Below are 109582 nucleotides of genomic sequence, written 5' to 3' on the forward strand. Positions count from 1 at the left end.
ATTAATAACAATAAAACTGATTTAGATCTAGTATACAGTCATGAATAGTCGTGCAGCAGGAATATGACCTAAAATATACATATATATACATGTATATAATATATATATATATATATGTATGTATGTATATACATTAACAACATGATCATATACTTATCGTGTAATTATGTATTATTGCTTCATAAGAAAATTGTAAATATTAACATATTAGATGACCAATATATATGTAAAGTGTTAGTAGGAAAAATAAATGAAACCATATTATTTTAAACTGGTGATCATTTAATCCCAATATGTAACTATAAAAAACAGAAAAATATGTAAAAAATACACCTCCATTTAATTTTCGTTATTAAAAATTGTCACCAGTTTAAAATATATTTGTAATATAATTATATATTTTTACTCAACTTTTACATTTAAGACGTCGGATTCGACTGAACCTAATATAACTAATATTATAAAAATATAAAACAATACTTGTAAATGTAAAAATTAAATGTAATAAGCGAACTATTCCATTTATTTTTACAACAAATAAATGTAATTTATAAAATGATATTTTTAGTAATAAATAAAACTAGATATTGATTAATGTCGAAAAATATAAGATTTTTTTCGATATAGAGGAAATAAACTATATGTGTAGATTTAAGATATTTAATGTAATTATTGTTAATCGTATTACGGTGGCCTAAAGATGTAAGATTCCGTATAAAAATAGTGATTTATTTAATTTAATATTGAATTGTGGATTTAAATCATTTTTTTTTATTATTTTGTTCGTCTGATTTTTGACATATCAGGTTTTTTACGCAATAATTTGTTCATGATATTTTTGGTAGCCTACTTGCTAAAAAGTAGTGTTTTTGTTAATTAGCTGACTGATTTTAGTTTTAGTAATAGCGTTCTTAATGTAGTACTTCAACTATTTATTTAATAACTATAATTTGCAACTTATTTTACTTACTTATTTATCGAGTTAGTTAACTATGATTTTATACTAACTAATTAAATAAGTAAGATTAGCTATTTATTGATTTTAACTAACTAAATTTTCACGAAATTTTGGCCACAAATTTTAAACACATCTTGGCTAATAAATAATTTAAGATTTTTTCACAAGCTCTTCATACGATATATTAAATTCGATTATAAATAAACTATTATTTAAATCGACAATTCATGTTTTAAATATAAATAAATCATGTTTTTTATGTAACATTACAACTTTAGGTGAATCTTAAGCGATTATTTGTATATTATTATTAATAAAAAGAGATGTCAAATCTATGAGAACCGTCGATAAAAGTAATAAAAACGTTTAGATTTAATATTATTGATAAAATAGGGGTTTAGTGGACAGGTTATGATGTAATGTTAGTTGGGGTAATACAGGAACTGGGGTAAAAAAATTAAATCGTTGGTTAATTTGGGAATCATTGCAGTCCCACTTCTAGGCACGGCTTTGCTCTCAGATTGACGGGTTTAGGACATAGTTCACCGTGCTGGTCAAGTGCGAAAAGGTGGACTTCACAATCACACATCATGGAGTTTTTTTTCGAGCTCTCAGGCGTGTAAGTTTTCTTACGATATTTGCCTTCACCGTTTTAGTAAATTATAATTAATATCTAAAAATTGGAGGGATTTGAATCTTTTTTGGTGAATTGGTGGCGCCAATATTACTACAATTTAAATAATATGATTTCAGCCTAACTCCGATATTATCCAAACTAACCTTACACGACAAAAGAATTGCATGGACTCCGATAGGAAATACTAGTATTTATATAATCAATATGTGATTATTACATGAGTTATTACATGATTAACGGCGGAATTATCAAAATCTTTTTAAACAATACGCAAAAAATGTGACTTATTAAAAATGTCACAACATTTATTTTAATAAGAAACAAACATTGCAAGATTTTTAATATATTCGTCCCTCTACTGGGCACGGTCTCCCAAAAATTCCCGTAATTCTGGTTTCATTTAATATAATTTTGTATACAATTAGGTGTCTTTGATATTTTATTTAAATATTTAACTTATATTAGATCCAAATGGAGGCTTGTTCGCGATCTTTGTGGGGATGTTAACACACGACATATAAATAGGAATAGAAATCAATAGCTTTAGTTGCAAGTTTTCTAACATTACAATATTATACTCATATTGTCGCAAAATGTAACTATTACTCCTTTCCTATATATCTTGGGATAAAAATTGTATAAAAACAATTCACTTATATAGTATGTTAAATAGAAATCGTTGTTCATAAAAAAAATCAACGTAATGCAGCCTGTTGCCTTTTCAGTTTCACACACGCACACACACACACACACACACAAATACACACACATACATACACACACACACACATAAACACACACACACACTCACACTCCCACACATACACACACAGTGGCAGCTTGGTATAAGTTGTCGTTACTGTCATTAATGTCGGCAGTTCATTTCCCACTACGTCCCGAGACGACTTTCCCCACCTGGGGAATAACTGGGGCATACGTCGCCATATTGATCCTCCGTGGATTGGAGAGAGGCTTACTAGCGTCTAAATACAACTAATTGTAGCTTATCATACTCCTAATACGCTTAGAATTACAATGGCTTAAGTGTAAATACCACGCGTCGTCTACGTATCACTATTCCGCTGCTGGACACGGGTCTGTCCTCAGAGTGGGTTTAGGCTATATTATATTATTAGGGGTTTGGACTATAGTCCATTATGCTAGCCAAATACTAAACTTCAGACATATTTGAAAACTTTATTAAGGGCTCGGGTTTGTATATTTCCTCACAGTGTACCTTCACCATTTGTTGTTATAACGATAACAAATAATTTCTAATTCGCATCTTTGAAAATCAGAGGTCAGAACGCAGGCACAGTTCTGAACCTCGAACCCCTCCATGTTAACTAATACCTCGCACTCGCGAAAGTTCATTTGTATCAGGCGTGTTGCCTTCAATATCCTCTCAATCGTACATCGACTTTAGTGCTATCTAGCAGAATTTACGGTAACTACACGAAATTCGGTGCATTTAATAGTTTGACACTTTTAAAAGTGGTTTACGAGTACATGCATACATTTAAAGAGCTTTTGCAATTAGTCATTGTAATTCTACAGCGTATGTACTTTATTTATTAGCAATATGTACATATGAAATATATGAATCCTATTAAATTAAAAAAACGATATTCCCCTTTTGAATAGAATTTTGACAAAAACGACCAAATCGCCCAAAATCATAAATAGACTAAGAACTAAATAAAGGTTTATATGATACCGTAATTAATCCTACATTTTCGTTTGATTCGAAATAGTTTTCGAAAAATCATATAAAAAGATTGCGTGTTATTGAAGTGAAACTTCTTTGGCGTAAAGATAGATTATGATTTACATGAAAATAATACGTCATTTGAGGTTCGGAGCTAACGTATATACATTGAAATTAATAGCTACAAAATTTTGCTTTTGGACAAGCTAGCCCCCAAAAATTTCTTCAAAAGGTTCTTTGACCATTTGTTGCTTACGCAATATGCAAATAACCCTTTATTAGTTAGTAAGTAATAAGTATGTGCAATATACACGTAACACACCATGATGGCATATTTAAATAAACGCCTAAAGAAGTTTAACTTTGAAAATATCAAAAAAGAATACAATAGAATAGTAAATATATCTTGTACATTCATAAAACTACGGAATTTTATAGATATACATATTATATATTTTTCATAAGCTGCTAACAATATCGCTAAGTCCCTGAACTGTAGATAAAAAACTAAAAAAAAAAAAATTATGAACTGTAAAATTACGAGTTCCTCTAAAAATTTCATTTATTACATTTAAGCTTAGGTAATTTTTCAATATTTTTTTACATTTATCTCCCTAGTGGCTCGTTTTCCATTTAGTCACAATATGTTAATTGTAAAACAACAAATGAAAGTTTATTTATTCGAAATATAGATATAATATCCATAGGAATGAATTATTAATCGTATATTAAGTTGGTTAGTTAAGTTTTATATCTGCCCCGTAGTTAAGCTCTTGTTAATATTTTAGTTTCATTTTTTTTATTGAATTTTCTTTATTTTATTAACTAAAGCGTTAGTTACGACGGAATCGTCGTGAAAATCAAATTTTGATGCTGTTGGTATTTAAAATTGTCCTTTTTTCTACATTTTTTGTTTCTGTATATATTTATTTTTATCTCACGATAAAATGTTTTACAAATTATACATTCTTGCTCGCAAACCACCTTCGTCCCACCCAATTGTATATTCTATACTTATACATTTTATTATGTATAATTACGGTGAATGAATAATCTTTTTTTGAGAATTAATCGAAATAATATTTAAAAAATGTATATTATTCAAAATAATAGGAATTTAATTTCGTATGCCTATTATTATTATTAGGTCACGTGTTTTAAAAAAATCAAAATTAACTATGTTTTACAGTAAATTCTTATTAAAATTCTCGTTCATTCACTGTACTTTTCCTATCCAACATTAATTGGATGTTTCGTACCAAATTATCATATTAATAATTTTAAGTGGAAGTAAAAAAGTGTACTAATTATTTATCTTTTAACCCCGAAGCTAAAGGAATATATCCTATTTCTCTTTGTCAACCGGTTTTATCGTCTGGTAGCTATTGACGGCATTGAGGGTGACTTTTCGCCAGAGAGTTGCGAGGTTGAAGCTAAGATAAGCGAGTACGAATGAGAAAGTACTTAGCTACACATGTCGCGATCCCTAGCTCACATCCGTAGCTCCAACCATTAGCTCGCATTTTTCCATACAAAAAAACAAGCTTAGCTACCAGAGCTAGCTAAACATGAAAATGAAGCAAAACATATAGGTGGAATTGACATACATTCATAGCTTATAAACCTCTCAAATCTCTGGTGGAAAGACATCCTTCGAATTGTCGAATTTCGACAAATATTGTTTTGAACTTATATTGATTTTAAATGTACGATTAAATAATCAGTATACTTTTTTGTTACTCTCCACAAGATATTTTTAAGGTTTAAGTAAATCATTGTTATTGACTCATAGGTTAACTTTATTTATTTAAGCTCGGTTTAATACGGTTATTTGTTACGCCCGTTACATACAGCTGCAATATGTATCGATATGTTAAGATATGTATTTATGTATATTAAATATTTGGAAGGTAGTAGAAGCAGTTAGGTATAAATGCCATCGCCACACCTATTTTTTTTTATAATATAGGAGTAGCAGACGAGTATGCAGTCCATCTGATGGTAAGTGGCTACTGCCGCCAATGGACATCTGTAATCAACCCCATATAGGACATTCCTACCTGAGGTCGGCCACAGAAGCGCCGCTACCCCTGTGGACTAGGCTGGAATGCCTCGGAAAAGCCTGTCTCCCTTACCGCACCCTTCAAACCGGAACACAGCAGCGCCTAACACTGCTGTTATTATTTCTAGTGTGAAGCAGTTCTACCTTTCGTTGGATGGGTGGAAGGGTGTGAATGTGCTGACTTACATATGAGGCGACCATTTTAGTCCTCAGGAGCGGCAATGGACCTGGAGTCGACTTCAGGCAGACCCTGTTCTATATAGAGTTGGTTACAAATGTCCTTGTGGCAGTGGTGGCTTATCATGGGACAGCATCGAGTGCTACTTCAATCTTATGTAAAAAAAATAATACGGCGTCATGATTTATTTAAAATGTGTATCAAAACTTGTCAAACCTGCTAAGCATGACGTCATTACATATTTGGTATTGGCATGACGACAAGGAATCGAAAAATAATAACATTTCTATTACGTTTCATCCCAAAGCTCGTATAAGTAGGTATAATATATAGCATATCTTATTGTATCTGATATGTATTGTAGCTGTGTTTGTAGCGGTCTCAAGTGTTGATTCGAACTCACTATTTTAAGGTTATTTTTAATATAAATTACAATGTTTATTTCTGCGCGGTACTGTTGAACGTGAGTGACTGTGTGAAAAATGTATAAGAGTATATATTTCAATGTCTATTTTTTAGCAATTTAAATCGTATGCAGGACTACAGAATTACATATGTATTTCGATATTCTTAATAAGACCCTATAGATTGTGTCAATGTGTAATTCTGTGACAGAGAGATGACGTAGAATATTGTCTTTTAGTATTTTTGTGCTAATAAAATAAATAGGACGTTATTTCAAAGAAACGTCGAATAAAATGAAAAGTTGTATGTAAGCTTTGTTCAAATAATTCCTAGTTCAGAAATGGACTTCAACTATAATGTATTTTAAAGCGAATACGCTTATAAAAACGCTTCTATATCGCTTGGTATAGTGTTATTCTTGTTAATTTGAACAGAGCCTTATTATTCCATTATGATCCAATAGTAGAAACTATAATGTATTTTAAAGCGAATACGCTTATAAAAAACGCTTCTAAATCGCTTGGTATAGTGTTATTCTCGTTAATTTGAACAGAGCCTTATTGTTCCATTATGCACCAATAGTAGCAATATTGTAAATAAATGAAAAGTTTAAGTTTCATTTGTTTTTTAAATGTTTAAATGAAAGTACCATAGTGCCTATCCATTTGTTTTTGTTTAAACATTGTATGAATAGTTGATATAACCGAAAGCAATGTTAAGAATATTTTGTATAATAAAATAAGCAGGAGTATAATATTAATATAAAAAATATATATGATAGTATAATAATAATCAATAAATAAATATATTATTATACACCCGTTATTAATAATCAATCTTTACAATTGTCTACAAAAGATCGACATTTAATAATATCTGCCAATTTCTGAAAATTAATAGAAATTGACAAATTTTAAACGTTGCTAGACAAAAAAAGGAAAGATTGATTATTAATAACAGACTAGACATTCACTTCCTATCTTTGTTTAAATTGACTAATGTTAGTTATTGAAGTTAATATTAAGTATAACTTCATATTATGTCCATATGTTGTTACATATACATTTTCATTTAAATTTAATATTGTTATACATTGTGTTTGTATAAGTTGTTATGTATTTTATAATTCAGTCACTCACGACTTCACTATACGTTCGAAGACATTTACCTGTTAGGAAATATGAAAATAAAAAAGTTTAATCTGTTTTATGTGCTTTTATTTACCCACTCCAAATTATATCTATACTTACAAATGAGAAGTGTCTTTCGGTACTGTCGTCCGGTACTGAGTGCATGATCCAGAATACCGGAAATTTAACTCGAGATTATCGATTTATCGCTAATTCATAAAATATTTAAGTACCTTATGTGGACGCAGTTCAAATATTATCCATTATGAAGATCTTACTTTTGATCACCTATTCCTGTTACTATAAAAAATATTACAAATTTTTGATACCGATATTTAGCTTCCATATTACCGAAATATCTATATACCGTACATTCTTCGTTTGTGAAGTTTTCTCCACAAAATAGTGTTATCTCTGACAAGCATAGATTAATTATTGATCTATGCTGACAAGTGACAAATAAAAGTGACGCAGGCTGTCAAGTGTCATTTACTGTCGTATGTTTCGTAAAGTCATAACAAAACTAAAATTAACTAAATAACAAATTAAAATACGGAATAGTGAACTCTTACAGACGTGTTTTTGGTGTACCATTTATAAATGCTCAATAAATAAATAAATAATTCTATAAAAGTGTGTTAAGTGTACCATTTCGCACTTGGTCTGTGGGCTATGGGCTAAACCTACTTCGGGGAGACCCGTGCCCAGCAGTGGGACAATGGGTTGACGACAACGATGAAATTGGATCTATGTTGGTAGTTGCCACTGGTATCTTATGAAGATGGTGGAGGAATGCCCCACATATGGGCTGAGTGGGCCATTGACAATCAAAGACGTACTTTATGATACTGGTAATTTTTATTTATAATATTTGAGTAGCTGACGAGCATGCAGTACACCTGATTTATTATTATCATCATCATCAATCATTTTTTTTTAAATCTCTCAGGTATGCAGGTTTCCTCACGATGTTTTCCTTCACCGTTTAGCAAGTGATAATTAATTTCTATTACGCACATAACTTTGAAAAATCAGAGGTGGCTGGGATTTGAACCTCGGACCCCTCGATCAAGAAGCCAAGTTTCTAAACCACTAGGCTATAACTGCATTATCACTGCCTGATTTATAATATAGAGTCTATATTATAGACTAAGTATGAGTGAATGTTACTTATGTAGACTCATTATTCCTGAAACTATTTTATGTAATAGAAGATTCAATAACAACACCATTATTTATTTTCTCTGACAATCCATTCTATGTCATCTTATTCTCTAAACAATATAATATTCTTCTTTCTTTTATATAGTTTCCTGCTAGATTGCTACTAACCAGCAATTAAATACTCTTATTAACATAAAATAATTAAAAAACTATTAATGAAAATATACCCTCAGGCTCAATTTACATTGCCGCGGATTGGAATGGAAGCTAATTTTTGCAAACAAATCTGCATACGAGGGTGCGTTTTTAAGTCCGCGGAATGGCAGGGTTGGAGGGGGGATAGCGGGCTCGTTAAGGGCGGTACGTGTTAAGTGACTCATAAATAGTATAAATATAAAGTTTTATCACAATTGCATCATTAGTTTTAAAACTATCGACAATTAAACAACTCAATCCGGAAGAAAATTGGAAGTATGGAGAAAATCGAGCATCGCGCCGTTATAAAGTTCCTTACCAAGCAAGGAAAGTCTGTGCAAATCATAATGGAAGAGATGTCATCGGTTTACGGGGACTCTTGCCCTGGAAAAACGATAGTTTACAAGTGGAACAACCTTTTTAAGCAAGGCAGGGATTCACTTGAAGACGACCCACGACCAGGACGGTCTGTTGAGGTGACCATTCCGGAAACGATAGCGGAAGTCGAAAAATTAGTACTGGAAGATGCTCGGCTAAAGAAGAAACAGCTTGCAGAAATGGTTAGAGTATCGGATACAACCATTTTTAAAATTCTGCATGACCATCTTGGCATGACTAAGGTCAGCGCGCGGTGGGTGCCGAGAATGCTTACGCCGCCTCAGAAACAATAGCGCGTTGAATGTTCCCGTGCGTTTTTGAACCTCTGTGGAGAAGATAAGGATATTGTACTGAATCGAATTGTTACTGGAGATGAAACTTGGGTTCACCATTATGAACCTAAGTCTAAACAAGACTCCATGCAGTGGCATAAAAAGGGTACAGCACCTCCTAAAAAGTTTAAGGTGTCACAATCGGCCGGCAAACTCATGGCGACAGTCTTTTGGGATGCAGAAGGAATTTTGTTAATAGATTACAAAGATAAAGGTGTCTCTATAACCGGAGAATATTACGCAACAATCTTGGAGCGGTTAAAAGAAGCCATCAAAGAAAAAAGACGAGGAAAATTATCCAGAGGTGTCCTGCTGTTGCACGACAATGCGCCCGTACACAAGAGCCGTATTGCACTGGCTGCCCTGCATAAGGTGGGCTTTGATATTTTAAATCACCCACCCTATAGTCCAGACCTGGCTCCCAGCGATTATTATCTCTTTCCAAAAATGAAAAAAGAGCTTCGTGGAAAGAAATTTTCTACAGACGAAGAAGTAAAGGACGCAATTTCCTCGTATTTTTCCGACAAGGACAAAACATTTTTTTATGAGGGTTTAAATAAGTTAATACAAAGATCTGAAAAATGCGTCTGAAAAATGCATTCGTCTTGCAGGAGAATATGTAGAAAAAGAAAAATAATTTTGACATTTTATTTTCGCTCCTTGTCCCTCATTCCGCGAACTTAAAAACGTACCCTCGTAGCATAATGAACTTTATGTCAATTGTGGAACGTACAAACTAAATACGTGCCAAAAAAAGGTTGCGCGTCTTCCGGGGAATCCTCGCGCATTCTCGAGAATTCCCTGAACTATTTATACACTAATGCTTAACAATTTATAAATTTACAGAAGAAATACTACCGTTGTTGAATAAACTGCCTAATTTACGAAAGGATGCTATTAAGAGGGAGAACTGTGATAGGTTAGTATTCTTATTATGTAATGACATTTGTGAAAACCCATGTGGCGAAGTGGTCACAATACCAGAGGGTTCCGGGTTCAATCCTCGGCCAGACAGACATCTAAATGACAAATTAAGATTTCTGTTTCTGGGTCTGGGTGTTTGTGTATATGTCTATGTGTGTGTCCATAGCACCCGCGACAGGCAATTCTAGTGTGGTGCAGAAAGCATTCTTATTTTCAATACAATTTAATTCAATTCATTTGGTTTGAATTGAATTAAATTTTTTAATATAAAAGTATTAAATGAGCATGCAATTCATCTGATGGTAAGTGGCTACTGCCACAAATCTCTCTCTAACAAGATTAGTCTTACCTGAGGTCGGCCACAGATGCGCTGCTACCCCTGAGGACTAAGTTGAAACGCCTCGAAAAAATATGTCTCACTTACCACACCCTTTAAACCAGAACAGCAGGGCTTCACACTGCTGTTATTAAGCAGAAATAGATGTGGAGGTGATGACGCCGGAGTTGAACCCCAAAGGGTAGTGATATATAGAATATATAGATATATTGATATATAGAATTGTCAAAAATTTCAAGATTGGAGGAATGAATTATTTTATTTCTTAAGGTTTAGCAGTGAAGAATATACAAAACGACAAAAAATAAGAAGTGAACACACAAATGAGGAGATAAATGAGAACTTGGATGGGTAAGTGCTTAGTACATAGTACATACATCAGTATAGTCTGCGTAAAACTGCAAGTCCGCTCTGAATATAGAAATGAATCACGTCACCATAGTAAATTGTATGACTACCCCTGCTCGCAACAACTTCAGAGCGGACTAGCAGTTTAGCGCGGACTATAAATAGGGGTACTTTATAAAAATCCATATGTCTTAAAGGTAGACACAACTTTTGGTTAGAAATAAAATTAATGAGCTTTGATGAAATTCAACAATTTTTGCCTATTAGAAGTTGTCAAATCTTGTTTTTTGGTTGGCAATCATTTGGATGGATTGGAATGGGTATTTGGTGGCGGGAGATCTCCCTATGTGCTAGGTGATGCAGCGCGGACAGCAGCGGTATATATGCAACATGTTGAGAAAAGTTCCTTAGCGTGATTCTGAGCACTTGTGGCGCCATCTCTTGATCTTTACCGCTTTCTAGAGAATTTGACATTGAATCAAAATGGCTGAAACGCAAATTGGAGATATCAGAAGAACAGGATACCCGGATGAAGAGGGAGAGTTCAGTAGAGTTTGTGGAGCACGACCCGCTGGACGACTCAAGCCTGGTTAGTGAGGAAGATGGCAATGGTGAGTAAGGGCCATTCTTATGAAATATATTTCTTTTCAACAACCCGCATGTCGGTCACCATACCGGTCTGACGCGCAAAGTGTTCCTGGTTCGATCCCCGACCAGACCAGATCTGAATGATGAATTTAGATGTCTGTTTTGGGTCTGGGTGTTTCTGTATTCGTCTTTGTGTGTGTTCACGGCACCCACGATACAGGGAATCTTAGTGTGGGGCTGTGAGTGTAGGAGGCGTTTATTTACCGTATGTCTGTATGTATGACTTTATCACGCCCTGCAGCTTCAACGGCTTGACGGATTCTAACATATGAGGTATCATTGGATTCGTCTAAATTGTGGGAGTAACAATAGGCTATATTTTTAAGCGGGTTATTTCTTTTATAGTAATTGGTAGTTTTATAATGTTGAAGTAGAAACAAGCATGCAGTCCACCTGATGGGAAGTGGCTAATGCTGTAAACATCTGTAATCAACCCAAGATAGGATTACATACCTTGGCTCGGCCACAGATGCATTGCTAGCCCTGGGTAAGTTGGAACGGCTGTGACAAGCATGTCTTCCTTACTACACCAAACCAAACGAAACCAGAACACAGCAGTGCTTAACACTGCTGTTATAACAGAAATAGGTGTGGCGGTGGTGCCGCCGGAGTTAAACCACAGAGGGTTCTACGAGTACCTTCAAAACATTCATGTAGGCCTCACATTGTAGGGTATAGAGGTAACGAACAACTCTCTCTGCTAAATATTTTTGATTAATTCCCATTGTCCACATAAAAAATTAAGCATAAAAAAAAAAAATGAAAAAGAGAATAATTATTTAGGTCGCGTTCCGATCCGGTAGTAGTTTAAGAAAATATTGTAACTGACAATTTGTAAGTGCCGCCGTTGGCCTATACAAAATAAATATATTTCATTTCATTTCATTTCCACGGACATTCCAGGGTCGGAGATCATCCCTCTAGACTTAGATTTCTCAGATGTGGTACAATGGAGCTTCTATCCGAACCATGGAACCAATTTAATGTATTGGCAGGAGAACTATGTGAAAAAGGTGAGAATTTTATTTTGGTGAAGGTGGTAGAACCCTTTTGCATATTCTTCTGCTACTCTTATATTAAAAAAAATTACATACGCGAAACTTGAGTTTTTACCACTACCCTCTCATATTGAATATCGAACCAATATGACAACATGACGTAACCGACCACTGGAGGGGCGGCCGGCTAGTGTCACTGGCAGTTCGGTCGTACCCGAATTGTTATATTGGGTCGTTCGGAAAGTCATTTCGTTTTTTCCCGATAGAGTATTTAATTGTATTTTTTCACAGCTAACTTCACACTTAAGTCGCATTGTTATTATATGTTTTTACAGCTGATATAGCAAGGCTTGTGTGTGAATAAGTTCAATTGATTTTATGCAATAGTTTTTGGCGGGTGCCCTTTTAAATATGGAGAGCAATAAGCATCACATTCGTCATATTTTACTTTTTTACTATAGAAAAGGTAAAAATACTGTTCAAGTCAGAAAAAAAAATAACTAATGGGTATGGAGAAGATGTGCTGTCAGTACGCCACTGGCAGAACTGGTTTACAAAATTTAGATCCGGTAATTTTGAAGTCGAAGATGCGCCACGTTCTGGTAGGCCGATTAAGGCTGATAAAGGCATTCGTTAATGCAAACCGGCCAATAACAATACGTGAGATCGGCCAGAGATTAAATTTATGGAAATAAACCGTTTATGACCACTTGAAAGGCCTGGATTTAAGCTTGTAGTTCGATATATGAGTCCCCCGATTTCTCACGATGAAAAATTTGCGTCGCGTCGACGTCTATGATCTGCTCCCGAAACGTCACGAAAATGATCCATTTTTAAAGCGAATAAGTTACCCTACCACACGTACCATATTCTCCAGATCCGGCGCCTTCCGATTATTATTTTTTCCGATCACTGCAATATTTTTTGGACATTAAAATCTTTACTTGAAATAAAGAGGTCAAAAATCACCTGCAACAGTTTTTTGCAAGAATCGACCAAGCAAATGAAGAACGTGGAATCACGCTCCTACCAGAAAGATGGCTTAAGGTGTTGGGCCAAAATGGCCAATATATAATTTTATAAAATATTTATTCATTATAAGAAAATTGTCTTTCATTTTCACAAAAATAAACGAAATGACTTTCCGAACAACCCAATAAATAGACATCGGAGTTTTTCGTTTGCTATTTAGAAAATGTGTCATAATCATATCAATTATTTAAAAAAAAACTAGAATCTAACTTAACTGTCAAAGTTATGTTAAAAATAAAAATCGATCATATACATGTTTTTAATAAAAGAAAGTGAGTAGAACCTGTCAACGCTATATAAAAAAAATCAACGGATATCACTCCGGGAGTGCCGGCAGAAGTGAAAACTTGAATATTGACGTTGTGCATTTTTGATATTTTGGAATGGTTAGGGAATTATTTTGCGCGAGTTGCTTTAATTATCAGTATAAAAGTACTATCATTTATGTGGGAAAATACAATATTCATTTAATGCGCTATCGTACACAAACATGACAGTCTTGCGAATTTTCGATCAGGTCTCGTGTCCTGACGCGAGTTTAACATTTTTTATCCATCACAAAAAGAGCACAACGCCGCTAAAGAAGTTTTCACTTCAAAGAAGTGTATTGTTTTTGATTTGCTTATTTTAAAAAATCTTTTCTACAGGTGCTAGCAGCTGTAAGGTTTGGAAAAATAAATTTGAAGCAAGCGGCTGATATATTAGGTGTCGCCATTAGAACAGCTGCTACGCGGTACCGCTTGGAATATGGACTGGTCCATTCGGGGTGAGTTCTTTCAAATCATCATCAACCAATTGCTATCCCACTGCTGGGCACGGGTGTCCTCTCAAAATGAGGATTAGGCCATAGTCCACCGCACTGGCTAAGTGCGTATTGGTAGACTTTACATACCTTTGAAAATAGAACTGTAAGCTAGCATGCAGTGCACCCGATGGTAAGTGGCTACTGACGCACAAGGACATCTGTTAACCCCAGATAATTTCTTACCTAAGGGCCGCCACAGATGCGCCGCTACCCCTGAGGACTAAGCTGGAACGCCTCGGAAAAGTCTGTCTACCTTACCACACCCTTCAAACCAGAACACAGCAGCGCTTAACACTGCTGCTATTAGGCAGAAATAGGTGTGGCGGTGGTGCCGCCGGAGTCAAACTACACAGGGTTCTACCACCTTCAAATTCATTATCTTATTCATCACCTATGTATTTTTCGCCAGTGCCTCAAAAATGTATCTTAAGGGTTCGTCTAAAGGGCCTAAGGTTGAAGAGATGAAAGTTGAGACGGCTGACACTAACGTTTTCAACGATACCTTCAGAAATATGTAAGTATATTTTATTTGGGCCCATGTTATTAATCATCAACCCATTACTGTCCCACTGCTGGGCACGGGTCTCCTCTCAGAATGAGAAGGATTAGGCCATAGTCCACCGCGCTGCACAAGAGCGTATTGGTAGACTTCACATACCTTTGAGATTTTTTTTATAAATCTCAGGTATGTAGGTTTCCTCACGATGTTTTCCTTCACCGTTTAGCAAGTGATAATTAATTTCTAATACACACATAACTTTGATAAATCAGAGGTGCGTGCCTGGGATTTGAACCTCCTACTTACGCGTACTCTTCGATCGAGAGGCCGAGTTTCTTAACCATTAGGCTATCACTGCTCTTACATGTTATTATCAAATTGACATGAAACCTTTTTTTTAATCTCTAAGGGTTTCTCCATGAGATTACTCATCGCCTTTTTTTCTCGCCAGACCCTCAAAAACTTATGTTACGAGTTCGTCTAAAGGGCCTAAAGTTGAAGAATCGAAGGTTGAGACGGCTGACACTAACGATTTCTTCAACGATTTTAACGATACCTTCAGAAATATGTAAGTATATTCTATAAGGGCACACGTTATTACGTCACATGAAATGGACATAAAATGTTTATTCGTCACCCTTATTTTTTCGCCAGTCCCTCAAAAACCTATACAGTTAAGGGTTCGTCTAAAAGGTACGGACCGAAAGTTGAAGGGTTGAATGTTGAAACGCCTGAAACTAAGGATTTCAACCCTAAGACTAAAGAGGTGGATGGCGAGGACAAACACGGGCCGAAGGGTGAAGGGATGAAGGTTGAGACAGCTGAGAATAAGGGTGTCAACCCTGAGATTGAAGGGGTGGATGGCAAGGACAAACACGGGCGGAAGTTTGAAAGGTTGAAGGTTGAAACGGCTGAGACTATGGTTGTCAAGCCTGAAGCAGCGAAAGGGCTGGATGCCAAGGACAAACGTAAGTACATATATTAGAGGGTAGATTGAAATTTGTAAGTGGAGGGTAGTTTTAGTTAGTGGATAGAGGGTAGGCAGAAAAAATAAGTATTATTTTTTTTGTCTTTTTCTGTTATATCATTTGTGTTGCAATTATCCGAATAAAATGGTTATTTCTTCCTTTCTTTTAAATATTTTTTGTTTACCCGTTCGCGGAGGGTAATATCTTTTAAACGTGTGTTTGTATGTGTTTATGTATATTTAATTGGCACTTTTGTACCACCACGAACCTCAATTTATTCTTATACTAGCAGTACCCGCGCATCGGGGCACCGCGCTCGGAGAATTCCGGTTGTGTTCCATCGGAGATCCCGGAGTTCTCCACCAAGCGCTGAGGACGGCCACAGGGGGGGTTTAAGTGTGTGTGAAAAATTCTTCCTCGAAAGAAAAAAAAGGCTATATTTTATTATGATTGAACAAAAAGCGGGCAAAGCCGCGGGTACTGCTAGTTTATAATATAGGAGTAGAAGACAAACATGCATTTGTGATGTAAGGGAGACATGGAACAGAATGACTCTGATCAGTGTGTACGAGGCGTTCCAGCTTAGTCCTCAGGGTTAGCGGCGCATCTGTGGCCGGCCTCTGGTAGGAATCTAATGTTAACTGGGGTTGATTATACCATCAGGAGGACTGCATGCTCTGTAACTTATATTACAAAAAAATGCAGTCCACCTGATCTGTAGTCAACCCCAGATAAGATAACCTTAGGTTGGATACAGCGTTGCTACCTCTGAGGACTATACTGGAATGCCTCAGATAAGGAGTACACATGGCAAATTCATTGCAAGGTGCCCTAAGAAATTTTCGTTTATGAATACATACCGTAGTTATTGTTTCGTCTTGGCACTTTTTTTTGGTCACTTTTGAGCTCGCACACTCGGGCTGGGGCCGTCAGGCCGGGGGCCCCTAACATTTTGCCAGTCCTGCTACCCTATAGTTACAACTCAGAATACAGCAGCTTAACACTGCTGTTATAACAGATAGGTGTGGCAGTGGTGCCGCCGGAGTCGAACTACAGAGGGTTCTACCACCTTCAACAATGATGATGGATGGCTTAACAGCATTCCCCCGGGACCCATTCCCTGATGCTGTGAAGTATTCTGATTTCGCCCAGGGCAACTCATCCCATATGTTTTGGGAACAGGATTACGTTAGAAGGGTGAGTAAATGTATATCCGCGCCAAAATTGTAGTCCGCTCTGAATATAGAAACGAGTCTCGTCGCAACAGCAAATTGTAGATATTAGCGGGACTACGACAGCGCGGCCTCGCAGTTAGTGTGCCCACACCTTACTACGGAGTATATGCTTGTAGTTGTGTTCGACCGCATTGGCTCTCTGACTACATCTGCGAACAACTTCAAAGTGGACTAGAAGTTTGGCGCGGACTATACCAATTATTATAAATCCGAAAGTTAGTGTGTTTGTTTCTTTGTTTGCTACACATTCACGCCTTAACACAAATTCGTTCAATCTTAATACAAAATACAAGTCTTAATACAAAGTTATTGTCTTTAAATTTTGTACAGTTTAAACTAGAGATGTTAAAAAATAATCGATTTTTATTTTAATCGATTATCATTTTCTTATATCGATTTTTTATTATCGACTTTTTTTAGTAATATTAATCGATTTTTTTAATCGATTATATAAATTACGTGTATAAATCGTTTTTTAGAAACAGTTCGTATCTATGCAACGGATGAAAAATCTTGAATTAAGTTCATACGTATAAGTCGATTAAATAAAAACGGTGCCATCTGTAAACACCTAAAACTATATAATTATATATAAGATTTTATTTGATTTTTAATCTGATAAATTGTTAATATGAATCTTTTAGGTTTATTATTGGAATTAGAAAAGCACGTACTTTACTAATTAATCCAAAAAAAAAACGTTTTTTTTTTCGCAAAAATCGATTTATTTTTATTGATTTTTGATGATAATTGATGATTTTTAGTTAATCGATTGTTTTCCATTAATCTCACATCCCTAGCTTAAACGAATCGATTGATTCGTTTAAAAATGAACTAATGAAATTCTTTTCACATCCGTGACTATCCTTCTTGCTGTCATCACTTATGTATATATTATGATCGCTTACTCCTATCTATATTTTTATGTTCCTTGCTTTATGCGTTTGTGTTTTTTGTTTGATTTATCATTGTGTACTATATTTACTATGCTACGTTTCATATTCCTCTAACTTCACACACACTTCCCACTTTCCTCACTAATCCTTAACTTTTCCAGGTATAGGTTGTCTGGAAGAGATCGCTGCTTAGCGATAAGGCCGCCTATTGCCATAGATTAGTAAAGATTACTCACCCCTAACAAGAAAATGTCACCAGTTTTGACAATTTAAATTGTCGAAATTTGAAAAATATTTAAAAAATGTAGTTTTTAGAGCAATTTTACGAATGAAACGATATTTATCCGCACTTCTTCGATTTCGTGTCTTAACTGCGCATGTCGGCATTGTTCCGCGTAAATTACACCATGACAGCCATTAAATGGCTGACAGAATTGTCAGCCGTTTAAGTCATTTAATGGCTTCCTTCAATTACAATACAATTATGTACTATTCCTATTGCAATACAATTACCTATAAAATTGTGTACCTATTATTTTTATGATCTATTGAAGTGTGCAGTAAAGAATATTCTCTCTTTATCTATCTACACACGATGTCAGGTCCAAAAAAACAGACTTTATTATGTACTAGTGGTGCCCGCGGCTTCGCTCGCGTTTTAAAGAAATAATATGACATACATAAAACGGAAAATTTGTACTTTCATTGGAATGACAGTGGTGCCATCGGTCGAAAATCGGTTTTACCAACTCCCAAACATTCGTAGGCTCTTGGACAATAACTTTGCTATAGATTAAATGCATAGGTTCCGATTCTATAAAATATATATAGCCAGATATTCATTTTTATTTACATAGATAGAGGATCGACTAACATGGATAAGTAAAGTAACTGTAGGTAAATTATGAAGTAACGAATTTCGATCTTCTGGGTTGAAAGATCGATTCACTGAATCGATCCATTACTGGAGATCGATTAAAATAATCGATTTTTTGTTCAAAAGATCAATTTTCCGATTAATTGATCCCAGATCCCAGATTATTCTAGTTCCCGTGGGATTTCCGGGATACAAACTATCCTATGTCCATCCTAGGGTCTCAGACTATCTTTGTACAGAATTTCATTAAAATCGGTTTAGTGGTTTAGGCGTGAAGAAGAGACGTACAGACAGACAGACAGAGTTACTTTCGCATTTATAATATTAGTAAGGATTTTGCCACATAAATTATTTTTATTTCTCTCTTTCTCTCCTTGCAAAAAATGGATAGACTGATTATTAACGAGTGTAAATTGATTATACAGGTATTCAAGGCATTAACTGTTGGTGAGATGGATCTGAAGGAAGTGAGCAAGATACTTGGTGTCACTATCAATACTATTAGATTGCAGTACCGAAAATTGTACGGATTCTCCTATAGTTCCTCTGGGAAGATGTGAGTTGTTCTATTTCGTCTTTACTAATCCACAGGTGGTCTCCGATCTCAGAAGAACACCGAAATGACAATATTTCTAAATTTAAATGTTTTATTTTTTCCTACTTTATTATTTTTAATGGGGCCCCAAATATTTGTGTCAGGGGCCCCGACTTTTTAAAACAGCCTTAGCCCTTGTTTTAATGTTCCAACTGCCTTATTGTAATATTTTTAGAACGTACGTACATATATGTGTTCGTAATGACTTCGTATGTATGTATGTCTCATTCTTTGTCACGGTTTCAACATATGGAGTGTCAGATTCGTCTCAATTGTAAGAGTAACGTAAGCTATATTTTTAAGTAATCGAGTTGTTTCTTGTAATAATTCTTAAGGTTTTTCTTAGTTACAATTGCAGCTGTTTGAGAAAGAGTATTAAAAATATCCAACAGGGGCCCGAGCGTTGTGGAACGACTCCGGCGCGGGGAGATCACTCTCAGCACGGCCGCGACTACCCTCGGAGTGAGCGCCGAGCAGTTAGCGGCGTATGTTAAGAGCGGTGAGGTTAAATATAGATGGAACCCTCTGTGGTTTGACTCGAGCACCACCGACACACCTATTTCTGTAACTACAACGTTAAGCGCTGCTGCTTTCTGGTTTGAAGATGTAAGGAGACGTATTTTCCGAGATATTCCAGCTTAGTCCTCACGGGTAGCGGCGCATCTGTGGACAAACTCAGGTGGGAATCAGGTCTTGCAGTAAGTCAATTGTTGAGATCCTTTTTGCTAGCCCTGAGGAGTAATTTGTACCTCATATAAGTCACTCCCTTAGCACATTTCAAACCAGAACACAGCAGCAATACACTGTTGTAAGGCAGAAATAGGCGCGACAGTGACTCTTTAGCAAGATATGTTGAGAGTCATTTGGTAAATAATAATTTTAATTTTTCTTGTTACAGACACTTTAGATTGACTCTTTCGATCGTTACAAAGAGACAAGTTCGTCGGAATTAAATAATGTTTTGTTATGAAAATATTTCAAACTTCATCAATGAAAGTCTTCTAAATGGAATATGATATATACTGATAGTCTTACTTTTCTATCCTCATAAAGGGTGACAAAATAGGTCTCGGCTTCGGATGACAAAATACATTATGCACGGGTGACAAAATAAATGTACGCATCGGGTGACAAAACGCATCGACGCTCGGGTGACAAAGTACATTTAGGTTCCGGGTATATACAACTAATTCCCGGGTGACAAAATACATGTACGCTCCGGGTGACAAATTCAGCTCGGATCCAGCAGTCTATAACAAATGTAACGCAACTATTTATAGATAAATTGTTGTATTTATGTCACAAGTTGTAAACATATACACAAATTGGACCATAAACATAATTTTCCAAAATTTTTCCATCAAAAAAATTTTTGATGCCAAAAATGCTAGTCATATCTCTACAAAGCTATAAATATTTGATTTGTATGTAGATTTTTTCTGACCTTTATAAATAAAATAAATATTTATTATATAGAAATAAGTAATAGTTTAATAAATAAATTAAACCTCAAAGTATAGTTTTATTTATTTCATTTCACTAAATTCTCATATTCAGCCCCATGCTAGGGTCCGGAGTTCGATTCCCCGGCATGCATCCCTGATCGAATAATTATTAAAAAAAAATACTATTAACGGCGAAGAAAAATGTTACGGAAACGCCCCAGAAATCTGTAACAAATCTCAAACGTATGTAAATAAAGATAAATAAGAAAAATATATTTAAATGTTTTTTTCTTATTTTTTTTTCAATGGAGCCCCATTCTTCTGTGACCAGGGGCCCCATTACTCCTTAAGACTGCCTCGGTGAGAAACAAAGTAACGACCAAATTTTTATATTATTACTTTTTAGTCACATATCAATAGTAAGTCGTTATACTTAATTGGATACCATTATTTTTTATCAAATTAAGATTTTATAGTTGTTACACTGCAAGTTAGAATTAACGTTGGTTTATGGCTGCTTGTAGTTTCTTGTAAAGTCGTGACACATGGAAACCGTCTTGGTAACATGGCTGGTTAGTTTAATATTATTGTTAAAGTAAAAATTTACGTTGAATTATAGGAATTGTAATTTTAGGAAGAAAATGTCCGAAGATAATATTTCATAGGATAAAATGAATAAAGGTGGTAAAACTCCACACCTCACACTTATTTCTACCTATTAACAGTAGTGTTAAGCGTTGCTGTGTTCCGGTCTGCAGGGTGTGGTAAGGCATACTTTTCCGGAGCGTTCCAGCTTCCGCAGGGGTAGCGGCGCATTTGTGGCCGAACACGGGTAGGAATATCTAGTTGTATCTGGGGTTGATTACAGATGTCATATTATTTCTTTAAAATGCGGGCGAAGCCGCGGGCACCACTAGTATTATATAAAAAAATATAAAATATATTGTTCAGTTTACAGTCCGACGAACGTTTCCGTGCGTGTGGTGGTTTTCGGAAACAGTAATTTGTTGATTACCCCAAGTAAAAAGATTTTAATTATTACGCTAATTTAATAAAATTTCACATTTTTGTTAGATATTCTTAGATTGTTTGAAGTAATCTAAACTCATTAACATACCTATATGAAAGGCCATTTAAATCCAGGCTAGTACTGAAACATGTATCAATCGATAGCCTTTTTATTAATAATCAATCTATCCAACGCTTCGTCTACCAAAAAACAAAATTCGACAATTTCTGCCCTTCGACAATTTCTGCCCTCGGCGTCGAGTACCCTAGAAATTTTGGTAATTGCTGGCAATAGATGGACAGATATTTTTATTTCATTTTCAGATAACAGTATTAATTCATTTGATCTCAGCGGGAAGTGGAGATGTCTCCTCTTTTCAATTGGTAATTATTGTTTATAAGCTTCTCACATTATTTTTTGTAATTTTACGAAGAATATCAATATCTTATACATTTGGGTCGATTTGACTGCACATAAACCGACTTTCGGGGAAAGGGTGTTAGAACTTTCAACTTACCCTTAGCTACAGTTATGGTTAGTCCGGTTGCGTTCCTTTGAAGATCCTGGAGTCCTTTACGCAGCGTCGAGGACGGTCACCGGGGGGGGGGGGGGGGGGTTTAGTGCGATATGAATCCCCCATAACCCGTCGTGGCTCCCACGGCGTCGAGTACCTTTTGAAGGTTTTCCCTTCGTCAACAAAAAGAAGCTACAGTTATGTTTACTAATGACAATTAACCTCTTAAAATCAGGGTTGCATTAATAATTCTATTACAGTAAAAAAACTAGAAAGATTTTTCTGTTTCAGCTGGCTCGATTATCATTTCCAACGGTGGAAACTGTAAGTAGTATATTATTTACATATTACAATATAATTAATATTGCCGACATGGTATAAAGAAAAAGTCCTAATTTCTTATTGAACTTAAAATAATGGTTAAAATATTATTTACATTTCTTAAGAATGAATATTTTATGAATGAACTCATGATGTTTCCTTCACTGTTAGGTAAAGTGATAATAATTTTCGGCACACAAATCAGTGCCTGGTATTCAAAGGCAAATAATTTAAATATTTTTTAATTTTTATTTTATCTACAAAGTTTTGTTTAATTTTATGTAATGTAATGTTACTAGAAACCCTACAACATACCAAGTAGCAAGATAATCGACCCAAAGCACAGCTATGCCGACGAGAAGTTCCACTTGCTACACGAATATAACGCTTTCTTGAACGGGAGGATCAGGGAGCCACATAACCCGGTAAGTAGCTAGTCTACAATATATTATCAAAATATTTCAATTGATCCGTTTTAGATGATTATTATTTATTATAATATAGGAGTAGCAGACTAGCATGCAGTTCACCTGATGTTAAGTAGCTACTGCCGCCCGTGGATATCTATAATCAACCCCAGACAATACCAGATTCCCACCAGAGATCAACCACAGATGCGCCGCTATATCTGAGGACTGCCTCAGACAACTATGTGCCTACCACACCCTTCAAACCAAAACACAGCAGCACTTAACACTGCTGTTATTAGGCAGAAATAGGCGTAGCGGTGGTGCCGCCGGAGTTGAACCACAGAGGGGTCTACCACCTGTTATTTTTATGTTTTTTTACTATCCCTAACAGACAGAACGTCGGGAAATCCTAGAAATGGCTCAGAAGAAGTTATTCTCCTTCATTGACACACATATCAAGGATTTGAAACGACTGCTCTTCGAAACAGACATGGCTCTGATGTCGATGGTGCTGTTGAAGCTTAACAAGAAGATGGATACGTCAGAAGCGAAGATCAAGTCTACTCAAGCTAAGATTCCGTTTGGCTTGTATACCAGCCCAGGTAATTGTAATTTTGGGAAATTTGATCCTTTTTTGTTTTGTAATCGACAAAAGATACTCGATGTTTTATGGGAAAAGATGAGTTATGTGAGGTTCTTACTAAAACCCTCTCGTTGGTCACATTTTTACTAGAGTAGCCGTGGGATCACTAATCGAACGCATCTCCGGTCCGGTGCGGTCTCCTGCTTGGTGCCTATTAGGCTCTTTCCAGGGCAAGTAGCCGCCAATCTGATTCTGGGCAAAGTTTGATTACAGCTTTAATTTCCTTTACCACAATAAACTTTTAATATGTATTTCTAATGAAATAAGAAAAAGTATTTGTGGCAAAAGGAGACCTTAAACTACTGGTTCAAATTGAATGAAATTTGAAATAAGTATACCATGTTTATGCTATGCCTGCTTGGTTCCTGAAAATTCAGGTTTCTAGTTTTATATAAAACTTAAAGAGGGTCGAAAACGGACTGAATTGTTTCGAGAAAAGAATACTTTTTATGTTCGACCTCGCGGGGCACTACCGTGCCCCCAAATCTTTTATCATTTGAGATGATGACGCCTGAGTACATTATGTACCCCTTTAATCTTAGTTTTCAGCTTGTATACCAGTATAGACAATGTGTAGGAAACTTCGATCTCAAAGAGTCGCCATATTAATTTATTTTCTCTAACACAACACTTATTTACTTATACAATTATTTCAGAATTCAAGTGTTTGGGAACTTCTTACTATGTCGTCTCTGCTCATAATCAAGAAGATGCGCAAATGATACTCTCTAGCGAGAGAAAACCACACTGTTATACTTTTAGAGGTAAGCCCAAATTGAGGTTATAAGATTATATTGAGGTTATAACATAATTTAAAATATTTATATTTCTGCTTATAAGCAGACATATAAATTGCTGTTATAACAGCATTGTTAAATGCGGAAGTGTTATGGTTTGAAGGGTGTGGTGAGGGAGACATATTTTCCGAGGCGTTCCAGCTTAATGCTCAGGGATAGCGGCGCACGAGTCTTGCACCTCAGGTTGGAATCTAATCTTATCTGGGGTTGATCACAGATGTCCATGGGCAGTAGCCATTAGATGGACTGCATGCCGGTCTGTTACTCTTATATTATAAAAATATGCACCATATTTGTGCTTACTATATTTTAACACTATTTTTTGTTATGTCTCTGTGTACACAAATTTGTAAATAAATAAATTAGTAAAAATTGGCGAATCCTTAAACCCTTGTGTTTAAACGGCAGGTGCGTTCGCCTTCACCGGGTTCTACCACCGGCATTCGGAGACCACGTATGTGGGTCCTCATGCTGAGCAGTTCCAGGCGAAAGACCCCAGCCAAGGGTTGTACTGTCATTCTGATGATAATTGGAGCGATGCGCAGTGTATTTACAAGTATGTACTAATGTAAATACAATTATTTTATACTATTATTATTATAATATGTACAATAATTTGTAGTAGTATAATAACACATAGTACATAAATAGCAGTGATAGCCCAGTGGTTAAGAAACTCGGCCTCTTGATCGAGGGGCCCGAAGTTCTAATCCCAGGTACCTCTGGCTTTTCAAAGTTATGTGCGTATTAGAAATTAATTATCAGTAGCTACGGTGAAGGAAAACATCGTGATGAAACCTGCATACCTGATACATTTTAACTGCTTTTATATAAAACCCTCAGGTATGCAAGTTTCCGTTTTAAGCAAGTGATAATTAATTTCTAATACGCACATAACTTTGAAGAATCATTGGTGCCTGGGATTTGAAACTCGGACCTCCCGTTCGAGAGGCCGAGTTTTTCGAATTAAGGCAATTTAGGTGTATGATATTATACGATAAAATAATAGACCCAACATGACCTTATACGTGATCTGGAAGAATAAGAAAAAATACTTTTTTATATAATCCAGAGTGAACCCCCGCGAAGAGTTCCCGGAGTCTGTGGAGTACGAGCCGAAGGTCTCATACTGGTGCGGCCCGTACCGCTACTTCATACCCGCCACCACAGACATCAGGTGCATCTTCTCCATATTCTCCATGAACTTCGTGCTACGGTTTGGATACGACGGCGTCACGTATAAGAGCTCGGATTTGTCGTTTGTAAGTATTATTTATAAGAACTTAAACTAAAATAAATGAAAATTATCGATCCCAATTAAAAAAAAACAGCTGATACATTTATCAAATCTAAAATAAGTCAAGAATATTCTACCTGACACGGAGACATGCTTTTCCGAGGCGTTCCAGCTTAGCCCTCAGGGGTAGCGGCGCATCTGTGGCCAACCTCAGATAGGAATGTCTAATCTTATCTGGGGTTAATTACAGATGTTAATAGGCGGCAGTAGCCACTTACCATCAGATGGACTGCATGCTCGCCTGCTACTCCTACATTATAAAAAACCAAAAGTCGCCAAGACCTAGGAAGCGCCACTGTGAGAGGTCGCACCACCTAATATTTTTTGCTATGACCGCCACTGATACTCTATTGTTGTTTAGCATGGCTTTCACATTTTCTATAAATTTACTTCCAGATGTACCAAAACGGGCAGGTGTTCTACACGGACGAGCCCTGGGCGGGCATGTCCTGCTGGAACTGGGCGTGCAAGTGGCGACACAACCAGAATCAACGCTCCAATGAGTTTTTCGTTAATTAAATAATTCAAATTAATACATATTTTATTAAATTATGTAAATTAATTCAACTGTGATGATTTTTAGGGTTCTGTATAGTCCGCGCCATACTTCTAGTCCGCCGTGAAGTTGCGAACAGGTGTAAGTCATGCAATGCAATGGCGACACGGTTCATTTGTGCATTCAGAGCGGACTAGCAGTTTTACGCGGACTATAACCGTGTAGAAACGGAATCCTATTACTGTCTGTTAAAACGCTCAGAAGGGATTCCAAAAATACAATAATCAACGTATACAATAATACATCTTTATCACACTTCCTTTACAAAAAACATTGCAAAAATCAGACATTTCATAACTCTAAGCAAGAATAAATATTCCAAAAATATAAAAATGGAAAAAGTATTTATGTGACGTAAATTATCAATGACAAGCAATTGTGTGATCATGATGTGTGTGACATCGGCGGGAGCAACGGGTCTTTAAGAGGGTAATTAAACTTTCCTCTGCTGTCTGTCCGTATATCACAGGGCTCTATCTCTTGAACCGTAATAGACACTTGAAATTTTTACAGAGCGAGAGAGATTTTTTTATAACTGTGGCCGCTATAACATCAACACTAAAAAAAAACTTTAAAATAAATAGTAGTTGTCACACAAGAACAGCAATTTTACCTTGTATTTGGTGATACGGAACCCTCCGTATGAGAGTTCTTTTTGCACTTGGCCAATTATTTTCAAGAGCATTTGCAATTACCTCATACAATTTTATAAGTGTCAATTATATTTTATATATCTACTTATATAATAAGTGATACTTGAAATTGAATGAAACAACAAATAAAAAAGTAAATACATTTATTAACATTTATACATCATAACTGAACAAAAGTCCATCTTCAATACACAATCTGCTGTAAATAATCCAAGATATTTAGTTCTTAAACATTGGTTGTCAAATATAAAGATAGGCGATACCTCTCTGACATGTTGAGAAAACTTCGGTACCGTGATTCAGAATTCGCATCTCTTGTATCGTTGCAATACGAATAACGTTAGCTGTTAAAGTTTATTCACATTTTCAGGCAAAATAGTTATTTTTATGGTACCTTTGTAATATGTAACGGGTACTCTCGATATGCGGTTATTTGGCGATATTTCGACCCAGTTGCACGGATCGTGGAGGCGAAAAAGAAACTCAAACACCGCGTATCGTGAGTACGTTACATATTAAAATGTCTGAATTCCTGATAATATTAGTCTAAAATCTTTGTGTGGTATAGTCCGCGCCAAGCTGCTAGTCCGCTCTGAAATTGTTCCGAGCAGATGTAGTCATACAATGTGCTATGGCGACGCGATTCATTTCTATATTCAGAGCGGACTAGCAGTTTTACGCCGACTATAGTACTGTAACACTTCTTATACATTTGTAAAATGGACTTTTTAATAATTTGTACAATAACGTGCTAAGAAAATGGACATTCAACGGACATCTAGTAAGCTATTAAATATCTCATTCCAAATATAACAATTAAAAGCATTGTGGTTATTTAAATAACTATTTATTTATATAACTAATAACTATTAACATATGCTTAAAAGAGACGTTTTGGCGTGTATGGTACAATATTTTTCTACTCTGGGTTATTATGTAAATAATTGGTTGATCTGTTATTGTAAATTATTTAAATGGTTATTAAAACAATATTACAGAATACCTATAACATTATGGTAATTTTAATAAAGGATCAATGAGATTATACAAATCGAGATTTAGACAATGGACTATATGTAGGGAACATGCGTGGTGCAAAATGTTATTTTTATTATCACGAAATATAGACACACGGAGAGCTTCGAGAACAAATTCCCACTGCTGGGCACGGGTCTCCTCTCAGAATGAGAAGGATTAGTCCAGAGTCCACCGCGCTGCCCAAGTGCGTATTGGTAGACTTCACATACCATTGAGTTTTTTTTATAAATCTTTCAGGTATGCAGGTTTCCTCACGGATGTTTTCCTTCACCGTTTAAGGAAGTGATAATTAATTTCAAATACGCATATAACTTCGTATAGATTGTTATACATAAACGGTATCGTCGCTTAAGTTCTAACACCGCGAATCTTATAATTACCAACTATTCAAAAGAGAAAGAAACCGTGTCATTTAATTATTTTTAATTCTCGTGCTCGCCACCTCTTAATTCAATATGAAACAACACTGGCCTACGCGTAATATTCCCCGAGTATTTATATTTTTTTTATAATATAGGAGTAGCAGACGAGCATGCAGTCTACCTGATGGTAAGTGGCTACTGCCGCCCATGGATATCTGTAATCTGTAATCAGATAGGATTAAATATTCCTACCTGAGGTGGACCGCAGATGCGCCGCTTCCCCTGAGGACTAAGCTGGAACGCCTAGGAGAAGTATGTCTCCCTTATCACAACTTTCAACCCATAACACAGTAGCACTTAACGCTGTTCATAGGTAAAATGGAAATTTTATGAGTTCCGCGGCATCATAACTTAGGCGATGATATGTTATGTTGCTTAAACAGTTTTTTAAGTCAATAAAAAGGCGGAAGTGTGGTGGTTGCCTTACATTAGTATAGTATAGTCCGCGCCAAACTTCTAGCCCGCTCTGAAGTTGTTGCGTCCAGGATTAGTTAGCATATACCCCGTAACGTAAGGGCATAACGCAGCTATGTGCCTAAGGGCGAGACCGGCGGGGAGCCGCGCTGTCGCAGTCCCGCTAACATCTACAATTTGCTATTGCGACGCGACTCGTTTCTATATTCAGAGCGGACTAACAGATTGACGCGGACTATACATGCATATTCCCTTCTAAAAATTAATTTATGAGTATCATCATTATTTAACTCATTGTTAACAAAAATGCATAACTATGTGCTCGACATTGCAAAAGAATGAAGTTAGTATTTTAGTTTTATTATAAAATCAACATACATATTGTATCGGAACTAGACATCTTTGGTTTTTGTGCATCGTTAAAAAATAAAATATGACTGGCGTTAATCTTTGACAGTTCAATGTTACCAGTATACACATACAAAATCAGCTTCTATATTAGTTCGCAAAACTTGGAAACAAGTCGTTGAAATTTCTCAATTTTTACACAAATTTTCATTTATTTATCTATTTATTTATTTATTTATTATTTAATGGTCACTAACATACTTTTCACTTTTATTATACTTTATATATGAATATTTTAAAACCAAAACTCCTTAGGGGACAAAAACTATTTTTATTTTAGCTACCAAGACAAAGGACACTAAGTATGATAAAATCAATATATATTTTAAATCTTTGTTAGAAATTTAGATTACTGAGCAAAATTGTGGCAATTTTGTAAACTGTGATCGAAATGTCTACGACAATTTTGTAAGATACAGTCAGAAATTTCTATTTCCAGTATATTATTCGTTTAGACACAATAAACTATAACAATTTTAAACTATTACAACTTCAAACGTACATAAATCCATACATAACTATTAAAACTACTTATAAATCAATACTACACGCGCTCTATATCACAACCGATTAACTACCCAAGCGAAACTACCCTCATTACAAACATAAAAAATACTACATTATTATTATAGTGCGCGCCAAACTTCTAGTCCGCTCTGAAGTTGTTGCCCGCGATGTCGCAGTCCCGCTGATATCTACAATTTGCTATTGCGACACGATTCGCTTCTATATTCGGAGCGGACTAGAAGTTTTGCGCGGACGCTACCTTCATTTGCGAACACCTTAAATCTCGACTTAGTTGTATGGCCAGGGTCACAGACCCTATTTAATTCACTAATTATACCGAAATAATCTTAATATTATAGAAATGGGTATTACAGATATTGGGAAAATAAAATAGTTTGCTAGCGAAATCAGTTATTTTTTCAAGAAATTCTAAATGCTACATAATATTTTTCATCATTTTCTGATAATGCCAAAAAGTGTTTTTAAAATATTTTGTTTTTAGCGGTTTTAATTTTTTTAATGAGTAACTGTTTTCGAATCCAAAACTAAGGGAAATAGCTAAAATGCTTACAAGAATTATAGGAGAAATTTTAATAAAAACGAATCGATGGTGTAAGAGTAAGGCACGGTCTGTGGCAAAATAAAACCATACAGTTCTATACAATACAGATGAACGTATTATATTTATCCGTACCACCACGCAGACACAGGCCGTGTCTGAAAAAATATTTTAAAGGAAACATGATTTTGTCTGACACGACACGGTTTGTATCTGTAGCCCTAGATCGAATCCCAGCAAGAAACACAGATTGTTTTTCGAAATTAAGTTTTACAGATTTTATTATTATTAATATCGGCCAGTAGGCCAAATTGACACAAATTTTCAAAATTAATAATCTCGCATATTGATAGGTCTAGAAAAACAATTATTTCAAATATTACAAGCATACATACATAAAATATACAACTAAATACATAAAAATGCAATCTATATGTCTGTACGGCTGTATAGGGTCATTTTAAATAGAAAAAAATGTAAAATTAAAAAAGATATTTTCATTTAATTGTACATAATCGACATCCCATTTATCCCCTAAGGGGTCGCCTGTAGAGAAAATATGAAATACAATTTAATTTATGTTTCTAACAAATTATATTAAATAGTAATCTCCATACTAACTTTAATAGAATATATTAACCCCTTAGGGGTTGAAATGTCATTAATTTACATAATGAATTCTATTCTATTATACATATAAAATCAATTAATAAGTTAATTTTTACTATACCCATACTAACTTTAGTGGCCTTTTAAGCCCTTGGAGGCTCTATTGTTTCCGTCTCAATTTAATAACACTATAAATAGCTTTTTCATAAACTTCAACAACTTTACCCCCTTAGGGATCGAATTCCGTTCTTATTCACCTTAAAGAGAATAGAAGTAGTGTTAGATTTATTATTTTATCAACTTTTAGATGAGATTATTAATATAATTTAATTTATTTTACAACATCTGATAGTCGATCTTCTACCCATCTATCTACTGTAAATAAATTTTATAGCCCTTTATACTAATCTTTCCAATTGACCCTTTTGAATCCAACTATCATAATGAATCCACCGGTCTCCTTCACGAATCCACATAATCGGATACTCTACCAAATTGATTTATACATTTCATATATAATTTATACGAAATAATAAAATGGGTAAAGATACCGCCACCACCCACCGTTGTTTTCCTCCTCTTCGGGCTTATCGCTGTCCTCCTCTTGCGTTTGTGACGTTTCCTGTGAGAGAAAGAGATTACCATATGTTGATTTGATCCTTAAAATTATCAATAATTGACAGTATACATGCAGTATGTATGCAATGCAGACTGGTTGTAAGGATTTTTAGAAAAATGACCCCTGAAGGACTAAAGCGTTAGTTTTTCCTATAAAATACACACAAGTCCCTAAGGATATTCAAATAATGACCCCTGAAGGGCTAAACTAAAATGAAATGGTATTTCTGTAAGTAACCTCCAATAAGACTGGACCTGGAGTCGGCCACTGCATTGCCACCTCTGAGGACTAAGTTAAAACGCCTCGCATAAGTATCATTTCTACCACACCTTAAACCACAATATAGCAGCATTACACTGCTGTTATAAACTCACTTTAGTTTCACTGGTTTCCTTCTGTACTTTTTCAGTTTTCTTCTTAACCGTTACAACTTTGCTGTCTTCTGTTTCGTTAACTTTCGCTTCTTCTCCTACTTTATCGTTAACGCTTTCCGCTTTGCTAATGTTATCTTCTTTAACGTTAACTTCTTTATTTACAACGCTATCAGCTTTAAGATTATCTTCTTTAACGCTATCTTCTTTAGCGTTAACTTCTGTGCTATTCTGTTCTGTTATTGTATTCTGTTCCATATTATCTTTTCGTTTGACATCATCAGTTTTGATGGTCGCCTCTTTGTTTAAAGTATCATGATTTGTTTGTGCGTGGTCTTTAGTTTCTTCTAGCTCTGGACCTTGTTTTGACGACTGTAAATAGAAGTTACTACCTTAATAAAAAATGTTTCTTTCTTTCTTTCTTAATATATAAAAATTGCGTTCATATTTTATTTACGTTTTTACTTAAATATGACACCTGCCAATTCTCTACAAGCACCCTGCGTTAACTGGTAGAGAATGCCATTAGGCAATAAGTTTAAATAAATACATAGCGGTGATGCAATAATTTTTAAATATATAAATAAAAATACACTAATCTCCGAAACCGCTTAAGCGATTTCAATACTTTTTATAAGTTAACTAATAAGTATAATTTACCTCCATATCTTGCTCGCTCAGAATTACCGCGTCTTCAGCGCTCGTTTGTCCAGCCTCCATCGGTATGAACTCTGGTAACTCCTGCTAACAGTCATTATGATTTATAACACTTATTGCATTTTAACTTCTTTTGGGGTGTTTGTTATTTTTAAATGAAACTGATATGGCAAATGTTGCAAAAAGGCTAATATTTTTTATGGTACTATACATATATATTTGCAAATGTAAGAAATATGTTGTTGTTTGTGGTGATTTTAATGTGAATATTTTAGAAAACACCACATTGAAAGTAAAATTACTTTCCTTATTTAGATCATATAACTTAGAATATAGTTTTTTTGAGCCAACCAGGGTGACTTCATCCTCTGCTACTTGCATCGATAACATTTTCTGTAACTGCTCTGTAGTTGAAAAATCTATAATAAATCAGATTAAATCTGATCACAAGGGGCAGTCTGTCCATATCCAATATAACATATCCAAGGAAGGGAACATAAAGTTTCTTCATAGACCAATTACAAGTCACCGTTTATTAAAATATAATAAAGTGCTACTAAATAAGTTGTCAGTTCTGAACCATAGCACTTGTGTTAATAATTTATATTCTGCATTTTTCTCCACAGTGCACACAGAGTTTAAAAAAATATTTTCTGAAGTTAGGTATGAAAAGAGTACTAGATTTAGTTTTTGTGAATGGGCTACTAAAGGTATTCGTCTAAGTAGAAGTAAACTTTTCGAGCTTTATAGTGAAAGAGAGAATAACTGTAGCCCTCACTTCAATGAATATGTTCGTAAATATTCTAAAATATTTAAATCAGTTTGTATGACAGCTAAATCTAAGTTCATACATAATAAAATAAAAAATGCTGATAATAAAATTAAAACAATCTGGAAAATAATTAATGCCGAAACACGAACTTGCAGATTAAGTACCAGTAAAGTATCTCTTACCACTGAACGTGGTCAGATTACCTCAGATAAAGAAATTGCACAAGAATTTGAAACTTTTTTCTCGAATATACCATTTAATACCACTAAATTTTTAAAATCATCCCCAATTAAAGCAGTGACCATCCTTAAAGAGAATTTAAGTCAGTGTCACATTAAATTTAAATTTAGACATATTTTAATTAATGACATATTAAAAGCTTTTAAAGAATTAACTGTTAAAAATACAGAGGACATTTGGGGAATGTCAGTAAAAGTTTGTATATCAATCATTAAAACTTTAGCTCCCTACTTAGTCACTATTTTTAATATGTGTGTTGATCAGGGCTGTTTCCCTGATTTAATGAAACATAGCAAAATAATTCCATTGTTTAAGGCAGGTGATACTAAAGATCCCAACAATTATAGACCCATCTCAGTACTGCCTGTTCTAAGTAAAATTTTTGAAAAGATCCTCTTACAGCAAATGTTGCTTCATTTTAAACTTAATAATCTTTTACATCAAAAGCAATTTGGCTTTACTAAAGGCCGTTCTACCACAGATGCTGGTGTTCAATTGCTGCGACATATTTTTGATTGTTGGGAACAAGCACATGATGCTATAGGTATTTTTTGTGACTTGTCTAAAGCTTTTGATTGTGTTGATCATAAAACCTTATTGTTAAAATTACAATATTATGGTATTCAGGGAAATTCTCTAAAGTTGATAAATTCTTATTTAAACAATAGAGTCCAACGAGTGCAAGTAAATGGAGCATTATCAGCAGGTTCTAATATTAAAATAGGTGTACCTCAGGGCTCCATCCTAGGTCCGTTTCTATTTTTAGTTTATATAAATGATTTGCCAAATGTAGTAAAGGATTTATCTGAGGTTGTTTTGTTTGCTGATGACACTTCCTTGGTGTTTAGAGTAAAACGACAATCACAGGATACGAACGATATTAATGAAACTCTTTGCTTGATTCAGAACTGGTTTGATGCAAACAACCTACTCTTAAATTCTAATAAAACTAAATGTATTAAATTTATGCTACCAAATGTAAGGAGTACGGGGATGAATGTCGCTCTAAATGGTGAGACTTTGCAATTCGTCAATGAAACTGTTTTCTTGGGGATTACCATTGATTCTAAACTCCAGTGGGGTCCCCACATCTCTGCTTTGTCCAGCAGACTTAGTACTGCAGCTTTTGCAGTCAGAAGAATTAGACAGTTAACAGACATACCCACTGCCAGACTTGTCTATTTCAGTTACTTTCACAGCATTATGTCTTATGGCATTCTACTGTGGGGCAGTGCTGCTGACATAGACTCTATATTTACTATTCAAAAAAGAGCAATACGGTCAATATATAGTCTGCGGCGTAGTGAGTCCCTAAGAGAACTGTTTCCCACTATTAATATATTGACGGTGCATAGTCAATACATTTATGAAAATATTATGTATGTAAGAAAACACACTGATATGTTTGAAAAAAATAGTAACCACCATAACTTTAATACCAGAAATAGAAATAAATTAGTAATTCCTAAACGTAGATTATGTAAGGTGGCTAGATCTTTCGTGGGCAACTGTATTCGCTACTACAATAAAATACCCGACCACATTTTGAATCTCACAGAAAAAAAGTTTAAACATGTCGTCAAACTAACGCTATGTAAAAAAGCGTACTATAAAGTAAGTGATTATTTGACTGACAAAACGGTGTGGTCTGAATTAGCTCCAGCTCCACATGTACCATTACGTTAAGTTAACATTGTCAAAAACATTTTTTTTAAAAGATGTGTGTTATGGAGTTTCTTTCGCCGCTTCTTCTCCATAACGAAACACCTTGTGAAGTGGTGGTAGTTGCTTTGACATTCAAAAAGTGATCTGTAAAGAACCTATTTTGAATAAAAAATTTTGATTTGATTTGATTTGATATTAAGATATAATTATGGCTCGATACGATGTTCGCATCGTGTGTGTGTATTTGTATGTGTGCGTGTGTGTGCTCGTCGGTGTGAGTGTGTGCAGGCACCTATCTGTGTCTTTCCGCTTCACATTTGGTATTCGGAGGCTGCCACGTCACACTTCGCTCACTGCCAACGTCACCACTTGTGTTTGTGTGACCCCCCCCGTGTGTGTGTGACCCCCCGACCCCCGGTACCTGGTGGCGGCCGGCCGCCCAAACGCGTGTGTGACCCCCCGTGTGTGTGTATGTGTGCGACCCCCGACCCCCGCTACCTGGTGGCGGCCGGCCACCTGGCAGCGTGTGTGTGACCCCCCCCCCGTGTGTGTGCGACCCCCCGACCCCCGGTACCTGGTGGCGGCCGGCCGCCCAGACGCGTGTGTGACCCCCCGTGTGTGTGTATGTGTGCGACCCCCGACCCCCCCTACCTGGTGGCGGCCGGCCACCTGGCAGCGTGTGTGTGACCCCCCCCCGTGTGTGTGCGACCCCCCGACCCCCGGTACCTGGTGGCGGCCGGCCGCCCAGACGCGTGTGTGACCCCCCGTGTGTGTGTATGTGTGCGACCCCCGACCCCCCCTACCTGGTGGCGGCCGGCCACCTGGCAGCGTGTGTGTGACCCCCCCCCGTGTGTGTGCGACCCCCCGACCCCCGGTACCTGGTGGCGGCCGGCCGCCCAGACGCGTGTGTGACCCCCCGTGTGTGTGTATGTGTGCGACCCCCGACCCCCCCTACCTGGTGGCGGCCGGCCACCTGGCAGCGTGTGTGTGACCCCCCCCCCGTGTGTGTGCGACCCCCGACCCCCGGTACCTGGTGGCGGCCGGCCGCCCAGGCGCGGTAGTCGGCGGCGGCGCGGCGCATGCGCGCGAGGTACGCGGGCGCCGCGCGGCCGGACGCCCACGCCGCCACGCCGCCCGGCAAGCCGCCCACTGCCGGCTCGTCGTAGTACGTCAGCACGAACTCCATGCCCGGCTGCGGACAAACGACTATTACATTATATTATTATTATTTACAACATATTTACCTCCAAACTATCTACCCCCCCTCTAACTACTAATAACTATAATAACGTACAAGCAAATAAATAGCCAACTAAATAACAAGTAAATAACTAACCAATAATCATCTAACTAACAAATAACTAAGTTATAACCTACTAACAAATAAATAACTAACTAATTACTCACCAACAAATGAACGACACGATAACAAACACCCGATCCTTGAGCACGCGAGCGTCACGCTCTCTAGCGTACATCTAGCGACTAGCGCTTCGCTTTAGCTACTAACTAGGTATTGGCCAGCTAACTAAATATTAACTAAGTAAGTATAAACGAACTAACAAATGACTAACTTTTTTGGAGTTTACTCCTTAAGAAACGATTTGAGTTATAAGGCCCGGTACGGAAATTTTATGAGGAGTAAAATCAAGTGTAACACGAAAAGTTGAGGCGTAACGGTAACCAAAATATGAATCAAGAGTGCTTTTATTAATTTAAAATACAGTAAGTTCAAATCCCATATGAAAGTAATTATTACAATAAAAATAATTAGCAATATATAAAACATTAAAACGTCATTAACTAATTTGTTTACATTTTTGCATAAATTAAGTTATAGGTTTGATCATTTATAAACACTGTGAAAAATATGAACATTGGCGCCATAATATGATTAACAATCTTTTATGAACGTTTTTAAAGAAGAGTAACATATAAAATCAGTAAGCAATTGAATATGATATAATATTAGCACAATAAGTTTTTAACATAAAGAGGCTTTTGTAAGTTACTGATATATTAATTTAACTTATAAAAATGGATGCATTATTGATCAGCACCATCTATCAACGATAAACGGGCAAAATCAAAACAGTATTATTTAATATTTATTACAGAATTATTGCTAATGAATTATATTCAAAATAAGTTATATAAAATTAGCAATACGTTTTAAATGAATTCTAGAATTATAAAACATTCAGAAACAATCCAAATTACACTTGTAATAACATGTTTATTGAGTCTCATATAAATTTCATCCGTAAATTGCAACAAGGATATTTTATAGATGGCAAAGAAATTATAATTATTAAGTTTTAAGTTATAAAACGTTTAACATTGTTTTAAATATAAATAATTATATTATATTAAAATTTACTTTAATATAAACAATTATATTAAGTTACCATTATAATATTTGGAACCAAAATACATAGATTGATAAACTTGCAAACTTACAATTTATAAAACTTGCCACTAGATGGCGCTATTTTATATTATTTTGTAACATACTTTATGTAATACGCATTATTGAAGTAATATAAATAATCCGAATAATTACAGATATATGTTTGTTTCTCTTATCATTTTAGCAGATGCGTTCATTTACCTACCCTTTTTTCTATTCGATATATATCATAATTATCATTCGTAAGGAGTAAACTCCAATCGTGCGTCGTAGCTGACACACACACACTTTTTTTTTTTCTTCTCGAGGGGGAAACCTTCAAAAGGTACCCGGTGCCGTGGGAGCGACACGGGGTTATGTGGGATTTTTACCGCACTAAAACCGGCCGTCCTCAGCGCTGCGTAGAGGACTCCGGGATCTCCAAAGGAACGCGACCGGAGGCCTCTCAGCGCACTGCCCCGTCGGGCTCCGCCCAAGTGAGATTGAATCAACCCACCGTCCGATGTACACGACGGTATACGACCACACATACCGCCGTCCTTCCTGGGGTCGTTGGCCGGACGGTTCGAGCTGCCACTCCTACCACCCGCAACCCCGAAAGCCCCTTTTAGTCGCCTCTTACGACAAGCAGGAGATACTGTAGCCTTATTCTGGTCCCGGAACTACAGGGACAGAAAATGACTAACTAACTAGGAAACTAGCAAGTTCATGAGTAAACGAAAATCAACTAACCGACAAATAATAACTAACTGATAACCGACAAACTAGCAAGTAAATAACTAACCAATAACGAACTAGCTAACAAATAACTAATTAATAACCCACTAACAAATAAATAACTAACTAATAACCCACTAACAAAGAAAAACTAAATAAATAATCATATCACCTTGTTTAGCTATTAATATAACTTACCTTATCGACACCATGCAACGTCTTCACAAGCATATGACTCCAGTACTCTAGTACACGAACAGCTCTTGGTGTCTCCGGCACGGCAGGCTGCTCGCAGGACGGCGACACTATCACGAACACTCTGTCCTTGGGCACGCGAGCGTCACGCTCCCTAGCGTACATCTCTAGCGACTTGCGTTTCGCTTTAACTACTAGCTATTAGGTAACTAACGAGACATTAACTAAGTAAAAACGAACTAAATAGTAACTAAATAATGACTAACTAACAACTAAATAACAAAGTAATAACCAAAACCTAGCAAATAAATAACTAACTAATAACCAACTAACTAACAAGTAAATAACTAAGTAATAAGTAACGAACTAGCAAGTAAATAAGTAACCAATAAAGAACAAGCTAACAAATAACTAACTGATAACCCACTAACAAATAAATAACTAACTAATAACTCGCTAACAAAAAAAAATAATTATTAACCCACCAACAAATAGCTAATAACCTAACCTTATCCAGCTGTAATATAACTCACCTTATCGACACCATGCAACGTCTTCACAAGCATATGGCTCCAATATTCTAATACGCGGACCGCCCTCGGCGTCTCCGGCACAGCGGGATGCTCACAGGATCGCGACACTATCACGAACACTCTGTCCTTAGGCACGCGAGCGTCACGCTCCCTAGCGTACATCTCTAGCGACTTGCGCTTCGCTTTAGCGTGGACACTGCTCGTTTCGAAGTAAGTCGGTAGTGTGTCGTTGTCGACCGGCGCGCCGTTCGTCTCGAACTCCTTGTGTCGACGGATGTAGACGTAGTCGCGGTTCGCGAACAGTCTCTGTGGGGCATAGAAAAAAAATATTTGTCATTTATGTCTCTGACATGAAAAGTAGAATATTTTGTGTATATGTAGTACGCGTACATCATATAGTAGACTTTAGAATGGGATGAAGTCAGGATTTCGCCTAAGCCTCTGGTTTAATTTCTTAAACAAAAATACTACATTTTTCTACTTACTTTTATGACTACATAAGTGAGAAAACATCGAAAATAGCACGCGTGAGGAATAACGTATTGATGTATGTACGGCTTTTGTTTGTGTGTGTGTGTGTGTGTGTGTGTGTGTGTGTGTGTGTGTGTGTGTGTGTGTGTATGTGTGTGTGTGTGTGTGTGTATGGGGCGGGACACTCACCGGCCACAGCACCTCCCAGTGCAGCACGGCCTGGTCGGGCACGCCGGCCACGCGGCGCTGCACCACCGCCAGCGCCGCGACGGCCGCGTCCCACGCGCACCGGTACGCGCCGTCCACTTGCACCGCGGCGAAGTCGCGAGCGTTCACTTCAGGGTAGCGGCCGTATACTACGACAAATTAGACGTAGTTTGGATAAAATTGATTGATCAGACGATTGGCTGATCGATTGATTATCATTATCGTCGTAATACGTAGTTCATCTGGTAATGGAAATGTAGTTCAACTCCGGCGCCACCTTCACCACACCTATTTCTGCATAATAACAGCAGTGTAAGCGCTGCTGTGTTCTGGTTTAAAGGGTGTGGAAAGGAAACGCTTTTTCAAGGCTTTCCAGCTTAGTCCTCAGGTACGAATGTAATCTTACGTGAGGTTGATTAGACATTCATGGGCGGCAAAAGCCACTTATCATCAGGTCGCCTCAAGCCGTTAGGGACATGCCCAATGAGACATACGCTCATACATAGATGCGCTCAAAAAACATTACCTCGATCCGTTAGGGATGTAGGACATACCCAATGAGACATACGCTCATACAAACATGCGCTCAAAAAACATTACCCTACACAAACGGATAACAAAGGTTATTGCAATCTCACTCATTGTCATAAGAAACCATTCATACGTCATCAACCAACCATGAACACCGTCACATGAATAGTATGTAGGTACTACACATAACTATTCCGTACCACCTTCAACCAACGACCTTGCTGTTATCTAGTGTAATAGCTGATAATTACTGACGTCATGTGTACATAGATGGCGGTTGTTACGCGTTAGGGTAGGAACGCACTGGGCTTTTTGAAGGTTCTAACGCGCGATTTGATTGCGGCTGGAATACCGCCATACCACCATTTGAACGGGGTAGAAACCTCTGTGGTTGGACTCCGGCGGCATCAACGCTACACTTATTTCTTCCTAACAGCAGTATTCAGTGCTGCAGGGTTTGAAGGGGAATTCGGTTCAAGGGTTGAAGGGTGTGGTAATTGAAACATATCCGATCATACATCATATCATCATATATATATCGATCATTGACATATATATATCCGAGGGGTTCCAACTAAATCCTCAGAAATTCGGCAGGACTACCGCCATATTTGTTTTGCCTTATAATGCGTTTAAGGCTGCTGTATTCTGTTTTTAAGGGTGTGGTAAGGGATACACTTATACGAGACATAACAACTTAACCCTTCTGCGTAATAGCGGTTAACCACGGGGACAGCTAGCATCTACACTTCATATTGTAACGATTAAGTGCGTATTATCATAAACGGTTGCATATACATAAAAATAACGACTAGACGCGTCCTACGCTAGACCTGCTCCTGCGCCTAAGCGCTTGCGCATGGGATCGATTAGTCCTCAAAAAGCAACGCATTTGTGGCCTTAAGTAATTCCATCCTATTTCAATTAATTACAAATTTGTATGGGCGGCTGTGGATTACCATTCGGTGAACTGCTTACTCGTTTACGACTTTTAAATTATATATTCAAATTGGTTAAAGAGCGAGTTCTGCGTAGAGGACCGCACTGCGTAGTTTGCTGGCCGGGTGGTTCGAGCTCCTACTCTTGCCACCCGCAACCCCGGAAGCCCCTTTTTAGTCGCCTCTTACGACAGGCAGGGTATACCGTAGTCCTATTCTACTCCCGGAACTACAGCGATGACATGGCACAAACTTAACATCAACAATCCGCCCAGTGCGAACGCAGCCTAACTGATGGAAGTGAACAGATGTGAATCATGCAGACTTCCTAAGCTAAAATAGATTTAGTTAGATAATAATTATATCAAGGTTAAGATAATGGTTATATCACTTATTCGGCAATCTGTTACTGTGCCACTATTGGGCTATCTTTGGAATGATATAACGTCATCAGGTCTCCTCTTAGAATGAGAAGGATTAAGCCATAGTCCACCGCGCTGGCCAAGTGCGTATTGGTAGACTCCACATACCCTTGGGAACGTATTCTTTACCTCTTAAGTCCGTAGACTGTAGGTTTCCTTGTGATGTTTCCCTTCACTGTTTAAACAAGTGATAAATAATTTCTAATACGCACAAAACTTTGAAAAATCAGAGCTCAGAGGTAGGAAGTGTAGGAACAATTTAAGCTGGTAGAATCCTCTGTGGCTAGACTCCGACAACACCACCGCTACAGGAGTAGGAAAATAGGAATTTCTGCCTATTAACAGTAGTGTTAAGTGCTGCTGTGTTCTGGTTTGAAAGGTGCGGTAAGGGAGACATACTTTTCCGAGGCGTTCCAGCTTAGTCCTCGGGCGGTGCATCTGTCGCCGAAATCTAGTATGAATCTAATCTTATCTGGGGATTACTGATGTCCATGGGCGGCAATACAACTTACCATCAGGTGCACTGCATGCTCGTCTGCTACTCCTATATTATAAAAAGCTTATAAATTTTATTTAAAGTATCCCACCTTTATAAGCGTACAGTCCTTGGCCAGGTTTATACTCCTTCCTCCATATGATGACGTCTTCCGCCTCCATGTACGGCACCCAGCCGTCTGGAGACTCCTCACATTGGGGTTCCTTGCACCTGCAGAATTTGAAGATATTTGAAGAGTAGAATCAGTATAGTATAATTATAAACATTTAATTTAACACATTATAAACATTTAGTTATAAGTCTACTGTAAATATGCTATGGAAGCCACCCAGCACAAGCAATAAAACGCTCAAAGGATGGCTTCAATCATTGTCTGCTAAATAACCCTTTTTCTAGACCGTAATAAATATATTTTTGATTTTGATAATTGAAAATTGCAGATATTTGCGACGTGGTAAAGATCGATCGAGGAGGTACCACCATCACACCTATTTCTAGCAACAGTTCTACGTTTCGGCATGCACATGTAGATGGCTGATAGCAGTGACCACTTACCATCAGCTACACGATGGCGCATTTTCGAAAACTGATAAATGGAGCACCCCACGCTGTTTCCACAATTATATTATTTACTGTTCCTTAATTGATGCCTAGCTTGAAAATTATTTTCTACTTTTTAGTCGATTTCATCATAAAAGCGTGTTTTTTAGTTTTTTGAACTATATTTATTTAGCTAATAACGCTGTGTTTGGGGGCACACAGCGTTATTAGCTTACCCAAAGACCGAGGGTCCGATTCGGACCGCCTCTTCCGCCCCTCCCTTCTAGAGCTCGGGGCCTCATTTAACACTCCATTCCGGGCCTTCGGCTAGCTTAGTCCGCCATTGCTTTAGTCAATACATACTCACATGCAATAACAAACTCCATTATGTTTTCTATCAATGACGAGTCTCTTTCCACAACTCGTACAGTACAGTGTCATCTTGGCGAGGTCCTGAACATTCTGTAGCTCGGACAGCAGAGCCTGGAAGAAACGGCTTTTGTGAGATTTTTAACCGACTTCAAATAGGAGGTGGTTATCAATTCGGCCGGTATATTTTTTTTTAGTATGTACACGAATTACTCCGCCGTTAGTGGAGCGATTTTAATAATTCTTTTTTTATTGTGTAGAGACGAGCTGGAAGTTGGTCCCACTTAAATATTGTTAGGAAACATCGATGGGTTCTGGAGAAAATGAGGGGAACTCCTCCACCCATGTAAATATAACAGCCATAACTTCGCCGTTTATGAACCTATTTTAATGCCTTTAATTTCGTGTGTGGACAATTGCTACAAGTTGGTCCCATTTAAATATGATTTCTGAAGTCGGCGCTCATTTTAGACACGCTGTTTACATCGTTATCCAACGAAATATATTGAGCGCCGACTTCAGAAATATGTACTAAACCAACATTTATTTGAATTATTTTTTACTTTGTAGTGACATAGAAGTCGGTTGTATTTTTTTTTTAAATTTACGTATGAAACGACAGGTTAAAGGAACTCTGTTCTATATCAGGATTTTTGTGATATTGAAGTAGCTAAGGTTCATACAGTCCACCTGATCAACCATAAGGTCAACTGCATGCTCGTACTACCATGGACATCTATAATCAACCCCAGATAAGATTAGATTCTTACCTGAGGTTGGTCACAGACGCGTTACATCTCCTAAGATCCGATAGGTATAACAACCTTCAAACCGGAACACAGCAGCGCTTAACACTGCTGTTACTAGACAGAAATAGATGGCGGTGGAGACGCTGGGATCGAACCACAGAGGGTTCTACCACCTACATATTGTGACCGCTTATATCGTATGCGCGAAACAGACGTGGGTGAACGCTGAAAAAGTGTTTGAGCAGAGTTGCGCGAGCGTGCGTGCGACGATTTTTTACACGCGCGATCACATGCGGCGGTTGCCTGCTCACTTTCCCCAAATCAGTAGAGCGCTTCCGTTCTGTGCACCCGCGTAAAATATAGCGCAAGCCTTTACTTCCTAAGCACTAGCACACTAGATCTTCATGTTGTGGCGGTGCGTATGTGCGTATAGTCCGCGCCAAACTGCTAGTCCGCTCTGAATATAGAAATGAGTCGCGTCGCAACAGCAAATTGTAGATATCAGTGGGACGAAGTCAGCGCGGGCCCCCGGCACCCCCCGCTTGCACGTGTGCCCTTACGTTGCTACAGAGTATATACTTGTAGTTGTGTTCGACCGCATTGGCTCTCTGACTAAACCTGTGCGCAACAACTTCAGAGCGGACTAGCAGTTTGGCGCGGACTATACAATCACAAGCGATTGCATATTAAACTGGAAAAGCGCCGACGCAGTTAGCCGCCGCGGTTACCCGCTAGTGTGTAGTAGGGATTATTCTCTTAAATTATATATTCTATAAATTATATCCGTTTTTTTTATGTTTTAATAGGTACTTATGGTATGCGATTTTTATACCACAATTATTATTGCAATATATACATGCATGCCTTTATTTCCAATGTTCGTCTTTTATCCAAACTTATGGAGCAGTGTCAAAATAATATATTGATTTAATTAAAAATGTAATGTATTTTAGATAATGTATCGTTATTTTAGATCACATAATCCTTATATACATCGTCCTTATATCCTTATATATATATATATACGAGGGTGCGTTTTTGCAATGGCAGGGTTGGAGGGGGGATAGCGGGCTCGTTAAGGGCGGTACGTGTTAAGTGACTCATAAATAGTATAAATATAAAGTTTTATCACAATTGCATCATTAGTTTTAAAACTATCGACAATTAAACAACTCAATCCGGAAGAAAATTGGAAGTATGGAGAAAATCGAGCATCGCGCCGTTATAAAGTTCCTTACCAAGCAAGGAAAGTCTGTGCAAATCATAATGGAAGAGATGTCATCGGTTTACGGGGACTCTTGCCCTGGAAAAACGATGGTTTACAAGTGGAACAACCTTTTTAAGCAAGGCAGGGATTCACTTGAAGATGACCCACGACCAGGACGGTCTGTTGAGGTGACCATTCCGGAAACGATAGCGGAAGTCGAAAAATTAGTACTGGAAGATGCTCGGCTAAAGAAGAAACAGCTTGCAGAAATGGTTGGAGTATCGGATACAACCATTTTTAAAATTCTGCATGACCATCTTGGCATGACTAAGGTCAGCGCGCGGTGGGTGCCGAGAATGCTCACGCCGCCTCAGAAACAACAGCGCGTTGAATGTTCCCGTGCGTTTTTGAACCTCTGTGGAGAAGATAAGGATATTGTACTGAATCGAATTGTTACTGGAGATGAAACTTGGGTTCACCATTATGAACCTGAGTCTAAACAAGACTCCATGCAGTGGCATAAAAAGGGTACAGCACCTCCTAAAAAGTTTAAGGTGTCACAATCGGCCGGCAAACTCATGGCGACAGTCTTTTGGGATGCAGAAGGAATTTTGTTAATAGATTACAAAGATAACGGTGTCTCTATAACCGGAGAATATTACGCAACAATCTTGGAGCGGTTAAAAGAAGCCATCAAAGAAAAAAGACGAGGAAAATTATCCAGAGGCGTCCTGCTGTTGCACGACAATGCGCCCGTACACAAGAGCCGTATTGCACTGGCTGCCCTGCATAAGGTGGGCTTTGATATTTTAAATCACCCACCCTATAGTCCAAACCTGGCTCCCAGCGATTATTATCTCTTTCCAAAAATGAAAAAAGAGCTTCGTGGAAAGAAATTTTCTACAGACGAAGAAGTAAAGGACGCAATTTCCTCGTATTTTTCCGACAAGGACAAAACATTTTTTTATGAGGGTTTAAATAAGTTAATACAAAGATCTGAAAAATGCATTCGTCTTGCAGGAGAATATGTAGAAAAAGAAAAATAATTTTGACATTTTATTTTCGCTCCTTGTCCCTCATTCCGCGAACTTAAAAACGTACCCTCGTATATATAAGGATATAAGGAGGCAATATATATATATTATATACTACAAGTAATCCAGACAACATAAAATAATACAACTACAAAAATTGCACACAATAGAAAAAACCTTAAAATATTGAAATATCTATCAATTCATTAATAATATAGGTTTATCAATGATATAAATCTTAACTGCAGAATAACATCAGTATATAAATAACTAGCTGACCCGGCAAACGTTGTACCGCCTCAAAATCTATTTATCAAATATATTTCATATAAAATATAGCCTATGTTACTCGTGGATAATGTAGCTTTCGATTGGTGAAAGAATTTTTAAAATCGGTCCAGTAGTTTTTAAGCCTATTCATTACAATCAAACAAACAAACAAAGTTTTCCGCTCTATAATATTAGTGTAGATTTGTAACTAACTACTATACATATTACTTATACCTGAAGACTTTACCAGTAAACAAGATGATTTTACATTCTATTATTAGAATCTTTTGTTTTTCCCAACAACATTTTCCATTATATATGGATATACAAGTATCAATACAGATTGTATTTTAAGACAGGGCCTTGTACTGTCTCCATCAGACATAATAAAGAATGAGTAAGAGGTATTGATATGCTGCCATTTTCAATTACAATAATTATTGAATCAAATTATGCAAAGAAAATAATTTCTCCTTTTCCAATGCTCTTACAAATTATGAGTTAAGCTCTTCTTAACTGAGAACAAAACTGAAACAACTGAGAGTTAAAAAGATGGTTTTCCTTTTAATTTTAATTAGTTTTTAATTTGAAGCATCAGCATAAATATAATTTTGTTAAGGAAGGGGCATGTAAAGTCCATAAAAGTTGACTATACATATTCATACTCAACCTTTATGTTTAATAACAGTAGCTTTAAGTGCTGCTGTGTTCTGGTTTGAAGGGTGTGGTAAGGGAGACATGCTTTTCCAAGGCATGCCAACTCTAGCTCGCAGGGGTTGCGAAGCATTTGTGGCAGACCTCCAGTAAGAATGTAATCTTATCTGGGGTTGATTACAAATTTAAGTAAGTAATTGTATTACCTAACTGTGTTTGATTGATTCCAGTTTGAAAGATATAATATTTTTGAATGTGAATGGGTGGTTTATTACAAAACTATTTTTGGATGGACATTTACCCGAGCTCACCGGCTTATTATTAAAGATTATTTACAAGTTTCACCACAGGTAGTTATTTTAAACTTCTTTGTTATACCATACATGGTGCAACAAAGATGCAAATACTGTGCAAGCGAGATAGCATGACTTCAAGAGCCATTTAAGATTCTACTTTTTAATGATATATTTATTTTTTATATATATTTTACTTCTCACTGTAACTATTTATAATCTATGTTCTTATTTACCTCCAATTCATCGTCCGTGATGCCCTGATCACATTTGAATGTGGAATCATCGTCTTCTCGATTTTTAAACGCAGCAGTCGCTAACAAAAACGTTCGTCGCGGCCGTATAGCGTACTTGAAGCACTGTAAGACCTCTCTCACACCGCGTTCTCTGCACCTCCGCACCACGGAGTTAACTAGATAATTCCTATACCACACATTCCATAATTTAACTACACCGAAATTCCGAAAAATGAAGCGATATCTCATACTTGACATAGTCATTCGAGAATACTTTCTCGTTACATAACTGGTGGTTACGCGCGGTTTTTACCAGTAAAGCATGTTATTGTGGGTTTAGTTTAAATAAAATTGTCCGGAGCGTGAACTGTTATTGCGAAATATAACCTCTTTCTGTAATCAAGAATCAACTGTCAGTTGACAGTGACAGCCGAGGCGAGGTCAAGTTTTTATTGCCATTACAAAAAATATCTTTAAAATCGATATATTTCGTGTACACAAACGAATAAATGGGGTATGATTTTAAATGGTCATTTCTAATATATATATTTGTAACTGATCCGAAGTAGGTAGGACAGTTGTCTTAAAGGTTTTTTGATCTTTTTATCACACATTCAGTTGGATGCCTGACGAGGCAATCTAAATGTTCAATACTGCTGCTGCACTCTAATTTCCAGAACGTTTCGCTATCTTCTGTGATTTCCATAAAGATTAATTTAAGTATTTATGAAGTTCCTTAAAATTTACACAATTATGTAAATCTATAGTGTCGGCTAAAAGTTTATAATAAATCCTTTTATGTCAAACAATAAGAAAGCAGCTAATTATTATTATGAATTTATAAAAATAAAGACTATTTTAAACTTCGGAATAAAGTTACAACACCCAAAACCTGATAAAATAATTGCATAAATTATCATATAATGCGATATAATAATTAATAATACTTTTATCTACGTATTTTTAAGCGATTCGAAGATCTGATATTTGAAAATATCGATCATAAGCTATGATATGAAATATAAAATATGAAAATTCTTTAATTTCATCAATTAATAGTTTTACCACTTAAGACGAAGACTGATTTCATAACATAACAAACATTTTATAAATACTTTATGCTTTTGACGACATTAATTGGAGCAAATAAAATGAAATGTTATTAAAACGTGGTGAATATTTGGTGCAGATTTATGTCGATACTTTGTACTGCATTCAGTATGGATTGCTATTAAAACTGGCAACACTATAAGCTTTTCTTTTTTTTTTCTTTCAATTCCACGATCGACGACGAACGGAAGCGTGCGTGCGTTCGATCGCTTGGTCATTCACGTCACCTTTTTACCTTCAAATGTCTGATTTTTGCATCCCACATGCTTAGGGGTAACCGAAATAAGAAAAAAAATAGAACTCCGCGTACCAGAAGAAAAGTTCGGGCGGCCGCAGACGTAAATGTAAACTAGAAAGTGTGTGAACGTAGTCGCGAGGTTTTACTTTCGTCCGGTTCAATCTGGATTTGAGCAGTTCGAGCCGCGTTTCGGACACCCTTTCCCTCGAATTTAATTTATTAGCGAAGTTTGGTGTTGTGTTTTGACTTGTTACTTTATTGTTCCGTTATTTGGAAAGTTTTTGTGGTGTATTTTGCTATTTTTAATAAGTAAACCGATCCAAAATGTCCGAAGAATCGTCAGCGGATCGCAATGTAGAAATATGGAAGATCAAGAAGTTGATAAAGAGCTTGGAAATGGCGAGAGGGTGAGTATTTGATTAATGTTCTTTGGGTAGAGATACGCTTGGTTTATACAGTTGTACGGCCGCGCTAAGTTTTTGGGCTCATGATTGGATGATGCCAATTGCCAGCTAGACTGCGTCACGAGGGAGCACATGCGCATATCATAACCTAGCGGAAGAGGGGAACCAATGCGATTTACGTCTCCATAACTCCCGTTGTCTAGCGACGCCATTGCGGTGTGATAGGAAAATGGAAATTGCCGCCGTCACGCTATTCTCGACCTTACGGCGCGATCAATTTGACGCATCATGTGGCTGTCCACGTAAAACTTTTGTCTGCAAAAAAAAAAAAAAAACACTTAAAAATTGGCGCTAATTCGCCGCCATAATCTTCTTTATTTGGAAAATACAAGCAAATTTTCCTTTATCATATTAGTATGCGTCATCGTTTCGTGAATATTTTCTTCATGTGTCGACATCCTATTGTGATTATTGCAAAATTAATTGAAATACTAAGCATACGAAATATGAAAAGTTACTATATTTACTTAAATTATGTACTTAATCAATTTTAATATAAGTAATATTGATAACAAATACATTATTATGATATCAACTGTATTTCAAGTGGAATCATATTTACACCACAAGCTGTTATAGTACATTTTAGTAAGTGGCTCATCTGTAGTTTTCCTAAACCCCATAGTTTAGTTTGTTTGCTATAGTTAGTAAACAAAAGTGTAGTTTTAAAAACCTTTTATGCTTATTTTATTCATTAATTTTGTAATATAATATTCCAATAATCATGTTAGTAAGTAGTAATGTTAGCCTAGAGTATCTTGTCCCAAGTCTTCAAGGTATATTGAGCCAAAAAAAAAACGAATCTTGTTGTGGAGTTCCTATGGCTACCTTCTGGCTCTATCAGTCAGCACATCAATAAGGACTAAAACTTGTGAAGACAGGTAGAAGATATTTTATTTAGTTCATCATCATCATCAACCATTATTGTCCCACTGTTGGGCACAGGTCTCCTCTCAGAATGAGAAGGACTAAGCCATAGTCCACCGTGCAGGCCAAGTGTGTATTGGTACTTATTTATTTATTAAGTTAGGAAGTTTCAGTAACTAATGTCTTTTTTTCAAAATCGGACTACCATGGCTATATTATTTGTTGAGTTGCTGAAGTAACACAATTTATAAAATTTTATTCCATTTCAAAAAACAAAGATAAAAATGAATTACTAATTTTGATCTGGATATACATATGAACTGAATTTCCAAAATTAATGCAAACATATGGTTGTATGTACGGATGAAATCTATATCCCAGAAAGGTCTAAATAAATTCTTATCGGATATTGTCTCTTTGCACTTGATTAGAATGTAACTAAACTACTAAGACTAAACTTAAACATTTCCCTTTCTGAAGGTTTCTGTAGGTTGATCAAAACATTGAAAAGACTGATAATATCAGCTGTAAATTGCATCAATAGTTTATTATGCATGCATCTATAGCTAAACAAAACAAGAAAAATGATTGACAGATTCCTTTGTCAACGGAAAAAATCTTAACTGTTTCATAACCTATTTATATAATGATGATATACATATATAATTAGTGCAATATACAGGTTACATGACTACACGCATATAAGATGTGGTTTCATACCTAAGTACAGTGTGCCTAAAAATAACCACACACGCTTGGTTGATTCATTACAACTCTTATTATTCTTTGTTCCGTATTTGGGTTCATTCATTTATATATGTATGTGTTGTATGCATTTCTGTAACTTTGTATGTGTGAGTCGGTCACTGACTTATTTAGTGTTTATGTAGGCCTGTTAAAAATAATCAATTCTATTCGATTTTTGCGTATCCATGATCGAAATTATACTATTTGAAGTAGGAAGAAAAGAGAAAGAAAGAAAAAGAAAACTTTGATAGGTTAAAATTGGACAGATTGATTATTAATAATGGATATGAATTGTTAGTTTGTTGGTCACGGTAATGTGTTGTTAACCCATTTCTGTCCCACTCATGGGCATGGCTCTATTTGAGTGATGAGGGTTTAGATTATAGCCACAATGGCCAGGTGAGGATTGGTAGACTTCAAATACCTATGAAAACTTTTTTAAAACTTCAGACTAGGTGCCATGGATACACATAATGATGAGCCCACACTCTGATGGAGAATTTATATCTAAATTAATTATTTATCTGACCGGGCGTCGAACCCGGTACCCATTACGCGTCAGTCCAGTATGGTATCCTCTTTACTATGTTTCGTGCCTGCTTAACTAAAAATACTTACATCTCTTTCCAGGAACGGCACATCAATGATATCCCTCATAATCCCGCCCAAGGATCAGATCTCGCGGGTATCGAAGATGTTAGCGGACGAGTTCGGTACGGCCTCCAACATCAAGTCGCGCGTGAACCGGCTCTCCGTGCTCGGGGCCATCACGTCTGTGCAGCACCGATTGAAGCTGTATACTAAGGGTGAGTTGGGTTTGGGTAGGATGGATGGGGTGGGAGTTAGAGGGAGAGCGTTAAGGGCTTATAGATAAGGCAGAGGGAGTTAGGACTTAAGGTTATCAGGTGGAGTTCAGGGGCTAAGAGTAAGAGATGGAGGAGTTAGGACCTTAAAGTTGGGTAAGAGAAGTTAAGGGCTTAATAGAAAGAGAGGGTGGTTAAGGGTATGAGGCGTAAGAGAGGTGGGAATTTAAAGACACTACCTTTTACGTGCGGCTTCGATCGCATTCAGAGGTTGATGACGGTAGTTGTTTTTATCTATCCTTCGTGAAAAGTACTTTTGTTCCGCACAAAAGGTACCCTATGTCCTTTTCTGGACCCCTGACAACGCCCATATAAAATATACTATGACAATCGGTTTGGTAGAGAATGAGTGAAGGTGTAGCAACGAAATAAATAAACTCACTTTCGCAATTGTAGTATCATAGTTAGAAAGTATCTGTGAAACAATAGGATAGCATAAAAGTGGAACGCGTGTGTGCGTAAATTCGGGTAACAGAAAAAAGATTCTTAAACATATTTTTGAAAACTTCCGTCAATGAAAGCACCCGTGGGGCATATTCAGTGGGGCAGAAGGTGGTAGCACCCCTTGTGGTTCGACTCCGGCGGCACCACCGCCACACCTATTTCTGCCTAATAACAGCAGTGTTAGGCGCTACTGTGTTCCGGTTTGAAGGGTGTGGTAAGGGAGCTGTCTCACTTTTCAGAGGCGTTCCAGCTTAGCCCTCAGGGGTAGCGGCGCATCTGTGGCCGACCTCAGGTGGGAATATCTAATCCTATCTGGGGTTGATTACAGATGTCCATGTGCGGCAGTAGCCACTTAGCATCAGGTGGACTGTATGCTCGTCTGCTACTCCTATATTATAAAAAAAAAATATTCGCGTAAAGAAAAAGATCTTCAAACGAATTTTGAACATTTGAAAACTTTTTACCATTTTCTTCATTACAGTACCACCCAACGGCCTGGTGATCTACTGCGGTACCATCGTCACAGAGGAGGGCAAGGAGAAGAAGGTGAACATCGACTTCGAGCCCTTCAAGCCGATCAACACGTCGCTATACCTCTGCGATAATAAGTTCCATACGGAGGCGTTGACGGCGCTACTGGCTGATGATAATAAGTTCGGGTTTATCGTGATGGACGGGAACGGTGCTCTGTTTGGTACGCTGCAGGGTAATACGAGGGAGGTGAGTTGTCTCTTGTATATGTAATTTAGTAGAGTCCGCGCCAAACTGCTAGTCCGCTCCGAATATAGAAATGAATCGCGTCGCAATAACAAATTGTATGACAACACCTGCTCGCAACAACTTCAGAGTGGAGTAGCAGCTTGGCGCCGTCTATATGTACCATTTAATTTATTGCTTAATAAGAGACTTGCCCTAGTCTAACTAGTATTTTTTGCTTATCAAAGCTCGAAGAATCTATCTACACATCTAATCCCGCACGCTTCTCCTTCCAAGTCCTTCCACAACCTCAGCCGAAAACGAAACGCTTTAACGCTTTCTACACTCACAGCCCCACACTAGGATTCCCTGTATAGTGGGTGCTATGGACACACACAGAGACAAATACACAAACACCCAGACCCAGAAACAGAAATCTAAATTCATCATTTAGAAATCTATCTGGCCGGGGATCGAACCCGGGACCCATTGCGCGTCAGACCGGCGTGGTGACCGCTCCGCCAAGCGGGTCGTCGCTCAACTAACAAAACTAAGTTCTTATGTCCATGATTCCAGGTCCTCCACAAGTTCACAGTGGACCTGCCGAAGAAGCACGGCCGCGGTGGTCAGTCCGCGCTCCGTTTCGCCCGTCTCCGTATGGAGAAGCGTCACAACTACGTCCGCAAGGTCGCCGAGGTGGCCACCCAACTGTTCATCAGCGCGGACAGGCCGAATGTCGCCGGGCTCATCCTGGCCGGTTCGGCTGATTTCAAGACTGAACTCTCGCAGTCGGATATGTTCGATCCGGTGAGTTAGGGCACTAGATGGCGCTGTATACAATCAAAAACGAATCGTGTTACGTTCAGGTCGTGACGACATGACAAAGAAAATTGGTCGACATTTTTTACGACCCTTTTTACCTAACTATTCTTGAATAGTATCCCGATAATTAACGCCATCTTCACTTGACTAATTAGTTACGATTTAGTCCGCACCACATCGCCGCGGCGCCACCTACCTAGAACACCGCTTCGAAAATCGTTAATTCTGATGAACCTGATAAGGATAATGGGAATTTATTACAATTGTGCACTGTCATCGGTTCTTGACAATTGTTCCAAATTTTAAATTAAACTTTTGGTTCAAAATGGGTAAAAATCGAGTTCAAAGATTCCGTTATATACATACGTAGATGCGTACAGGTCAAGCTAGTAAAAGCGTAGTAATAATATCATGTTTTCTCCCCACAGCGTCTCCAATCCAAGATAATAAAATTAGTGGACGTGTCGTACGGCGGCGAGAACGGCTTCAACCAGGCGATCGAGCTCGCCGCGGAGTCCCTCCAGAACGTTAAGTTCATACAGGAGAAGAAACTCATCGGGAGATACTTTGATGAGATCTCACAGGTGAGTGACCGATCATCAGCGCAATAAGACTTTTCCTTCGGTTTTTCATGTATCATTCCTTCAAAATTTGATCCTTATAAGTGACACTATCTTATGGTGGAATAAAACAGAATAATACATCTGTTATTCCACCATTATTTTTCGAAATGAACTCGTTACATTCTATGATTACTACAAACTAATGATGAGGTTTTCATTTCTTGGGTTCCATATCCCGAAGGGTAAAATCGGGGAAGCCTATTACTAAGCCCCCTCTGTCTTTCCGTCTGTCCATCTGTCACAGGTCTCTAACTCTTGAACTGTAATAGACAGACACTTAAAATGTTTACAGAGAATGTATACCGGTGGCCGCGTTAGCAACATATACTAAAAATAAAAAAAAAACGTGTGCGATTTTCGCCATGAAGGCCTACTCTATACACATATTTACTATATCTTATATATAAAATTCTCGTGTCACAATGTTAGTTACCATACTCCTCCGAAACGGCTTTACCGATTTTTGCCAAATTTTATATGCATATTCAGTAGGTCTGAGAATCGGCAACTATCTATTTTTGATACCCCTAAGGGTTGTTCACCCTTAGCATTTTTTCTATACTAATATTATAAAGAGGAAAACTTTGTTTGTTTGATTGTAATGAATAGGCTAAAAAAACTACTGGACCGATTTTAAAAATTCTTTCACCATTCGAAAGCTACATTATCCACGAGTAACATAGGCTGTATTTAATATGAAATATATTTGATAAATAGATTTTGAGGCGGCACAAAGTTTGCCGGGTCAGCTAGTTATTTATATGGTAACACAATGTTTGCCGAGTCAGCTATTTGTACTACAAAAATTGGCGAAACAATTTCCAGGACACGGGGAAGTACTGTTTCGGTGTAGACGACACTCTGCGGGCGTTGGAGCTTGGCGCGGTGGAGACGCTCATCTGCTGGGAGAACCTCGACATTCAGAGGTAAGGGCTTCAATGGTACATGGTACAATGGTGCTCAAATGGTGTGGTAGAACACTCTGTGGTTCGTCTCCGGCGGGAGCCGCCACACTTATTTCTGGTATAACATCTGCTCTGTTCTAGTTTGAAGTGTGGTAAGGAAGAGAACTATGTAGGGCCAACTTGGTCCTTGGTAGTAACCCATTCTGTCATCGACTTTAATTCTATTTGGATTTCATTACAGATTTCCTTGGATGACAATTTCCGCTTACCATCAAGAATTGTATGCTCATTTTCTATTTATATATAATACACAAGAAGAAAAACAAAATCAAAAAAGGGCCTGTCATAACTGTCCTACTACTTCTAAGGACTTACTTGCAACACTTCATATTAGGCTTTTATTTCATCATGCCATGACCACATTCATCTATACTAATATTATAAAGAGGAAAACTTTGTTTGTTTGATTGCAATGAATAGGCTCAAAAACTACTGGACCGATTTTAAAAATTCTTTCACCATTCGAAAGCTACATTATCCACGAGTAACATAGGCTATATTTTATATGAATATATTTAATAAATAGATTTTGAGCCGGTACAAAGTTTGCCGGGTTAGCTAGTCAACATATAAAATGCTACCTATGACATATATCTCACGTAGCAACGGTTTGGCACCAACTTACCCTCATTATTAATAATCAATCTATTTAATTTTTTCCTTACCCAACATCGTCATTTGTTAATGCCTGCCTAAGAACTTTCAAATTTTAATTTTAGTAGACAAAAATTTGATAGAATGATACTATAACAGACATTAATGGCTTTCATATATTTAAAAATAACAACTTTTAAACAAGATATTGTAAAATACAAATATTCACTTACTAGAGTTCAAACAAGATATTGCAAGTATGAAAATGCTCCGAAGGGATTATCCACTAATTATCCACTAATTTATAACATCTCCATTATAAAAAACATTGCAAAAATCAGTTGACAATTCATAACTCAAAGCAAGAATGAAGATCCTAAAAATATAAAATAGACAAGTATTTAATAAGTGACGTAACGTATTAACAACCAGCAATATAAATGGTTCAATGTGATGTGCCTGTAACACAAGATACTAAGGTGTGCTTATATAAAATTACAGATATGTCCTGAAGTCCCACGCAACGAACCAGGAGACCATCCTGCACCTCACACCCGAGCAGGAGAAGGATAAGTCCCATTTCACCGACAAGGAGGTGAGCACATATTTTACGTTTGAATAAGGATGCATTGTTCAAAATTGTGAAGGTAAAACCTTTTGTGGTTCGATTCCGTCAGCACCACCGCCACACCTATTACTGTTATAACAGCAGTGTTAAGCGCTGTTGTGTTCTGGTTTGAAGGGTGTGGTAAGGGAGGCATTCCTTTCCGAGGCGTTCCAGCTTAGTCCTCAGGGCAGTGGCGCATCTGTGGCTGATCTCAGGAAGGAATATCTAATCCTATCTGGGGTTGATTACGGACGTCCATGGGCGGCAGTAGCCACTTACCACCAGGTGGACTGCAAGCTTGTCTGCTACCCCTACATTATATTAAAAAATGTCGTTTTCTATCTATCCCAATTATATCTTTCCGCAGAGCGGGGTAGAGCTCGAGCTGGTCGAGTGTCAGCCGTTGCTCGAGTGGCTCGCTAACAACTACAAGTCGTTCGGCGCCACGCTCGAGATCATAACGGACAAGAGCCAGGAGGGCAGTCAGTTCGTGCGAGGCTTCGGCGGGATCGGCGGTGAGTTTATCTTTTATCTTTTTATATCTTGTGTTATCTTTTTTTTTATGTTTTTTTTAAACTTAAATTGCCGTTGTTGTCGTAATTTGTTGTTTGGTGTCTTAATTTGTTTTTTTAGCGGAATTTTTAAGTTATCTTATTTTTATCTTTTATTATGGGTCTGTTTATTTTTAGTTTAATTTGTCACATTATTTGAATTTATCGTTTGTTATAATATTTTTTGTTTTTAATCTGTTTTTTTTCTTATCTTTGTTATCTTAATTATGGGGTCTTATTTTTAATTTAATTTACGTTTTGTTGTCTTAACTTATATTTTATATCTAAGTTTATCTTTATTTAAGCTATCCATTCAATATTATTTTATATTATTAATTTTAAGTTATCTAATATTAAGTTGATTTTTTTTTCTTTTTTAAGATAAAGAATATTTATCTTTTATAATTGTGATATAGCTTGGTAATACTTCCTTTCCTATATTTGATTAATGCAATAGTGAATGAAGTGAAGTTAATTGGAATATTTTTTTTTTATGCTATTTTGTATTATTTAATGCTATCAAATATACTATATGATGTCTAGATCGCGATTCCTTAGGGTATTTCCACTAAAGAGCGAGATACCCTTAATATTTATTAATTATCACTTGCTCGAACGTAAAGGAATACCTGAGAGTTACAATAAATAAAAATGTTCTCAAAGGTATGTGATACCAATACGCACTTGGCCAGCGCGGTGGACTATGGCCTAATCCTCATTATGAGAGGAGAGCCGTGACCAGCAGTGAGACAGTAATGGGTTGATGATGATGATGATATTTTATTTCTTATCACCTTTCTCGTTTACTATCTAGTCTAGACATAATATAATATGTTTGGTACATAAACAAATTTATTTATCTTAACAATATTTTTGAAAAAGAAGTAGAAAAACTAACTAACAATGTTCTAACAATACTTTTTTCTCTCCCCCACCCCCGCTGCCGCTAACAACGCTGGATGTGACGGTAATGGTGAAACTTTTAACTAAACAACAGGCATACTTAGATACAAAGTGGACTTCCAATCGTTGCAACTGGACGAACCATTAGACGACGTTGACCTCGACGACTACTGAACGTTTACGTCTGCGGGATAGCGATTTCGAAAATCAAAAACCAAAAAAAATAAAACTAAAATCCAAAAAAATGCAAAAATTTTCACGAAAAACACGCAAAAATATTTATTGATACTCACCTAAAGTTAGGATCGTTTGTGTAGTCCGGTGGCGTTGGATTCGTTTGTCGGATGATGTCCAGTGATGTCCAATAATGACCAATGATGTCCAATAATGACCAATGATGCCCAATATTGGCCAATGATGTCCAATAATGGTAAATGATGTCCAATAGTCACCAATGATGTCCAATAATGCTACATAAATAGCTAATGGTGTCTAATAATAGCAGATGATCATTGTTTGATATATGTAATCCATGTTTTGATGTAACTCTTTGTTGTTTGACTCCGTAGGCACTACCGCCTATTTCTGCCTCATAACAGCAGTGTTAAGCGCTGCTGTGTTCTGGTCTGAAGGGTGTGATAAGGGAGACAGACTTTTCCGAGGCGTTCCAGCTTAGTCCCCAGGAGTAGCGGCGCATCTGTGACCGAATACAGGTAGAAATATCTAATTCTATCTGGGATTGATTACGGATGTCCATTGGCGGCAGTAGCCACTTACCGTCAGGTGGACTGTATGCTCGTCTGCTATTCCTATACTATAAAAAATTGGTTGATGACGATACAAGGACATGGTAGACTAGCGTTTCGATCCGACGTCGCCGCGGCGATACAAACGAGATTGTAACGTAGTATGTAAATTACATCGCTTATATGTACGTTATATCGAGTTGTGTGCACACGGGCGGGTCGGACGCGGCGTTTTTACGCTGGCGTTTTTTTAAGCGGGCGTTTTGTTTTCTATGTTTCGTTCGGTATAGGTGCTGAGTATGGATTTTGTTGCGTATTTTTTATTTTATTTATTGTAATTTTCGTTTGTAAATGTAGATGAATGTTTATTAACAATGATTTATTTTTTTAATAAATTATCGTGTGGTTTGACATATCTTTGTTTTTTGTGTGTTACGTGAATAAAAATAATATAGTTCTGACTTTTGTGACGATTTTATTTTGCTTCTCGATTATTGACTTCACGATTATCTATAGGCGTCTTCGAAACAGAGGTTTCGAGTTTCTTCGTACAATTATTTTCTAAATATTATTTTAATATCAATTTACAGATTCGTTATTTCAATACATCACATACAGCATCATATTTTAAATATTGATTACTATTTTCATTGGTATCACTTTTTTATGATTATAAATGAAAAAAGAAACAAGATTTAATTCTATCTTTGAATAAAGATTAATTTATTACACTTTAATAACTACCCTCCCAAAACGCTTTGTTAATTTTCGTAAACCCCCTTTTATTTAATATATTTAATTCAAAAAGTCTGGATTTTGTTAACATTTATATTTACAAGATCTATTTAATGTTTGAGCCTTCGGCGGCACCACGGCCACATCCATTCCACGGCCATTCTAATAACAGTAACACGGTAATTCTAATAACAGCAGTGTTAAGCGCTGCTGTGTTCTGGTTTGAAGGGTGTGGTAAGGGAGGCATTTATTTGAGGCGTTGTAACTTAGTTCTCAGCGGTAGCGGCACATATGCGGCCGACCTTAGATAGGAATCCAATTTTATCCGGATTTCTGTGAAGAGCTTGTCAAATGTCGATTTGGTAGACAACATATTGGGTATATAGATTATTAATAACGGGCCATAGATTAATGAAAGTGAAACTCTTTCTATATCTGAGAATTTGAGGTTTGAATCCCAGGTACGCGAATTATTCTTCCATTTTTTCCGAGAGGTGTTCTTTTATTTTAAATTAATATACAAGTAAAGTCTTCCATCCACGCGACGTCGGTAACGTAGAGCGGCGTCAAAATAAACGCCGCGTTAAAACCGCTCGTTTGCACAGTTTCAGTTTGTGTTTTTCTATCGCCTATCACCTTGTTTGTCTGTCTTGAAATCCATTTTTCATTTGTGACTTTACACTATCATTTTTTTTCACCCATTCTTTTCGAAATGTGGAACAACTAGGGAAAAAGCAAAGGGTTTGGAGATCACAAATGATTTACTATCAGGTGGACTGCATGATCTTTATGTAATTTTATAAAAACTTTTCAGTTTTTATTTGTGTCCCCTCACACTTTAACTATGTTGCTTATTTATGTGCCTGGGAGTTTTGTAAAATAAGTTCTCAATACTTTGTGTAGCTTACCTCGCCATGACCGTTATTAATACTCAATCTATCCTAATTTAGCTTATCAAAGTTCGTAATTCGACAATTTGTAGTTTGGTCTGCAAAATGTTCATCTTTGGTACGCAAAACAATGGATAGATTGAATATGAATATTAGGCATGCGCCAGTAGTCGATTAAGATCTAAATCCATCTGATTATAGGAGGAATCCTATGGGCAACAGAGGCACAGTAATAGGTTGATAATTAGTGCTAAGAAAGGATTTTAGAATATTTGTCCCCTAAGGGGGCGGAATTTGCAATAATGTGTTCCTCATTTCGGGCCCCATTCTCCTTCACCCCACTCTACTCTACCCGCTTTTGAACCGTAATGCCTTAAGCCCGAACGATGTAGTATAAACCGTGCGAATGTAGTCTCGATATATTTTATTAACCTTATTTATTTCTTAATTTTAACTTAATAATTTTCTTAATAATATCCATATAAAACCACAACAGTGTAGTACTGGTTAGGAATGTGATAAGGGAGAGATATTTATATGAAGTCTTCCAACTTAGTTATCAGGAGTTACATCTGTTGCCGACATCAGGTAGGAATCCAATCTTATCTGGGGTTAAGAACTGCCCAGATGTCCATGGGCAGTAGTAGTAGATTACCATCTGCTGGACCGCATGCTAATTTACGTCTATATTATAAAACGGTTTATAAGGATTTTTTTATTAATATGAGGTTCAATTTACATAGTAATTTTAAAATGTACCTTATATATAAAATTCTCGTGTCACAATGCTAGTTACCGTACTCCTCCGACCAAACAATATCTGCGAAAAAATACTTTTGATTTGCCTATGGGTATGTCAATGAAAAAAAAAAAACGCCCATGTATTTATATATTTATTTTACAATTTTCAATAAATAAGTATAGGAAATCGGCCCCCTTTATAGATTATTTTTTGTAAATATTGACCCTCGTATGGAAAAGTTTACCCTTTATTATGCGAGCGAAGTCGCGGGTAACAAATAGTACATGTAATTAATATTTTCCTGTGATTGCTGACTCCAACACTAATTGTCTGAAGTAATACTTACAAGGCGTCGTATGCCACCTATATGATTTGATACCAAAACATAAAAATGTACTTATATATATTTTTAATATTTGTTATTATAACAGCCATTGAAGTAAATGCATTGTGAAAATGTGAACTGTCTACCTATTGTAGTTCAATGTTACAGTTGAATATTACGAAATAAAACAGTAATATATTCTAATTAGAGAATATAACGATATCTATATTCGCACGGTTAAAAATAAAGTGACGTTACGCGACCGCTATGTGCTATTATGTCGTTGTCCACACGCTTGCTAAACAACAAACAATTAGAAATACAAACGTGGTGGTCGTAGGTAGAGCCCTCTGTGGTTCAACTCCGGCGGCACCACCGCCACACCAATCTCTGTTATAACAGCAGTGTTAGGCGCTGCTGTGTTCTGGTTTGAAGGGTGGTAAGGGAGACATATTTTTCCGAGGTGTTCCAGCTTAGTCCTCAGTATCAACGTAGTGGTCGTCCTTAGATAAGACTCTTATCTTATCTGGGGTTGTACAGTCCATACGGCATTAACCACTTACCACCAGGTGGACTGCAAGCTCGTAGACCATCTGTCTAAACAGATAGGATTAGATTCCTACCTGAGCTCCGCCACAGATGCGCCGCTCCCCTGAGGACTAAGCTGGAACGCTTCGGATAAGTATGTCTCCCTTACCACACTTCAATCCAGAACACAGCAGCGCTTAACACTGCTGTTATAACAGAAATAGGTGTGGCGACGGTGCCGCCGGAGTCGAACCACAGATGGTTCTTCTACCTTCGTTTGTGGAGGTTTGGAGTTTCCGGCAAGTTCCAAGCGTGTAGATGCGGCATTAAATTTACAACTCATATACAAGACATATTATTTTAATATACATACATACATGCGAATTCTGCTTAGAGATATACCCCGTATAACTTGATGTTACCAAAATGATTCTGATTGATTAGAGCTTTTCACGTCTTTATTTTGACCCACATTATCTATGAGTGTGCAAAAAACACTTTTTCGTGTTAATGTCATTATAAAGTAGCATATAAAAATATGGACATCTATTTTTATTGATTTTCCTTCATATTTTGATTTTTTTCATGTATTGCTAACAAAAGATTCGTTATTTAAGTTGAATTATCCAATAATGAATTTAAAAAGTAACAAAAATATTATTTCCAAACTGGCTTAATGGGGACTTATTTTTTTGTCTGCTAGTATATTAAATATAACGTTATAAAAAATAACAGAACATACCTGCTATTTTTAACGCGTATCGGTTTATGTTATAATTTAATAAAATACCTGCTATTTTAGTTTAAAGTAAAGTTTGTTGTCTGGTGCCGCCTAGATATTGGAAATATTAATTAAAATACTAATAAATTAGAAAACGTATCTATTTATAATTGAAATTTTATTCTTACTTTAATTTAAGAACTTAAAAACGTTGGTATTAAATTTGACTGCAATTTAAAGATTTGTGAATTAAATTTGATTTTTTCGAAATTAATAACAGAATGTAAAACACTTGCAAACTTTTAAATAAACATTTATAAACTTGTTTATATTTTATTAAATTTGAATATTTGTCCGCTATATCGAATAAACTGAGATTCGTTTAAGTGTATAATAAAAACATTTTACTAGGTCTGGTCGCGTATTCGGGGTTATTTGAGGGGAATGGGAGTACATACTGTAAAAATCTTTTATTTTGATGAAAGAGGGGGTGAAACGAGGAGAATCCCACGAGCGGGAGTCGTATCTTACGCCCGTTATTGATATACGATCTATCCAACATTTTTCCCATTGATTTGATGATTTTTCATATTATACATTGTCAAATTTCGACCTTTGGTAGATAAAAAATGGATAGATTGGTTATTAATTGCTGGCGTTAAATACTAATTGAAATAATACACTCTTTATTAATATACGATCTATCCGTCGTTTTGCCTATCAACGATCGTCATTTGACAATGTCTTCATACTACACATTGTCAAATTTGGTCTTAGGTAGGTAAAGGTGGATAGATTGGTTATTAATAACCAGCTAAATGCTATTACAGCTAGAAAGTACGAATTTAATGTATGATTGCACTTGTTTCTTTAAGCGCGTTTTATTTTGTTTTGGTGTGACGATCGTTGGTAACGTATTTCTAAGCAGACTCGATTTATATACAAAATTGTAAGTCATATCCATTATGTTAACGTAGAGGAGAAGCATACAATGCGCAATGGAACGATGTTTGACGCCGCGTCCACACGCTTGCCAAACATTGACGAACTGTCACAAATTCGAACGTGTGGATAGTATGTTTGGCTCGATTTGTGTACTAAACAAATCAAGCCAAACGTTTGTGGATGTTTGCCGCGTGTGCTAAGTGTGTGGACGCGGTATTTTCGACGATACGCAGGTGGTGTATAAATACGCGTATCGTGTACAATACGCATAGCGCGATACGCGGCCGGTGTAAATTTGGTTCTTACTAAATTAAGGTACATGCATATTTTTACTCGATATCTCTTTATATTGTACTTATTTTAGGTTCTACTAATATAGGAACGAGATGGATAATATTCTTAAACCGTTAGACTTGAACAGTGAGATACAATAGACATATTAAATTTAATAAACGTTATCATTGACTGAGAAACGAATGGACGTAGAGGCTGAGTTTTGTATATTCATGAAAAGTCTAAGTATGAATAAACCGGTGATACTGTAGTGGTAGAAAAAGTGCACCTCAATTGGGAAGTTCGAGGTTTGAATCTCACCCACGCACAGCAGATTTTTAAAGTTAGGTACAGATTGTATATTAATAATCATTTGCTATAACAGTGAAGTCATATGACAGTTTTTGAAGAAAAAAAAATTTCAAAGATACGTGAAGTCTACTAATACGCACTTGGCCAGCGTAGTGGACTACGGCTTTATCCTTCGCATTCTGAGAGGAGACCCGTGCACAGTAGTGGAACAGTAATACGTTGAATAGGATATATTTTGGAGCAATAATAAAATAAATATCCATAGTAAACGTCATTCTATTCACTTTTGCAAAAATTAAACGGACATCACTGATTGGTTTTTAATTTTTATAGCTCTTTTATCACTATTATAGCACTTTACGTTGGGACGTTTTTGCAAAGTCTAGCAGTTTCTTGATCAATGGTAGACACTAATACTCTATAATAACCTATTTAAGCAATAACTAGAATATATTAAATTTATCACTAACGATACATTAAAACGTTCATACTGTAATAACGTTACGTTGTTGCTATTTATAACGAATATATGAATATATTATAGCAGTATTGTAAGCTTATTGTAAGACGCCAATTGATGTTATTTTAGAATTAGCGTATAATATTTAGGATGGGTTGCATCATGTAACTTTAATATTTACAAAAGCCTAATCAACCGTGAAATATATGGTTAAAAATTAATCTGTTGCATCATTTTAGTTACATTGAAATTGCGTAACACGTAACATTAAACGCTCGATTTCGATCGGTTAAAGTTATTGTATTTGTCAACTTCCGTATCTGTCAACGTGTCAAAGTTGTGGTGACAGCGAAGCAAATGACATTAACGCTTTCTACAATCACAGCTCCACACTAGGATTCCCTGTATCGTGCGTGCCATGGACACACAGAGACAAATACACAAACACCCAGACCCAGAAACAGAAACCTAAATTCATCATTTAGATTTCTGTCTGGCCGGGGATCGAAGCCGGGATCCTTTGCGCGTCAGACCGGTATGGTGACCGCTCCGCTACGCGGGTTGTCAGCAGATTACAACATTCATGACAGGTAAATTGGTGCAGCACATAATAGTTACATACCATCGCTACCGTCATGTTATATGTAACTAATGCAAACTTAACCGGCTTTTGATGCAACCCATCCTTAGTATTTCGGTTGAAACTAATGCCCTATCGTAAGACCAACATTTTTACTAGATAACGTAAAATCGCTAGCGCTTTTAGTATATCTATAGATAAAACTTATTGTTATGTATTCAACCGACATGTAGGTCGTTATATTCGGAATAGTTTTAGTAAAGTAATGCGAATATATTAACGAATTTATTTGAAGCCACAAAAAGACATTCATATACCTTCGAATATATTATCTGCTATTAATCCGTTATTTATATCATATCTGCTATTTATTGCAAATACACGATATTTGCTAATGATTATTAAATTTTGAAATAACGAAATATTTATGTAGTTTTAAACTTATCGTATGTATTATTTTGCTTATATTTTACAATACAGGGTTACTGATAATTCAATACATTCCCTTGGAGGGGTAAAAGTAGAGCTCATTTGCAATAGGTTTTGTCATTAAGTACCCTAGCCGATAGTGATTTGTTTTTGAGATATTCAAGTTTTTGTGTTTTTATTTCTATGTACCGATTTCAGGCAAAAAATAAAATGCTCCTAAGTGAATGTCCTATTTTTGTGCATAATCTTATAACTAACATCGCAACACTTCCTTAAAATGACATTACGCTGTAGTAGTACCCTTAAACTTTACGTTATGGAGGTCAATTTGCTAGAGTTCAATAAAAACACCCTTATTATTTCCACTCCAGAGTGAATTTGGATAAAAAGATGTAAGGAATGTATTGTACAAATGATTAAAATAATAGCCCTATTTCATTAGCTATCCAAAGTGCTACGAAATATTACGGTATTTTTTCAAATAAATAAGTTATTAGCTAGAAACAACTACTCAGAACATCAGTAATTTTCGGATTCGCATACTGCACTAGAATCTTACTGTTCGCCACAGGTAAAGCACATTACCTTAGTTAACACTTTAAACTGTGTTATTGTTGTGATTGTCAATGTAGATAAAAGTTTTATGCCATTTTGGATAGCTAGTGAAATAGGGCTATTATTTTAATAATTTGTACGACACATTCCATACAACCTTTATATGCAAATTCACTCTGAAGTGGAAATAAAAAGGGTTTTTTTATTGAACTCTAGCAAATTGACCTCCATAACGTAAAGTTTAAGGGTACTACTACAGCGTATTGTCATTTTAAGGAAGTGTTGCGATTTTAGGTATAAGATTATGCACAAAAATAGGATCAAAGTAGGACATTCACTTAGGAGCATTTTATTTTTTGCCTGAAATCGGTACTTAGAAATAAAAACACAAAAACTTGAATATCTCAAAAACAAATCACTATCGGCTTGGGTACTTAATGACAAAACCTATTGCAAATGAGCTCTACTTTTACCCCTCCAAGGGAATGTATCGAATTATCAGTAACCCTGTATAAGTTAGTAATAAACGCAAGAAAATATGTAAGTGCCTAAATATCCTTTTATGAGAAATGGAAATTTATTTAATAGGTATACCATTTAAAGGGAAATATTATGTACCTTAATTTTATGAGATAAGACGAATCAAATGACTAAAGACGATTAAATGTAAGGTGTTATATGAAACAAATACTTTTGGCGCCTAATATAGGCTTATCTCTGAGAAGCTAGGAGGTTGTAGGATCCTCTGTGGTTCGACTCTGGCGGCACCACCGCCACACCTATTTCTGTTTTAACAGCAGTGTTAAGCGCCGCTGTACTCTGGTTTGAAAGGTGTGGTAAGGGAGACATTACAAGACTTATTCGAGGCTTTCGAACTTAGTTCTTAAGGGTAGCAAATCTGTGGCCGATCTCAGGTAAGACTAATCTTATCTGAGGTTGTATCAGTAGGCACTTACCATCAGGTGGACTGCATGCTCGTCTGCTACTCCTATATTTAAAAAGAAGTCTGAATTGAATGTACCTATTGAATATACTGTTCTCTTTTTACTGACTCATAATTATGTCATACTTATCTGTGATTTTCAATGTAGTTAATTATGATTAGCTACTACGCTAATATTGTCCGTAAAAGCAATCTTAATGCAGTATGTTAAATATAGCTTACAATTAATTAAATAGTTTTAGACTTATAGTCCGCGCGAAACTGCTAGTCCTCTCTGAATATAGAAGTGAGTCGCGTCGCCATAGCAAATTGTATGACTACACCAGCTCGCACCAACTTCAGAGCGGACTAGCAGTTTGGCGCGGACTATACTATGTGTATGTTTTTTGTGATAGAGAGTAGGCTGCTCTCTCACGATGCATTTCAAGTTAAGATATTGAGGCAATAAGTTCATATGATTAGTCGTGTTGTCAGTAACTGATATTGTAGAATAAGGCTACTGTCTCACAATGCAATTGTTCTGAAATGTTGCGGCAATATTTTGATGTTCAATTAATTGTCGTAAATGTGGTTAAGGTTAACTTATAACATGTTGCGGCAATATTGACAGATTTGTATAATTAGCTACAATCGATATATCCTTAGATAGGGATTGTAATCGTAGCTTTGAATATTTGACGGTGATCGAACTTTTAGTGGTTCAACTTATGTGGCAATACCACACTTATACGCCCTATAACGGTAGTATAAGTCTGTGTTCTACTCTTAAGGGTGTGGTAAGGCAGACACACTTGCAAGCTTATATTTATGTGTCACGCATCTGTGATCGACCTCAAGTAGTCCTATTTGAGATCGTTTACAGGTATTCATGGCAGTGACTACTTAACTAAGGTGGACTGCATGCTCGTTTGCTATTTCTATGTCGTAATAAAAATTTTGAACCTTCGTCAGTCGAAGTCTGCGTATAGCAAATAGGAGTACATGGCGTTACTATTAGACTATCCTGACTAGAAATACCTAAACTATTCCTGTAGGTATCTAGCTTACTCCAAGTGGTAGAGAAAGGAGTCTTAATGTCGTACGGCGTACGTATTGTTCGAAGTAAGCTATTCGCACACATTATTGGACCAATATTACAATGTTACCAAATTTACACCGTTGTGTTTAAGCCCGGCCGTTCTACCTGCGTATCGTTGTTCTAAGGCCGTTTACGCGCGATGCAAATAAAATGTTGACGAGAAATATGTTGCTTATGTTGCGTGTTGTCTGTAAACGTCAAATTAATACCGCATTATTAAACAATCGACAGTTATCTGTGATTATGTTATACTAGAAAAAAGTATTTCTTAGTTCAGTATCAGATGAACTCTTGTTTATAGCTAAAATTGACTGTCAAACTTAGTCCATATGTATTCTTATGTCGTATGTCATCAACAGTTAATGTGTAGTAATATTTATTGCTGAAATGATAACTTTGTGTCACATTAACGCAATTTACTTAAATGAATATATTCATCAAATGACTAATTCTAAGTTTGCATCGTGCGTAAACAGCCTTACAATTTTAAATTAGGTTGGAAAAATGAAAAATTACTGTGAAATTAAATGTTTTATTTTATTATAGCGTGTATTTAATTTTAAATATTACGATAGTAATTTATTTACTTATGTTTAGAGGCAATCACGAATTTTTTAATGTATATTAGTGTGTAGTGTGTGTGTGTTGGTATAACAGGAGAAATCAAATGCTATGCGGTGTCATCTATTGAGGACTTGTAAAGGATAGGTTCATATTGAGATGGGGAATACAAGTTGCAAATTTTATATTTTTTATTATACATAATTATATTTTATATATTTAATGTACCTACCACGGACCTATGATTTTTCAAAGTTATATGCGTTTTAGAAACTTAATATTGCTTGCTTTAACGGTGAAGTATAACATTGTGAGGAAACCTGCATACCTGAGGGATTAAAAAAAAACTTCTCAAATGTATGTGAAGTCTACCAATACGCACTTGGCCAGCGCGGTGGACTATGGCCTACGCCTTCTCATTTTGAGAGGAGAGCCGTGTTCAGCAGTGGGACAATAATCGGTTGACGATGACGTCGCTAACATTATATATCTAGTAACTAGTAATAACTTGAAAATATACATATATATAACACCTGTTATATGATATAATATATGAAATCAGATTTTTTAAATAAAAATATGTTTACTCCTGTCATATTAACGCACACGCTTAGAGTATATTTTGAAAAGATTTTCATTGTATTTTAGGAATTATTGCCTAAAAGTGTAGAAATGGCGTCTCCATTCAAGTTAAAATATTTATAAGAAAACTTAAAATTTATGGAGATTTTCTTATTAAAGACACTAAAACATACGTTCAGTCTTATTGAAAATACTGTCAATGTTACTGACGTGTTATAGTTATGAATACATTTTTGACGTTTGTACTAGACACTGTCAATGCACGTTCATTATTATTGACAGTATTGATTAGTATTGAATGTATGCCTTGTGAAATTTCGATAGCGTGATTCAGGCAACCTGTAGCGCCATCTCTAGGTATATATGAAACACAAATATCTACAGTATGTTCGAAATTTGAAAATAAAAATTAATTTAATTAAGGTTTTCTTTTAAATTTGAATGGAGACAACTTTTGGCAATATGTTTCGTTCCTTAGAATGTAACAGAGTGTTGTTAGTACTTGTTCATATAGAAGCCGTGTCGCGGTAACGAAATATTAATATATGGTATTGTATGGAGTGTGTATGTAAGGATTTCTCATACAACACGCGCACAGCGCTATATCAGTCCAATAGAGTTGTATGAAAGTATTCATACTAATCTGACAACTCGCTTGCAGCTTTGTCAGATGTATGGAGTTGTATGAGAGTTTGTACTTATCCGAGGCGTTCCAACTTAGTCCTCACAGTATCAGTGGCCGACCTCAGGTAGGAGTCTATTCTTAGGGAACGTATCCATACTACGTGACCCTTTAAGGGTGGAGGGGGTCTTTAAAAATACCTCGCTTGGTCATAGGGATGGCGGTCATAGGTTCTTGTCACGTAGTCTATGAGAAACAAATGTGATTAAAAGAAAAGAATACTTCCACTTTAGTAAATTAGGTTCCTGAGCCAGTCAAAATATATTTCGAGGGGCGAAAAGTCGAGGGGGGGGGGCGGTCTTAGCAAACACTACGGATGATCACTAGAAGGGGAGAGGGTAAAATTGTTAATACGGGACGCGTACTATGGGTAGAGTCCGTGCCAAACTTCTAGTCCGCTCTGAAGTAGTTGCGCGCAGGTGTATTCAGAGAGCTAATGCTGTTGAACACAACTACAAGCGTATTCTCCGTAGTAACAGTAAGGGCACACTAATTGCGCAATGTGCCCGCGGGCCAGAGCGGGCAGCGGAGGATGCCATGGTCCCGCGCTGTCTTCGTCCCGCTAATATCTACAATTTGCTGTTGCGACGCGATTCGTTTCTTTATTCAGAGCGGACTAGAAGTTTGGCGCGGACTGCGTTCCATTATTTGGGGTCGTTCAGATGTCAATGCGGCAGTAGCCTTACGTAAGTCGACTGCATGCTCGTCTGCTACTACCATATTATATTCGAAGGTCCGCGTACGCGAGTTCCATATGAATAAGTACTCAGTCGGTTGGTTTGATATTGTATGCTTTTCTGATATATAAACAAAAACGTTTGCAATTGGTATTCGTGTTGTTATTTCAATGTCTTTTTCTATGCTTTATTTACGGATTTTAAGGTTTGTAAACTTTGAAACATTTATTGGAAATATTTTTTCTTAATGTTGAATATAAGTACATACTTTTTACAATACAATACTATGAATTTCGTCATCGCTGTTGTACAAAATTAATTTAAGATAAATTCATTAATATTTAATTACAAAATGTTTTATGTAACATAAATTTTGAGATAAAAAATATAAAACGAATATAGAAATGCAATAGTATTAAAATTTTAAACCAATCTATCGATAACTTAATCAAAAATCATCCTAACATTATAAATGCGAATGTGTGTTTGTTTGTCACACTCCCATGCCTTAACTACACAACCGGTTGTCATGAAATGTTGTACACACGTCGTCAGGGGTTCAGAAAAGGGGTGTTTTATCTCGAAAAAAGACTGTTCCCGAAGGATGGATACAAGAAATCAACGGATTGCACTCTGAGAGTGCCGGCAGAAGAAAACTTGAATATTAACGTTGTGCATTTTTGATATTTTGGAATGGTTAGACAATAATTTTGCATGAATTGTTGAAATTATCAGTATAAAAGTACTATAATTTATGTGGTAAAATACAATATTCATTTATTGCCCTACCGTGCGCAAACATGACTGTCTTGCGAATTTTCGATCAGGTCACGTGTCCTGACGCGAGTTTAACATTTTCTACCCATCACTTTTTCACTTCAAAACTGACCGCGTGGAAGCCGCGGGTAAAAGCTAGTTAAATGTAATGTCCATCGCAAAGTATTTGGAAATCCACTTGGGGAAGTGAGTGGAGTTATTTTTCGGGTTGTGTGTGTTATTTTCCTTTTTTTGTGGTTTATGTATCATCATAAAATAATGAGATGTATATCATAAATTAAACTCTATATTTGGTATATATTATAATGGAAAAAAGAAGTGTGTAATGTATATTAGAAGTTATACTTCTTTGTGTGTTAAAAAAAGTGTATTTTTTAATGTGTAACGTGTAACGTGCGATTGAAACTAAAATTGAATCAAAGGAAAAACAATATTACAAATTAATTTGTATGTTTAATATCGTCTTTGTGTGTTAATAAATTAATATAGTTTTAAAACTAAAAACCACGCTAAAATCGTACAAGGAAAATCGTTAATCCTGACGATCCTGATGAGACAAAGTTAAAATTGGACAAAATGATTAAAATCATGTTTTATCATCGGTTCTAGATAGGTATTCAACATTTTAAATTAAACGGACCGTTCAAAGTGTGTAAAAATCGAGTTTAAACATTCCGTTACATACATACATACAGGTCAAGCTAATAGAAGCGTGGTACAAATAGTGTATTTTTCAATGTGTACACGCGCGAGCGAAACTATTGCAAAAGAAATAAATATTACAAAATGATTGGCACATATATCGTACGATATCACATGTATAAGTAGATGATAAATGAATATATAGTATGATTCATAATTAGGTGTCCAAAATGTAAACAAAGGTGTTGACCTATCAAGAAAATATGTTTCAAATGGTAGTTTCTTATTTTGACAATATTAAATTAATACAACGATAATAAAATAATAATCTAAGTAAATTAAAATCAATTCAAATTTTCCAATATTTATATTAACTCAATTTCATTTCATACAGTAATAATAATAAAAAACAATATTTATGGTAGAAAATTAAATTGTGATAATGGTAACACAATCGGAATCCAAAACATTTTTTGTGCCGCTATTTTTAAGTGTTGTAGTTGATATTATTCATTTTCGTGATCGTGGTCGAACTCAAAAGTTTTGTGGTTTACATAGCGCGTTTTTTTAAAATTGAGTGCAGTTATTAAGATTTTATTATTTGTCGAGTATGTGAAAGTTTTCGTTTCTTGTTAATTTGTTAAGGTTTGCAATATCTGTTATCGTAGTTTGACACTGACATTTCTTTGTTTACATTTTGGACACCTAATTATAAATCAGACTATAGTTATTGTAACGTAACGCTACAGTGTAACAGCTTTCGTTACATAAATCGTTTCATTATAATACTTTTTAACACACTTTTTTTCTCCTAATGATGCCGCCTAAAGAAGTATAACTTCAATTAGAATGTATGGTTGATTCAATGTTTTTTAAATGTGATTCATGATTTTTTTACATGCATCCAACTGGATTCGAGGTAATATGGATTTAGGTTTTTGAGTTTAAGTTTTGTGTTTATTTTTAATTTTGAAAATATTTTTTTATGAATTTGGAGTGTGTGAAGGTGGAATGTTTTTTTATTCTTATTTTTTTAAAGGTGTTCACATTTTTTTCTTTTGAAGTTATTTTTTTTGAAATGTCATTTAGTTATAGATACATTTTTACATATTTATACGTATTTATTTTTGACGTCATATTTTTTTTTGTCATATATAATTATTTATATATAACGTGTTCACATTGTTTTTGATTTTGACAAATTTTTGACATGCCATTTATAGTGTAACAAACTTTTCTATGCGTGTGTCAGCGGTGCCAAGGGCGTTTATAATGTTGCCAGGTTGGCCAAACTAACCAATAAGTGGAAAATTTTAACAAATATGTTATCTATCAATATTAAATATAATATTATGAATCTCTAAAAATAAAGTAAAAATATAATAGTATTAGGTACGCTTATTTTAATTAGCTTATATAAACGATCGTTTCCAAGACATTCTTGAATCAAATCAAATTATTGTTGTAGTTCTATAAACATACATAGATTTTTTTTAAACAAAATACAGTACAATTACACACTATTAAGACAAGTTGTTATTTTTAAAACCGCAATTTTATTAAATTAATGTAAAAACTACTTCTTGCCCGGGAAGATTTAAATATTGCTCATGAAGCCGACAACAAATTACTGTTTTTGAAAACCACCACATTCACAGAAAAGTTTGTCGGACTATGCAGGGTGAATTTTTCAAATGGGCCTTCAGGGCCTAATCCGAAACTATAAGCTTTAGTGAAAAATGCTAAAAGGAGTTACGAGGCCGATTTAGATACAATATATATTTTTTTAAATGAGGCTTTTCCGTTAGTTAGTCATTTATCATTACTTCCCAGAATTTGATCCATATGCGTGACACTATCCGATAGTAGAATAAAATAACGTGTGTTATTTTTTTCAAAATGATCTCGTTCGATTTCCGGCTAGGGAAAAAGATATTTAAAAAAAAACATGATGTAGTTTTAGTTTTTATCAAATCGGACTCGTAACACCTTTAAGCACTTTTCGTTAATCCTTATTCGATCCTCATAGATTCGGATTTGGCCCTGAAAGCCTATTTGAAAAATTCACCCTATTATATATAGGGTGTTCAGATACGGTCACGTGTTCAATTTTTTTTTACACTGACATAATTACTTTTGTTTCATCACTAATGGATATACCTGTGTGGTTCCAGGTCTTCTCCGCTACAAGGTGGACTTCCAATCTATGCAGCTGGACGACGAGGAGATCGACAACTTGTACGATATCGATGATTATTAGACTGTTAACGGCACATCACTATTGCTTCTAACCGCATAACGTACCTATACTCGAAGCCCGATATAAACGCTCTCTGCACTCACAGCCCCACACTAGGATTCCCTGTGTCGTGGGTGCCATGGACACACAAATACACAACCAACCCAGAAACAGAAATCAAAATTTATCATTTAGATGTCTGTCTGGCTGGGGATCGAACCCGGGACCCTCTTCGCGTCAGACCGGTATAGTGACCGCTCCGCCACGCGGGTCGTCAAAATATACAGTAGTATAGTATTCATCATCATCAACAGATTACTGTCCCACTGCTGGGCACGGGGCTCCTCTCAGAATGAGTAGGATTAGGCCATAGTCCACCGCACTGGACAAGTGTGTACTGGTAGACTTCACATACATTTTTAAGATGTCCCAGTAAGTTTCCTCGCTATGTTTTCCTTCACCGTTTAAGCGAGACATAATTAATTTTATTATTCAATATTATGGATATTGTGTGAAAGGGGTACTTTGTGGTTCGATTTTAAAGGTAGGCAAACTTGTTTCTGTTATACCAGCAGTGTAGCCCTGCTGTGTTCTGGTTCGAAGTGTGGTAATGCAGACTTATACGGGGCGTTTCAAGTTAGTTACCAGGGGTAGCAACACTTTTTTTTGTAAGTAGCATGTAGTCCACCTGATAGTAAGTGGTCACTGCTTCCCATGGATATCGGACATATGTAATCAACCCCAGATAGGATTTGTCTTACCTGAGGTTGGTTACTGATGCTATCCCTGAGGACTACGTTGTAACGCATCGGATAAGTATGTCTCCCTTACTTCAAACCAGAACAGCAGCGCTTAACACTGCTGTTATTAAGCAGAAATTGGTGTATTATTAGGCCTCAGGGGTAGAGGTGCATCTGTGACCGACTTCAGGTAGGAATTTAATCCTATCCGGGGTTGTACAGATGTCCATACGGCAGTAGCCACTTACCATCAGGTAGGCTGCATGCTCGTCCGCTACTCCTGTATTATAAAATAATTATAGTTCAAAAAACTAAAAAACACGCTTTTATGATAAAATCAACTAAAAAGTAGAAAATAATTTTCAATCTAAGAATCAATTAAGGAACAGTAAATAGTATAATTGTGGAAAAAGTGTGGGGTGCTTTTCGAACCTGATAAATGGAGCACCCCACACTTTTTCCACAATTATACTATTTACTGTTCCTTAATTGATTCTTAGATTGAAAATTATTTTCTACTTTTTAGTTGATTTTATCATAAAAGCGTGTTTTTTAGTTTTTTGAACTATAATTATTTATTAATTTTTAGTATTTCTCGTTATAGCAACCACCATTATTCATCGTTTGTAAAAAAATCAAGTGTCTACTCGTATCTATTACGATTTAAGAGATAAAGCACAACGACAGACGAACAGACCGCAGAGGGTTTCGTTTTAACCTTTGAGTACGGAATCCTAAAGATCATTCTACAAGAGGGCATTATAGATATGTTTCAGAACATTTGAGTTATAGGGAAATAACATTATTATTTTCTAAGCTAAAAATCACGATATATAAATTACGCCTATTGAAACTAAATAGCAATAATTATTATTTGCAATCTAAAGTTGCGATGAACTTTGCTGAAGGTGCTTGAAAAATCTCGCCTCGAAAATCGTTAATCCTGAGGATGTTGATAAGGACAATGGTACAAAACTATTAATGTTTAAAATATTGAATTGTCATCGGTCCTTAATAAGTATGCCAAATTTCGAGTTAATCCGACGTTTTGAAGGGGGTTAAAAGCATGTTCAAAGATTCCGTTACATACTAACATACCAACATACCAACATACATACGTCTGAAGCTAATAAAAGCGTGTTAAAAACACATTTCGAAATTTAAATTATTTTAAGGATTAACTAATACTTTCATCAGCTAAATAAATAAATAACAAGAATATGGGTACGTTAAGTGTATAGAAATAATTTGCGATGTGTTTCTTCGTGATAAATGGAGCGCCTTATGATATTCCGTTGCACCGTGTTAGGTCTATTGTATAGCGGCGAACGGTAAAACATTGTTTTCGATACCCCCAACACCGTGACTTAAATGCTTATGTTAAATGTTATTTATATACAGGATGTTCGAATAAAATGAAAATTTTAAAAGTGTGTGTAATTATTCCGGATGTGATTTTAGAAGTCTGTATTATAAATGGAGTTTTAAAAATATACAGGATGTTAAAAAAATATAATTGAATTGTAAGTGATATTTAACATTTGTTTTTCTAACGTAGTTTTAATTCGTTAATCCGATAAAAATATACAGGATGTTCAAAAAAAAGATATTAAGTATGTATCTGTAAGTGATTTTAGATATCCGTTTTTTTCATTGTTTGTTTAATTTGTTAAAAATATAAAGGACGTTTAAATTGAAATATTTTTTAAATGTTTTGATTTTAATGTTTTGCTTTTTTGTTTTCTGTTGTTGTAGATATGCGTTTTTAGCGGATAAAATTAGTAACCGAATTATCGGAATTTCTGGATGGATTGCTGAACCGATATCGGATGCCGTGTAAGTCAATAAATATCGTTGTTTTAAGATATTATCTAATATCTATTGTCGATTACATACTATCGAGTATAGTTTGACGAGTATTCGAGTAACTATCGATTTTTATACTTAAATCTAATAAGGTAGACAGACTACCTGATGGAAAGTAGTCAACGTCGCCTATGGACATTTGCAACACCAGAGGAGTCGCCAATGCATCGCCGGCTTTGTATGAGAGCTCTTTTTGCATACAATCTCCATATACTTTCAATTCGATAATTACTCGCGTTTATTCATTGTTATAATTCGTATTATAATGTCCGCATCCGGTAAAATCTATAAGAATCCGGTAAAATTAAAGTTTCCGTTAATCGGATGTCTGAAAGCGCTTTAAAAGTCCATTGAAGCTGATTTAGACTTTATTCTATTTTTTTTTTCATTTTTTTGTGTATTAAAGTAATTGTTTTTATTTCGAAATTGTAAATGAGGTGTTGGGGGTAATCTCGAAGCAATTTGGTTGATGTAAGAAATTTAATGAGACGCGATATAAAATTATTGAAAAATATAATATCGTCCAATAGTACAGTGGCGCCTCTGGCGGCAAAAATTGGCAACTACCCCGCTATCGTACGTCTCATTGAAAATTTCTTCAAAAAAATGTTTATGATTATATGGAAAAATTGTTATTAAAAATTTGTAAATAAACACGGTGTGATGTTAGCGTTGATCTATTAAATAATTTATGTTGGTTTTGTGCTCGTTTCCGTCCGAAATAGAAGGGCTACAACGCGAAAATGTGCTACAATACTACTGGCAATCGTTTTCGTGAGTTAAGTAATGGAACCACGTAGATTCTTTGTTAGATCAGTGTTATGATTAACATTTACTAGAATGTGCATTTCTGATCGACTTGTGCTAGTTTTTGAATATTTTTGTCCTTTTTGAAAATTTGGTTTAATTTAAAAACAATTCGTGGATTTCCGGTCCTTATTGTTCGTGACATTTAATAAACAAAATATTAAAATGATAAATTAATAAAAAAAAATAGTAAAAACTCTTCTATAAGAACACTCAAGCGTGGTAAAAAGGACAAATATATCAAAGATTGGTACAGTGCGGTCAAAAAGAGTCATGTGTACTCAAATTAGTAATTATTGAAGTTATATTATTGGAGACTCAAACAAAATATTAAAATGATAAATAAAAAAAAAAAAGTAAAAACTTCTATAAGAACACTCAAGCGTGGTAAAAAGGACAAATATATCAAAGATTGGTACAGTGCGGTCAAAAAGAGTCATGTGTACTCAAATTAGTAATTATTGATGTTATATTATTGGAGACTCGTAGAATAATGAAGCAAGCCACTCGGTGTCACGCTAAATGTTGATATGTATTTAGTTAATCCACTTTAAAACTTTTTTCACGTAATAAATGAATATATCGGCGGTTAAAGGCTGTGTGTTGTTTTATTTTTGGAAATATAATAGTTTCAGAATTATGTGAGTGTTGTGCATGTTAAGAACTGGTTTGTTATTTTATATAAGTAGACGAGCATGCAGTCCACCTGATGGTAAGTGGCTACTGACGCCCATGGACATCTGTAATCACCCCAGATAGGATTAGATATTCCTACCTGAGGTCGGCTACAGATGCGCCGCTACATGAGGGCTAAGCTGGAACGACTGAAAAGTATGTTTTCCTTACCACATCCTTCAAACCAGAACACAGTAGTACTTATAGCATAAGTGTGGTAGTATAATAGTCCACTCTGAATATAGAAATTTCAAATAGTATAACTACACCTACTCGCAACAACTTCAGAGCGGACTAGCAGTTTGGCGCGGACTATACCTTCACATGTAAGCTGTGCTAAAATGAAGTGATAGTTTTGCTGTATATATTTCACATCGATTCATTATTTGACTACTTCACGTCTCTAGTAGAAAGGCGAGTAACTAAAGTTTCCGTTTGCTGCAAATTTTGTAAAAACCTATACTGTAAGCACTTACAAACCTACACAAAGTAATTCAAAGCTCTAAACACACATTTGAATTTGTAAGGGATTGGTAAGAGTACGGATTTGGCATAATGTCTGTTGTCTATTCCAAATATTTTTATTTTTATACTTTAATCGTAGCCGCCTTGTTGTAATGGCAACATTGGGATTAGAAATGCAATAGGGATGAAAGTAGTGGAAAAATCGATTAATTAAAATTCTTTTAAAATAAGATCGACTACTGTCTAAATAATCATGTAAAAAATCAGATAATTTATTTTACATAATAAACAAAAAATTAAAAGTGAATTCAAATTTGGCTGGCGAAAAAAAGGTTCGTCACGAAATTTTCTATAGATCGTGCACTGATATTAATTAATCTATCAAAGACATATAAAAATCATCTATAAAATACATATTTACAATGTTTTTATATCGATTAGTGCTAATCGATTATTACCCAAGAAAATAGATTTTAAAACTCGATTATTTTTTACAATCCCTTGGGCGGCAAATGACATCCCATAGAGGCATAGACAAATAAAAATGTCACTTGAATTCGATCAATTCGATAAGCAATTTCGGACGTTGATTTTTTCGATTTCTCAAATAGCCATTTTGTTACTTTTTGTCAATTTCGTCGTTGTCTACAGAAAAAATGTAGTGTCGACCAGTTATAATATTATGTAGCCTGTTTACTAACTTCCATGATAGTGGAGTTCTTATATATTTGGTTATAATAATCTCTAATTTTTCTCTAAGTTGCTACAGTCTCTCCAAGCACTCAGTGCTTGTAGTAGGAGCCTCCACTCTTTCGTAAGTTATAAACAAACTTGTAATTCGTTAGGTATAGTTCTAATTGGTTATTTGTCATTATAAATATTATATTTTTGGTTATGTTTGGTTAGTTTTTGCGAGCTATCGTGTCTTAAGTTTTGCGTTCTGTAAGTATAAGTCGGTGAATTTGGTGGCACGAAACACGTGAAGTATGCTCCTTGCCGCCAAGAAGTTGGTAGAACCCTTTGTGGTTCGACTCCGGCAGCACGACCGCCATAACTAATTCTGTTATAACAGCAATGTTAAGCGCTGCTGTGTTCTGGTTTAAAGGATGTAGTAAGGGGACATACTTTTCCGAGGCGTTCCAGCTTATTCCCCAGCGGTAGCGGCGCATCTGTAGCCGTCCTCAGGTAGGAATATCTAATCCTATCTGGGGTTGATTACAGATGTTCATGGGCGGCAGTACCCACTTACCATCAGGTGCACTGCATGTTCGTCTGCTACTCCTATATAATAAAAAAAGTATCCTCCTTGTTGCTGTAATGCAGAATTCTAATGTTATGTTTGACCTCTTTAAAAATTGCTCAGCTGCCTTCGACAAAGTTCATAATTGGGCATACAAAGTGCACATGCAAAGTGCCATGTAGCGGCCACACATCGTCTGCTTTCAAAGTCATCTTACTTCGTTATTAATAATCTATCTTTCTCTAAAGATTGAATTGATCTCTACTAGGATGTCTTGAGTGTTAGAATTGATGTGTATTATCAAATTTCGATCATTGGTACACTAAAAGTTGAATAGATTGATTATCAATAATGGACATAGATTGGTTTACATCGATACAAACCCTGTGGTGCTTCAATTTAAACTAAAATTCAACTTAATTTTTTGTCAGTAGTCATAAGTGAGAGAATCCTTTGTACTTTGTTCAAAAGCACCACTGTCACAAGTATTTTTGTTATAACAGCTGTGTTCGGCGCTGCTGTGTTCTGATTTGAAGGGTAAATTCATAAACTTCAGAATGATTTAAGAAGATTACAAAAGTATACAGGTTTCTACAAGTTTTCTTATTGACAGTCACTGGAATGGTTCCCACACCACCTTACTTCTCCCTTGGCGTTGCAAACAGTTATCCAATGTGTTCCAACTTTGTCATCGGGTCAACTGTTTTGTGATTGTGTCTCTTATTGTATCTGAGCTTGACTATAGATGTCTATGGGCGGCAGTAGCCATCAGGTGGGTAATAGTAGTTAGCTTAAAATGATATGGAAGCTGCAAACGAGCGACTTCCATATTATTTTAATACGTTTCCTGTCTGTGCATTATATAAAAAAGTGTGTGTGTGTCAGCTACGACGCACGATTGGAGTTTACTCCTTACGAACGATAATTATGATATATATCGAATAGAAAAAAAGGGTAAATGAACGCATCTGCTAAAATGATAAAAGAAACAAACATATATCTGTAATTATTCGGATTATTTATATTACTTCAAAAATAGAAATAGGTCGTAATAATTTAATATAAGTATAACAAAATATTATATAAATATAAAATATATTTAATCAATTGATTAAAAATAATAATAATAAAAACACTAAATACAAGATCTAGCTGTTCGTATTTAAAATGTATATTATTCATAAATGTAAACGATAAGCTTACCAATTAACCGCATCCATGTTTTTTTTGGATTCTTCTTCATTATCATCTAAATCAATTTCTTGCATATTTTCAAATATTTTTTCAACTTTAATCACTTGATGATTTTTTTAATAGTACATAAAAATACACGTATCAAAGCATAGAAGTACAAGAAAACTTTAAAATCAAAACATTAAAACTTGATGGTTAGGTTGCTGTTTATGTACGTTGTATATAGATGTATATATGGGCGTATGGGTATAATAGCGCCATCTAGTGGCAAGTTTTATAAATTGTAAGTTTGCAAGTTTATCAATCTATGTATTTTGGTTCCAAATATTATAATGGTAACTTAATATAATTGTTTATATCAAAGTAAATTTTAAAGTAATATAATTATTTATATTTAAAACAATGTTAAACGTTTTATAACTTAAAACTTAATAATTATAATTTCTTTGCCATCTATAAAATATCTTTGTTGCAATTTACGGATGCAATTTATATGAGACTCAATAAACATGTTATTATATGTAATTTGGATTGTTTCTGAATGTTTTATAATTCTAGAATTCATTTAAAACGTATTGCTAATTTTATATAACTTATTTTGAACATAATTCATTAGCAATAATTCTGTAATAAATATTAAATAATACTGTTTTGATTTTGCCCGTTTATCGTTGATAGATGGTGCTGATCAATAATGCATCCATTTTTATAAGTTAAATTAATATATCAGTAACTTACAAAAGCCTCTTTATGTTAAAAACTTATTTTGCTAATATTATATCTTATTCAATTGCTTACTGCTTTTATATGTTACTCTTCTTTAAAAACGTTCATAAAAGATTGTTAATCATATTATGGCGCCAATGTTCATATTTTTCACAGTGTTTATAAATGATCAAACCTATAACTTAATTTATGCAAAAAATGTAAACAAATTAGTTAATGACGTTTTAATGTTTTATATATTGCTAATTATTTTTATTGTAATAATTACTTTCATATGGGATTTGAACTTACTGTATTTTAAATTAATAAAAGCACTCTTGATTCATATTTTGGTTAAAAACGCTACTTCCTTTTTGAGAGGATATGATGATTGTAATAAAAAAGTGTGGATATATATGTTTGTCTCTTTCTACGTTACGCCTCAACTTTTCGTGTTACACTTGATTTTACTCCTCATAAAATTTCCGTACCGGGCCTTATAACTCAAATCGTTTCTTAAGGAGTAAACTTCAATAATGCATTTCAGATCCAGCAATGACGTCCGTGCATTACATTTAATGCATGGGCCTATACTTTTTAAATAAACTTTTGTAGACTGGGCGTAGGAGCTACATTTATAATATGTTGCAGACGTATAATAAGCAGTGAATTAGGAATATAAAAACACCAATGTCCCTTGATTTTTTTTTATTGGCTGGTAACGAGAACTGACTTACAGTAGAACCAAAGTGATAATGCGCATAGCGATCTTCGCCATTGTTCGGCATCGGTCGTATTTCCGAAGCGTTGGGAGATGATATCTATATAGAGTGGAAAGTACATTTACTTCATGCATAATTTAATATATATTTTTTTTGTGGTAAAAGAGATAAATTAATATTGATTTATCAGTAACGAGATTTCACGCATGACCCACATAGGAAAGCGACGACGACGATTTAACGATGGAAAAAAGAAGGTTTAAATGAAAAGAAGATTTAGGTACCTATAAGTATTAGGAAAAAAAAGTTTTATTTAATCAGAATCGTATAACAGAACATAGGTTAATATTTAATCAGAATCAGGGAGATTCTCTATTCCTGACATCATAGAGTCATCGGAATTTTCATCAAGGTCTCCAATTTCACTTATATCACTGCTATCTCCTGTGTAAATAATCATTTCATCTGAATAACTATCGATTCTTGACTCATATTTCCTATACTCATCTTCGCATTTAAGGGCATGATCACGAACTTTTTTCCATTCTTCCGAACCTATATTGTTGATTTTTTCTAAAATAGCTTCTTTAACTGACGTAACGTTCATTGCAATATTTCTTTTGGCAACGTGTTGTTTTATTTGCGCCCAAATGTTTTCGATGGGGTTGAAATCTGGATGATATGGTGGTAATCGTACAATTTTATGCCCATGCTCCTCCATTATACGGTCAATGGCAAATTCTGTGTATTGTTCTTTGTGTCTTTATAATTTCGTACAATTCAGGTTTGAGTTTATTTGGGTCATGAGGAACATTGTGTTGTTGTAACCACGCAATCATTTGTGGTTTGGGTGTATTTGAGTTTGGTGGTTTTACAGACAGCTTATTATGATATGGGGCGTTATCAATTACCAACACACTATTAGGAGGCAAGTTGGGAATCAACTGATTGCGTAGCCAAGTTTGATAACGTTCGGCGTTTATTTCTTTATGATAGTCACCTTCTGAGTCGACACATTTATGTAACATTAAAGCCCCTGAGACGAAGCCTTTTTCATTGCCTGCATGTGCAATAATAATTCGCTCTCCTTTAGAAATGGGTTGTTTAATACCTTTTTTGCTGCTGTCTTGCCAAGTTTTACCTTTAGTATGCGATGTATGCACGTATGACTCGTCCATAAATACTATGTTTCTACCAGCATTTCTCAGCTGTTGTATTTCTCGGAGATATTTGATCCTTTTTAAACGTATATCTGGCTTTTCCATAAGTAACCGTCGGTTGGTATCAGTTTTCAGAAACCTAAACCCCATGTCTTTCAAGATGAGCCTTAAAGTCTCTACACAGCCTTTGAAATTAATAGCTTCGATTAACTTTTTTCTCAAATTATTTACAGTTGGGAGTTCTTTGAGCGTCAACTGAAAATTGTATATCATATTTCGAATTACACAATAGTCGAAATCATCAAGTCCCATCCGAAACCTACTTTTAGGTTTTCCTTTTTTCGGTGTGGGAAATTTTATTGATTGATTTTGCCTTTTTTCGTTCAATATATTAGTCAAAGTTCGGCGTGAAATTCCTGTAGATTTTGTCACACGCTCCTGAACTTTTTTAAAATAACCGTCATGGTCGTTTTTGAATACATTAGCTTCATTTAAGAAATAAAGGTACACATTAAATACCATTTGCCGTGCTTGTGAGTTAAGCGGCTTCCCACGTTTAAATTTATCCATTCTAGAAGGATTCGATCTGAAAGAAGATGAAATGGGCGGAGTTGTAACATTCTATCAAATTTATGTAAGCTTTTTATGTGTTTTATTTTTTATGTGTATTCTATTTGAATTTTATTAAAATGACGAGTTAAAAATATATTATATGTACCCTGTATGTATGTATGTTTAACACTTTCGGTGCTGCAAACATACCCAACAGAGTTCATTATATGGCACATACCTGCTCCATACAAATAAAAACGACGTTTATAAACGTTCAACACTGCTCACATGTACTAAAACACACAATCTGGAACAACCGCCAGTACACGTCAACGTTATTAAACGTTCCTCACACGTGTTTTTTTTAAATTACTAATACAAAGTAACAATGGATTATGACGTCAACGCCTATGAACGTTGCTTTATATACTATCACTCCTTTAAGTTTATAATACAGAACAACGTCTCAAGACGTCAAAGTCACTAGAAGTTGCGTCGTATATTATTAGCTAATTATATTGTAATTAAGGAACGACGTCCTATAACGTCAACGTTTGCTAACGTTGTTCCATATAATGTATATTATGTGTATTTGTATAGAGGAACGACGTCTTACAACGTCAACGTCAAAGAACGCTGCGCCTTATTATAGCACAATTTTTTGTACATCGTGAAGCAAAGTTTTGAGACGTTGACGTCTGTAAACGTTGTGTCAGGTGAAATGAGAATATATACTTATTTAAATGAACCCGTCTAATGACGTCGACGTTCGATGACGTTATAGCAACCAGTATCGAATCGGTTACCTTATTTTATTTTACGGTATAACGTATATAAACGTTGGCGTCATTACACGTTTTCCTAAAGGTTTATTATAGTAGAATATGAAAACACGTTTGTTTTAGTTTTATTTTAATCACTTTTATCACAAATTGACTCTTAACTTAAATATATTTATCACACAGTAGGAAACAATATTTCTTGTCACAAGTTTTACTTGCACAGAATAATTAGTCTTATATTTTTATATAAAATCAGTCTTTATAAAATAAAATATTTTCGTAGTTATAAAAAAAACGAAAACAAATTAAAGTCTTGTATCTCTTTGACACTTAACAAAAATATACATTCTACCATCATTTAAAATTATGATTTAGCTATACCTAATCAGTCTGATTAACACGCATAAAAATCAACGAAAAATAGATATAATCACAAATTGACTCTTAATGACACATGGTAACTTAAATATAATTATAAGTACACAACAGACAGCGAACATAATTTTATCTCAATCAATCTTTAGAAATAAGATAGTTTCTAACTTATAAAAAAGAAAAACACCTCTTTGAAAGTGACGCAAAATATTATCTTATCATTATTTTAAATTAACATGCAAGTATAGTATACGTAAAAAAACATTCAATTATAACTGGCTATGCCATTCTTCGAAGCACACGGCACAGAGAGCTGGCTTCTCTTCACAGCCTTTACATCTCAGACTCGTTTCTCTTCTCAACTTCTTCTTCGCGCACATTTTGCACTTCATATAGCATCTTGTTTTTTTAGAACCAGCGCGTACCGGAATCATTTGGGGCCAGTGTCCAGTAGATGGAAGATTTTCTGCGTTTTCTATTGGCAAGAAATCTCTTCTTTTTTTGATTCGATTATCGAATCTATTCAGTTTTATTAGATTGGACGGTTTGAGGTTCTGTGGCAACTGTATAAGTGATTTTATCAAATCTTCTCTAAATGTCAGAAATTCGTATTGTGCAGAGTTGTTTTTGCAATATTTCTTGTATATAAAGAAACTGTTCCACACTGCAAGGTCCAGTATGTGGAAAAATACCTTTTTATGCCATCTCAATGTCTTCCGGGGTGTAGAATAATAAGACACCATTTGATCAGCCCTGTCGATGCCTGACATAAATTTATTGTATGTTATCACTTCCTCAGGCTTTAATCGCATTTGCCCTCGTCTATTTGATGATTTAAAGTTGTCACCATGATAACAGATCTCTTGTCATGCCATTTAGACACATAAACTTTATTTTTTCTGGTCCACACATGTTCATTTTTCTTCAATTTTTTTGATATTAAATACTTAGGATTATCTCTTCTATTTTTTCTCAGAGTTCCAGTAGTGTGTGTTTTTAAATTCAATAGTTTTTCAGATAAAGATACAGAGTTATAATATTCTCGCTTTTTCCCGGTTTGACATTCATTTTTTTCATCTTGTAATCCTTACCGTTTGTGATCAGTATCGCATTTCTTTTAATAATGACAAAACCGATTCGTCGATAGCCTCTTTATCTTCAGTTCTAAATTCATTTCTCGTGTTATTTCCATAATTCATTTCTCGTGTTATTTCCAGGTAATCTATTTAAAACTTTATTTTTATCCAGAGGGTTTATGCCAGCTTTAGCAAATCCAGCTAATATGTTTTGTTTTATATTTTAAAAGGTAATTATTAGCGTCATGTATTAACCACAGTATTAATCGAAGTATAGACCTTTTTTCGCCCTCAAACGACATGAGCAGGATGTCGTTGGTAGCTGCTGCTTGATCGTTCTTTGGAGTAAGTACGGCATGATCACATAACCATTCAATAGGCTTCTTCTGGGATTGTTATCATTCCATCAAACGATGGAAAATCACCATTACCGATTGTAGGATAAGCATCGACCAGACGGGCGGATAGCTTTGATCCCACAGCTCGGACAGACAGTCTGGATGATCGAATCTCTAAATCCGATGTTCGCACTAGCTGCCAAACAGATCAGGCACATACATCGCACGTACCTTGAAACTGCATACAGCCTCGATGACCGCCACCGGCGATAGTTCACAAGCTCGTAGTTGATGTCAGGATTCGATAGTAGTTCTACTACCTCCCGAAGTGATGATAATGATGTTAGGTTCTCAGATCTAGGAAGTATCTCTCTATCTACCTGGTGGCTGGCCACAACTGGCAAGAAACCCTTGTCGTCATAATTAACGATGCCAATTGCATCTATTATTTTCTTAATATCGGCCCGAAATAATCTCGTTCTCGGTATCGGGTCGGTGACGGTGCGGTGGACAAACGACATTAGGCTGAAATCTACCTACCCTCCGTCGAGTGCAATGTCACTCGTGCGGACGTCTACAGAGCGCGGCCCAGTAATTAAGTACTAAAACGGCTTTTTAATACTACATAGGTAGGAACTACGTAGTCCGTTTTTACATCCTTAAATGGCAATAGTGGATCTCTGTTTTTGATTTACAATAAAAGTCTGCCCTTTTCCTCCAGTCCTTTTTAACTTTTTCTGTCATATTTGCTATTAAATCCCGTAATATTTACTTCTCACCTAGTCTTTTTGATGATATTTTTGATTGCTAGTTCCGTTTTGGATAGAATGCTTCTTTTTAAGAATGCTGGCTGCTGGTATATTCCTGGTTACGTACTTTTCTTTTCTGGAACTTGATTTCAAACAGGTTTTTCCCATTAAATAAATACATTACCGTAGGAAAATTAGGTTAAAAGAGCGTAAACAAAACGTCTTGTTTAAAGATATGGTATGTGCACTCTGATGTATATTAACTACATAAGATCACGGGTTATCTTCTTATTGAAGCATAACACAATATGATTAATTTAAAACAGCGGTTTATTTATTAAATACAAATAAGTTTTACATAACAAATATGAACTAATGAAATACTTACTTTCCTAAAACAAATAATCAACAATTAATTGTTCATGCTTCGCCATTGTTATTGTAATAACTTAAATCTTCTTTTACGTGTTTAAATCAAAGCAAATATACAAACATATCTGAGTTTTAAAGAAATTATTAAATAATATTGAAACATGATAACGTCAATGTCATCAAAGCTTATAACTATTTTACTTAGAAGAGATACGACTGCTTCCTACTAATTAGATCGAGCAACAAAAAAAATGAAAGGAGTGGTGTTATAACTTTTTGGAAGTGGGGTATAAAAAATTCAAACACATAGATGGCTTCGAGTAACATTAGGTAGTTTGCTATAGAAATACTGATTATTTTTAGCTAATTAAATTGAAATAAACCAACACGCCCCCTAAAAAATTAATCCACTCTTATTAAAAAAAAATATACAGTATAAAACCAACCAACCAACAAGATCGTATACACCTTCACAATTTTATAACTTTTAAATCAGGCATTTTGAATGCCTGACCTTTTGCATTTGTGATTAATCCAGGCAGCTCGAGCTCAATGTTTCGTTTAGTTTCATTGTATCTCCGAACGGAAGCTCTATTTACATGTGTATTTTAACATTGTATTTATGGAAAGATGCCCTGTGAAGTTCTGGGTGTTTTGAATCGTATTTTCTTACAGAAGTTCTATGAACTGCTGGGTTTTTTTAGTATACCTAATAACGGCTATGTTATGTGCTTTTTCTTTTGTACATCCCTTTACTATTGTATAAAGCCGGTCTCTTGTTACTGCAAACTTATCCGCATCCGAAATTGAAATATGCGACGCGTTACGACCGTTATCTACGCGTTTGTCTACCGCCGCCGTCACGGACCGTCACCGAGAACGAGATTATTTCGGGCCGACCTTAATATGAAGTGACGGCGGCAGTGGACGAACGCTCTCAATGTCAAGTCTTTCAAGGACAGGGTTTCAACCATTCAAACTGGTTGCGTAAATGTTAATTTGGGATTGGAATTTTGACGAAATTACAGCAGGAACATTGTTTTGGAAGTCAGGGACTTAATATATTTTTTAGAAGTTGCTTCTTTATCTCTCCTTGGTTTACTTTGAGGTCGGCCTCTTTTACTTGCAGAAATCAAATTGCGCTGAGAATTTATATTATTACTCTCGCGAACTATAACTGGTTTAAATGTTGTTAGTTTGGGGTCGGAATTTTGAAAAGCGCTAACCTCGGAAACTTTATTTCGAGTATTTAAAGCCTGAGTGTATGAGCTTTTCGCGCATTTTCCATGTTCGCTAATGTTTAAGCGAACGGCGGTTTATAAGAGTTCACGGATTTTTCGGATACGAGTAACGCTAAACCCTTTTATAACAAAATAACTGAACAACGTGACGAATCACTATCTGTTATTTAATTTGAAATCCTTTTGCTAATGACTTTGGGGGTCCTCATTTCGGTAGCTAAGTTAACGATGTGGGACTCAGGGACTTTTGCGTAGATACTTAGACAAGTCTACATTATCCAGAGCTACAACCGGTTATATATTCTGGACCATTGAAGTCTAGCGGCTTAATTTGGGGGGCAGAAGAGCTCGTCCGCACCGGGCCCGCGATCCTGGGAAAAAAGATCGTTAGAACCAAACAATCTATGTAATGATGGGTACCGGTCAAACAAAAAATAAAGTCACCGGATCACAGGCGAATTTTTTTACACTGGGGGCCTCCATACAACCTTCCGACCCGGGTCTCTGACAACCTTTGTCAGCCACTGGGTTGAAGTGTGACTTTCAACGGTAATCCTTTCAATGGCATTCAACCCGTTGTCACAAACATGTTTAATTGATAGCAATACTGCTAGAGATCGCTCACTATCGAATTCGAAGAAACTGGAAAATGCCTTTTCCGCGTACGGGCCGACTCGATTACTTTCATCTACCGCGTGACTATTGTATAAGAAATATCTCCCGTCTTTTCCAAAAAGATTTATTTAGATGGCCCGTGAACAAATAAATATCAAGATCGTTATGATCTTGGTTAAAAACATTAATAACCAAATAATCGCGAAGTTTAATTATGGAATAATCCATATTGGTTTCAAGTATAACATTTACGACAACCGCGCTGAAGTCCATTTGCTTAAATTTTACTACAAAGTTTGCTTCTGAACAAAGGTTATCTCAGAAGCGACCGGTCGCATTTATATCTGCAATAGTACCGTAATACAAATTGTCACCAGAACATAAAATTGAATCTATCCCTGAAGAGGTGAAACGTTTTCTATTCTTTACTACAGAATAAACAGCCGCGTACGTTAATATGGCAACACATTGTGCGTGTAACCCTGGATGCAGCTTCGCCTCGTGCCGAGTGCCTAGGACTGTCAAGACAGATAGCAACATATTTTTTGAACAATCATGACAAGCACGACTAGCCTTTTATTTTTCCATTTATTCTTTTTAAGTGCACGCATCGCAAACGCAAATTTCGCCTCTGTATTCAGAGTTTTATTCTGATTTGGCTGCAGAAGAGGTGATATTTCGGAACAATAAAACTTAGTTTTTAATTTTCCGTGTATTTTTATTGTAAATCATGGTAACCCGTTTTCAATTACTGCTAGAACTGCGGCCGTGTTTCATAAGATTTGAGGACGCTGCAGCAATCGCGGCTACGTTACCGCACAAAAGCGTCATAGGTTTTGTTATTAATGTTAGAATGTGCGGACTGTAGGCTTTCTTGCTGATTTGTTACCAAATCAATAAAATTTCGTTGCATATGAAGTTGTTTAAGATCTCACTTGTTTTGATGAAGATTTCGCTGAAGGACCTTTTCTCGTCCGAATTTGAATATTTTTCTACCTAAGGGTGACCGATAAAGGGACGGGGGGCGGTCAAAGTTTTTCGATTTTTTCGGTATAAATTTCGGGAGAACCACCAATCCGATACAGACCTGAGTGGTGTCTGCGGATAGGTATTGTCAAAACGGAGCTATTGAAAAATGGAAGGAATCGAACAACACACGGGGAAGAAATTGGCGAAAAATTGTAGCGAATAAGTGCGAAAACTGAGATTTGTTGTAATTTGCAAACTCGGACAGGAATGAATGAGGTATCAAAGGAAAGGTATTATTGCAAGGAATCCGTAAACACCAAATGTTTTAAAATGCGACGGCGAACAACGGAGATACTGGACTTCAAATTTCAAGAGAGTGGCCATGCAGCACTCGGCATTGAGCCGCCAGGTGCAAACACCGACGTCTGTATCGGCTGCTTTTGTCTTACCCCTCACCTACCGTGTCTCCCTTCTGGCCGGCTTAACAGCGGGTACTTTCTTCTCGTTAAGCAATTCAAAGTCCGGTGTGGATAAGCAATGATCGTGTTAATTCATTTAACACATAAATTACTTGCATACTAGACATATCATAAATATTAAAAATATTTCATTGCATTTTTAATATTTGTGATATTCCCTGAAGCATGGATTGAGATATAGACCTGGAAATTGTGGGCAATCAGGACAACCATATGCCACCATGGTCCTTTTTTATTTTTACTGTAGCAGACTCTACACCGTTTTCGCATTATCCTTTCACCAATATATTTGGCAAATGTATTTCCCTTTAGAGAGGGATTGTGAAAGTTCTGTCACATTTGGAGACTGTATTAAATTTTAATGTTTAATACAGAATTTCTATAATGATATAATTCTATCTTTGAATTATTCATTTTTATATACAAAAGAAAGCCATTCACTAGACATATTTGCATCAAATGAATTATTAACTTCTTATACCAGCGTAGGGGTTTGTGTTCACAGGAATAGTAACTCAAAAGCTGGTCGTGCCTGTCAATTGATCGCATGTATTTATTATATTCTATTTGTCGGTGGACGAACGCTCTCAATGTCAAGTCTTTCCAGCTTATGGTTTTAAACATTCAAACTGGTTGCGTAAATGTTAATTTGGGATTGGAATTTTGACGAAATTACAGTAGGAACATTGTTTTGGAAGACAGGCACTTGATATTTTTTTAGAAGTTGCTTCTTTATCTCTCCTTGGTTTACTTTGAGGTTGGCCACTTTATTTGCAGAAATCAAATTGCGCTGTGAATTTATATTATTACTCTCGAGAACTGCAACTGGTTTAAATGTTGTTAGTTTGGGGTCGGAATTTTGAAAAGCGCTAACTTCGGAGACTTTATTTCGTTTATTTAAAACCTGAGTGTATGAACTTTTCACGAATTTTCTATGAACCGACGGCGGTTTATAAGAGTTAACGGATTTTTTTATACGAGAAACGCGTTGTCCCTTTTGTTTTTTTGCAAGGTCGCCCTTTTTTAACAGAATAACTGATCAACGTGACGAATCACTGTTATAATTTGAAATCCTTTTGCAATTTTGGATAATGGCTTTGGGGGTCCTCATTTCGGTAGCTAAGTTAACGATGTGTCACAGGGACTTTTGGGTAGATACTTAGACAAGTCTACATTATCCAGAGCTACAACCGGTTGTATATTCTGGACTTTCGAAGTGTGACTTTCAACGGTAATCCTATCAATGACATAAAACCCGTTGCCAAAAACATTTTAAATTAATAGTAATACTGCTAGAGATCGCTAACTATCGCATTCGAAGAAACGGGCAACTCCGCGTTCGAGTCGGCTAGGTTTTTCATCTACTACATAACTATTGTATTAGAAGTATCTCCCGTCTTTTTTCCAAAAAGAACCCGTATGTAGATGGCCCGTTAACAAATAACTATTGTTAGGGGTTCAGGACAGCAAATCAAAGCCTCAATATATATTCATTCCTATCATACATACGTAGCATCAATTACCTATCAAGTACTCCACACTCAGGTCGCGTCTCAACTAACTAGAAACTTCTATATTTTCCCATTTCCCTGCGTGATTTTCGCGCCCAAGCTTCTATTTTTATTTTTTTTATTTTATTCCAGAGCGTCATATATACGTCCAGCAATGAACCCCGAATGCAAGGTTTTTAATCCATTTATAAAATAATGTTTTGCTTTATTTAAAATTTAAACTTACACTATCAAGATCATCGATAAGATCTTGTTTAAAAACAGTATCAACCGAATAATCGCGAAGTTTAATTATGGAATAATCCACATTCCTTTCAAATATACCTTATACGACAACCATGTTTGAGTCTATGACTTAATTTTTACTAAAAACTTTGGAACGTTTATTTCGCAAGGCAATTCTTCTGAACAAGATAATTATCTCGGCGGAAGCGACCGGTCGCTTTTATATCTGCAGTCCGGTGATACAAATTGTCACGAGAATATAAAATTGTATCTATCTCGGAAGATGTTTTTGTTGTCAAAATCACAAAAAAGGCAAAGATAATCTTATTTTGCAAACGAAAGAAAATATTTATTGATAGAGGGAAAATATTCTCAATTCTTTCCCAAAAACATTTATGATTGGCCTTCGAATATTTTTTAATAGGATTTTCTGCTCCAGAAACGCCTAAGTGTACTAGCGAATTCTCCATACTGTTGTCCCAATGTGTATTTCCAGTTTTCATAATGTGTATTTCCAGTTTTCCCTTCTCAGCATAAAGTGTAGCTCCTCAAGAGAGCTAGTCAATATATTCACAGTTAGAGACATTGTTTTTCCTGTATTATTTCTTTTCTATGTGATCAAAAAATATGGCGTCAAATCTATAAGTTCGTTGCCCCCTAAAACAAGGAACTGTTATAATTTCATTGTATACACTGACAAGAGACCAGTTTGATTTGTGCACGACATTTTCATCTAGATTCTAGGCAAATCGCTACCGGTGCGTGTCAGTGTGTCAGCTTGGCCCGTTGGACAGTCAATCCCACTTACTGCCAGATTTGTGACCGTGTTTCATAAGGTTTGAGGACGATGCAGTGACTGCGACGGCTACGTTACGGCACACAATGGCATCATCACCTGCTGTACATATCTGTTGTTCTCCTATATGACATATAAACTCCCATGTGCCCCAATTGTCATTGGTACACCAGTGTTCACTTATTCGAGACATAAAGACAGCTCCCATCGCAATAAACATGGCAAATTATACATATAATTCCTTAGCAGACGTATCCTGCTATCGGCAAATTCTGCTATTGGCATGGAGGTTACCGTTATGGAGCATCTGGTGTGCCACGTGCTGAACATATTTGTTGTTCTCCTATGCGATGCCAGACGCTTATTAATGAGACCAATTCTATGAGCCCTCTGCTCAACTGACTCATTGGCCAGACGCTCATTAATGAGGCCAAGTCTATTAGCTCTCTGCTCAAAAGATTCATTCGCAAGACGCCCTTGGATGTTACCGAGTCTAGAATTATGCCATTCAAGAGTTTCTTGACGTAATCGTGATTTCATATATGCTTTCAGGCCAATAGACGTTTTTCACGATCTTTAATAGTCTCACTAGAACGTGAAAGTTGCGAAGGTTGGTGTTTTCCCGGTGTTTAAGACCTCGAGTTCCATTTCGTTCAGAAAGTTGCTGTAAGCTGTACCTCTTTGGTTCTCTCGACTGCTACCCCCACCAGTGACTCCAGGCATTTACGTCACTCGCCACGATCATATTTTTTGTTCTTAGTTTCTGGCACGCTTCCCGTGTGCGTACCAGGTATGGCTCTATTCCCTCAAAGTAGACTGACACGATTCCAATCTTGAGTTGACCCGCTGTGCCGAGGGCTGCCGCCTCAGTTTCAGTGACCAGCTTGGGGTCGTGGTTAACCTCCAGCTTTTCGCCGAATACGAACATCGCTGCCTTTACTGGTTTTTGTCTGTTTTAAGAGCATTGGATGATCTTCGTCCCTGGGTAGTGTCCCATGGCATCTTCTTTACCCACGTACGGTTCCTGTACGAGGGCAATGTGCATACCCTGCTCTCTTGCAGCTTGAACCAGTTCTACAGTTGCCAGCTTTGAGCGCTGTAGATTCACTTGAACTATCCGCAAGCTTGCTCTGTATGTCTTCTTCGGGGGAGACGCTTTATGTCCCTGGGTGCCTTTAGCAATAGGTAATGCGAGACCGCGCTATCGAATCCCACTTTTGTCTCTCTGGACATTCATCGCTGAATGCCAGGTGTTTCCCTTTGTCCTTCCCGGTTGCCCGTCGACAGTTAATGCAGACTGGTGCCTCGCGCCCCAGTGTCTTTGAGCATTTTTCCCATTTATGGGCCTCTCTACAGTAGCTGCATGCCTGGTTTGGTTCTTTGCATACGGCCTTTGTGTGGCCATAGCCCAGACATTTCGTGCACTGTACCAGCAGGGATTGGTCCATTATAGGTCTTCTCTCGAGGCCGATGTATGTACACTGTTCCGGGCTCCGTTAGTTTTTTGTGGATTGCTGGGGAGAGCTCTAGGATTGGGTGGCATTCGTGCGGGCTCCTCGCTCGTTTCCTATAGCGGACGCGGATCGTCCTGTCCTTCTCGCTGATATCGTTGAACAAGTGTTTATTCTGTGCCCATAGGTAGTCCACTATCTCGTCATCGGTGTGGTAGTAGGACAGGACGTCCTTTATCTTGGCCAGAGGGTTGTTGGTTCTGGCCACTTCTACTTTTAGGTGTTTATCCGCGGCCACTCGGCTTTGCACCAGGGACATGTTTTCTTTTGTCCTGCAGCTCAATATTACTTTTTGGTTTCTATCTTTCCTGACTTTGTCCACCTTAGCATCCCTTATTTTCAGATCTAGGGCCACTCTGATATTCTCGATCACGTTTTCTCCTGTTTTGTTCTGGTCCGTCGATTAGACTATCAGAGTGTGGCTGGGGTTTGGCTTGGAAACCGCCAGAGCGTAGGTGGGTTGGATGCTGTCGCCTTCGCGAGTTCTTGCAGGGCTAACTCAGTTCCTATGTTGATGGCTGGTGGGGGTGTCCGTTGCTTCTGCTCGCGCATTGTTCTCAGCTCTGAGGAGACAGCTTCCAGACGCTCGTGTATCGGCTGCAGGTGTTCAGTGATATCATGCGGCGGGGTAGTTTGTTTTTTTTTTTGTTTTTGTCAAAGTATCGTTAATATATGTTAGTTATCCTTGGATTTCTGTCAACTCGTTGGGGTTAGGTAGGTCTTTTTCAGGGGGGGAGGGGGGAGCTGGCTACTTGCTTTTCTAGGATCTTGTTACTGGTAACCTTCAATTCGTCCAAACAGATTCTGAGTTTTTCCAGATCTTGTTCAATCTGTCTAGTTGTTCAGAGATGGTGTGAACTGTTACGCGGGTCCCTTCACGTTTACGGCATTGGTCAATAGTGTGACCTATATTTTTGCAATACCTACAAATTAATTTTTGATTGTTATTGTTGTTGTTATTATTATTTGGATATTTAGATATAAAAGGCCGTCGGAACGAAGTTTGTTTGACATTTTCTGAACTCCTTGATTGTTGCTGCTGCTGTCGATTGAATGTAGATTTCATTATGCGTTCTTCACCTATGGCGATGCTTATTGCCTCTCCTAAGTTTTTGGGTGTTTTACACCGCAAAATTAATGATAAATTGGGCTTAAGGCCCATAATTAAATGATGTAGGGCTAGGTCTTCCATAGCCGCGTTGCGACCTAACACTTCAGAATGTTTATAATTTGACAAAGAAATTTCAGTTAACAATTGTGATAAACAGGTTTCAATTTTAAGTGAATATTAATTCATGCTGGCCTTGCCTGCTCTCTTGTAAATTAGTAAGTAGGTGGGAATAGTGTTTCCTATCAGAAAACTGAGATTTTAGAAATTCCCTTAATTGGTCCCAGTTTTGGAATTCTTTAATTGAGCAGGCAAGCTCAGCCTTTCCTTTAAGTTGACATAATATATATTTTAATGGGATTAGTTTCTGAACATCTGACGCTAGTTCGATTGCGTTGTTGCAATTTATTATGAAGGAATTGAGGCACTCTCGGTTGCCATCATATGGTTTAATGAATTTGAACAGGGTATTAACGTCCATGTCGAATTTATTTTTTGAACGAGTGACTCTAGCCAAGATTGGAGACTTTTCACTTTCAGCAGTAATTTCGGAACTATCTATTTTGGCTTCACCTTTTGACATAATATAATGTCACGAAAGAATAGTATATTTTTGGAAACAACGAAATCGAAAGAAAAAAGAAAAATAAAATTATACACACACATACAAGAACACAATAGGATTTAATTAAAGACTTACAGGAACACGGCGATAAGGCGTACTTGCATGGTGACGCGATGTCTAGATGTTGACACAGCGGAATTCGGTGTTATCTGAACCGAACGTAGTCTAGGAGACGGTGACAGCGACGATTTAGTATGCGGTATTACGATTTTCTTTCCAGGAACAGCGGCGACGACTTCTAGCAGAGAACGGCGAAGAACAGCACGGAACAGCGGAAAACGACGGAGAACAGCGGAGAACAGCAAAGAACAGCGGAGACACGATGTTGTAGAGATTCAGCGGAGAACAATGGAGTCAGAAGATACAGAGAGGATATTCGTGGCCACACGTCTTTTAATTTCCGTATTTTCACTTCATTGTTATATTTCAATTAATTCAATAAACCAGTTTTCTTTGTGTTACGAAATTTCCTTTTTTAAAAACCCTCGTGAAGGGACCCGCGTAACAGAACGCTTTGGATGATTTTCGCGTGTTCGGTCCTTAGAGGCTCTACGTTGGTCGTCCTCTTTTCTGTTTCCATCTCCTTGGATTCTGTCAGGGCTTCTCTCATTGTCTGCTCGATATTTTGGGTTACCTTGACCAAGGGTTTGATTTGGCTGTAGGGCTCCTGGGTCTCGTAGTCTCCTCGTAGTCGTTTGTATCCTCCAAGTTCGCGGAAATTTCGGTTCTCGCCTTGTGCAGGTCTTCGGTCACGGCTTTGATGGTCTGTAAAGATGGGAGATCGAGGCGAAATAAAAGATGTTATCTGAATCACGTCCCAATATATTATGAACCCTAATAATAAACAGTACTGCTTAAATACTAATAGGATTCGATGGTTACACATAAGTATGTACATACATAATTATCTCTATACTCTGCCGTCTGCTTATTATGGGCCCTCTCCGTCCTGACCAATTCCTGCGCATGGCCAGATCTCTCTTTATCTAGGTTTTTTTTTTTTTTTTTTTTTTTTTTTTATAATATAAGAGTAGCAGACGAGCATGCAGTCCACCTGATGGTAAGTGGCTACTGCCGCCCATGGACATCTGTAATCAACCCCAGATAGGATAAGATATTCCTACCTGAGGTCGGCCACAGATGCGCCGCTACCCCTCAGGACTAAGCTGGAACGCCTCGGAAAAGTCTGTCTCCCTTACCACACCCTTCAAACCGGAACACAGCAGCGCCTAACACTGCTGTTATTAGGCAGAAATAGGTGTGGCGGTGGTGCCGCCGGAGTCGAACCACAAAGGGTTCTACCACCTTTAAGAAATAGGTGTGGCGGTGGTGCCGCCGGTTAAACTTGTGCCGCGACCTGGAGTCCTACTGGGCCAGCACGGTCTCGTAAAGAGTCTGCAGGCATTCGAGTGTGGTGGCCTTACACTCCCTCTTCATTTTACCTGCAGCCTCCAGTGCTTCCTTTGTCCTCTGGAGTTGCTCGTTGGCCAGTTTTGTAGCCCTATCCATCTGGATCCCGCTCCGCCTGTTAGAGGTTCTGATGATGCTTGGTCTTCCTTGCTCGGATGCCACTGACGTATTCCAGAATTCGTCATCAGACCACAGGTCTTAACTTAACTATTACTTAGTCTATGGTCCTGTGCGGCGACGATGGCGGTGCCGGAGTAAGTCTTGCTTCTTCTTCTTGTTCACTTATCTCAGTGCGTGCTTGGAATTTGGAGATTCTGTGGAAGTTACCGTTATGGAGCATCTGGTACGCCACCTACTGTACATATCTGTTGCTCTGCTATACGATGCTTAAACTCCCATGTGTCCCAATTGTCATTGGTACACCAGTGTTCACTTATTCGAGACATAAAGACAACTCCCATCGCAATAAGCATGGCAAAATATACATATAATTCCTTACCAGATGTATCCTGCCATCGGCAAATTCTGCCATTGGCATGGAGGTTACCATTATGGAGCATCTGGTGTGCCACGTGCTGAACATATTTTTTGGTGTCCTTTGCGATGCCAGACGCTTATTAATGAGACCAATTCTATGAGCTCAACTAACTCGTTGGCCAGACGCTCTTTAATGAGGTCAAGTCTATTAGCTCTCTGCTCAAAAGACTCATTTGTAAGACACTCTTGGATCTTACTGAGTCTAGAATTATGCCATTCAAGAGTTTCTTGACGTAATCGTGATTTCAAATATGCCTTCGTGGCCAACAGACGTTTTTCACGATCTTTAATAGTCTCACAAGAACATGAAATTGTGTTTCGAAGAGCATTTTTACGGAGACTACTACTTTTATCCGTTCTCGTTTCTTGAGATCTATATTTTTTAAGGCGTGCAGCACCTTTTGTAGGTCTACCCATAGCCACTTGACAGTGCAGCAATAAACTAAAAAGTATTAAATAAAAATAACTACGGTAAAAAAAACCGACTTCAAAACTAAAAAGTAAAAAATAATAAAGATTTAATATTAACTACTTATTATTTACATGTGCTATTTACTAATAGGTTTGAAGTCGGTGCCAAGCTTTATACAAATAATTATATTTTAATTTCCTTAATAAACCTTTTCTTAAATAAACCTAATAAAGAGCAATTAAATCTTAACCCTCCGTGCACCAGGTGGGGTTTAATAAGCCCCAGCCCTTGAAATACCGCAATAAGTTTAAAACTTTAAACCCGCCATCGCACGAATTCAACTACTGAGAATTAATTGAGAATAGCTGGAATTGCGACGTTGCCGCTCCGATTCGCGTCGACAAGTCAGTCCGGCGACCACTGCTAAGCGAGCTACACCACAGAGTACTTTATTATATTGGGAATAGAGTAGTCAGTAATTTCAAGGCAAGAGCGCCATCTCGTGGGAAGTTGAATAACTTTCTACCAATATACATCAGTATACCTGTAATAATTGTATAGCATCTGATAAGGTTTTATTTGAATTTTAGATATATTTTTTAAATATTCTGCCATAAGTTGCACTAACTATTTACTTATGGCAGATTTAATAAAAACTGAGATAATGGGAACTTAGGGTACAATAAAACAGAATATACAATTTCCTTCTTCTTTTATTATAATATTTCATAGCTAATACCTGAACTGTATCTTCTTTATTATTAATTGTAATAGGATCTATTTTAAGGATTTTATTAATATTTCTGTACCAGTTGTAGATAAAAACATAGTAGATATATTAAATATATCACTGACTAAATCTGCACTATGCTCATTACATTTTAAATGATCAATTGTAATTCTGGCATTCAAAACCACCTTAATATAATTTTGGATATTTTCCATTGATGAGTTTGTTTCAACGATATAGTGAACTATATCCTGAATCGTAGAAAATGTGTTTATCAGTCTTTCTGAAGTGTATGTAACAGTACGTAACAGTATGTAACAGTACGATACTAAAGCATTGAACGAAACAGTTCGCACAACTGTTCCACAATTAAATGAACAACAAAAGTTACTTACGATATTTTGATGCAAGCTGTTAACAGTGGATCTGGAGGGATTTACTTCCTTGATGCTCCCGGGGATACTGGAAAAACTTTCCTAATTTCTTTGCTATTGGCAAAAATTCGATCGCAAAATGAGGTTGCCCTAGCGTTGGCTTCATCTGGAATAGCTGCAACTTTGCTAGAAGGTGGACGAACTGCACATTCGGCCTTGAAATTACCACTAAACATGCAAATCAACGAAACACCAGTTTGTAACATCACCAAAAATAGCGCTATGGCAAAGATTCTCCAGATATGCAAATTGATAATTTGGGACGAATGCACAATGGCCCACAAGAGGTCGCTGGAGGCACTGGACAGGACGTTAAAAGATTTACGTGACAACCAAAACATTTTTGGTGGAGCCATGATTCTGTTGTCAGGTGATTTTCGTCAGACTCTTCCTCCTCAACCTCCTCCCTCCTCAACCTTTATTCCTCGGTCAACTGTTGCTGACGAACTAAGTGCGTGCCTAAAATCATCTAATTTGTGGCGGCACGTAAAGACACTACAACTAACAACACTATGAGTGTTTTTGCAATAAGTAAAACCGCGATTGGGTTTTCAAAGCAGTTACTAGATATAGGAAATGGTAAGGTCGCAGTCGACACCTCGACCGGATTAATGATATTTCCCACAGATTTCTGTCAGTTCACAGACTCAAAAGAGGAGCTTATTCAGCGTGTTTTTCCGGACATAAAACAACTATACAATGTCGCCCATCGACAAGTGACCGCCCGAAATATTCTGAATATTCATGAAAAATGATGGAAAATAAACTTCAAAAGGGGGGTCTATCTTTAATATTTTTGAAGTTATTCAATTTTTTACTTTTTAAGTAGCGTTTGTGACCTTGGTTTACATTTTTTACCATATCTCCTACGTTTTTGGCTCGATTTGGATTTTGTTTATTGTTTCTAAAAGCTGATGAGTTACTTTAACGGATTTAGTAACATTTCTTTCAAAACTTTATAGACTATGAAAAAAAAGGGACGTTTAGCCTTTTTTTTTTCAAAAAAAATATGTTGATTTTTTTTTAAATCAAGTGGAACTCCATAAAATGTCCCCATAAGAGTACTTTTATAACCATTATTTATAATTTACTACATAACAGCTACAAATTCACAAAACATTATTAATACCTATCTATTAAAAAAATTTAACAAATAACTTCTTGAACATTTGGCATGATTCAAATAAAAACGGTTCCTAGAAACAGTTTTTTTAACAATGGGTCCACACCACGTGCGCATTGTTGTCGACTTATCGGCTAGCGTTACTTCATTTAGTTGCTTGTTAACTGTTCCTGTGACGCTACGTATTTTTTTATTTGTGCCCTATTTAATTTAGTGAAGAAAAGTTAATTTTAAGCTATTGCATAGCTTTTATCGCGGGCTTTAATTTTGGCTTATAATCCGTTCGGAAATCTTAAAATTGTGTGAAGTACATTTTATATTCCCATTATAAAATTCAAAATTATATTCCCACATTATCCAAATAGTATGTTCTATCAACATAAGCTATATTGAATTCTGGATTAATAAAATAACGTAAAAGAATGTTTGTAATTTTTAAACGTATAATTACAACTGACAGACTTGACAGTACAAAATCAAAACGCCATTATGATTTTTGGCGCCATTTTTGTTTGTTTGATATAAAATGCTATGCAATAGCTTTACCGCGGCAGTCTCCGAGTGCCACACGTATTTTTTTATCTCTACAATGGTTCGATTGTGTGATCTACAGCCATCTCATGTGGCAGATATGCATTTTATTTACGGTGTTTGTAATGGGAATGCACGCGCAGCTGTCAAAGAGTACAGACGACGCTATCCAGATAGACCAGCACTTGGGTACAGATCTTTCATTGCCGTACATCGTAATTTTTGCGAAAGAGGATTATTTCCACAACAAAATGAGCCCGGCGTGATTATTGATGTAGGCGTGGAAGAGGAAGTGTTACGTTTAATACGCGCTAACCCTATGCTAAGCATTCGTCTCCTATCGATAAGAGTCGGTATACCGAGAGTAAGAATATGGAGAATTCTCAAAAAAGAAGGCCTGCACCCTTATCATTTCCGACGAGCACAACGTTTGGAAGGTATCGATTACGGTCCGAGATCTGTTTTTTGTAATTGGATACTTGCACAGCAAAGAACTTACATCAATTTTATGAGGAAGATTTTGTGGACAGATGAGGCCACTTTCACAAGGGCGGGTATAACAAATCACCGCAACCTCCACGTATGGGCCACTGAAAATCCACATGCCATTCGGGAAACCACTTTCCAGTCACAGTTTTCCATAAATGTATGGGCTGGAATGATAGACGATCACCTAATTGGCCCATTCGTATTACCAAACAGGCTGGATCAACACGCGTATTTGGATTTTTTAAAAAATACGTTACCAATGCTTTTGGAGGATGTACCGCTGGAAACAAGAAGGCGGATGCAGCTGCAATTAGATGGAGCTCCAGCACACTTTGCGCGTCTAGTTCGTAGTTATTTAAATGAAAATTATCCGCGGTGGATTGGCCGAGGAGGTCCCATTGCTTGGCCGCCGCGATCTCCCGACCTTACGCCCCTAGATTTTTATCTTTGGGGCTACATGAAACAGAAAGTTTATGCCATGCCCATTGAAAACCGCGAGCAATTATCAACCAGAATTTTTGCTGCTGCTGCGGAAATAAAAGAAAAACGTGCAGAATTGCGTCGTACTACCACAAGTGTAGCCATAAGGGCTTTAGTTTGTTTACAGGAGGGTGGGGGACATTTTGAACATCTAATCAACTAACATTCTTATTTTTTTATGTTCGTGTGTTTTTTTATGTTTATGTTATAAAGATATTTTTATTGATTGATTGTTTTTAATTATCATCCTCATAATTATTTTAAGCTTTTAGTACTCACTGCTAAGAGCAGGGATATTAAATTGACTTTCCTATTTTTTTCGTAAATTTTACTATTGACAGTAAACTGACAATAAACTCTAATAGTTTATCATTGGATTTTGTTACAGGTAGGTATTAATGATGTTCTGTGAATTTGTAGCTGTTATGTAGTAGATTATAAATAATTATTTAAAAAGTGCTATTATGGGGACATTTTTTGGAATTACACTTGATTTTCAAAAAAAAACAACATATTTTTTTTTGAAAAAAAAGGCTAAACGTCCCTTTTTTTTCATAGTCTATAAAGTTTTGAAAGAAATGTTACTAAATCAGTTAAAGTAACTCATCAGCTTTTAGAAACAATAAACAAAATCCAAATCGAGCCAAAAACGTAGGAGATATGGTAAAAAATGTAAACCAAGGTCACAAACGCTACTTAAAAAGTAAAAAATTGAATAACTTCAAAAATATTAAAGATAGACCCCCCCTTTTGAAGTTTATTTTCCATCATTTTTCATGAATATTCAGAAAATTTCGGGCGGTCACTTGCCGATGGGCCACACTGTATAATAACCATAATTGGCTGAGTGAACGAACAATATTGGCAGCAAAAAACAGAGATGTCGATGATCTCAATTCGAGCATTCAGGATTTCCTTTCAGGAGAGTTGTTTACTTACAAATCAATTGATACAGCTACAAACCAGGATGACGTAGTAAACTATCCTACAGAATTTTTAAATTCATTGGAATTGCCAGGACTACCACCACATAATTTACAACTAAAAATAGGATCAGTTGTCATCATGCTGCGTAACATGAATCAGCCTCGACTTTGCAATGGGACGAGGCTGGCTGTGAAGAAACTAATGAACAACGTCATCGAAGCCAAGATCATCAAGGGAAAATATAAAGGAGAAGATGTCTTAATCCCGCGTATACCGATGATTCCAACGGATTTGCCATTTGAATTTAATTTTCCCGCGCGTCTGGCCTTTGCAATTACCATCAATAAATCGCAAGGCCAGTCATTGCAAGTTTGCGGAATCAACTTGGAGTTTCCCTGTTTCGCGCATGGACAATTATACGTCGCGTGTTCGCGCGTTGGAAAATCATCATCTTTATATATTTACGCACCGCAAAAAAAGACAAAATTTTTTACCAGAAAGCTTTAAATTGATTACCTGTATTTTTACCTGTATTGATTGCACTATCAGTACAATATCAAAGAACAAAGCAAAATATTAGGCTGTCACGAGCACACGACGACACGACGTACGAGCTGTATTGATTGCCTTTTGTCCGATATGATAACGATGATAATTTGATATAGGTATAAAACTTAGTAAAGACTCTTTTGGTACTTAGTAAAACACTTAGTAAAGACTCCTGGTAAATGTGTGAGTTGACATTTTACATTTGCATTTAACAGAAACTCACATACAAGGTAGTTGCTGTTAATGTACCAAGTAAAATGTCGAAGTTAAGGCATTTCAATAAAAACACCCTGTATATGTTGTTACTAATACGTAATGTCTGAAATAAAAATCATTTATGGTAAGAAACATATTTTTAAAAAATTCCGCGATCGGCACTTGAATCAGCAACATACGAGTAATAATTATGTTAGATTAATTGATAATATTTATAAACCCGGCTTGCTAATGATGTCTTCACTTTGCTCACGAGGACTTGACGGCTTGGCGGGAGGCCTCGGTGACTCAGACAAGTCTTGCACAGCCAGAATATTGCTGATGTTGTGCTCCTGACTTTCTTCTATCTCATCCAAATATTTTAGTTCTTCACCAGTTAAATTAAGTTCAGAAAATGTTATTACTTCAGATGATGATGATGGCATTGTTGAGACGAACTTCGGTCTTGATAACATTTGTTGTTTCACTCGATTTTTTTGTTGCTTAGCCCTATTAATTCTTATTATTCGGCTCAAATTGTGACCGCATTTTATACAAAACTTGAAAGTATCAGCGGTTATTGTGAAACATTCATCGCATCTTAACAATTTTTGAGTGCAACTGGGACAGGTAGTTCTTTTATTCTGCCGTTCTATCCACTTTTTGCAAAAGGGACAATGCATTGTAAAAGTTAACAATGACTTCTAAAATATAGTTTTGAAATAACAATAATATGGAAAGTTCGGTTGACAATGACACTGATAGTCAGTGTTGTCAGTTTACTATTTTACTATAGCTAGCTGGTATGTATCTTATTTATTAACATAAGTGTCTATAATCTATTAAGTTGGACAGGTATGTGTGATTTTTCCACTCGTTCCTCCCACTATGGAGCCTATACTTAAGACTATGATGATGCCTTTATAAAGTTACCGGTTCTGAAATACATGATTAGGGTTTAAATTAGTATGGTTTATGTTAAATGATAAGTGATACGAAGTTCACCGGGTCCGCTAGTATTTTTATAAAATTTTATGATATGTTCCCACTTGGCAATTTTTTGTACTCCATCGAATATAAATACAAATTACATTTTTAGTTATTAAATTATTTCGTATGCCCTTCAATAAATGGGGAACATCAAAAAGTGGTATTATTTCTACTCAATCTCTAATCAATTTCAAACGTTTTTCTCTTTAATTCCTATCCGTTCCTCAACTAATTTATTATCGTCGCTTCTATTAAATCTTTAATAGCACTAACATTAGAAGAGCCTTGGTCACAGATAGTAGCCAGAACTGTAAATCCTATGGAATGGAGTTTTTTTAATATTTGACTCAATTATCAAAGATAAATCGTCACTTTTAGTGCTTCCTGTATAGAATGTGTAGGTTATGGGCTGTTTATAATTTTTAAAAACTCCTCTGATCATAAGCACTAGCACATGATCGGCAATGTCATTTCGAGTGCACATTCCATTTTTCACAAATCCTGTAATTTTATCGTTATCACTTAAAAATAAGCGTTTATCGAGCCGTTTTGGCGATAGGTGGTTTCGTATTTTTGTTATAGTACTTCCTGCTTTAGAAAACAATCATTCTGAGGGCACTGACGTCGCTGGAATTGACAAATATTCTCGTGCCAACTTGTACAAATTTGGAAAAACAACTTTCATATCTTTCTATTGTTTCAAAGGATCTAAGGAAAGTGGTGAAACCTGTGTAGACAAATAATAGTTTATTTTATCCTTTGTATTGGACTCTAATGAAGATGAAGAACAACTTATTTTGTTTTGTTTTTTTGTATCCGCTAACTTCTTATGATGACTCCAAAAATCGTATGTTGTTTCAACAGAAGAATCGCTGTCAGCTTCACTGGTAATAATACTGGAACTGGGAGTGGTAGTAATAAATCGTCTCAGTAAAGAAATAGCCTTTGCACAAGCTCTAGCATCTTTAAAGTGAATATTCTTGAATCTTTTAATTAATCGAGCGTCAATTCTGTAAATGTCGTGTTCACCTATAATTATGGGTACACGACTTATTTATCTAACTTCTGCAATATAATTTGTAATAATTTGCAATATAGTTTGCAATATAAGTGTATACTACATTGGTGAACCTTTAATAAATAAATCTTGGATCCAGTAAACATGAGATTGCAATCATATGATTGTCTGTGTGTGTCAATATATCCGAATCTGTGTTCTATCTGTTTGATTATTTAATTTTTTACTGTATTTATTACCCCATCATCGGTATTATCATCACCGCCTAGACCTACAGCCACATGTACATCATTAATCTGCGCCTTCAAGCAGTTTACCATCGGTATTATTTTACTTATGGTCACATATTGTTCACCCGATAGCTCTTTGGTTACATATTCCAGTGGTTTCAATATTAAAATCAATGTTTTTATATTCCGCATTTCTACAGCCGAAGGTGTGGGTGGTGCTTTAGTATTTAAGATTAAAATTTGATGAACAATCGGCGCTAATTCTATGTATCTCTGGAGCATATAATAGACAGAATTCCAACGAGTTTTAACATCTAAAATCAGTTTGAGAGGCTGAGGGCCAGTTTGCTTTTGACGTAAAGTCGCTCAAGACTGCTCTTGAAAAATTTTACGATGTCTCGTACTTTGCTTACTAATGAACTGAAATCATTGACTAACATTGCAGGTTCAGCGATAAGATTGATTGTATGAGCAAAGCAGGGCAAGTGTTTATTTTTTTTTAGAAAATTAGCTAAGCCTGTTGTCATGTTTGAGCCGTTGTCCGTAACTACAGCAGTTATTTTTTCCAGGCTGATGTGCATACCTGCACAAATTTCTCTTAATTTGTCAGCTATGTAGTCACCAGTATGCCGTTGATCCAGTGCATCGATAGCTATGCAACGTGATACACGTCTATCATCATGCAAATAATGAGCAGTAACCCCTAAATAACTGGTAACAGTCATCATCTCACTCCAAATATCACAGGTTAATGCCAAGTGAGAAATATTGTCAAATATGTTTTCAATTTTCAAATGCTTAGTTTCAAATGCTTATGCTTAATGCTATAAAAAACATCGAAATGGGCTTTAAGTGTATTCACGCTTGGAATTTTAAACGGCGGACAAGCTTGATGCATGATTTTTTTAAATCCACGCCCTTTCACAATGTGAAACGGTCTTTTATCAACGCAAATAAAATAAAGCAAGCATTTGCATAGCTTCAAATGATACTTTCCTCCATCGGAATAAGAATATTTACGTTCTATTGTTTGTACAATAGAAAGTTGTCTTTTTTTTGGAAGTGGTGGACATGTTTTTGTGAGGTCACTGTCATGGATTGGAGCTTTCTTGACATCAGCTGATGAAGGAGTAGTTAGAAATGTGTCCGATTCAGGTGCTGTATATTGGTCCTTCGAGCCGGATATGAATTGTCGATTGCGGTTTAGAACCGCATTATTTGGCCGCCAAGCAAGTTGCTGGGCGATGCTGCCATTAGTTGTTTTTGGCAAGCTAACCATTTTATAACGTTTACATTTTCGTATTCGACGGTAAACGAATTCGAAGAGGTCGCGATGGATGCGATAACGTGGTATTTGGTACTACACGTTGTCCGGATCTTCGAAGATCGCCAACAGTTCGTTTGACTGATTGGCATTAAGCGACACTGGTACACGCCAGCCAAGCATGTTTGCTGTTGGAAGCTGGCGGAGTAGCTCCTCTGCGTGTGGCGCGGGCGCGGGTACATCGAGTTCCTCATCATATTGAACTCCCTCAGCTATATCGGGATCAGCAACCTCGAGGGGCGCAAACTCTCGTCGGCGTGGATGAGCTCGAACTGGGGGTTCTTGGTTAGCGCGTTCCTCAGCACGAGGACGGATGGGCTCTGGCATAATACCAACTGGCATTACTTCGCCTATCTGTCGATTAATGGTAAGCGCACAATCATTTAGGACTCTATTAACTGAGAGTGCTGTTGCTATTAGCGTCTCATAGCTACGGTGAGTTTGATGGTTAACCTCATCAAAATGTCCTTGATCATTAGGCTCATGAGCCTGAAGGTAATGCTTGACGCCTGTTGCGTCAGTGAAATCCCCCATCCCCATGAGGTAGTTGGCCGCTCCTGCCCCAACCTGTAGATCGTAACCATTCACAAAGTGAAACAGCTTCTCCTGTGCTTCGCTAGCTTCACCGCGCTCCTGCGCAGTCATAGCGATGCGGTACCAGTATAAAACATGGTGGAAGTAAGCATACGCGCCTTTCGAGACGGTTTTGGTTACGAATTTGTCGCAATAGGAAATAGCGTCGTACTCCTGTTTAACCAAAGCGTCTGCATTGAACACTTTGATGGACTCGCTTGTGAGGCCACACTCTCCGTCCAATACTGAAGCAGATGCCTAAAACGGATCATTTGTAATTGGTGTTGCTGTAGTAGAATGATCTTGAAT

The 109582-nt window shown here is 36.5% G+C and overlaps 5 protein-coding genes and 1 pseudogene across 8 annotated transcripts; 4 read left to right on the forward strand and 2 right to left on the reverse strand.

The window, feature by feature from the left end:
• The first annotated feature begins 7538 nt into the window (after positions 1-7538).
• On the forward strand, positions 7539-15025 carry LOC140752738 (uncharacterized). 2 transcript variants are annotated; one of them, XM_073087075.1, is made up of 7 exons: positions 7539-7929; positions 9994-10066; positions 10679-10759; positions 11219-11367; positions 12308-12417; positions 14082-14200; positions 14649-15025. In XM_073087075.1, exons 1-7 carry the CDS (start codon positions 7854-7856, stop codon positions 14755-14757), a joined length of 717 nt encoding a protein of 238 aa, XP_072943176.1. In that variant the 5' UTR covers positions 7539-7853; the 3' UTR covers positions 14758-15025. The 2 variants fall into 2 exon arrangements, with proteins under 2 accessions (XP_072943176.1, XP_072943175.1); XM_073087074.1 differs by having other exon boundaries at positions 7541-7929; positions 11219-11366; positions 12298-12417.
• A 136-nt stretch (positions 15026-15161) lies between these two features.
• On the forward strand, positions 15162-20823 carry LOC140752739 (uncharacterized). Its single transcript, XM_073087076.1, has 6 exons — positions 15162-15306; positions 15393-15706; positions 16725-16903; positions 19140-19270; positions 19702-19808; positions 20208-20823. The coding sequence occupies exons 2-6, from the start codon at positions 15544-15546 to the stop codon at positions 20219-20221; spliced, it is 594 nt and encodes a 197-aa protein (XP_072943177.1). The 5' UTR covers positions 15162-15306; positions 15393-15543; the 3' UTR covers positions 20222-20823.
• A 275-nt stretch (positions 20824-21098) lies between these two features.
• On the forward strand, positions 21099-26638 carry LOC140752736 (uncharacterized). The gene is made up of 9 exons (XM_073087073.1): positions 21099-21326; positions 22087-22146; positions 22569-22601; positions 22898-23023; positions 23400-23610; positions 24308-24415; positions 24857-25004; positions 25521-25710; positions 26142-26638. Exons 1-9 carry the CDS (start codon positions 21300-21302, stop codon positions 26262-26264), a joined length of 1026 nt encoding a protein of 341 aa, XP_072943174.1. The 5' UTR covers positions 21099-21299; the 3' UTR covers positions 26265-26638.
• Positions 26639-29534: 2896 nt separating this feature from the next.
• On the reverse strand, positions 29535-47915 carry LOC140752730 (uncharacterized). Of its 3 annotated transcripts, XM_073087064.1 has the most exons (10): positions 47508-47915; positions 43063-43178; positions 42247-42365; positions 39751-39917; positions 39091-39396; positions 36266-36427; positions 32562-32645; positions 31905-32273; positions 31476-31533; positions 29535-31168 (listed from the first exon to the last, which is right to left on the reverse strand). In XM_073087064.1, exons 1-10 carry the CDS (start codon positions 47769-47771, stop codon positions 31161-31163), a joined length of 1653 nt encoding a protein of 550 aa, XP_072943165.1. In that variant the 5' UTR covers positions 47772-47915; the 3' UTR covers positions 29535-31160. The 3 variants fall into 3 exon arrangements, with proteins under 3 accessions (XP_072943165.1, XP_072943164.1, XP_072943163.1); XM_073087063.1 differs by having other exon boundaries at positions 29535-31533; positions 32562-32642; XM_073087062.1 differs by having other exon boundaries at positions 29535-31533.
• An 854-nt stretch (positions 47916-48769) lies between these two features.
• Positions 48770-74579, forward strand: eRF1 (eukaryotic release factor 1). Its single transcript, XM_073087227.1, has 9 exons — positions 48770-49262; positions 51564-51739; positions 52722-52960; positions 53513-53743; positions 54187-54342; positions 55207-55307; positions 56442-56535; positions 56915-57062; positions 74359-74579. The coding sequence occupies exons 1-9, from the start codon at positions 49180-49182 to the stop codon at positions 74442-74444; spliced, it is 1314 nt and encodes a 437-aa protein (XP_072943328.1). The 5' UTR covers positions 48770-49179; the 3' UTR covers positions 74445-74579.
• A 19365-nt stretch (positions 74580-93944) lies between these two features.
• Positions 93945-96227, reverse strand: LOC140752701 (uncharacterized; annotated as a pseudogene).
• Positions 96228-109582: the final 13355 nt, after the last annotated feature.

Source organism: Epargyreus clarus, unplaced genomic scaffold, assembly GCF_041222505.1.
Source record: "Epargyreus clarus isolate Ecla_fem2 unplaced genomic scaffold, WU_Ecla_fem_2.2 ptg000025l, whole genome shotgun sequence".
Classification (NCBI taxonomy): Eukaryota; Metazoa; Arthropoda; class Insecta; order Lepidoptera; family Hesperiidae; genus Epargyreus; species Epargyreus clarus.

Bases quoted from the DNA above. Each gene is read 5' to 3' on its own strand.
- LOC140752738 (XM_073087074.1), top strand. From the start codon at position 7,854: ATGAAGATGGTGGAGGAATGCCCCACATATGGGCTGAGTGGGCCATTG. The intron at 10,067-10,678 runs GTTAGTATTCTT...TTATTTCTTAAG, and splicing joins AAGAGGGAGAACTGTGATAG to GTTTAGCAGTGAAGAATATA. The intron at 10,760-11,218 runs GTAAGTGCTTAG...ACCGCTTTCTAG, and splicing joins ATAAATGAGAACTTGGATGG to AGAATTTGACATTGAATCAA.
- LOC140752739 (XM_073087076.1), top strand. From the start codon at position 15,544: ATGAAGGTTGAGACAGCTGAGAATAAGGGTGTCAACCCTGAGATTGAA. The intron at 15,707-16,724 runs GTAAGTACATAT...CTGTTATAACAG, and splicing joins GCTGGATGCCAAGGACAAAC to ATAGGTGTGGCAGTGGTGCC. The intron at 19,271-19,701 runs GTGAGTTGTTCT...AATATCCAACAG, and splicing joins TATAGTTCCTCTGGGAAGAT to GGGCCCGAGCGTTGTGGAAC.
- LOC140752736 (XM_073087073.1), top strand. From the start codon at position 21,300: ATGGAAACCGTCTTGGTAACATGGCTG. The intron at 25,005-25,520 runs GTATGTACTAAT...TATATAATCCAG, and splicing joins GATGCGCAGTGTATTTACAA to AGTGAACCCCCGCGAAGAGT. The intron at 25,711-26,141 runs GTAAGTATTATT...ATTTACTTCCAG, and splicing joins AGAGCTCGGATTTGTCGTTT to ATGTACCAAAACGGGCAGGT.
- LOC140752730 (XM_073087062.1), bottom strand. From the start codon at position 47,771: ATGACTATGTCAAGTATGAGATATCGCTTCATTTTTCGGAATTTCGGT. The intron at 39,918-42,246 runs GTGGGATACTTT...AATTTGTCGTAG, and splicing joins AGGACTGTACGCTTATAAAG to TATACGGCCGCTACCCTGAA. The intron at 32,646-36,265 runs GTACCGGGGGTC...AATGACTGTTAG, and splicing joins GGGCGGCCGGCCGCCACCAG to CAGGAGTTACCAGAGTTCAT.
- eRF1 (XM_073087227.1), top strand. From the start codon at position 49,180: ATGTCCGAAGAATCGTCAGCGGATCGCAATGTAGAAATATGGAAGATC. The intron at 52,961-53,512 runs GTGAGTTGTCTC...CCATGATTCCAG, and splicing joins TGCAGGGTAATACGAGGGAG to GTCCTCCACAAGTTCACAGT. The intron at 53,744-54,186 runs GTGAGTTAGGGC...TTCTCCCCACAG, and splicing joins AGTCGGATATGTTCGATCCG to CGTCTCCAATCCAAGATAAT.